General features: G+C 44.7%; 1 protein-coding gene and 1 non-coding gene across 3 annotated transcripts; one reads left to right on the forward strand and one right to left on the reverse strand.

Annotated features, from left to right (window-relative positions):
• The first annotated feature begins 7370 nt into the window (after positions 1 to 7370).
• Positions 7371 to 112862, forward strand: LOC145358767 (uncharacterized). Of its 2 annotated transcripts, none has more exons than XM_080213035.1 (4): positions 7371 to 7571; positions 85256 to 86181; positions 105553 to 105766; positions 109454 to 112862. In XM_080213035.1, exons 2-4 carry the CDS (start codon positions 85272 to 85274, stop codon positions 109659 to 109661), a joined length of 1332 nt encoding a protein of 443 aa, XP_080069161.1. In that variant the 5' UTR covers positions 7371 to 7571; positions 85256 to 85271; the 3' UTR covers positions 109662 to 112862. The 2 variants fall into 2 exon arrangements, with proteins under 2 accessions (XP_080069161.1, XP_080069162.1); XM_080213036.1 differs by lacking the exon at positions 7371 to 7571 and adding an exon at positions 63125 to 63205.
• Positions 81263 to 81455, reverse strand: LOC145358946 (U2 spliceosomal RNA). Its single transcript, XR_013889536.1, has one exon. It is a non-coding gene; the product is annotated as a U2 spliceosomal RNA (small nuclear RNA).
• Positions 112863 to 113908: the final 1046 nt, after the last annotated feature.

Here is a 113908-nt window from a genome sequence, read left to right on the forward strand (position 1 = left end):
AAGGCAGCATGGACAAATTGGGACAAAGGGCCTGTTTCCATGCTGTAAATGTCTATGACTCTATGACCTCTATGACTCTATCTGCTGAACATTTGTAGAATGCCTACAGTGCTGAAGGAGACCATTTGGCCCATCAAGGCTGCACTGACCAAAATCCCACCCAAGGCCCTAACCCCATAGCCCCACGTATTTAGAGGCTGTAAGAAAGTATAGTAAGATGGAAAGCAAAGATTAACACTGATTTAAAGAAACATAAAATGCTGGAGAAACTCAGCTGCTCTGGCAATATCTGTGGAGAGAGAAACAGAGTTAGCATTTCGCATCCAATATGACTCTTCCTCCAAACTTGACATTGGTTGTTCGGTGATACAGAGAAAACGTAATCAGATAAAACATGGAAAATCTAGAAACCAGGTGATCACTGCCAGATAAACTGGGAAGTATGATTCAAAGAAGACCAGGGTAGAAGGATTATAGGGGCACTCTTCGATTTGGTCGTAATTAATGCAAAGGTAGTACAACTAAAGGGAGGTCTCTTTGCATATTCCAGCCAGAGCTGGTTGCCATTATTAAAGAGCTTACCTAAATGTATTCCCAACCACCTACAAACTGAGGAGGAAGCTTCCCTTTGGTGGTGAACTGGGAAGGTGCATTTATAATTGTACCACAACCAACAAACCAAGGAATTCTGCTGGCTGAGCTGATTTCCCAGGTTAAGCACTGTACACTAACAGAATCAGTCCATAATTCCTTCAGGAGAAACATGAAGGAAGAAATAAGCGTTGCCTTTATATAAACAAGAGCTGAATGCTGTACGTGAATAATTGCATATAATCAATGCAAGCAAACATTGTGTAGGGAAAGATAGACATTGCATTTATTTATAAATCCTGATCTCAATACATCCCAAAGCACTTTGTAGCCAATGAAATACTTGTGAAGTGAAGTTACTGTTATAATGTAAGTGTAAGCCAAATATGCTGTGCTGTCAGAGGGATAGTATAGTCAATGTGTACTGACTACATGAATTTGGAAAAGAACCAAAACAAGTCAAAAAAAACCTTGTTCACAAGCAAGGATTTCACATGATTGTCAACGAGTTCCTCTAGTTGCTACACATGCAACCTCCAGGGTAAATGCATGTTAAGGACCAAATCAGAAACACCAAGGTACATTATGGAGCTAGCCTAGACCCTAACGTTTACATTTGATTTTGGTGTTTCACTCATGGTGTGGTTCAAGTAAACCACTAGGAAGCTTTTATCGAAACAACCTTTACTTAAGAACACAGTTAGAATATAATAAAAGGAATTGGTATAATTTTTACAAATTAAAATGATTACACATGACAAAGTATAATTCTTAACAGCTAGCTATCTCTATTGTTCCAACTTAGCAGCATGCCCACAGAGACATGAATCTTCTTTAGAACGCATTAGCTCAGAAACCAAAGATGCTTACACAGGTATTAAATTTCTGGCCTTTGACACCTCTGCAGAGTGATCCACACGGACACTTTCCTAATTCTCATGCAGTAACTTCTAGAGAAAGCTCCAAACAACTAGAATCTCAGAGAAAGAGGTTTATTTTCTGGCAGATTCCAGCCTCCAGTCCAAACAGAGCAAGAGATGCAGAGAGACCAAACTCCACCTAAAGGTCCCAAGAGGCTAGTGGGCCCAGGACTGAATATTCCAGGCCTGCTAGCCTCTCCCACCCCACCAGAGTATTTCGCTCTAGCGGGGATTACACTAGCTATTCACTGTGCCATCGTGTCACAGGGCAGCATGGTGGCACAGTGTTTGGCACTACTGCCTCACAGTGCCAGGGACCGAGGTTTAAATCCCAGCTTGGATCACTGTCTGTATGGAATTTGCACGTTCTCCCCATGTCTGCATGGGTTTCCTCTGGGTTCTCTGGTTTCCTCCCACAGACTGAAAGGCGTGCTGGTTAGGTTCATTGACCTGAACAGGCACCAGAATGTGGCGATAGGGGAATTTCACAGTAACTTCATTGCTATGTTAATGTAAGCCTTACCTGCGACTAATAAGTAAATTTTAAACTTTCGGAGAGCTATTGGCCTGAGTCCACTGGAGTGAAGGGGGAACAATTGGGCCACCCCTCCCCCAGGCATAGGCACCCTGGCTGTGCCAGCCTGTGCCCTCTGGCACTGCACAAGGGGCAAAGTGCCCATGCCCAGGGGGTACCTTGGCACCGTCCATCAGGCATGGGGCAGTGATAGGGGCAGGGCCCATTGAGGTTGGGCTTCGTGGGCAGGATCTGTTGGGGTGATGCCTCAGGGGCAATCGGTGCGGGTGGGGGGGGTCCTGCTGCCAATCTGCCTAGGGATCAATGGGTGCAGGAGGGAAGCCAGCAACCGGTAAGGTCTGGGAGGCGTGGGTCTGTCGGGGTGTGGGGTGGGGGGGAACGTCTGCGCTGCCAGGTGACGGGGACAGGCTGGAGACCAGGGTAGCCCAGGACAGGGCAGCCAGGATTGGTCAGAGGATCAGGCCATGAGGGCTTGGAGGGGGCAGCAATGCGGGGGTCCCAGGCTGACTAGTGATCGAGCTAGTTGGCATACAGGAGGCTGACAGTGCGGGTCCAAAGCGCATGTGCAGAAGGCCATGGTTTCAGCCTCCCGAGTGGGAATAGGCTCTGCTCCCTGAAGTCTAATGATATTCATGTTGGTGGCCTCTGCAGTGCACAGAGTGTGGGAGACTCTAGTATGAGTTCTACTGAAAAAAAACAGCGTGAATTACTCCAGTTCTCTCGCAAATTCAACACTTAGAATTTTTTTGGGAGAATTCTGCCCATACTTTTGTTCAGTATTTCTGGTGGAATTGGAAATGTATTCAGTAAAAAAAGTTGTCAGAAATATTGGCCAGACAAAGTCTTCACACGTTTGAATATAGCCTCAGAGATAAGAACAGTATTGATGCTATTCCTCCAAGGATTTAAAAGAAAATGGCTATTTCCTTGTTCCACACAACAAGGAGGAAATTTCACTCTTTGTCATCATGCACATTTCTTACAAATGTACAATTTTTCCACCAATTCACTTAGTAGAAACTTCCTCCCCCTCCTTATATTCTCCAAAGGTGCACATAGGAAAAGCACGGAATTAATCAGGAATTATCGGCATGGTTTTGTTAAGGGAAAGTTGCGTTATCCCAAACAAACTGAATTTTTGAGGAAGTAACAGGGAGGATCAATGAGGTTCTTGATTCATAAGGGAGTCAGGGGTTACAGGGAAAGGGCAAGAGAATAGGGATAAGAAAAATATCAGCCATGATTGAATGATGGAACAGAGTCAATGGGCCAATTCTGCTCCTATGTCTTATGGTCTTTACGGTCTTAGTGCCGTGGATATGATCTATGTGGATTTTACTAAGGCATTTGACAAGGTCCCACGTGGCAGTTTATTCAGAAAAATAAAAGCCCATGACACAGGTAAATACAAAACATGCAAATTTGGAGCAGGAATAGGCCACTTGGCCCCTCAAACCTGCTGCACAATTCAGTAAGATCAGGGCTGAACGTGGTGTGTTGGATCAAAAATTGACTCTATGGCAGAAAATAAAGGATGGTGAACCTATGGAATTCTCCACTACACAAGGCTGTAGAAGCCAAATCACTGAATATTGTTAAGAAGGAAACAGATTTATAGATACTAAAGGTGACAAGGGATATTGGGAGAGCACTGGAGTGTGGCATTGAGATGGCAGATGGACCATGACCAAGTTGAATGGTGGAGCAGGCTCGATGGGCTGAGTGGCCTACTCCTGCTCCTTTTTTCTATGTTTCTATGTGTCAAAGTGTAATGACTGATGGATGCTTGAGTCATTGGGTGTCCTCATAATGGATCCCTTGTTCCTTTTGGTAAATATTAATGATCTGGACTTAAATTTAAAGTTTATTTATTTATTAGTAACAAGTAGGCTTACATTAACACTACAATGAAGTTACTGTGAATATCCCCTAGTCGTCAAATGCCACCATCTACCTTGGTGGGATTCGAACCCGGGCCCCGGAGGATCACCCTGGGTCTCTGGATTACTAGCCCAGTGACAATAACACTATCAGTAGCATTACACCAACACCTCCCCTAAGAGTATAATAAGAGTATCATAGAATCCCTACAGTGCAGAAGGATACCATTCGGCCCCTTGTCTCTTTTGAGTCTGAATGAGCATCGTCCCAGGCACTATCCCCATAACCACACACATTTACTCCGCTAATCCCCCTAACCTACACATCTTTGGACACTAAGGGGCAATTTAGCATGACCAATCCCAGTTAACTTACACATCTTTGGACTGTGGAAGGAAACTGGAGCACCCGGAAAAAACCCATGCAGACACAGGGAGAATGTGCAAACTCCACACAGACAGTCACTCAAGGCTGGAATTGAACCTGGATCCCTGGCACTGTGAGACAACAATGCTAACCACTGTGCCACCGTGCCACCCACGTACACAGGGAAGACTTGTCTCCCTTAACAGAGAGGTCAGTTACTTGGAGACACAAATTTAGGATGATTGGTAGAGGAATAAGAGAAGATATTAGGAAATAATCTTTCTCTCAGAAGATGATAGGTGGCTGGAATTCATTGCCTAGATTGGTGGTTGAGACAGAAATCTTCATCTCATTTAAAAGGTTCCTGGATCTGCACCAGAAGTGCTGTAACCTGCAAGGCTGCAGATACAGGGGCTAGTTTTTTCAGCTGGCATAGACACAGTGGGCTGGATGGCTTCTCCCTGTGCTGTAAACTATGGTTACAAAATCGCAGGAAATCTTTATAAGTTAAACCTGTTCCAAAGGAACCTTCTCCATGTCCAAGGAACCTGAATATAAAGATAGTGGGTCAAATAACTGAAGTCAAACCAAGTTTTGTAGCCAGATAATTAAGAAAAGGATGTTGAACTTGGATTTCCAAGTATCTGTGTTCCTTTGACTTTAATTATTATGGATCGTTTAGGTAACGCTACCAAAAAATCATTTTTATTTGTTTTTGTAAGTATAAAAAAAGGGGGAATTTTCCTCTACTGAGTGTAGTTCAAATCATTTTATTAAGATGATTTTCTAATGCAATGAAAGATTTGTAGTCAGTTTGAGGATTGTGATCTCCTCAGATTGATCACGAAATATTCTCAGACATTTTGTGCCTCTGCCCAGTTTTTTAAAGGGATTTGTCATACCTGGTTGGAAATAGTCTGAAGTGGCCCAAACTCCAGTAACAGGCACCGTAATGTCAGCAAATGTTCCTTTGAACACTCTTTTTAGCAATCACAGAATTATTGCTTGTGGACTTCCGCAGGGGAGCCCGTTGTTTAAAGGTACCTGCATCTGATCGAGGGACAAGGCATCAGGAAGAGGATTAGGGCCTGCCGCCTTTGCTGCAGCCCACCCATCCCCTGCAGCCCCCATGATGATGCCCACACCACCACACCCTCCCCCCGACCCCCATCGCCATCTCACTCACTGCACCAGGGTCCATTCTCGATTTTGGGCCTCGGGTGGGTTTAGTGCCAGCAACTGACAACTGCTTCCCAAAAGGCGTCGCCAAGCAACGAAGAGCTGCCACCCTCTGCCCAGCGGCAGCTGATCCCCAACGGGTGTGACTTCCACCTCATGCCTGATCCTGGAGTGGGCGCACATCTGCCCCGTTTTGTGCCCGATTGGCACTTAATTCAGCACGCTGTCCCGAAAAGAGACAAAGTGGAACAAGACCCCCCCATCGCTTCCATCAAATACCAGCCTGAAAGTGTCAGCCATGGCTCAGTTGGTGGCACACTTACCACTTTGCTGTTGGTCTGGAGCTACATGTAGGCTAGGCAAGGACAGCAGATTTGCTTCCCTGAAGGCTTTTACAGCAATTCTTACAGCTTCAAGGTCACCGAGACTCACATTTTATTCCAGGTTTATTAATTAATTGGATTGAACTCTGCCAGTTGTTGTGGTGGGATTCAAATTCATATCTTATAGAAGTGTATAAGATCACGAGAGGCATGGATAGGGTGAATGCACTCAGCCATTTTCCCAGGGTTGGGGAATTGGGAACTAGAGAGAATAGGTTTGAGTTAAGAAAGGAAAGAATTAATGGGAACCTGAGGAGCAAGTTTTTTACCCAGAGGGCGGTACATATGTGGAATGAGCTGCCAGAGGAAGTGGTTGAGGCAGGGAGATTGATAACATTTAGAAGGTATTTGGACAGATACAAGGATGGGAACGGTTTAGAGCAAAGGCAGGCGAGTAGGGTCAGCTTAGATGGGCATTCTGGTCGGCATGGACCAAAGAGCCTGTCTCCGTGCCGTCAATTCCGTCAACTTCGAGGGATTCATCCGGACCTCTGGATTACTGGTCCACTGAACATTTCCACTGTACTACCATCACCCTTGTGTGTAAGAATCCCAACAGTACAGAAGAAGGCCATTCGGTCCATCGTGTCTGTACTGACCATAATCCCACCCAGGCCCTATTCCTGTAACCCCACACATTTATCCTGCTAATCCCCCTGACACTAGAGTCAATTTAGCACGACCAATCAACCTAACCCGCACATCTTTGGACTGTGGGAGGAAACCGGAGCACCCGGAGGAAACCCACGGGAAGAATGTGCAAACTCCACATAGACAGTGAACCAAGGCTGGAATTGAACCTGGGTCCCTGGCACTGAGAGGCAGCAGCGCTAACCACTGTGCCATTTCTCCATCTCCTTAAGTAGTCTAATAAATTCATTCCTGTTGCTATGACTTCTATTTATTTTACGATTTAGCTCACCATGCAGATTTAATAATACATTTCAGTTCAGGCATGACTCGACCCTTTAATATACTGGAAAGCAACTCTTTATTCATTGCGGTGCTGTACTCAATTTCCAGCCTACTTTCTAACATTTAATACTGACAGTGCATTGAAAATGTGTCTAGAAAAAGAACAAATCAATGCTAGCATTTTTGAAAGCTTCATGTTACCCCGAGCACTCAAAAGGTTAACGCCGTCTTATACATATTCAAATTAGCCTCATTGTGTTTCCTAGCAATTCCATGGAGATATGCAAATGAAATACCGATTTATGCATCAACATTAGCAATCTTACTCCCAAGTTATGGTGTTACTGAAGCTTGAGTTAGCAGATCATTTGCAAAATTGGGTGAAGCAAAGCAAGATGAAATGTCCAAACTTCAGAAGGACAAGAAGTGGACCGATAATCCTCAATGGCCATTGCGGTGGAGATTACTAATTTTCTGCTGCCTTGCCTGGGAGTAAAGCCCAGTTTAGCAAAATGTAATCACTGCCAATTATTAATTAAGAGTTAACTAAAAAAAACAGAGCATTTTTCTCAAAACAAAGCAAAAAGAATTGAACTGCCTCTCTGTTATTTCCTCGCATTTCGGTCTTCAGCCCCAGCACTAGGCAGGACATCTTGACAATTAATGGCATTGCCTTCAGGACACTATTTTTAGGTGCACCAGTGTAAGTGTGCCAGGTGTATCTACCTGCAGAGGAGAGATGTCAGGAGTCTGAGCAGAAAACGGAGGAAAAAACACCAAACGTTAAAGAAAAAGAAGCAGGTAAGTTTTTACTGCTTTGATTTTTTTTTAGAAAATAATTCTTTTACATACGTTTAATAACTATTTGTCACAGGGTGACTGTAAGGCATAGATAGTTGATTAATAAACTATCCTTGCAGTTCTAATGGTGACCTCAAAGCAACTGAATGCAGTTTTCTTTCTCCCTCTCGTCATCTGACTGTGAAAGGTATTTTTTTGTTGAGTGTTTCAGAAGCTTAATGCTATGTAGAACAAGGACACAAATATGTAGAATGATGAAGTGAGTTCAACATACCATCAAATCAAACATCTTCAATCTAGATGTGATTGTTCTTCAGTGACGCCGTCTCTGTGCTTTTCAAAGACTACTGATTACAAGTTGTTGCAGATTTAGCAATCAGATCACTAGACTGATCTAAATATAATCTCCATAAATCTCGCTGTATCCCAGATCTGTATCGAATCCTGAAGAGCTCATTCGTTCATGTTTTTTTGATTCAATTATCTCCTGAAATCTCCAAGATAAGTTAACATAAGCCCCGGTCAGGGATCTGTATGAGGGCAGCACAGTGGTTATCACTGCTGCCTCACAGCGTCAGGGACCTGGGTTTAATTCCAGCCTCAGGTGAACGTCTGTGTGGAGTTTGCATGTTCTCCCCGTGTGTGCGTGGGTTTCCTCCTGGTGCTCCAGTTTCCTTCCACAGTCTAATGATGTGCGGGTTAGGTTGATTGGCCATGCTAAATTGCCCCTTAATATCAGGAGGATTATAGAATCATAGAATCTTACAATGCAGAAAAAGGCCATTTGGCCCATTGAGTCTGCACCGACTACAGTCCCATCCAGGTCCTATCCCCACAACCCCATGCATTTACCCCTGACACTAAGGAGCAATTTAGCATGGCCTATCCACCTCACCTGTAAATCTTTAGACTTTGGATTAGAAGGGTAAATACTTGGGTTGCAGGGATAGGGCCTGGGTGTTGTTGGTTCAGCTGATGGGCTGAATGGCCTCTTTCAGCACTGTAAGGATTCTAAGATTCTATGACTCAAGATCACACTGTGCAACATTTGAATCTAAGGAGATGTTTCAATAAGGAAGCTCTTTAAGACAATGGTATGGAGTTCTGGTGTTGTAGTATTACGGAGAAAACGGATGTGGATTTGTACCACGAATTTGCATGCACAGCGTGTACTACTTCAATCTTCGTTACTTGGGTGGTGACCTGGCAGAGTTGAACATTCACCTGTTGCAGAACCCACGTGGATTTCAGTTCCATTAATTTCTCTTTTTGCCAGAGTGCATTAGCTGAATGGATAACTAATTGTGTTTCCACTAGCCCTGTGAGAGTTCAGACCATTCTACAGCTATTTCCAGTGGTAAGGTGTTTAGACAGAGTGGATATGCTCCTTGCGTGAGGAATCCATAACCAAGGAGCAGAGATTGAGGGGAAGAGGTAGGAGATACAGAAGGGATTTGAGGGGATCTTCTTTCACCCAGAGAGTTTTGCGGATCTGGAACTCACTGCCTGAGAGGGTGGCAAAGGCAGAAACCCTCATTAAACCTAAAAAAAATACTTGAATACATTCTTAAAGTACACAACGTACGAGGCTACGGGACCAGGAACCAGAAAGTGGTCAGTGTGAACACAGTGGGCCGAATGGCCACCTTCAATGCTGCATATGCCCCATTTGCAATTCTTTGAATAATGAAGGGTGGCACGGTGGCACAGTGGTTAGCACCGCTGCCTCACAGCGCCAGGGGCCTGGGTTCAATTCCCGGCTTGGGTCATTGTCTGTGTGAAGCCTGCATGTTCTCCCCATGTCTGTGTGGGTTTTCCTCCCAGAGTCCAATGATGTGCCGGTTAGGTGGATTGGCCTTGGTAAATTGCCCCCTGTGTCAATGGGGACTAACTAGGATAAATGCATGGGGTTATGGGGTTAGGGCCTGAGTGGGATTGTGGTCTGTGCAGACTCGATGGGCCAAATGGCCTCCTTTTGCACTGCAGGATTATTTGAAAATACAGGCCAGAATTTTCTGGCCATTCTGGAAGATTCTATGATTCTATGAAACTTGAGAAACTGTGGCCCGAATCTTATTACCGTTCACGCCAGCAGGATTTTCCCATCCCGCTGCACTGAACACAGATTTGACTGGCTGCAGCAGCAGTGGGGTGCGAACGGCAGGTAAGATCACGCCCTGTGGACAGACTTTTCCATGCAATCCGCTGCGTGTTTCACAGTGACAGACAAGGCTGCTATTGGCCGGTGGCGGGCCCTTCTGGTTCTGCCGTTGTCAATGGGGATTCCCGCTGAATGCATCCCTCACCACAGGGAAACCCGTGGACCAGATTGGCTGGAAAATTCCGGCCTGTATTTTTGTGTAGGTGAAGGACTTGCCCATATAACCAAATTAAACTGCGTGTAAGGGCAGCACAGTGGTTAGTGCTGCTGCCTCATAGCGCCAGGGACCTGGGTTCAATTCCTGACCTGGGTCACTGTGTGCACATTCTCCCCATGTCTGTGTGGGTTTCTTTTAGGTGCTCCAGTTTCCTCCAAAGACATGTGGGTTAGGTGGATTGGCCATGCTAAATTGCTAGGATAAATGCATGCAATTGTGGGGATAGAGCTTGGGTGGGATTGTGGTCATGTGCACTCAATGGGCCAAATGGCCTCCATCTGGACTGTAGGGTTTCTATGACTCTATGATACTAGGAGAGTTGACACAATGCAATAGTATTCTCATTCTATTGTAACCTACTTGTTAAATCACTCATGCACGAGGAGCCGTGAGATATCATTGTAACGTTGATCTATGAACTCAAAAAGCCCCAAGAGGTTAAAAGAACAGTATAGCATATCGAGTGGTACACTTGTGTTTTTGAACTATGTACGTTCACACTTGCTGGAGGTGTATTCTGCAATTAATTAAGCCAAATTTTAGACAAATCAAGGGCAAGTGACCACTAAACTCTGAAAGAAATAGTCCAGACTTTTTAAAAGTGGAATGTAGGCCCTATCCTTCCTCAGAGGTATGCACTTGAGGCAAACGAAAGTGGCAGCAGCTAAACTGTGTGAGATCCGTATGGGCCAGAATCTGGGACACTGAGATGGTTCCGTGCATCTGTCACTGTCGCCCAATATAAAAAAGAGGTCAATATTTTAATGCTAGTGCTTTTGGTGTCACCAACCAGATTCACTCCCTGGGCTGCAAGAACTGTAACGATTTGAATAATTTTGGGTTTGGGGCACTCTGATTTTATCTGGCAGCTGCCAGCGCAGTTCACAGCAGGATCAGGATTGGAGTTTGGCAACAGTGGGTCTTTGACAAGTTAAGAAATATCGTTCGCATGGCTGACGTTTCTTGGGTGTAGAAAGGGCGCAACACAGAAGAATTGAGCGTGCGTTCATTCCATTTTTCGGGTGTGGCAAATGGGCACCTAAAACAACTCAGAAGAAAAACTGTAAAGAGGGAGAAATAAGAACACTGCTCCAAACTGCCCATGTATTTTTTTTAATTCTTTCATGGGAAGCTGGCATCGGTGGCAGGATCTGTATTTATTACCCATCCCTAATTGCTCTTGAAGGGGGCATTTTTAGAGTCATCCTGGATCACATGTACTCCACGTGGCATGGTGGTTAGCATTGCTGCCTCACAGTGCCAGGGGACTGGGTTGGATTCCCGGCTTGGATCACAGTCTGTGTGGAGTTTGCACATTCTCCCTGTGTCTGTGTGGGTTTCCTACCACAGTCCAAAAGACACGCTGGTTAGGTGCATTGGCAATGCTAAATTCTCCCTCAATGTACCCAAAGAGGCACCAGAGTGTGATGACTGGGCGAATTTCACAGTAACTTCATTGCAATGTTAATGTAAACCTTACTTGTGACTAATAAATAAACTTTAAAAAACTTTATGCAGGCCTGATTAGTTAACAACAGTAGATTTCCTCCCCTAAAAGGAACCAGATGGGCCTTTACAATGATTTACAATGGTTATCAGTAAGCTTTTAATTTCAGATTTTTATTCAATTCAAGTTTCACCAATGGGTCCCCAGAGCATTACCCCTGGAATATTAGTTTAGAGACAATATCACTACACCACAGCCTTTCCGAGTATCTTAGAGAGAAAGGCTGTGGTGCAGTGGTACGCCAGTCCTCAGCTTTGACAAAGGGTTATCTGATTCAAAATGTCAGTACTTTTCTCTCCTTACAGATGCTGCCAGACCTGCTGAGATTTTCCAGCATTTTCTCTTTACCTCAGGTATACCATGAAATGGAACACCAGTAAAAACAGGGAAATAAGAATACTGGTTGGAACTGTTCTTTTCCTGTTGGGAAGCACTTGCCCCCTCGCAAATACTGAGAGACCAAATCCCGTGCCAAAATGGCCGGATCTCAGCAGAGTGAGCGCCGGGCTGGTCCCACTCCAGTCAGTCGTGATCCTAAAGATCCTAAATCTTTGCCGAGGACTTTTTATTCCCTCAGGAAGCCTCTGATGAACATTGATTGCATCCTGTAAGGTGCTCTTGAGCAGTTTCTCTGCACAGATGTTCAACTCGCTAGCTATAATTCCCAGGTTGATTGCTCATTGCATTTTTAAACACTGGATAATATTTGCTGTCCTCCAGCCAATAGCCATTGCTGTTTATTTTCATGTTATCCCATCTGGTCTATCAATCTTTAGATTCATTCCCTCAGCTTTTGCATAAAATGTATGTTTGTCTCACCCCTGGAAAGGTTACGGATTTGTGAGTTAAGTCTGGAACTTGTTGTGAGGAACCCATTGAACGACAACCACGTTGTAATCTATTGTATTTTTACCCATTTCATCAGAAGATCAGAAATAGAAGCAGACAAAGGCCATTCAGCCCCTGCAGCCTCCTCCAACATCCAATAAGATCATGGCTGATCTGAGTTAGGATCAGAGAATCACTGCAGTGCAGAAGGAGGCCATTCAGCCCATCGAGTCTGCACCAACCACAATCCCACCCAGGCCCTATTCCTGCAGCCTCATATCATTACCCTGCTAATCCCTTTACATTCAGGAGCAATTTGGCATAGCCAATCAATCTAACCCTCACATCTTTGGGCTGTGGGAGGAAACCGGAGCACCCAGAGGAAACCCACACAGACACAGGGAGAATGTGCAAACTCCACACCAACAATGACCCAAGGCCAGAATTGAACCCAGATCCCTGGTGCTGTGAGGCAGCAGTGCCATCCGCTGTTCCACTGTGGGGGATCAATTCCAACTAGGGGCTTAATTCTACTTTCCGATCTGCATGCCTTTTCCAGGTTAGGTTAGGTGGATTGGCCCTGCTAAATCATTCCTTCTTGTCTGAAGATGTGTAGATTCGGGGGGATCAGTAGGGTAAATACATAGGGTTACGGGAAAGGGCCTGAGTGGATACTCTGTCAGAAAGTTGATGCAGACTCGATGGGCCAAATGGCCTCCTTCTGTACTCTGGAGATTCTATTACCCTTGACTCCCATGTCAATGAAAAATCTGGGTAACTCAAGAGGATTTCTCATTGTTCATAGCTTCCCCACAGCAGAAAGGAAGGGGGGAGGCTAGAAAATCCTCCCCAAGGCCAATTGTAGCAACAGCTTTCGAACAGATAAGACACATCGGGACTGTGGAATTGGGGGTGAATCAAGAACACACGTTCCTCCACACCCTCCAGAATTATTCTGGAAAAACTCATAAAACCTGCCTTGTGCAAATTTCTCCTTTCCTTCTCTATGTACGGTATGCTTTGTACAGCACGCAAGAAACAATGCTTTTCACTGTATACCAATACATGTGAGAATAATAAATCAAATCAGATCAAATCAAAAATTGCCAATTGGCCTTATAATTCTGGAAAATGCGACTGTCCATATTTCTCTCCAACTGGTATTGGGTGTTTTGCAAGAAATGTAGGACCCCGATTGCCCACTGCCCAGTGGGCATTCAGCACCAGTTCATTTCCAATTGTCACACACCATCCTGACTACAGGTCATTGTCATTTCTTCATTGTTGCTGGGCCAAAACCTGGAACTCCCCTATCTATTAGCCAGTACCTTCACCACATGAACTGTAGTGGTTCAAGAGGGTGACGCACCACCACTTCTCAACAGAACTTTGGTTTGGGCAACAATTTGCTAGCAATGTCTACACTCTGCCAGCACTCACTGAGTGATGTTTGCTCATGAAACTCTCTCCTTGGCAATCCCTCAAACAAGGTGAACATTTTCCACAGTGTACATCCCATGACAAGAACATGCATGCGGAATATTTTAGCATATCTATATTTACATCTATTTATGTAGGTGGATACACACATGGACTGGAATTCCTCAACTCCACCCACAACTGGAATTCCCCATTCCTGTCGCAATGAATGGAGTTTTGGCTCAGTGTCAATTTCTCTGTTCTTCCTGGCAGGGGGAAATGAGACGAACAAGATCACAGAACCCCAGCCGTGGTTACTTTCAGTTTCTCTCCCCGTCCCTGGGTTACTCCAACTGAGGAACCATGATCTGTGGGATATGATTTACTGCCTGTATGTGGGAGCTGGCTGCTAACACAAAGATAGTGAGCACTTGACGAAAGTCAGGCCAGCTCACAAACAGGGCACAAATTACATTGTCTGTCTTTTCACCTAATAACTCACAGGAGCGATATATGCAACAGGAAACCACATCACATATTCTTATCTCTAATCATATTACTAGTGGAAGTTGGAAACGGGAAGTTCCTATGAGTTGCTGAAGAAGAAAGCAGAAGACCACAAGACGTGAATGAATGAACGAGAGAGCCAGTCCTTTAGCAGGTCATTACTACATGGGGTCTTATCCTTTGAGATGTAAAAGTAAACACCTACGGGAGATGATATTGCCTGATAAAAAGGCAGAAATTTTCCAACCCTTCCCACCGGTAGGATCCTCCAGCCAATGGTAATCCCTTGTGGCACAACCCCTGATGGTGGAGAGCGTAGGGCAAGCAAAATCTGTGACATCAGCAGGACCAGAAGATGCTGCCATCAGCCAATGACGGGCCTCCTCTGCCTTCCGAGTATACGCCGTGGAGGGTGGGGGAGAGCTGGAAAATCCCATCCACAGAGTTTATATGAATATAACGTCTTTCACATCCTCAGGACATTCCAAAGAGCCTCACAGCCAAAGGATGATATTTTTAGTTAGTAACTTCTATATCATAGAATCATAAAGGTTGACAGCATGGAACAGGCCATTTGGCCCAACTTGTCCATGCTGCCCAGTTTTTACCACTGAACTAGTCCCAATTGCCAGCATTTGGCCCATGTCCCTCTATACCCATCTTACCCAAGTAACTGTCTAAATACTTCTTAAAAGGTAAAATTGGACCCACCTGTAGTATTACCCCTGACAGTTTGTTCCAGACACTTACCACTCTCTGAGTGAAGAAATTGCCCCTCTGGACTCTCTGATGAGAGGGCTTCTCCCCTGTCACCTTCAACCTATGCCCCCTAGTTTTAGACTCCCCTACCTTTGGGAAAAGATGTTGTGGGCATAATCTCAGCTAATTTATGCATAGTAAGATTCCACAAATGACAAGTGACCAATGGAATGCATCTGTTCTATCTTGAGGTTGGTTGAGGAGTCAATGGTGCTCTGTACACTGTTTGCTGTCATTGACTGGCATGGGATTCCTGTTTACATCCACCTGAACAAGCAGCTGGGACCTCAGTTTAACCTTTTATCCAAAAGACAGAGGGTGGAATTTTCCTGTCCTGCCCACTATGTGAATTGTAGCAAGCAGGACAGGATTTTCCAGTCTTGGGGCAAGAGCGGACGGAAAGTCCCACACTTGACCTCAGAGAGTGCAGCATTCCCTCAGACCTAGACCAATGCTGCCTCACAGCGCCAGGGACCCAAGTTCAATTCTGGCTTTGGATCACTCGCTGTGTGGAGATTGCATATTCTCCCTGTATCTGCATGGGTTTCCTCCGGATGCTCCAGTTTCCTTCTATAGTCCGAAAGATGTGCTGGTTAGGTTGATTGGCCGTGTTAAACTGATCTTGTTGACAGGGGATTAGCAGGGTAAATTTGTGGAGTTACTGGAATAGGACCTGGGTGGGATTGTGGTTGGTGCAGACTCAATGGGTCAAATGGTCTCCTTCTGCATTGCAGGGATTTTATGATTCTATGCGCTGAAATCCCAGCCCTGGAAGTGGGATTTGAATCCAAAGCAGAAAAAGCATGACTGATGAGGAAATTGGCATCATATTATTAAATTTCCTTAAGTTTTAGCCTGAATGTTGAAACTTTGCTATGAAACCTCAGAGCACTTTAATTTAACAAAACAAATGTTTAAGAACAGTGAACTTATCTTGTTACCCTTCTGAAGTCAGGTTGGTTGAGTAATGGTTATAAATTGTGCGTGAAGTTGTTCATTAAGAAACTATTCATCACTGACAAGAGCAAAGATTGTCACTTAAGGGTTGTAACTTGACAAGTCTGGTAAGAACTTGCAATTCAATATGTTGCAGAATTGGCGGCAACATGACTAATAATCTGAGTGTCTGCTTTTTTAGGTTAGTCTTCAGCAGCTACCTTCCAGAATGAGGATTTTATGCATTCAGTAAAGACAAATCTGTTGGATTTACTAGGGGTAAGAAGCCCTGGAACCCTAGTTTTTAACTGACTGCGCCATGCCTCCCACACCCGATGTACTGTTGGATCAGTGCTGGTGCAGCTTAGTATGCTAAAAAAAACTTCCATTTATTGTGCACATTTCATAGTTACAGATTTCCCCAAAGCATTTTACAGCCAATTAAGTACGTTTGAAGTGTGGCCATTATTGTAGAAAATGGGTATGCCCACCTAGAAATACAGGGCGCAAGTGATAGTGGACAGATAAACTGTTATTGTGGCGTTGATAAATATTAGCCATGACACCAGGGATAACTGGATAAAAGCAAATTACTGTGGATGCTGGAATCTGAAACCAAAAGAGACAATGCTGGAAAATCTCAGCAAGTCTGTCAGCATCTGTAAGGAGAGAAAAGAGCTGACATTTCGAGTCCAGGTGACGGTTATTTCAGTTATACAATAATTACTAGCTTTCAATCCCCTAGGAAAGTCATCAAAATTTATATGGTGTATAACTTTAAGGATTAGAAATTACGTACCTCTGTAATCTTAAATATTCAAATGCCATCAGGACTCGAAACGTCAGCTCTTTTCTCTCCTTACAGATGTTGCCAGGCCTGCTGAGATTTTCTCTTTTGTTCTCAGGGATAACCTCCCCCATGTTCTTCTTTATGAATAGCATTGGATTGCCAACCCCGCGGTTAAATTTGTTCCTGGAGATTTGATCACATGACTTGGTTCCATGCTCCAGCCATTAGTCAGCCAACACACAGCTTTCCTACACCAACCGGAAAGCAAAAAGGCTCAGGGCGGGATTTTATGACCTCACGCGTCCCAAAACCGTAAAATCCTGCCCGAGGTCAACAGACTTTTCCATGATCCACTCCTCACCCACGACGGTTGCCATGTCGGACAGGCCAGTAAAATTCCGATTGGATGATAGTTTGACTGTCAACCAAACAACCTTTCTTCCCATTTTCACATCTGGCAAAGAATGTGAAAATGACATTTCTAATGTCCTGATGATATTTTGTCAGGGTTGCGCTCTGCAATGTCCCGATGATTGATTTTCAATTCTTGGAAGCTCAAGGCCAATCCTGGAGAGTTGATGACCCTAAAATAATGCCATGGGATCATAGATACATCCTGAGAGAGCAGGCGGAACCTTATTTTGTTGTAATAAGCCTTCAAGGGATTGCAGTGGGAAGACAGTGTGTCAGGCATTCTAGTTTTCATTTCACTTTTGCCTTCAAGTTTATCGGTCCCTGTTTGCTCTGCACAAAGGCAAAAGTGAAACTGAAACTGGATTACATGACACACTTCCTTCTAGTGATGTCATGCTGTTTTCCCTTAAAGGCACATTACAACAGATTTGGCATCTCATCTAAAGGATGGCACTCCACCAGCGCAGCACTATACAAAAAATTAACACGTTCATGTTGAATTCTTTTATTGTTCAAAACAAGTGACACCTGTGTTATTCAGCTCTTTCATGACCTTTGTTACTTCTCGGTTGGGGAGGCAATGGCCGATTGGTATTAATCACTGGACAATTAATCCAGAAACTCAGCTAATGTCCCGGAGGGCCGGATTGGAATCCCCTCACGGCAGATGGTGGAATTTGAATTCAATAAAAAATACCTGGAATTAAGAACCTGCTGATGACCGTGAAACCATTGTTGATTGTCGGGAAAACACTATTTGGCTTATGAATGTCCTTTAGGGAAGGAAATTTGCCATCCTTACCTGGTCTGGTTGTTAGCTTTGATGTAACATTGATTCTCGGAGGGGGAACTGAACTCACAACCTTTTGAGCCAGTGAGCCAAGTGATAGAAAGGAATGTTACTGCTCCACGTGCACAAAACGTTCAAGAGATAGTTTGTGCTAGTGCGTGCACTTGCAGTGCAGGAATGAGCCCCTAGCTTACAGGAAGAAGCACAAGCCACAGCTGAATACAGGATTGTGTCCCAGTCAGCCAGTTCTCCCCAGGTCCCAGCTCCCATATAAAAACAGCTGGTTAATCATTTGACTGTTTTCACAATGGGAGAGGGAGCGTGTGCAAGACTTGGGACTTTTCAAAGGAAAAGGCAACATCTGTGAATGTGTGTCTAAACTAATGCACGAGTGTTTCCTTGGAACACAGATCTCTTAAGTCAGACTTCAAATTAATTCCCAAAACACGCCTTGTGTCATTTGTTTCCAAGCGTTATTGACAGACAATGACACTTTCCTGCTCAGATGGCAAGGGTGAAAATTACCCTGAGTGTCACGCCTTCCTTCCTGTATCCTCAGGAGTTGGGAATGATGAATCAGCGCAGTAACCCCTCTTCAATCGCAATCTTTCACATGGGCTTCAAAGCTGTGGAACTCCTCACATCTCCAATCCCCGTGACTCCTACAGGCTTGATTTTAAGAAATCAGTTCCACCTATTGGATTGACCATACATGTATCGGTTGCTCACTCTCACTCGAAAGGCGATTTACTAGGATGCTACCGGGTCTTGATGGTTTGAGTGATAAGGAGAGGCTGGATAGACTGAGACTCTTTTCTCTGGACCATAGGAGACTTAGGGGCAATCTTATAGAGGTCTATAAAATAATGAGGGGCGTAGATCAGCCAGATAGTCACTATCTTTTCCCAAAGGTAGGGGAGTCCAAAACTAGAGGACGTTGGTTTAAGGTGAGAGGGGAGAGATACAAAGGAGTCCAGAGGGGCAATTTTTCACACAGAGGGTGGTGGATATCTGGAATAAGCTGCCAGAGGTAGTAGTAGAAGTGGGTACAATTTTGTCTTTTGAAAAGCATTTAGACAGTTACATGGGTAAGGTGGGTATAGAGGGATATGGGCCAAATGCCAGTAATTGGGATCACCTTGCTGGTTTTAAAAAAAGGGCGGCGTGGGCAAGTTGAGCTGAAGGGCCTGTTTCCCACCCTGACAGCCCCAACCACCCCCAACAACCCTACTCCCATGACAGCCCCGACCCTCTCACCTCCCACTCAGGTGGTCAGCCCCGATCACCTCTTGCAGTTATATAAAGTGCAGAATGACAGCGGGTCCCCACACTCGCACCAATTGCAACCCCCGGTGGGTCCCAGCCCCTCTGGTCATGCTCCCTTGACACAGCCCAATGCCCGATGAGCAGTGGCAAAGTGACCCTTGCGCAATGCTAGGGTGCCAGGTTTGCACTATCAGGCTGGCACTGCCCAGGGGGTACCACCCTTATCCCCGATGTCCCTGGGGTGGGGGGGCTTCAATGCCCTCTCTTCCCTCCAGCGGGGTCGGGCTGCCCATTCCCCGTTGGTGGGGAGCAGGAATAAATCCCGCTGGAGTGAAGTACTCCTGGTGAGAGAAGGAGGTGGAGGGGCTGGGAGTGGGGTTGTTGGGGGGATGGAACTCATGGGCCAAGAGACTTTAGTCCCAGGTCCTCTAATCACATGGAAATCGTGATTTCCATTTTGTAATCAGCACTAATTTCTGGGGCGGAGCTGATGACCCTGGAAATCTTCAGCTGGGAGACACTCAAGATGCCCAAGAAACTGCCCCCCGCTGATATCCCCTGACCCGCTGCTTGTGCAGTGCAGAAGGCTGGGAGTATCAGCCCCACAATCTGTAGAATCATTACAGTGCAGAAGGAGAGTCCACACCAACTCTCCGACAAAGCCATCCCATCCAGACCCAAGCTCTGCCCAATCCCTGTAACTTCACACATTTACCCCACATATCCCCCCTAGCCTACACACATCCTTGGACACTAAGAGGCAATTTTGCACGGCTAATTCACACCCAACCTGCACACCTTTGGAGTGTGGGAGGAAACCGGAGCACCCGGAGGAAACCCATGCAGATACGGGAAGAATGTGCAAACGTCACACGGACAGTCACCTGAGGCCAGGATCGAACCCGGGTCCCTGGCAGCGATGGCAGAAAGCTGGTCCGAACGCAACACATTAAGAGATGTTATATCACTCCACTTTCCTACTTTGTGAAAATTAACATTGGCAGCAAGTCACACACAAACGATCTAGTGCAATTCACCCATGGATATGCATAAAAGCAGGGTCTGCAGATGTTTCATGCGTTCTTGTCAACTACAAAGAACAGATGCTACCCAATGGACTCATTTATTCCAATTTTATTTTAGAGAAAGTGAAATGACCTTATAACCCATCCCCAAAAATTCTCTCACAGAAAACAATGAGAGCACAAGATGCCAGAAATAACATATTGCTGCTCTACATTGTAAGTAGGCTGCAAGCTGCCCAAGGTCCCAAAGCACCAGAAAGCAACGAGTTTCTTTAACAAGGAGAGCAGTGTGTTTTATTTTGTGTTGGAGATATGTGTAGGAAAGATGAATTTCGGGGCTATTATCTGCCAGGCGTAGTAATCGCACAAGGTCGGCCTGGAGTCTCCAGGAACTGAAGATCAATTTCCAGGGCATTGCTGTGTGCAACCTTGGAGGAAAATCATCAAGGGGGCATTAAAATGTTAGTTTATCTGTCATTTTCTTCCAATGTTTCTCTTTAGCAGATATAGAGACATTGAAAATGGAGGAAAGGGAGCAAATTGGCCAAGAGTCAACCATTAATTGAGTGATGAGTCTCCTTTGCTTTCTGATTGGTGTAGGAAGGCAGGATATCGCATGAATGGATGTGTTGGCCGACTAACGGCTGGATTGTGGGGAATGTCATGAGGTGAAACCTCAAGGAACACGTCTCATTGCAGTTGACAATCCTAACAATATGGTGGACGCCTTCTCCAATGACAATCACAGGGCCATAACCTGCACATGTTTGTTCTTGATGCTTCCCATTCTTAGGAGCCCATGAAGGAACAGAGAATAAAGCTGGATTGTTGCTAGCATGGGGTTACAGGGATAGGATGGTGGGGTGCGGGGATGGGCTTGGGTAAGATGCTGAGTCAATGGGCTGAATGGCCTCCTTTTGGTAGGGATTCTATGATGAAATGGAATGTGAATTGGAGATACTGACAGTATATTTATAGCTGGATGTGACATTGTAACAGAGTGATTAGCACTGCTACCTCACAGCTCCAGGGACCTGGGTTCAATTACAGCCTTGGGTCACTGTCTGTGCGGAGTTTGCATGTTCTCCCTGTGTCTTTGTGGGTTTCCTCCGTGTGCGCCAGTTTCCCCGCACAGTCCAAAGACGTGCAGGTTAGGTAAATCGGCCATGGTAAATTGCCCCTTAGTGTCACAGACTGAGGGTAAATATGTGGAATTAAGAGGATAGGACCTGAGTGGGATTGCTGTAGGCTCGAAGGGCTGAATGGTCTCCTTTTGCACTGTAGAAATTCTATGATTCTACGATCTTAAGTTCAGACTCTGCCACATGTAGGGCAGGTGGTGGTTGGAAAGTCCAGTAGCTGCATTAATCATAGAAAAAAAATCATAGAACCCTACAGTGCAGAAACAGGCCCTTCGGCCCATCGAGTCTGCACCTACCACAATCCCACCCAGGCCCTGTCCTATATCCCTATACACTTACCCGCTAATCCCTCTAACCTACATATCCCAGGACACTAAGGGGCAACTTTAGCATGGCCAATCAACCTAACCCACATCTCCGTTGTGGGGAGACATGTGTGCTCTTACCCAAGCCTTGGCTTCACCTCTTCGTTTTTGAATGAAATCTCTTGTTTTCTCAGTACTTTCCCGAATGAATCATTTTGTGGTTGGTCAAAAGCCAGAAAGCATCTTGCACAACTGAGTTCTGAGGACAACAGCCCACAGTCAACAGTGGGGTGACTTGTACCCCGCAATTCTCATAAACACATCTGTGCTTGCACAGAAGAAGTCAATTAAGAGGGTCATGCACAAAATCTTCTGTTTAATCAGGGACCACCTTTCAGTTCCAAGAACGCTGTGACGTGGGATGAATTCTCCTTTAAAAGACACAGATTAATCTGTCGAATGTGGAAATGATCGTCTGCAAGGGGTGTGGGAAGGACAAGGAAATGGAGGCAAGACCTTGGCAACCATGATGGAAACTGTTGTCATGATCCCTCTGACCGCTGCTCTTTTGCCATTATTTGATCAGTGCAGGATCAAATGTTCCCATTTCCTGTCCTGTGACTCCATCAACAAAACTCTGTCAGAGATGCTGCGCTACATATCCCACCACGACTGGAGGAGATGACCTCTCTGGAAATCAGCAGTGGGTTTTCTACCATTAACATATTCTAGCTTTAGAGCAAATTTAACTCCTTGTGTAGACTGAACATTGGAAATGAAACCGCTTTCCAAATATCACTCTAAAGATAAAATCCCCACAAGTGCAAAAAGACCATTCGACCTGCACTGACACCCAGGCCCTATCCCCGTAACCCCACACATTTACCCTGTTAGTCTCCCTAACACTAAGGGACAATTTAGCATGGCCAATCAACCTAACCAGCACATCTTGGGAGGAAACTGGAGCACCCGGAGGAAACCCACGCAGACATGGGGAGAATGTGCAAACACCACACGGACAGTGACCCAAGCTGGGAATCAAACCCCCGGGTCCCTGGAGCTGTGAGGGAGCAGTGCTAACCACTGTGCCACAGTGCCGCCAGTCCCACACACCCAAGACCGGAAATTTCCGCCCAGGTTCAACAGACTTTTAAATCGTTCATCAAATGGTCCTTCCCACCCTTGACGATTCCCGTGCTGAGCAGAACCAGAAAATTTGTCCCATATTCTATAAAACCATAATACTTAATACTCCAAAATCTCATTTCTGCTCACCCAACTCAATGTGAAATGTGGGGCATTGCTGTGTTATAGTTGCCAATTTTCCACATCAGACACGAGTTACAGGCAGCCCAAAGTAACTCACTGCGAGGGGCTTGGAGATCTTTCGAGATTGTAATAAGAAGCGACATAATCCTGAAGAAACTTTCTGAAGGCCGGTCTTGAGAGCGATGGTTTAAAGTTTATTTAAAGTTTATTTATTCATTAGTGTCACAAGTAGGCTTACATTAACACTGCAATGAAGTTACTGTGAAAATCCCCTAGTCTCCAAACTCCGGTGCCTGTTCGGGTACACTGAGGGAGAATTTAGCACGGACAATGCACCTTAGCCAGCACGTCTTTTTGGACTGTGGGAGGAAACCCGAGCACCCTGGGAAAACCCATACAGGCACGGAGAGAATGTGCAAACTCCACACAGGCAGTGACCCGACCCGGGATTCATACCCAGGTCCCTGGTGCTGTGAGGCTGCAGTGCCAACCACTGTGCCATTGTGCCACGCACCACCAGCAACTCACCACCACCTTCTCAAGAGCAGCTAGGGATGGGCAATAAATGCTGGCCAGCCAGCGATGCCCATGTCCCACAAATGAATTTTTAAAAATCCGGGTCATTTTAAGCCTAAAGCACAGATGAAGGGATTTCTATAGAGGTTTGGATTTGCACAAATGACTCTGGTTGCTATGGCGATATTGTGAATGGTTTCATGAAGCATTCCTCAGGTTTGTATTTCTAACAAAATCATAAGTAAATCAGAATCAAAAGGCTAATGGAATCTTGGCCTTTATCACCGGAGGCTAGACTGCAAAATGGAGGCTATCACTGGTCAGTTGTAGCAAGGTTTCGTTAGGCCCCCATTTAGGGTACAGATGTGGGCATCGCACCTCAGGAAAAGCTTTGGAGGGGTTACAGTGTAAGACTAGCTGAATGAAACTCATTAAAATCAGGAGAGGGGGGAACACAGAAACTTGGCATGTATTCTTCTGAGTATCAATGATTGAGAGGGAAGCTAATCAAGGCATTCAAAATCTTAAAAGGATTCGACAGTGAAATTATTTCTCTGCTGAGACAATCAAATCAAATGAGTCAAGGTTTTACCATTAAAGCTCAAGCATGAAGGAGAGAAATCAGGAAGGACTTTTTTTCCCCACAAAGGGAATCCGGAATTCTCTCCCTCAAGCGATGTGGATGCTGAAACAATCGGAGCTGACAAGATCAAAATGGTTAGAGTTTTTGTTAGGTAAGAGATATAGAGCGAGGTGGATCAGTGTGGTGGGGTATAGAATGGCCATAGTCTTGTTGAATGGCAGTGCAGGTTCTGAATGGGTTATTGCTATTCCTAGTTCCGATTAACAGTTTGGTAGGAATATCAATGTTGAGAATCATTATGGGAACACTTGGGTGACACGGTAGCACAGTGGTTAGCACTGCTGATTCACAGCTCCAGGGACTTGGGTTTGATTCCTGGATCGGGTCACTGTCTGTGTGGAGTTTGCACATTCTCCTCATGTCTGCGTGGGTTTCCTCTGGGTGCTCCAGTTTCCTCCCACAGTCCAAAGATGTGCGGGTCAGGTTGATTGGGCATGCTAAATTGCCCCTTAGTGTTGTGAGATGCATAGGTTAGAGAGATTACCGGGTAAATATGTAGAGATATGGGGTAGGGTCTGGGTGGAATTGTGGTCGGTGCAAACTTGATGGGCCGATTGGCCTCTTTCTGCACTGTAGGGTTTTTATGATTCTATGAATATTGTGATGTAGCAATTGAAGGAATTCTCCATCCATTGGTAGATCACAACTAAGGTCACTCTGCATCTGGAACACACTGTGCATGGACCTGCCTCATGCAAGGAGTGGGAAGTGTTTCATTTGCTAGGAAGGACCATTCTCACTTTGAGGAGTTCACTAAGAAAAATATTAAAGGATCATTGTTGATTGTTGGAAAAATCCATCTGGTTCACTCACGCCCTTTAAGGAAGGAAATCTGCCTTCCTTACCCAGTCTGGCCTACATGTGACTCCAGAACCACTTCAATGTGGTTGGCACTTAACTGCTCTCAGGCAACTAGGGATGGGCACTAAATGCTGGCCAGCCAGCGACACCCATAATCCACAAATGAATAAAAAAAATCAACACTGCTGGAAATGATTCAAAAATCTCACCTTTCTAAGTCACCTTTTACGTATCTGAATAAATGAATTATATGCCAGAAGGTAAGGAAAAAAAGAAAGAACTTGCATTCATATAGCACTTTTCATTATATCATGACTTCCCATAGTACATTAACAGACAATTAATTGCTTCTTGAAGTCATTATTGATATCAATGCTATTGGAATTCACTACCACAGAAAGTGGTTAAGGCTAAAATATTGTGTAAGTTCAAGAAGAAATTAGCTCTTGAGGTTATAGGGAACAGGGGATAGGGGGGAAGGCAGGATCAGGCTATTGAATTCAATGGTCAGCCATGATCAGAATGAATGGCCAACTCCTATTGTTCTATGAAGCAGCTAATTTTCACATAACAAGATCCCACAACGTGAAATGAGGTAAATGACCAAAATGTAACCTTGCTGATGATGGGTGAGGGGCTGCCTTCGAACGGGCAGAGGGGGCCTCAGGTTTACGTATCTTCCAAAGGACTGACAGATCTTTCCAACTCAGTGCTGCCAGCCAGACATCAAACTTACTGTCAGATAAACTTACTGTCACTCCTAATAAGCTATTCGTTTTCAGTGTGCAGAGTATGTCAGCAGTCTTACCTGACAAGAGCTTTCGCCTTTGAGTTCCACGGTTATGATCACCATCAGCAAGGCACACTCCTACAAAACCTCCCTCCTTCAGTTCCCCAGTGTCCTGATAGTGTAACCTCACCACACTGCAGCCGTATTTGACTCCCCAAAGCCTATCCACTATCTACAAGACACAAGTCAGGAGTGTGATGGAATATACCTCACTCGCCTGGATGGGTGCAGCTCCAACAACACTCAAGAAGCTTGACACCATCCAGGACAAAGTAACCCACTTCATTGGCCCCACATCCATAAACATCCACTCCCTCCAGCACCGACGCTCAGTATTAGCAATGTGTACTATCTACAAGATGCACTGCAGCAACTCACCAAAGATCCTATGACAGCACTTTCCAAGCCCACAATCACTTCCATCTAGAAGTGCAACAGCAGCAGATACAGGGGAACATCATCACCTGCAAGTTCCCCTCCAAGCCACTCACCATCCTGACTTGGAAATATATTGTCGTTCTTTCGTAGTCGCTGGGTCAAAATCCTGGAATTTCCTCCCTGACAGCATTGTGGGTCAACCCACAGCACGTGGACTGCAGCAATTCAAGAAGGCAGTTTACCACCACCTTCTCAAGGGGAAAGAGGGATGGGCAATAAATGCTGGCCAGCCCACGACACCCATGTCCTACAATTACATTTTGTTTAATTGTTGCTGTGACAAGTTTGCATTGTAGGAGATGTACAGCAAATACAGCCTGTTATTAGAACTAAGCTAATAAACCCTTGAATTGATTTATTGTAAAAAGTCTGACAACACCAGGTTTAAGTCCAACCGATTTATTAATATAAATGATGATATAAAACATAATGATTAATAAATCAGTTGGACTTAAACCTGGTGTTGTCAGACTTTTTATTGTGTTTACCCCAGTCCAACACCGGCACAGCCACATCTTGATTTATTGTCACGTGTATTGGGATGCAGTGAAAAATATTGTTTCTTGCGGGCTATATACACAAAACATACTGTTCATAGAGTACATAGGGGAGAAAGAAAGGACAGGGTGAACATAAGAACATAAGAAATAGGAGCAGGAGTAGGCCATCTAGCCCCTCGAGCCTGCCCCGCCATTCAATAAGATCATGGCTGATCTGTCGTGTCTCAGTTCCACATTCCCGCCCTCTCCCCATAACCCTTAATCTCCTCACTTATCAAAAACCCATCAACCCGCGTCTTAAAAATATTTAGCGAGGCAGCCTCCACCACTTCAACGGGCAGAGAATTCCAGAGATTCACCACCCTTTGAGTGAAGACGTTCCTCCTCAACTCCGTTCTAAACCGCCCCCCCTTTATCTTGAGGCTGTGCCCCCTAGTCCTACTGTCCTTTCTGAGCGGGAAGAGTCTCTCCACCTCTATCCTATCCATCCCATTCATCATCTTATACGTCTCAATGAGATCTCCCCTCATTCTTCAAAACTCTAACGAGTACAAGCCCAGTTTATTCAGCCTCTCCTCATAGCTCAACCCCCTCAACTCCGGTATCAGCCTAGTGAACCTCCTCTGCACTCCCTCCAAGGCCAAAATATCCTTGCGTAAGTACCAAAACTGCACACAGTACTCCAGCTGCGGCCTCACCAATGCCCTATACAGCCGCAGCAAGACCTCCCTACTTTTATATTCAATCCCCCTCGCTATGAAGGCCAGCATCCCATTCGCCTTCCTGACCACCTGCTGCACCTGCAGGCTGGGATTTTGCGACTCATGCACAAGGACCCCGAGGTCCCTCTGCACCGTCGCCTGCTGCAGTTTTTCAGAGAAAGATCAGCTTGATGTATGATAGGGCTATTCAAAAGTCTGGTGGCAACAGGGAAGAAGCTGTTCGTAATCGGTGGGATGTGTTTTTTTCCCGACAGAAGAAGATGGAAGAGAGAATGTCAGGAGTGCGTGGGGTCCTTGACTATGCTGGCTGCTTTCCTGAGGGAAGTGTAGATGGAGTATACTGTGGTACACAGCATTGTGGTGCCTGATCCAATCTGGACAATCACATCAATGAATTTCCATTTGCTCACTCACTTTTTGTAAATAAAGGGCTTTTATTTTGTCAGGAGGATGCTGTCTGTTTAAAAGGCTGAGACCATTCAGTTTCCAAAGGGTTAAACAAAACCAAGCCCCCGTGTGTTCAGGCTCATACTGGCTGTCGACTTGGCAGTTTACTCCACAAAGACAGGGCTGGCGCCTACCAGAGTGGGCATTCTGAAAGGAGATACACAAAATTTGATGCCGGAATGTGAGGCATTGCTCAGGTTAACTCGGAAAGGACAAAGAACAATGGGAAAATTATGAATGGGGAAGTGTTGTGAAAACAAATCACAGTTTATCTTTGGGACGATGTCTTGGGATTCGCATCTCACTGAATGGTGATGCTTTCCAAAGAAATGCCAGCAGTCAGAGGAAGTTACGACAATGAGCGAACAGCAACTGACTCAAATTGAGAAAGATAGAGGTGATGCTTTGATCGAAAGGAAGGAGGCTGATTGATTTCCGGATGTCAGCGTGCTCAGTTCTCAAACATTGACTGCTGGCTATTTTTTTTTTAATTACTGTCATTCTGGACTCTTATTTCACTGGCCTTATTTCCACCTGTCCTCTGACATGGTTTCCCCAAAGGAATTCTGCAGTTAACTCACCCCTTGACTCAAATCTTATCCGTTTACAGGAAGGTGACAGGTAATACTCTCCACTTACCTGGATGAGTGTGGCTCTAACAACACTCAAGAAACTTGACACCATCCAAGACAAAGCAGCCCCTTTGATTGGCACCCCATCCACCACACCAGACACTTATTCCCTCCCCCACTGATGAACGGTGGGAACCGTGTGAACCATCTACAAGATGCACTGCAGCAATTCACCATGGCTCCTTTCCAAACACATGACCTCTACCATCTAGAAGGACAAGGGCAGGAGAACATCACCACCTGGAAGATCCCGTCCAAGCCACTCACCAGCCTAACTTGGAAATATATCGCTGTCCCTTCACTGTCACTGGGTCCAGATCCTCAAACTCCTTTTCGAATGGTACTATAGGTATATCCACATTAAGAAGTCTCGCAACACCAGGTTAAAGACCAACAGGTTTACTTGGTAGCAAAAGCCATTAGCTTTCAGGGTGCTGCCCCTTCATCAGATGAGCGGTGTACCCATATCACAGCAACTGCAGCAGTTCATGAAGGTAACTCACCACCAACTTCTCAGAGGCAATTAAGGGACTGGCAATAAATGCTGGTCTAGCAGCAATGCCCAATGTGAAAAAGTATATATTTTTATAATCTGACCATTCAACTTGTGGGAATCATTGCAGCTGAGGCATTGATCTTTGGAAAGAAAGCATCATAGTCAAACCTTGCCCTTTCCTCAAGATGTATAAATCACAGAGTGATTTAGCACAGAAGATTCAGTTCATACTGTTTGTGTCATCTCTTTAAAGGAGATAGCCAACTAGTTCCACTCTCCGACTCATCCCCCCATAGCCCTGCATTTTCTTTCTCTCTATGTAGTTATCCAATTCCCTTTTGAAAGATACTATTGACTCTGCTTCCAGATCAGAACAAACCATTGTGTAAAAAAATCTCATCTCACCTCTGGCTCTTCTGCTAGTTAACTGAAGTTTGTGGCCTCTGGTTACTGACTGATGACATTGTTAAGAGTTTCTTCTTCTTAACTCTACCACTTCTTTTCACTAAAAAGCTGCCATCTAAATGCAAATCTTTTCTGAATATTCTCTGACTATCCAATTCTACTGATACAACAGGCCTTTGGTAGTACAGAACGTGAGTGTTCCTGAAAAAGAGACACACTGTCAAAGCTTTTCATGTTGCAATCATCAGGATCGGTGCAAGAATATCAAATTTCAAAGAGAGCAACAATTTGTACTGCTGATCGATTGCCAAGCCAATTCTGACTGGTTGAGGTGCTACCATGGAAAATGAAACAGAATAGGAAACAATTGGCCTTCAACTTTTGTTTAATTCAAAAAAGACGCAATGCCTGAACATATTCCTTTTGCTTACAGAAGACAGGTCCTGGCATGTGAATACAAGTAGCAAGAGTGAATGAGCTACATTGTGAGCCTAACTGATAAGTTTAAAGTGGTTGTGTTAGCGTAATTCTTAGCATAATCAGGATTGCTCGGGGTCCTGGCAATTGCACAATCACAAAGCTAAACATTGCGTTCTGAGCTTTGCAAGCATGAGCTGATTGAGTGCAACATTTTATATAATAATTCCAGACAAACCTATTGAATAAGCTATTGCTCATTTGTTGACAACATTCCAGGATGGTTCTCCTGAAGAGGGTGTTTTCGTTATTTCCAGACCATCAGTGAAACATCCATTATACCATTGCAGTGGTATATCCAAAATACATCCACCTTATACTTTAAATTCCAACTCCCACCCAACCTCAGAATTGGATCGGATCTGAATCAAATCAGAGCAAGATAGATTCTTGATTAACAAGGGGGTAAAAAATTATCAGGGTTAGGCAGAAATGTGGGTTTGAGGTCACAGTCAGTTCAGCCTTATTGAATGGTGGAGCAGGCTTAAGTCACAATGGCCAACTCCAGCCCCTAATTCGTATGTTTAGACTCACAAGAAAGACTTAAGGACCAGAATTTTCCTGTCCTGCCCGCCACAGGAATCGTTGTAGGCGAGGGGCGAACCATACAAAGGCCTGTTGTCCTTGGGCAAGTATTTCTGGTTTTGGGGTGCGCGGTTGGAAAACCCCTTTAAGATTTCTTTAACTGGCTGCTAAAGTTTAGACGTTCAGAACCAGCAGAGTGCATCTTGTTCCCAGTCCCTGGGACAGTACAATGGCACAGTGGTGAGCACTGCTGCCTCACAGCGCCAGGGATCTGGGTTCGATTCCCAGCTTGAGCCACTGTCTGTGCGGAGACTGCACGTTCTCTCCGTGTCTGCGTGGGTTTCCTCCCACAGTCTGGAAGATGTGCTGTTTGGGTGCACTGGTTGTGCTAAATTCTCCCTCAGTGTACCCGAACAGGTGCCGGAGTGTGGCGACTAGGGGATTTTCACCGTAACTTCACTGCAGTGTTAATGGAAGCCTACTTCTGACACCTATAGATAGGATATAGTGCTAAATGCTAGGTGACTGTCTTTGGTCTGTTAGAGAGCAGAGACAGCAACAGATTAATCTGGGGAAAGAGTCTGTTTTGCACGAAAAAAACCTGAATATCAAATAGAGATCAAAGCTTTCGCTTAAATCTGCATGCGGTGACTTTGAAAGACATTTGAAAGATCACATGACACTAATGATTTTTACAGGATCTCCCTTCAGGCAGTTTTTATGGGCAGCTCAGTGTTAACACTGCGCTCCTGTCACAATGAGGTGAAAGCTTTGGTTCCAAGTCAGAGTCGCTATTTCTCACTCGGAAGTATGTTCCCAATGGTGGGGGGGGAGTCCAGAACTCAGGGTCATATTTGAGGAAAAGGGATAAACCTTTTAAAACTGAGCTGAGGAGAAATTTCTTCACCCAGAGGGTGGTGAACGTGTGGAATTCACTACCACAGAAAGTAGTTGAGGCCAAAACATTGTGTGATTTCAAGAAGAAATTAGATGTAGCTCTTGGATCTAAAGAGATCAAGGGATCCGGGGGGAAGGGGGATCAGCCATGATCAAAGTGAATGGCGGAGCTGGATTGAGGAGCCGAATGGCCTACTCCCACCTCTCTTATCTATGTTTCAGTGTTTCGGTGAAAGTTTAGGGCATTATTCTTAAGTATATACAAGAGCCAGTTTCCCTCTGTGTGGGAGCGGGGAGGAAAAGGGAGTTTGTGTCCGTGTTCTTGGGGTTTCATGAACAAACCTAAGTTAAGGAAAGCCTGACTCTGGAGTCATCCCTTTCTCAGTTATAGCCAGCAGTATCATACAGACTCCAAACATTAACTCAGGGCAGAGTTTACTGGCCATGCTCGCTCCAAACCCGGAAAATCCCATCCAAGGTCAACAGATCTTTGCTTAGTCCTGTCCCGCCCACTACGATTCCCATGGCGGGCACAGTGGGAAAATTCCACCCTCTATTTCTCTCTCCACAGATGCTGGGATACTTTTCCAGCGTTTGCTGTTTTTATAATATTCACTGCCTTATTTGTGGTGCCAGGGTGTTTTGACTTACTGCCACAGTATTTATATGACTAGCCCAGTTCAGTTTCTGGTCAATGGTTATCCCCTGGACATTGACAGCGATGGACTCAGTGACTGTAATGCCATTAAATGTCAAAGCGCAATGGTTAAATTCTCTCCTATTGGAGATGGTCGTTGCTTGGCATCTGTGTGGCACAAATATTTCTTGCCACTTTCCAGCCCAAGCCTAGATAATGTCTGCATCTTGCTGCATTTGGACATGGACTGCTTTTGTATCAGAGGAGTGGTGAATGGTGTGTGTTGGGTGTTGGTTTTAATTCTATTGGATGACAGTTTTGCATGTGTTCCTTGTTGGCCTTATGCGTATCGGGTGATGGTTCTGATGGTGTTGGATGCTGTGCACAGTGGCACAGCGGTTAGCACTGCTGTCTCACAGTGCGAGGGACCCGGGTTCAATTCCAGCCTTGGGTGACTGTCTCCCTGTGTTTGCATGTGTTTCCTCCATGTGCTCTGGTTTCCTCCCACAGTCTGAAAGACATGCTAGTTTGGTGCAATTGGCCATATTGAATTCTCCCTCAGTGTAGCAGAACAGGCACTAGAGTGTGGCGACCAGGGGATTTTCACAGTGACTTCATTGCAGTGTTAATGTAAGCCTACTTGTGATACTAATAAATAAACTTTAATTGATCTCAACCCAATTAAGTGATTGGAGAATTAAGACAGTCTAAAAGGGTTAAATGACAAAGGTGGGTTACATAAACTAGGACCAGAGAATTCTGCTGGCATAAAATTCCAGCCGTTAAGGGGTGGCCTAATTGATTTGGTTAAGAGGTTGGGAAGATGGTGAGAAACTATTTTCTCTGGCGGAAAGAGGGTCCAGAACGTTTTTATAAAAATCACTTCCAGGATGTGGGCATCTTGGCTAGACCAGTGTTTATTCTCTGATCCTTAATTGCCCTTGAGAAGGTGGTGCTGGGTTTTGACCCAGTGAGGAACAGCTGATCTATTTCCAAGTTAGGATGATAAGAGATTAGAGGCATAATCTTAAAATCAGATCTGAGTTACTCAGGGGTAATGTCAGAAAGGAAACTCTCTCTCCATTGAGGTGAGATGATTTGAAAACTAGTGGTGCTAACTGAGGGTAAGTATTGGCCAGGACAGAGGGGAGAACTCCACTCCCCTTCTTCAAAATGGAATCATAGAATCCCTACAGTGCAGAAGGAGGCCATTTGGCCCATTGAGTCTACACTGACTCTCACCCAGGCCCTATGCCCATATTAACCCCGCTAATCCTCCTGACCTACACATCTTGTGACACTATGGAGCAAATTTACCATGGCCTATCCACCTAACTTCCTCTTCTTTGGACTGTGGATGGAGACAAGAGCACTCAGAGGAAACCCACGCAGACACGGTGAGAATGTGCAAACTCCACACAGACAGTCACCCAAGGCTGGAATTGATTTGATTTGGTTTATTATTGTCACATGTATTAACATACCTTGAAAAGTATTGTTTCTTGTGCGCTATACAGACAAAACATACCGTTCATAGAGAAGAAGAGAGTGGAGAATATAGTATTATAGTCATAGCTAGGGTGTTGAGAAAGAACAATTTAATGTGAGGTAGGTCCATTCAAAAGTCTGTAAGAGATTGAATTAAAGCATTGTTAGAGAGTTTAAAGGAATAAAGTTACATAGAACGAGAGCAGAAGATGGAATTCGAAGGTATGCTGGGCACAACTTGCAAGATGTCACTTCACTCCAGCGCCACCTTGGACCAAAAAAAATTGAATCCGAGTCCTTGGTGCCGTGAGGAAACAGTGCTAACCACTGTGCCACCCAGTGCCCGCCCAGTGTGCTAGGGGATGATTTATGTGTACCTGGGAGGGTGGCAAAGGCTTCAGTTTAAAATCTCAACCGAAATACAACACCTACACGGTGCAGCACTCCCTCCGTGTACTGCACAGACAGCCTAAATGATGGCTCAGGTTTCTGGAGAGTGAGTTGAACTCCCCACACATTCTGTCTCAGGCAAGTGAGGCTATCGTCTGAGCGATCACCAGGGAAGAGAATTTTGACGTGAAATATTTATGTTTAGCGAGGAAATGAAACCAAATTATGTTATTAGCCCAGACAAATCAGTTGCAGTGCGTAGTGTCACAACCAACATCCAGGTGTTGTTCTATAAACATCTGGCTGGCAAATGTTTCAGAGTGTAAGAGAAATGCCACGTGAAATTCTTCAGTGGGGTGTTGACGAGGAGATTCAGATGTCAGGACATCACTGGGGGACAATCGTTATTTTGGCCTTTATGCATGTGTCACACCCACTTCCGAAACAGTTTCTCGCTCTGTGGCGAAGAATGGAGCAAAAACAGGAAAAGAATGTTCCAGGTGAAAGGTAGCCTCAGCTCACAGACTGAATAATCGTTCTAAAATCACTGAATCTTACAGCACAGGCTGAGGCCATTCATCCCATCATTCTATGCCAGCTCCCTGAACGAGCATCGATTAGTCATTGAATCATAGAATCCTACAGTGCAGAAGGAGGCCATTCAGCCCATCGAGTCTGCACCGACCACAATCCCACCCAGGCCCCATTCATGTAACACCACATATTTAACCTGCTGACCACCACCCCCACTGCGGGATTTTCCTGCCATGCTCGCCTCAATTCCAGAAAATTCTGCCTGAGGTCAATGAACCTTTGCACAGTCCGTGTCCCACCCACTACAATCCCCCTGGCAGGTGGGAAGGGAAAATTCCGCCCTAAGGGTCAACTTAGCATGGCCAATCCACCTAACCTGTACAACTTTGGACTGTGGGAGGAAACTGGAACACCCAGGGGAAACCTATGCAGACATGGGGAGAACGTACAAACTCCACACGGTCACCCAAGGCTGGAACCGAACCCAGGTCCCTGGCGCTGTGAGGAAGCAGTGCCAACCACTGTGCCATTGTGCTGCCCATTTCCCCCAGTCCTATTCCCCCATCGCATGGCTGTTGTGAAATCTGGAGTATTGCGCGCAGTTTTGGTCCCCCTATCTAAGAAAGGATATATTTACCAATGAGGGAGTACAGCGAAGATTCACCAAACTGATTTCTGGGATGGCAGGATCATCATATGAGGAAGGTTTGGGTCAACTGTTCCTGCATTCACTGGCATTTAGAAGAATGAGAGGGGATCTATTTAAATAATGGACTGAATGCAGGAATGTTGTTTCCTCTGGCTGACAGGTCTGGAACAAGGGGTCACAATGTCAGGATACAGGGAAGGCCATTTAGGACTGAGATGAGGAGAAGTTTCTTCACTCAGATGATGGTGAAACTGTGGGATTCTCTACCACACGAGGCTGTGGAAGACAAGTCACTGAATATATTTAAGAAGGAAACCAATAGATTTCCAGATTCTAAAGGTGTCAATAGGGATGGGGTTAGAGTGGGAGCATGGCGTTGAGATAGAGGATCAGCCATGATCATGTTGAATAACGAACAGACCCGATGGGCTGAATGGCCTACTCCTGCTCTTATTTTCTATGTTTCTATGAAGTCTCATACACAAAATTGTTCCCGTATTTCAAGCTAGGTTCAATTCCTGGATTGGGTCATTGTTTGTATAGAGTTTGCACGTTCTCCCCATGTCTGCACGGGTTTCCTCCGGGTGCTCCGGTTTCATCCCACAGTCTGAAAGATTTGCTGGTTAGGTGCATTGACCCGAACAGACGCCGGAGGGTGGAATTTCACAGTAACTTCATTGCAGTGTTAATTCATTGTGACACTAATGAATAAACTTCCAACTTTAATCTGTAAAAATGCCAATTAATTGGCAGAGACAAAATGGACAGAAATGCAAATCTTTCTTATTTTGCAGTAAGTACTCTGTGTGACTCTGAGGCAAGGTGAAAACGTAACCTTGTGTGAAAAATGCCTGTCTCTATGTGCTGGGGAATTGACCTGTTCAAATCATGGTCTCAAGATGCTTAAAATTTATAAATATTTCAGCTAGTGTTGCCCACTCTGGCTGGGCACACTTCTGGAGGTTTCACCATATGACCTCCGCCCAGTAATGGCCTCGATCCCATGCTGCCATTGTTGGCTGATGCCAGCTCCCTGAAAGAGCGTCGATTCATCATAGAATCACAGAATCCTTACAGTGCAGAAAGAGGCCATTCAGCCCATCGAGTCTGCACCAACAACAATCTCACCCAGGCCCCATTCCCGTAACCCCGTGTATTTAAATCGCTAACCCCCTCCCCACCCCACCCTCAACACGAAGGGTGGGATTTTTCAGCCACGCCCGCCCCAAGACTGGAAAGTCCTGCCTGAGGTCACTGAACCTTTGCACGGTCTGTAATCCCACCCCTTACGATTCCCGTGGCAGGCAGAATGCACTCTTTCCATTTCATTGGATAATCTCTGATTGTCAAACCGCCTTGTCAAATATTTTCACAACAAAAATCAAAATGAAAACACCTAAAAACTCTTTATTAAAATGCCCAAATAATTTATTTCCTGGTTTTAGTCAGAGTAGTGTCCCTCAGCTCTGTGTGTGTGTGTGTGTGTGTGTGTGCGTGTGTGTAAGCTAGGCCAGCATTTATTGCCCCTCCCGAGATGCCCTTGAGAATGAGGTGGTGAGCTGCCTTCTTGAACTGCTGCTGTCCATGTGGTGTAGTTGCACCCACAGTGTTGTCAAGAAGGGAGTTCCGGAATGTTGCCCCAGTGACAGTGAAGGAACAGCAATACATTTTCCGGTCAGGATGCTGAGTAACTTGGAGGCGAACCTCCAGGTGGCGGTGTTTCGATGTGTCTGCTGCCCTTGTCCTTCTAGATGGCAGTAGCTGTGTGTTTGGAAGATGCTGTATAAGGAGCCTTGATGAGTTGCTGCAGTGCTTCTCGTAGACAGTACACACTGCAACAACAGTGCGTTGATGGTGAAGAGAGTGAAAGTTTTGGAAGGGGTGCCAATCAAGCAGGCTGCTTTGCCTTGGATTCCTGAGTGTTTTTGGAGCTGCACCCATCCAGTCAAGTGGAGAATATTCCATCACGCTCCTGACTTGTGCCTTGTGGATGGTGGACAGGCTTTGGGGAGCCATGAGGATGCCACAGAATTCCTAGACCTGTTCTTGTAACCAAATTATTTATATGGCTAGCCCAGTTCAGTTTCTGGTCAGTGGTAATCCCCTGGAATCCCTGGTGGACTCAGTGATTGTAATGCCATTAAATGTCAAAGAGCAATGTTTAAATTCTCTCTTATTAGGGATGGTCATTGCTTGACATCTGTGTGACACAGATATTTCTTGCCATTTTCCAGCCCAAGCCTGGATATTGTCCGTGTCTTGCTGCATTTGGACATGGACTGTTTTTATACCTGAGGAGTGGTAGATGGTGTGTGTTGGTTTTAATTACACTAGGTGACAGTTCTGTGTGTATTTATTGCTGGCATTGTGTGTATCAGGTGATGGTTTTGATGGTATTGCATGCTGTGCATGGTGGCACAGTGATTAGCGCTGCTGCCTCACAGCACCAGGGACCCAGGTTCAATTCCTGGCTTGGGTGACGGTGTGGAGCTTGCATATTCTCCCCGTGTCTGCGTGGGTTTCCTCCGGGCGCTCCGGTTTTCTCCCACAGTCCAAAAGACGTGCTGGTTGGGTGCATTGGCCATGCTAAATTCTCCCTCAGTGTACCCGAACAGGCGATGGAGTGTGGTGACTCGGGGATTTTCACGATAACTTTCTTTCAGCGTTAATGTAAGCCGACTTGTGACACTAATAAACAAACTTTAAATAAACTTTTCTTGGAATGTTTGGTGGTGATTTTGAGGGTGTTGGTTAACCGAATATTGTTTTATGAAGCTAACACTTTGTATAACAACAGGAATCACATCCATTACACCTTGAAGGTGCCTCTATGGAATTTGAAAAGGAGAAGATGTGGACAGCTTGGGGCAAGGGGAGTTTGTACGGGGAACTGCAGCCTGATTCACAGCAAGTCAATTTTCATCCATTTATCCTCATGGTCAGAAAGATCTGACTCCAACCACACCCAGGCAGATCCTCGCCCCAGACCCACAGATGAACTTGTAGCCAGTGAGTTGCTGAGGCTGATCTACGGGAAGGTCAGTGGGAACACACCAACATGTATTTTAAATTCATGGTGCTGACTGGGGGACAGACTTGCAGAGGAAAGTGAGTGACCCCTAAAAGAGAATTACATAAAAATGACAGCACAGCAACACACTCTGCCCATCTTTCTGCTCCTCCGCCTTTCCTCATCACACACGACCATCCATTCCTTCCTCCGTCATGTCTAACCGTGCAGCCAGCAAGGTGGTACTGCTGCCTCTCAGCGCCGGGTTCGATTCCCGGGTTCACTGCTGCCTCTCAGCGCCGGGTTCGATTCCCGGGTTCACTGCTGCCTCTCAGCGCCGGGTTCGATTCCCAGCTTGGGTCACTTCTTGGGTTCTCGGGTTCAATTCTCGGAACACTGTCTGTGTGGAGTGTGCACGTTCTCCCTGTATCTGTGTGGGTTTCCTCCGGGTGCACCAGTTTCCTCCCACAGTACAAAGATGTGCTGGTTAGGTGGATTGGCCCATGCTAAATTGCTCCTTAGTGTCCCAAGACATGTAGTTTAGGGGGAATAGTGGGGTAAATATACAGGGACTGTATATTTACTGTGTACAGGGACTGGGATACAGTGAAAAGTGTTGTTTCTTGCGCACTGTATGGACAAGACATACTGTTCATAGAGAAGGAAAGGAGAGAGTGCAGAATATAGTGTTACTGTCACAGCAAGGGTGTAGAGAAAGATCAACTTAATAAAAGCTAGGTCCATTCAAAAGTCTGATGGCAGCAGGGAAGAAGCTGTTCTTGAGTCAGTTGGTAGGTTCTCCCCTTTGAAACGTGAAAGGTTAGCTTTATTCTCTCTCCACAGACGCTGTCGGACCTGCTGAGATTTTGGGGCGTTTCCTGTTTTTGTGTTGAAGCAGTGACATTTTCTCTACGTCCACCCTTTTAAGCCCTTTCCTAATCCCAAACACCCGTCAGTTCAGCCGTCACCCTCTCTTTTTCTGGAGGAGAGAGTGTTTGACTTGCAGAGCAGACGAACCGTGTGACAGACCTGCCAAAGTCACTGACATTTCCCTTTGCGAGCCCTACTCATTTGTGTAAAAAGTATCCGCTCCAACTTTAATGCAATTAAGCCAGGAGTAGTAACCACATCTGGGCTTAACTCAAGCAGAAACAGTGTGTACAGAGGCTGAAACAAGGGCCTCCAGCTTTTCCATGCTGCATAAAGATGTTTGTTCGTCACTCCTGCCAACTGCTGGAAGCATAGAACGTCCCGAGTTTCAATAGTAATAAACATAAACACACATGAAAGGTAACAATTCACAGCATTAACCCTTTGTGAAGCTTTTCAACCGCACTCTGTGAATCATCAGAATGACTTTTTAAACGATATCACTATAAAATATCAGAGCACAGTAACCAGCTCAGGGTGAAATCTCAGTGTCACTCAGCTGTCTTTTGATCTTCAGGGAATGCATCTTTGGATTTAAGCCAGTGGGCTCCTTAAATTGGGTAAAAGATGTCCTTTGTTTGTTGGTAACTCAAGCCTGTATACACACACACACGCACACTCACATACACACACATACACACACACTCACACACATAAAACACACACACACACACACACTCACACACACACTCACATACACACACACACGCTCACACACGTATGTGCACACACACAAAACATGTGCACACACACACACGTGCACACACACACGCAACTGCACACATGCACACATACACACACACACACTAGCTGGGGTAAATGCATGGGATTATAAGGCCTGTGTGGGATTGTGGTCAGTGAGGACTCAATGGGCCAATTAGCCTCCTTCTGCACTGTGGGATTCTATGATTCTCAAGCTGCTAAAGTGCTATTTTTATGATGGTTTTTTTCTCCTTCTCATTACCGCCCCACTTCTACCCCGGTTTCTGTGATTTGTTGTGGAATCTGTGGCCAGAATTTTACCCTCCCCTGGCCGGTGTGTTTTGGGGGGAGCAGGAGGGAGGGGCGGGGGAATGAGGGTGGATGGATTGTAGCCTAACACGGAAGGGACAGGATTCCCTCTGCGCTCTTGCCTGTTCCCACCACACAGTGACTTTATTCTGGGGCAGACAAGGCCTCCAACATGAAGATCACCCTTAACCCCGTGGAATTCATTACCACAGGAAGTAGCTGATGCCAAAACATTGAATGTATTCAAGAGGCAGCTGCGTGTCGCACATGGGGTGAATGGGATCAAAGATTACAGGAAGAACGCAGGATTAGGCTATTGAGTTGGACAATCAGCCATGATCCTAATAGTGGAACAGGCTCGAAGGGCCAAATGGCCTCCTTCTGTTCCTATCGTCTATGTTTCTATGTAACCCCAACTGAGGTCCTTAAGTGGCCACTCCATGTTCATTTTCGTCCCAGCCTCAATTTTTCGGCTGGCAGGAGAATTCAATTTGCATGGCAGAAGGCTAAAACTCAGCAGCTGGATGCCTGGTGGACGAGGCAGGGCGTGGCACCTCCATCAGACGCCCCTTTCTGAAGTCATGCCCACCACTCCCTCCTCCACCCGTTAAGGTCTGGTGGCCTCTGGACCTCCGTCCCGAGTGTTCTTCCTTGAGAGCTGAATCACCCACTTTGCATTGCCCCCCGCATTAACCCTCCTATTCCAGGCCCTCTGTATCCTCCCTGCCCAGGGACCCCTTGGACTTACCAGAACCCCCTGTGCCCAGGTTTCGGGGGGGGGGAGCAGAATTTTCCACTCCCATTTTGACAGGATGGGTGGCAGGAGCACGGAATCCTGCGGGGGTCCCAAAATCCAACTTATGTCAGCGGGATTTCCCATTCCCTGGGCTGCTTTCTCCATTTCCTGCGGTCCGGGAGCGATCTGACACAGATGCATTTTTTCAAACTTTTTTCTAACCGCACACGCGCAGTTCAGAGCTCCGATTGTTTCGGCCGCACTAAGCCCCGCTCACAGCGCGAATGGGACTGGAGATGGCTGAGAGTGTATGCGGACACCTGAAAGCAGATTCCCAATTCGGATCTGCATTACTCCCAGATTCAGCACTTAGAATGAAAATGGTAAAATTGAGCCCTCAGTTTCACTTTGCTCTGTGAGCAGAACACAGCATGCACAGCTCTGCTGCTGATGTCTTCACGTTTTCAATCCATTTACATCTGTTCTTGTGTGCCCACTCTAAATAAACGAACACAGAACATTTTTACCGAATCCCTTCCGAGTGACTGGTGCTGTTGTACCATTACAAAAACACAATAAATACTGTGGAATTCTATATTTTGAATAAAAGCAAGGGTCTTTCCTTCCATACACCACCCCCTTGGGTGTCCTAATTGGTAGCACAGTGGTCAGCACTGAGGCCTCACAATGCCAAGGACCCGAGTTTGATTCCCAGCTTGGGTTACTCTCTTGTGTAGTGTCTGCATGTTCTCCCCGTGTCTGTGTGGGTTTCCTCCCACACTCCAAAAAAAGCGTTGATTAAGTATATTGGCCATGTTAAATTCTCCCTCAGTGTACCTGAACAGGTGCCAGAGTGTGGCGACGAGGGGATTTTCACAGTAACTTCATTGCAGTGTTAATGTAAGCCAACTTGTGACACAAATGAATAAACTTTAAGCTTTTTTAGTCAATGCTTAACCAAAAACTAACATTAAAACAGATTGCCTGCTCGGAAAACTGTTGCTGTTTGTGGGATCGTGCTGTGCCTGAACAGGCTGCGTCTCCTACATTGCAGCAGTGACGGGTCATTCATTGGATGTTAAGCAGTTGGGGACATGGTTGAGTTTGTGAAAGGCGCTACACCAACGCTGAGATTCGTCCCAGTGTTGATTCTCGAGTTGGATGCTTTTAGGTCGAGTCTTTCTTTTGAAGATAACACTTCCCCAGTGAATTCTGTCCCATTTACTGTTAGCTCTTCATCACGGCCTTTCAAGAATTCACATCATCAACCACAGAGATGTCAAAATTAATAGAACCAAAATCATGTTTCTTAAGGCAAGAGCTCCATCTAATTGTAAATTTCAGCATTACAAGAATCATTCTCTCATAAACAGAAAACACTGAAAGATCCTCAGCAAGGCTGACAGCGTCTGTGGAGAGAGAAGCCTTTCAAGCCTGGATGACCCTTTGTCAGAACTGAATCATTCAATATTTGGGGGCAATGAGTCAGGAGAAGATTTCCCTCTTTGCTAAGGTTTGGCAACATGATAAAACAGCCTAACGCAAATGACTGTGTTCTGGCCAAGGTACGCAGCTCTGCAATATTAACTCACACCCTCCTCTCCCTGTGACGCTGCCAAGTTATTCCATCATTTCCTACTTTTATTCAGTGAGGTTAATGATTCTGTAACACCCACTGCCCCAGAGGGAGGGCACCCTCCTGTGTTTGCAATTCTCCCAGGACCTGCCAGACAGAAATGAAACTGTCTTACAATAACTACCTCCTCAAACTGAACTGCCTTCAAAATCAGAGGATGAGAAAGACAGAGGGAGAATGAGCGGAATTAGATGAAGGTGGAACGCTCTGGTACTTGCTTTGGTGCCTAGTGACAATTAATTAGAAATAACAACATTATATTAACCAGCGAGACGTCATCCTTAAGACACTGTGGATAAACAGACTCTTGTTTTTGAAGGCGAGATTGAATAGCTTGTTGGCAATCTCCCTGATTCCAGCCGTATATAACAGCTCTGTTCTGCACTGGTCTTTATAAACTGGCCACCTCCTCACTAATTGATTCTGTGCGATAGACGCATTTCATTATAAACTGCAGGATAAAAAGATTCCGTTGCAATTGTGGAAAATTCTGCTACATTTCACTGATTAGATCTGCAACCTAGTTTGCTAAACACCTGACATCCAAAATAACTACCATGTTAATGTCACTTTAGTACAACTCAGGAACTTGGAGTACTGACGGAACACAAAATGATTGTGGTGGCTTGTCCTGGGATAGGATTCCAATTGATTGACTGCACCTTCTCCAGAGTCACAGCTCCCACAGAGTGACAGCTCCCTCAGAGACAGCTCCCTCAGAGTCACAGCTCCCCCAGAGTCACAGCTCCCCCAGAGTCACAGCTCCCCCAGAGTGACATCTCTCCCAGACAGACACACCCCCAGAGTGACAGCTCCCCCAGAGAGACAGCTCCCCCAAAGTGACAGCTCCCTCAGAGAGACAGCTCCCCCAGAGACAGATCCCCCAGAGAGACAGCTCCCCCAGAGTGACAGCTCCCCCAAAGTGACAGCTCCCCCAAAGTGACAGCTCCCTCAGAGACAGCTCCCTCAGAGTGACAGCTCCCTCAGAGACAGATCCCTCAGAGTGACAGCTCCCTCAGAGACAGATCCCCCAGAGTGACAGCTCCCTCAGAGACAGATCCCCCAGAGTGACAGCTCCCTCAGAGACAGATCCCCCAGAGAGACAGATCCCCCAGAGTGACAGCTCCCTCAGAGTGACAGCTCTCCCAAAGTGACAGCTCCCTCAGAGACAGCTCCCTCAGAGTGACAGCTCCCTCAGAGACAGATCCCCCAGAGTGACAGCTCCCTCAGAGACAGATCCCCCAGAGTGACAGCTCCCTCAGAGACAGATCCCCCAGAGTGACAGCTCCCCCAGAGTGACAGATCCCCCAGAGTGACAGCTCCCCCAGAGTGACAGCTCCCCCAAAGTGACAGCTCCCCCAAAGTGACAGCTCCCTCAGAGTGACAGATCCCCCAGAGTGACAGCTCCCCCAAAGTGACAGCTCTCCCAGAGAGCTTGATTTCTTTAACCCCAGGAGCTATATCTATTTTTTTTTCTTGAAATCACATATTTTGGCCTCAACTACTTTCTTTGGCAGTGAATTCCATACATTCGCCACCCTCTGGGTGAAGAAATTTCTCCTCACCTCAGCTCTAAAAGGTTTACCCCTCATCCTCAAACTATTCTGGACTTCCCCTACCAGTGGGAACATTCTTACTGAATCTACCCTGTTTAACCTGTTAGAATTTTGGAAGTTTCTATGAGATCCCCTCTCACTCTTCTAAACTCCAGTGTATATAATCCTAACTGACTTAGTCTCTCCTCATATAACAGACCTGCCATCCCAGGAATCAGCCTGGTAAACGTTCACTGTGCTCCCTCTTTAGCAAGGATATTCTTCCTCAGATAAGGACACCAAAACTGCGCACAATATTCTAGGTGTGGCCTCACCAACGCCCTGTACATTTGCAGCAAAACATCCCTATTCGTATACTCAAATCCTCTCTCTATGAAGGCCTATATACCATTTACCTTCTTTACTGCCTGCTGTACCTGCACCATTATTTTTAGCAACTGATGCACGAGGACGCCAAGATCTCATTGACTATCCACCTCTCTCAACTTACACCCATTCAAGTAATAATCCGTTTTCCTATTATTGCTACCAAAGTGGATACCTCACATTTATCCACATTATACTGCATCTGCCACGCAGATACCCACACACTCAGCCTGTCCAAATCACACTGAAGCATCTCTGCATCCTCCTCACAGCTCACCCTCCCACCCAACTTTGTATCATCTGCAAATTTGGAGATAATATATTCAGTTCCCTCTTCCAAATCATTAATATACAATGTGAACAGTGGGGTCTGAGCACAGATCCCTGCAGAACCCATCAGTCACTGGCTACCAATCAGAAAAAGACCCATTTATGCCAACTCTTTGCTTCCTATTTGCTAACCAGCAGGGTCTACCATGGGAGGAGGTGGTGGAGTGGGGGGCGAATCATCATTGCTGGTGGGGGAGGAGGCAGCTACAGATTGTGGTGCTCCGGAATGGGAGGTAGGTCAGGACTGTTTCGGGAATGGTTGTGGGGGCTGCTATAAGACTGTGGGGGGGTTGGCAGGGGTGGCACTGCGGGGGCCCCAGGCTGGCTGGTGATCGTGTGCTGGCCAGCAAACCACAGGCTGAAGTTCAGGGCCACTGCGCATGTGCAGAGTTCCAGAACTATCAGATTCCGGCGTGAACAGGCTCCACCTCCCCCCCCCCCTGAACTTTTAATGATATTCACAATTGTGACCTCTGCAGTGCAGGAAATTGGAGTCTGAAATCCCGCTGAAAAAACTATCATGAATTACACCATTTTTCTTGCCAATTCAGCACTTAGAATTTTCTGGGGGGAATCACTCCCATTCTGTCTGAGATAATTGAATTGTGTCTTTTTTTTGCAAGGAACATCACTCGTTCACAAATAGCTACTTCCTAAGCTTGGTCTGTCAAACTATTTGTATTGCCTACGTGAAAGTTAAACCCTCTCTCCTTTGCATAAGATCAAATAGGGTTTCATCGAAGATCGCAGACACCATCCGATCATGAATTAATTCATCCTTGAAGTTGTAATTCTCTATGAGTTTGTACAGGTCATTTATAGATGAGTCCATGGATTCAGCCATCTCCTGCCTTCCCTATTAAATTTCACCCATTCAATGGTCAAACATTTTCAAATGCTCACCCAAGTGTCTGAAGGACTCCCTCGTGTGAACTCAAAGCCACATCGATGTTCTATCTTGCAATAGTATTATCTGCTATGGCCTCTACTGTGTAGAGTGAAATGCTGACCTGATCCTTCTGTTCCTCCTTGTATAAAGCTAGAATTGTTCTGTATTTGGAGAATCTCGCCTTCCAATGGCCCCAGAGGTGAGCCTGGTGTGAGCCTTCAGTACAACATGATTACATATTCATTCATCTCTGAAAATCGCACAGTTACAATTCTCTGTCAATCTGAATAAATGAAATTTATAAATAGATTCATCTGGTTCCTGCCTTTTGTTAGATTTCACCCACTCAATGATCAAATATTTTTAAATGCTGAAGCATGAATGATTCAGGGAGTGACTCTGTGGTCTCCACACTTGCCCAAAGCTCTGAATCTGTTGCTACTTCAATAGTTTGTCTTGTAGATTGGGATCTGTACTCACTGTTGTCTGGGCTCCAGGTCTGTGTGTCTGCTTGCCTCTGCAACACTCACAGTGCTCCTTTCTCAGGTGAGATTTCAACCTTTTCTCATCTTGTCCTTTGTCTGAGGTACAGAAGTTCTCAGGTCAGCAATGTTCTCCTGGAGTTTTTCTGGGTCCTTACACTTTTCCCATTGTCACCATGTCTCATCTTGGATTTGGGATCTAGCCAGGGTTTTTTTAGAGCTTGCCCATTACCCTAACAATGCTGCGTAAGACTGTTATCCACAAAAACCATTCTTGTTGATTCACAGACCTACCTACATCTCAGTGCTGTACACGAGGTTACACTTCTGTATCACACCAGATCTCAGTCTCTTAGCCATGTGACATTGCATCACAGTTACATCACTATCTGGTGCTCCTGATATTAACCCTTTTACTCTACAGTATCAATACGTTCAAAAAATCTAGGAGGTAAGAGAGGTCAGGGAACAGGCAGCAGTTTTCAAGGATAGTGGGATGATTGTGTATTTCTCATGAGGAGTGGGGTGATGACAGGAGGTTTAAAGCAGAGGTGGATACCACCTTAAGAGAGAGAATCATTAACCATCAGATAACACAGGGACCAGGGAGGGAAGTTAGGTGGCTAAAAGTATATTGGGATGGAGTCAAGGGAGCGGGGAGTGGATCTCGCGGACAAGGTGAGCTCGAAGAGGACATGAAGTGAGGTAAGGGAGGAAACAAGAGAAGTACATGAATTCGGGCTAGGGCAGTGAAGAACGCAAGGATGGCACAGTGACACACTGATTTGGGTGGCATGGTGGCACACTAGTTAACACTGCTGCTTCACAGCGCCAGGGACCCAAGTTCCTCCAGGCGCTCCGGTTTCCTCCCATAATCCAAAGATGGACTGGCCAGGCTAAATTGCCCTTAGTGTCACAAGATGTATAGACTAGGGGAGGATTAGCAATGGTAAATGCGCAGGGTTACGGCAATAGAATGAACATAAGAACATAAGAACATAAGAAATAGGAGCAGGAGTAGGCCATCTAGCCCTTCGAGCCTGCCCCGCCATTCAATAAGATCATGGCTGATCTGTTGTGGCTCAGTTCCACTTTCCCGCCCTCTCCCCATAACCCTTAATCCCCTCTCTTATCAAGAACCCATCAACCCGCTTCTTAAAAATATTTAGCGAGGCAGCCTCCACCACTTCAACGGGCAGAGAATTCCAGAGATTCACCACCCTTTGAGTGAAGAAGTTCCTCCTCAACTCCGTTCTAAACCGCCTCCCCTTTATCTTGAGGCTGTGCCCCCTAGTCCTACTGTCTTTTTTGAGCGGGAAGAGTCTCTCCACCTCTATCCTATCCATCCCATTCATCATCTTATACGTCTCAATGAGATCTCCCCTCATTCTTCTAAACTCTAACGAGTACAAGCCTAGTTTATTCAGCCTCTCCTCATAGCTCAATCCCCTCAACTCCGGTATCAGCCTAGTAAACCTCCTCTGCACTCCCTCCAGGGCCAAAATATCCTTGCGCAGGTGCGGCGCCCAAAACTGCACACAGTACTCCAGCTGCGGCCTCACCAATGCCCTATACAGCTGCAGCAAGACCTCCCTACTTTTATATTCAATCCCCCTCGCTATGAAGGCCAGCATCCCATTCGCCTTCCTGACCACCTGCTGCACCTGCAAGCTGGGTTTTTGCGACTCATGCACAAGGACCCCGAGGTCCCTCTGCACCGTCGCCTGCTGCAGTTTTTCGCCACGTAAGTAATAGTCCTTCCTACCATTCTTCCTACCAAAGTGGACCACCTCACACTTGCCAACATTAAATTCCATTTGCCATTTCCTGGCCCATTCGCCCAGCCTATCTAGATCCTTCTGCAGACTCTCCACACCCTCCGCACAATTTGCCTTTCCCCCAATCTTGGTGTCATCAGCAAATTTCGACACCCTGCACTCGGTTCCCTCCTCCAGATCATCTATGTAAATGGTAAATGGGGGTGGGTGTAGCTGGGTAAGATGCTCTTTTGGAGAGTTGATGGACCGAGTGGCCTCCTTTGACACTGTTGGGATTCTATGGCTTAAGGAAGGTTGTCCCAGTGGGCAGGTGGAACTTGGCAGAGGCAGCTGAGTGGATATCCTCCATCTTAATGACAAAGTAATCCACAAACTAGAATTGAGGAAATCTTACCTCAACCTCTGTATAGAAACTGAAGGAAAAAATTCTCCTTTAAATTCCACCAAATACCGGACTGTTCCTGTGACTTTGGAAGCTGTGATTATTTTTTAACATAGTTTTGTTCAGCTGATTTCTGTACAGCAACCAAAATAGATCCGAGAGAAATTAAGCAATCGGTCAAAACAAGGAGATTTTTTGCTGAACTGTTGTCGAATGGGCAGATTGCAGAGGGTTCCAGGAAAGTGGCAGATTTAATTGCAGGTTTAAGGCATGTTCTGCCTGATTTAGTGTTTTCGAAAGGGGAGCAGGGAGTTTTCCCACTGCTAGGACCTCTCTCAAGTAACACCACTAAAATAAGCCAAATTGAACTCCACATTTGTCTTACAGGCATTGAATTAATTGTGCAAACGAGGTTTTCTAACGTGGTGAGTTGCTTTATAAATTAAGAGAATTTGGAGTTTGCACGTTCTCCCCTTGGGATTCCTCTGGGTGCTCCGGTTTCCTCCCACACACCAAAGATTGTACTTTGCTTCAGTCTTCACAAAGGAAGAAAAGAATAAAATACCCAAAGTTTTTTTTAATTCATTCGTGGGACTGGGGCGCTGCTGGCTGGCCAGCATTTATTGTCCATCCCTAGTGCTGGGAGAAACATGTTTTAGTGAGGAGCTGAAGGAAGTCAGTATTAGTAGAGAAATGGTTTTGGGCGAATTGATGGGATTGAAGGTGAACAAATTGATAAATAACCAAGTCCTGATAATCTTCAATCCAGGATACTTAAGGAAATGGCCCTGGAAATAATAGATCCACCTGTGGTTATTTTCCAAAATTCATTGAACTTTGGAATAGTTCCTACAAATTGGAGGATAGCTAATGTAAACCCACTATTCAAAATGGGATGTCGAGAAAAAACAGGGAACTATAGACCAGTGAGCCTAACGTCGGTACAGGGGAAGTTGCAAGAGTAGATTATCAAGGATTTCATAATTCGGTATTAGGAAGGCAGTGGGATAATCAGACAAAGTCAGCATGGATTTACAAAAGGGAAATCGTGCCTGATGAATCAATTGGAATTGTTTGAGGATGTAACAAGTTGACCAAGGAGAACCAGTGGATGTGGTTTATTTACACTTTGGCTTTTGACATGATCTCACATAATAGACTACTATGTAAAGTTAATGCAAACAGGATTGCAGGTAATGTCTTGAGATGGATAGAAAGCTGGTTAGCAGATAGGAAGCAAAGAGTGGGCATAAATGCGTCTTTTTCTGATTGGCAGTCAGTGACTAGTGGGACTCCGCAGAGATCTGTGCTGGGACCCCAACTGTTCACTTTATATATTAATGATTTGGAAGAGGAAACTGAAGGTGTTATCCCCAAATTTGCAGATGATACAAAGTTGGGTGGGAGGGTGAGCTGTGAGGAGGATGCAGAGATGCTTCAGTGTGATTTGGACACGCCCAGTATGTGAGCATCTGATGGCTGATGCAGTATAATGTGGATAAATGTGAGGTTATCCATTTTGGTAGCAGAAATAGGAAGACAGATTATGATTTGAATGAGTGTAAATTGAGGGAGGTGGATACTCAATGCGACCTTGGAATCCTCATGCATCAGTCATTGAAAGTAAGTGCGCAGGCACAGCAAGCAGTAAAGAAGGTAAATGGTATGTTGACCTTCATGGCGAGAGGATTTGAGTAAAGGGACAGGGATGTTGTGCTCCAATTATATAGGGTATTGGTGAGGCCACATCTGGAGTATTATGTGCATATTTTGTTTCCTAATCTGAGGAAGGATATTCTTGCTAGAGCGGGAGTACAGCGAAGGTTTACCAGGCTGATTCCTGGGATGGCAGGTCTGTCAGATGAGGACAGGATTGTATTCACTGGAGTTTTGAAAAATGAGAGGGGATCTCATTGAAACTTAAAAACTCAAACAGGATTAGACAGGGTAGATTCAGAAAGAATGTTCCCAATGGTGAGGGAGTTCAGAACTAGGGGTCATAGTTTGAGGATAAGGGGTAAACTGTTTAGAACTGAGGTGAGGAGAAATTTCTTCATCCAGAGGTTGGTGAATGTGTGGAATTCACTCCCACAGAATGCAGTTGTGGCCAAAACATCTGATTTCAAGAAGAAATCAGGATACCTCTTGGGATTAAATGGATCAAGGGATATGGTGGGGGAAGGGGGATTAGGATATTGAATTTGATGATCAGCCATGATTAAAATGAATGGTGGAGCAGGCTCGAAGGGCTGAATGGCCTACTCCTGCTTCTAGTTTCTATGCTTCTATGTGCAGGTTAAGTGGATTGGCGATGCTAAATTACCTCCTGGTGTCCCAAGATGTGTCGATTAGGTGGATTGGCCACGGTAAATGCACGGGGTAATGGGGATAAGGCAGAGGGGGGGTGGGCCTGCGTAAAGCCCGGGTAAAGCCTGGGTCTACCTGGGTGGCCTCTTTTGGAGAGCTGGCGCAGACTCGATGGGCCGAATAGCTTTGTTCTGCACTGCAGTGATTCTATTCTATAGGAAAGCCAGACAGGTACATGAGGGAGAAGGGAATAGATGGCTACAATGATAGATTTAGATGAGAAAAGATGGGCAGGGGGTTCAAGAGGAGCCCACTGACATGGCCTGTTGGACCGAATGGCCTATTTCTGTGCCGTACGCCCTGTGTAATCCTCAATAGCAGATAAATTACTGTGTAAACACCACTGATCCCCACCAGGTGGCAGCAAAGCAGTAACTTAACCGTATCTATTACTGTTTCACTTCTTAATTTGTTCATAGCAGACATTTTTATTTAATAATCCGGTTATTTTTCTGTAATGATATAAGCACAAAGGCAGTGCAAGTCATGAGGTGCAGCTTCACAGAACGCAATTACTTGCGTTTATGAGTTATTTTTCATGGCCGCAGGATTGCCTCAAGGTAACAGCCAAAGAAATCGCTTTGAAGTTTAGTCATTGCTGTAATAATTGGCACCCAATTTTCACACAGCCAGCCCCCACAAATAGAGAAGTGATAATAATCTGTGTGATGTTGGTGGAGGGACACTTCAGACCAGTGATGCCTTCTTTAAAATTCTCACCTATGATTCTAAGCAGCACGGTGGAACAATGGTTAACATAAAAATCATAGGATCCTGAAAGGTGCAGAAAGAGGCCATTCAGCCCATCACGCCAACCACAACCCTGCCCAGGCCCTATTCCCACAATGCCACATATTTACCCTGCCAATACCCCTGACACTAAGGGTCAGTTTAGCATGGCCAATCAACCTAACCTGCACGTCTTTGGACTGTGGGAGGAAATCAGAGCACCCAGAGGAAACCCACACAGACACAGGGAGAACGTGCAAACTCCACACAGACAGTCACCCGAGGCCAGAATTGAACCTAGCTCCCTGGCACTGTGAAGCGGCAGTGCTAAGCATTATGCCACTGTACCACCTCACAGCACCAGGGGCCTGGGTTCAATTCCTGGCTTTGATCATTGTCTGTGCAGAGTCTGCATGTTCTCCCTGTGTCTGCGTGGGTTTCCTCCGGGTTCTCTGGTTTCCTCCCACAGTCCAAAAGCCATGCTAGCTATGTGCATTGGCCATGCTAAATGCTCCTTCAGTGTACCCAGACAGGTGCTGGAGTATGGCAACTAGGGAATTTTCACAGTAACGTCATTGCAGTGTTAGTGTAAGGCCAACTTGTGACATTAATAAATAAACTTTAAATCCTTCAACGGCAATCTCTCAATAACATCTCCTGACATAAAGCCCTGTTTGATATCTGCCTTCCTCAATTCTGACCTCTTGAACATCCCCGATTTTAATCACTCCACACAAAAAAAAAGAAAATTACTGCAACTGTTGGAATTGGAAACACAAAATGCTGGAAAATCGCAGCAGGTCTGACAGCAACTGTGGGGAGAGAATAGAGCCAGCGTTTTGAGTCTGGATGACCCTTTGGAAGAGTTGGTTCATCTGTCTGACTCTGACTCTCTGACAAAGAGTCATCCAGACTTGGAACGCTGGCTCTATTCTCTCCCCACAGTTGCTGTCAGACCTGCTGAGATTTCCCAATATTTTCTGTCTTTGTTTAATGGCTCCACCATTGCCAAGGCCCCCAAGCTCTGGAATCCCTTCTCCATACCTTCCTATCTCTCATTCCTCTTTTATGACTCTCCTCATCACCCACCTCTTTAAGTAAACCTTTGGGCCTCTGATCTAAAATGTAACTTGGTGTCATGTTCTATTTTAAAATGGTCTTGTGAAGCACCTTGAGGATGTTGTATTATGTGAAAGGCGGTATATAAATGTAAGTTGTTGCTACTGAGGACATCAGGGACTACAGCCGTGTCATGGGTTCTTTCGCACCCACCTGAGGGTGCAGACAGCATCAAGGGCTTAACTAACTTCTCATTCAAAAGACAGCACCACCAACCGTGTAGCACTCCCTTAGTGCAACACTCAGTGCAACACTGAAATATCAGCACAGAGTTTTGTAGTCAAGGTTCTGGGACAGAGAAATATAGAAACTAGAAGCAGGAAGAGGCCATTTGGCCCTTCATGTCTGCCCTGCCATTCATTTTGATCATGGCTGATCATCAAATTCAATATCCTGATCTCACCTTCCCCCCATATCCCTTGATCCCTTTATCACCAAGAGTTATATCTAATTTCTTCTTGAAATCATGCAATGATTTGGTCTCAACTATTTTCTGTGACGGTGAATTCCACCACCGTCTCGGCAAAGAAATTTCTCCTCACCTCATTTCTAAAAGGTTTATCCCTTATCCTCAAACTATAACCCCTAGTTTTGGACTTTCCACTATTGGGAACATTCTATCTGAATCTACCCTGTATAATCTGGTTAAAATGTTATAAGTTTCTTTGAGATCCCCTTTCACTCTTCTAAATTCCAATGAATATAGTATTAACTGACTTTGTCTCTCCTCATTGTGACAGACCTGCCATTCCAGGAACCAGCCTGGTAAACCTTCGCTGCACTCCCTCTGTAGCACATCCTGACTCAGAGGAGGGCTGTCCACCCAGCCGCAGCCTACACTGACAAGTAAGTCTTTGCAATCAATGTCTAGTACCCGATCTGTTCCAGCTCAAGGCCTCTCAACACATGGGTTGCCGTTGACCTTGTTGATGTCATGACATATAGATGCTGTGTGCAAGCAAAATCAAAGTGACATTACTCTGAAAGATGCTCTTAGGATCCTGAAATATTAACAAGTTACAGAGGTGAAGGCTGGTGAGTAAAGTGGAAGAATCCGCACATTTTGCTGTTTTTCTCACGTTGAGAGCTGTCAACTCTCCCACAGGAATATTCATTAACAAGATCAGGAACTACTCGCGTTCAAGTTTCACACCTCACACATTAGAATATCTCGGAGGAATTTACAAGTTGCAATGGGTGATGCTGAGCTCAAGATGAGGGAAGGCAGTGCGAAAGAGGCGCTCGGTGTGGAGAGGCCCTCGAGAGGCTTTGGAAATAAAAAGCAGTGACGTATTTGGAAAGGGACTGAGTGTTTAACAACTGCATGGTGAAGGACATCAGGGACAGAGTGTGCAGACAGATGGGTCATGCTGTCACCCAGAGGGTACAGCGTGAGCTAACACTGCACAAGCAATAGAGACATGTGGACAAAGAATGCAAATGCCTGGTTATGGTAAATGAGCTTTTTGTACTCTCTGTATAAGATTGTGGAACTTCTGTGTTGAAGCCAGGCAAGTAAATTAAAACTAGATATCAAAATCTCATTGAAGCCTTATCTTGGTTCAGCTAATACATTCTTTAGGGGTGTGGGAAAGGGTTTCATCTGCTTTTGATTTTGCTTTGATTTGGTTTATTATTGTCACATGTATTAACATACAGTGAAAAGTATTGTTTCCTGCATGCTATACACACAAAGCATACCATTCATAGAGAAGGAAAGGAGAGTGTACAGCATGTAGTGTTACAGTCATAGCTAGAGTGTAGAGAAAGATCAACTTAATGTGAGGTAGGCCCATTCAAAAGTCTGATGGCAGCAGGGAAGAAGCTGTTCTTGAGTCGGTTGGTACGTGATCTCGGACATTTGTATCTTTTTCCTGACAAAGGAAGGTGGAAGAGTATGTCCTGGGTGCGTGGGGTCCTTGATTATGCTGGCTACTTTACTGAGGCAGCAGCAAGTGTAGGCAGTGTCAATGGATGGGAGGCTGGTTTGAGTGATGGATTGGGCTACATTCACAACCCTTTGTAGTTTTTTGCAGTCTTGGGTACCGCAGGAGTCATACCAAGCTGTGATACAACCAGGAAGAATGCTTTCTATGGTGCATCTGTAGAAGTTGGTGAGAGCTGTAGGGGACATGCCAAATTTCCTTAGTCTCCTGAATTGCCCATCATAGCATTGGCAGAAGTATTACCGAAACCTAGAATAAACAGCATATGAATCAAAAGAATGAACTTGCATCGTACAAATCACCATTCCCAGAACATCGCAAAACACCCAACAAAGTACTTTGGCGTGTGGTAATCACTGTTGTAATATAGGAAGTACAGCAGCCAATTTCTTCACTGCAAGTTCTGAGGAACCTCAAAGTGGTAATGATCAAAATAACTATTTCACTGATGTTGGCTGAGGGATAAATGGAGACTTAAGGTATTGAGTTTAATAAGACCAAAACCAAGGCTTGAACTTGTCACTGAGACTGACACATCCTGAATGAACTGAGGCTGAACTTGTTGGTTAGGGGGTCCAACATAAACAGAAGTCAAGACATTTCAAAATAGCTCAAAATATGCCAGGCCCTTTTGGGAAATATGAAAAGGTTCTGTGTAAATGTGAAACAATAAAAACATCCGCAATTGTTAGAAATTTGAAAGAGAGATGAGAGGCTGGTCTTGTCAACACCCCAAAGATGTGCTACATTGGAGGTAATAAATTGTCCCTAAATTAGTTTCCCTCAATGTGGAATGCCAAAGCATGGATAAGGGTCATGGGTGGAGGGGGGACTGGTAATGTCAAAATGGCGGCGCGGGCTCGTTGGGCCGAAGGGCCTGTTTCCCGGGCTGTTTTTGTTCTTTGTTCTTTGTATCTGGAAAGCAAAAAGCAAGGTTCACATTTCTGGTGGGAAGCCTTCATCAGAGTTACAACATTGACCAGTAATTTTTCTCAGATTACTGACTGACCTATCCTGAACTTTCAGCAGCTCCTAGGAACAGGAAGAGGCCATTCAGCCCCTCAAGCCTGTTCTGCCATTCGTCTGGATCATGACTGACCTCTATCCCAACTCCATTTTTCCCAAATTGCTTCCACATCTGTCCGTATGTTTGTCTGTCAAACAACAATCCATCAATCTCAGTTTTGAGATTATCAATTAACTTACTGGCTCCTTGGGAGTAAGAATTCCCGATTTCCACTACCCCTAGTGTGAAGAAATGATTCCTGTCTTCATCCCTGAACAGTCTAGCTCTAATTTTAAGGCTTTGTTCCTTTTGTTTCAGATTAACCCCCCCCTCCTGCCACTCCCCTGACCCCCAACTCCCAACAACCATCGGTGGAATTAGTTTCCCTCTGTCCATCCTATCAAATCCATTAAACATCAATGCTGATAATGTCATTTTTAAATGCTTTCCATTTAACATTTGTTGCCTGCCTCTTCTTTGAGAAGGCGATTGTGAGCCACATTCTTGAACCGCTGCAGTTCATGTGGTGTAGGTGCACCCACAGTGCTGTTGGGGATGGAATTCCAGGATTTTGACCCAGCGACAGAGAAGGAATGGCGATACATTTCCAAGTTAGGATAGTGAGTGGCTTGGAGGGGAACTCAAAGGTGTTCCTTGCTGGCCTTGTCCTCCTAGGTGGTAGAGGTCATGGGTTTGGAAGGCACAAAACTGAAATATAACATGAATGGATTCACATAATTTTAATGTCCATCAAGAGAAGCAGTGAAACAGTTCCCATTTCATGTGACAAGCACTTCTAGGTGATGTACACTAACTGGCAGAATTAATTTCCTTTCACTTCACATCAGTAACTTGCTTCAGACTCCACCATAGAGAAACATTCCCAAACTAGACCAGTGTGACATTTCCCCCTCACCATCCTGTAACCATCCTCTGAGAGGGGATCTCAGAGAGACATATAAAATTCTTAACGGGGTTAGACAGGATAAATTCAGAAAGGAAAAAGAAAAATGCTGGAAAATCTCAGCAGCTCTGACAGTATCTGGGGAGAGAATAGAGCTCATGTTTCGAGTCTAGATGACCCTTTGTCAGATTTAGAAAGAATGTTCCCGATGGTGGGGGAGTCCACAATTAAGGGTCATAACCAAAAGAGAAAATGCCGGAAAATCTCAGCAGGTCTGGCAGGAGAGAAAAGAGCTGATGTTTCAAGTTCAGTTGACCCTTTGTCAAAGCTTTTCTCTCCTTACAGATGCTGCCGGACCTACTGAGATTTTCCAGCATTTTCTCTTTTAGTTTCAGATTCCAGCATCCACAGTAATTTGCTTTTATCCAGTTTTTTTTCCCAGGGGTCATAGTTTGAGGATAAGGGGTAAACCTTTCAGGGCTGAGGTGAGGAGAAATTTCTTCACCCAGAGAGTGGTGAATGTGTGGAATTCACTCCCACGGAATGTCGTTGAGGCCAAGAAGAAATTAGATATAGTTCTTGGTGCTAAGGGATCAAGGGATACGGGGGCGGGGGGAAGGGAGACCAGGATATTGAATTTGATGATCAGCCATGATCAAAATGAATGCTGGAGCAGATTGGAAGGGCCAAATGGCCTACTCCTGCTTCTACTTTCTATGTTTCTATTAACCTCAATGATTGAGTCACCAGCGTTGGGCTGTGCCTGTCTGCAACTAAGTTGTGGAATTGGCCAAACACATTTCATTTCCTGCAGGAGGCTTAGTGAATTTATCCCATCCATCTGGGTCAGATTTGAACCTCTCCTCGGAGGCAAAGGTTAATGTCTAGCCCACTTTTGGTCACAATTAGTATGAAGGTTTGTGCCAATACTATTGAACGGGAGCTGAATTATGCGCTAACCTGACCCCTGCTTGCCCGTTTGAACTGAGTATTAGTGGAGTCATAGTTGCAAATGCATTAAATCTGAGCGTGTTCTTTTGCATGCAGTTAATTAACTGCTGCATAACTTCATCATCAGTGACAGAGTTTCATGGAGCACTCAGATTTCATAGAATCATAGAATCCCTACAGTGCAGAAGGAGGTCCATCGAGCCTACACCAACAACAATCTCACCCTATCCCCGTAACCCCATGTATTTACCCTCATTAATCCCCCTGACACTAAGGGGCAATTTAGCATAGCCAATCCAACCTCCCACACATCCTTGGATGGTGGGAGCAAGCCAGAGCATCACACAGACACAGGGGAGAATGTGCAACCTCCACACGGCAGTCACCTGAGGTGGAATTGAACCCAGATCCTTGGCACTGTGGGGCAGCGGTGCTAACCACTGAGCCACCAAACCACTCTTTATGCATTCTGTGCCAGAAGGCAGATCCTGGGCTCTTGTCTGCTGATATTTCACACTGAGCCATTTTTCTTGGCCAGCGGTGTTTTGCTGCTGCCTTCCACCCTCAGGGACAAGGCAAGGAGGGAGGTCTACCTCAGCTGGAACCCATGTTGTTAGTGCTAATCCAAACCACATGCTCGCCACTTAGGCAACTGAGCTGTCGCTGCCCCCCACCCTCCAACCCCCACCCCCAGCACAAGCTTTAGACTCCAATAATAAAAATTCAAATAAAGCTAGCATGATTCTGTAGATTCTCAATTGCCTGGTGCTGTTGCGCAATGGATGCAACACGAGGGTCACTGGCACAACTTTAGGCTTACAACCACATACGGACTTCTCATGGATAGAGTGGTGAAGAAGGCATTCAGCATGCTTGGTTTCATTGGTCAGAACATTGAATACAGGAGCTGGGACATCTTGTTGAAGTTGTACGAGACATTAGTAAGGCCACGCTTGGAATACTGTGATACAGTTCTGGTCATTATATATATAGAAAGGATATTTTTAAACTAGAAAGTTTATTTCTATTATAGAAAGGATATTATTAAACTAGAAAGAGCGCAGAAAAGATTTACTAGGATGCTACTGGATCTTGATGGTTTGAGATATAAGGAGAGTCTGGATAGACTGGGACTTCTTTTTCTGAAGCTTAGAAGGCTGAGGGATTACCTTATAGAGGTCTATAAAATAATGACAGGCACAGATCAGCTAGATAGTCAATATCTTTTCCCAAAGGTAGGGGAATCTAAAACTAGAGGGTATAGGTTTAAGGTGAGAGGGGAGAGATACAAAAGGGTCCAGAGGGTCAATTTTTTCACACGGAGGGTGGTGAGTGTCTGGAACAAGCTGCCAGAGGTAGTAGTAGAGGTGGGTACAATTTTGTCTTTTAAAAAGCATTCAGACAGCTACATGGGTAAGATGGGCATAGAGGGAGATGGGCCAAATGCGGGCAATTGGGATTAGTTTAGGGGTTTAAAAAAAAAGGGCGACATGGACAAGTTGGGCTGAAGGGCCTGTTTCCATTCTGTAAACCTCTCTGACTCTATGTGAAATAATTCAAATTCTAATGTTCAGATCTTTATTGCTGTGATTGTACTTCCTCGGGTACAATCAGCTTTCGTCCAAACACACTGACCAGCAGTATATGCAAACAAAATCCCTTCTTATTAATTAATGCTAATTTGTTGGTATAGGTGGTGTTTTGGATTCACAAAATCTCATTGCAAATTCAGAACAGTGAGTTTACTTTAAATTGTGTTTGCTTAAAAGCAACGATCGGACAAAACGGTCATTTTCCTCAATGTTCGTGTAAAGTATGGGATGAATTTTCCCGTTCCGCCTGCCACGGGAATCGGAGCGGGTGAGGGGTGGACCACGGAAAGGTCCGCTGACCTTGGGCAGGGCTTTCCAGTTTCGGGGAGAGTGCAGTTGAAAAATCCCACCCTATAACTACAACAGTACTATTTCAGATACTATTGCCTTCTAAAGCATCCAGTTGTGTGTGATAGCAAGTGGTCCCAGGTGAGGTTAATCACAGTGGGAATCCTCTGCCTAACGTTAAATGATTTTTACAGATTAGATATCTTCTCGTACAACAAGTATCTTTGTTCTTCTTCCTATGATCTTAGGAAAGGGAGCCCATTGAGAACACACACAAATTGTGAAACGCAAATTGTGTTGTCTTTCAGCCGAGCAAGAGAGTGCTGCAGGCATTTAGCCCTAGCCCACTCATTGGATAAGCTCTTCAATGAAATGTAGCCACTTGGGTAAGGATGTTGGAGGGAATTTTTTCATTCATTTGTGGGACATGCGTGTCGCTGGCTGGCTGGCCAGTATTTATTGCCCATTCCTAGTTGCCCTTGAGAAAGTGGTGGTGAGCTGCCAGTCCGTGTGCTGTGGGTTAACACAGAATGCCACAGGGGAGGGAATAGCATATATCGGCGGGGCTGTAAGAAACAAAATCATCATTTGTCTTTTACTGTAACTTTTACTCATCTTCAAATTATTGCCCTTTTCATAGAATCCCTACAGTGCAGAAAGAGGCCATTCGGCCCATTGAGTCTGCACCAACCACATATTTACCCTGCTAATCTCCCCAGACACAACAGTCAATTTAGCATGGCCAAGCAACCTAACCTACGCATCTTTGGACTGTGGGAGGAAACTGGAGCACCCGAGGGAAATCGACACAGACACGGGGAGAATGCGCAAACTCCACACAGGCAGTGACCTGAGGCCGGAATTGAACCTGGATCCCTGATGTTGTGAGGCATCAACGCTAAGCACTGTGCCACCATGCAGACAATTCAATTCCCATCATTTACCAGCTGTGATGGAGTTGCTAATGTCGGATTTCTGAGTTTGTTAAGCTAGGAATAAAAGCATGCACTGGAGGATTTGATTTGGTATTACTATACTCCAATCTTTCAATGCTTTTTCAAACACTTTGAATTATTTTTTAACATTTATATGTGCATTGTTTTCCAAAGCCATGAACCCAAATGTGTTATGTGTTTCTGGTGGTATATAATTGTAAAGAAGGGTCCTACGTTGGGTTGCCACTGCAGCATTTACAATAAACTGCTGATATTGTGTTGTGAGGAAGATACTTCAGTGTGACCTGGACAGACTGAGTGAAGGTGTAGTATAATGTGGATAAATGTGAGGTTATCCACTTCAGGAGCAATAATAGGAAAACGGATTATTACTTGAATGGGTGTAAATTGAGAGAGGTGGATACTCAATGAGACCTTGGTGTCCTCGTGCATCAACCACTGACAGTAAGTTACAGAGTAAAAAGTCTGACAACACCAGGTTTTAGTCCAACCTATTTATTTGATAATATACTCACAAGCTTTCGGGGTTAGCCCCTTCGTCAGGTGAATGGAGAGTTCTGGCCTCAGACAGAGCATATAAAGCACAGACAGTTTAGAGATTACTGATTAGAATGCGAATCCTTACACCTAACCTGCTGTTCAAGACCTGAAGTGGCTGATAATGTGAGTGGAAGGAGCACTGATCACAGGTTAAAGAGATGTGTATTGTCTCCAGACAGTACAGTAAGTGAGGTTTTGCAAACCTCACTTGCCTGGGTTTGCAAAACCTCACTTACTGTACTGTCTGGAGACAATACACATCTCTTTAACCTGTGATCAGTGCTCCTTCCACTCACATTATCAGCCACTTCAGGTCTTGAACAGCAGGTTAGGTGTAAGGGTTCGCATTCTAATCAGTAATCTCTAAACTGTCTGTGCTTTATATGCTCTGTCTGAGGCCAGAACTCTCCATTCACCTGACGAAGGGGCTAACCCCGAAAGCTTGTGAGTATATTATCAAATAAATAGGTTGGACTAAAACCTGGTGTTGTCAGACTTTTTACTGTGTTTACGCCAGTCCAACGCCGGCATACCCACATCATGAGTAAGTTACAGATACAGCAGGCAGTAAGGAAGGCAAATGGTATGTTGACCTTCAGAGCGAGAGGATTTGAGTATACAGACAGGGATGTTTCACTGCAATTGTATAGGGCTTTGGTGAGGCCACACCTGGAATATTGTGTACAGTTTTGGCGTCCTTATCTAAGGAAGAATGTCCTTGCTGTTGAGAGAGTGAAGATTTAGCTGATTCCTGCGATGGCAGGTCTGTCATAAGAGGAGAGACCAAGTCGGTTAGGATTATATTCATTGGAGTTGAGAAGTGTGAGAGGGGATCTCTTAGAAACTTATAAAATTGTAACAGGGTTAGACAGGGTAGATTCAGAAAGAATGTTCCCAATGGTGAGGGAGTCCTGAACAAGGAGTCATAGTTTGAGGATAAGGGGTAAATCTTTTAGAACTGAGGTGAGAAGGAATTTCTTCACCCAGAAAGTGGTGATTGTGTGGAATTCACTAGCACAGAATATAGATGAGGGTAAAACATTGTGTGATTTCAAGAAAAAGTCAGATAAAGCTCTTGGAGCTAAAAGGATTGTAGGATATGGGGGAAGGGGGAATCAGAAATTGATTTTGATGATCAGTCATGATCAAATTGAATGGTGGAGCAGGTTTGAAGGGCCAAATGGCCGACTTCTGCTTCTATTTTTTATATGTTTCTATGATTCTCAGGCACTGAGGAACTCCAGCAACATGGCTGATCTGATTGTCCTCCAAATAACACAACCTTTATGTTTGCTATGACCCCAGACAGTGGAGAACTTCCCCCCACTCCCCCTACTCCACCCCCTCCCCCCCCACTCTCCCCACTCCAATCCCCAATGATTTTTGTTTTACTCGTACCCCTGCATGCCACATTCGGTCCAAGACAGCAACTATCACTTCTCCTGAACATTTCCTTCCAAAACTAAATGGCATCTCTAACATTCCAGCAATCCCTCAGTGCTGCTGTAGAAAATCAGACTGTATTACTTGCTCTAAATCTCTCTGAGCTCTGACCAAAGGTTATCCAAACTCGAAGCATTGGCTCCATTCTCTCTTCATAGATGCTGTCAGACCTGTTGAGATTTTCCAACACTTTCTGTTTTTGTCTCAGGTTCCAGCATCCGCAGTATTTTGCTTTTTTTTGGTCTATGTCCCTGCAATTGGACTACATGGAATGGCATGGTGGCAGAGTGGTTAACATTGCTGTCTCACAATGCCAGGGACTCAGGTTCAATTCCAACCTCGGGTCAGTGTCTGTGTGGAGTTCGCACGTTCTCCCCGTGTATGCATGGGTTTCCTCCGGGTGCTCGGTTTCCTCCTACAGTCCAAAGATGTGCAGGTTAAGTTAATTCACCATGCTAATCAGGGGAATTAGCAGGGTAAATACGAGGGGCTACGGGAATAGGCCATGGGTGGGATTATGGGTGGGACAGACTCCATGAGCCAAATGGCCTCCTTCTGCACTGTAGGGATTCTATAATTTCATAGAAGAATCTTTGGATTGTGGGAGGAAACCGGGGCACCAGGAGGAAACTCACACAGACACAGGGAAAATGTGCAAATTCCACACAGTGACCCAAGCTGGGAATCGAACCCAGATCTCTGGAGCTGTGAGGCAGCAGTGCTAACCACTGTGCCATCGTGCCACCATAGACTTCTGATCCGAAGTAAAAATGTGCCATGGCTAACACATCTGTGTATAAATTACACTAACGAGCCTTACAAGATATTTTATATTGATGATTTGTGACTATTTATTTTGCCATATCACCTAAATGAGAATAAAGCAAACCACAAACTGGTTCAAATATTTCTACACTTGGATCAATCCTCCAAAGGGTTAAGTGCTTCTTTCTGATATGTGCGGAGTGTGGAAGCGCAGGGGTAGAGTTAAACCCACCACAGCCTGCCTGTGCATCCTCTGAAATTTGCAATCCGGGTGAACAATCATGTACTGTCTTCACTTTGAGCTTTCCAAAAGAGCTTGAGGTCGGTGCAAAGGGATTGGTTCCTGTCAATTGACTGCTTAATGTCTTTGTGAGAAAGAAAATGCGAAAGAGAAAGCCCCCATACTGCTGCTGATTGGTGAGCTTTTTCTCAATGCGATTGGAGCTAAGCCTGTGAGGGGGTTGGGTTGTAACGGTAGACTCCGTCATGCCTGAGACTCTAATCACATTTTCTTGCTGCCAGCAAGTACTGAGTGTTACTGTTAACCTGGAGAAGCCGATAGAGTCCTACTGACGGCTTGTGGCAGGCGCTTCCCAGCCAGTAAGTAGGTCTCAATTCTCACCATATTAGTTATTTAACAGAGTTATTCAATCCACTTGTTAAACAGACCGATGTACTTTTTCAGAGCTGAGCACAAAGTGATAGCTTCGCTGTAAAATGCAAAGCAATTCAACACATCTTTCAGCAATATTAAACTTCAACGCGCAAAGAAAACTGTGCAGAATGATGTAATTTGTAATAAGGGTGTTAACGTTTGTTCACATAACACTTTGCGTGAGTGCGTGATGGATATTTTGCAGCGTTTTATGGTGAGGACTTGTGCTGATCTCCTGAAGTGTGTCTGCTTGGCTCATCTGTTAGCACTCTGTCCCTGAGTCAGAAGGCTTTCAGTCCCACTCCAATGTCCTAGGCGAGTATTCTCGTGTGGTGCTGGGGGAGTGCTACATTATTGGAGGCACCGTCCTCCAGGTGAGACATTTGGACTGAGTCTCTTTCTGTCTGTGCTTTGGGGGATCTTAGATTGGGGCAGGGGCTTTCTCTGGGTGTCCTTAGACTACATCTCCTCCCATTAGCCATCACAAGCGAAACAGACTAACTGCTTGTTTAGCTGAATACTATTAGTGGGATGTTGCTGGAGTTTAATTTACCTGCTATATAATAACAGTAAGAAGTCTCACAACACCAGGTTAAAGCCCAACAGGTTTATTTGGAATCATGAGCTTTTGGAGCACTGCCCCTTCATCGCTCACCTGATGAAGGAGCAACACTCTGAAAGCTTGTGATTGTAAATAAACCTGTTGGACTTCAACCTGGTGTTGTGAGACTTCTTATTGTGCCTACCCCAGTCCAATGCTGGCATCTCCACATCATATACAATAACAATGACTGCACTAACAAACAATTCAGTGTGGAGAACTGTAAAGGGACAGAGTTTTGTCAGTGCAGATATGATCATTAGGAACAAGGCATTGAGATGAAAAATTCCATTTAATCAGAACCAAAGTTAAAATCAAGAGAAAACAGGAAGTTTGCATTTATCCAGCACCTTCCATGACCACTGGACATCCCAAAACTCTTCACAGTCAGTGAAGTACTTCTGAAGTGTTGTTGTAATGTAGGAAAACCAGCAGCCAATTTGTGCACAGCAAGCTCCCGCAAACAGCAGCAGGAAAATGACCAGATAGTCTGTTTCTTTTGATGTTGATTGAGGAATGAATATTCACAGAATCATACAATCCCAACAGTGCTGAAGGAGGCCATTTGGCCCATCAAACCTACGCCAACAATCCAGGCCCTATCCCTGTAACCCTACTTATTTACCTGCTAATCTCCCTGGCACCTAAAGAGCTTAGCCAATCAACCAAACCTGCACATCTTTGGAGGAAACCCAGAGGAAACCCACGCAGTCACTGGGAGGACATGCAAACTCCACATAGACAGTCACCCAAGGCCAGAATTGGGCCCAGGTCCCTGGCGCTGTGAGGCAGCAGTGCTAACCACAGTGCTACTGTGTGCCCAAATTAATAGAACACCGAGTGTACCCTTCTTCAAAATTGTGCCAAGGATTATTTCACATCCACTGAAGAGAGCAAGGCCATGGCTTAACATCACAGAAGGACCGCACCTCTGTCAGCCCTGTAACTCCGTCAGTACCACACTAAAAATATCAGCCATGATTTTTGTGCTTAAATCTCAAGAGTGGGACACTCCAAGGCAAGCATGGCATCCACTGAGCACATTCAAAATTGTTGCTAATTTGTTACAGACTGATAGAAATTAGCCGTGAGTTTTGTTTTCAGTTGTGTTTTTATGGTTAAGACAATAAGAATCCTTGGCAACAAGACAAAACAACAAAAGTACAAAATTAACAAGGTTAGAGATGAGAAAGTATTTTCTCCCCATGAGATATTTGTGACCTGGAATAGTTTGATTTGGTTCATTTATTGTCACATGTATTGATATATACAGTGAAAAGTATTGTTTCTTGCGCGCTATACAGACAAAACATACCATTTATAGAGAAGGAAAGGAGAGAGTGCAGAATATAAGTGTTACAATCACAGCTAGGGTGTAGAGAAATATCAACTTAATATATGGTAGGTCCATTCAAAAGTTTGATGGCAGCAGGGAAGAAGTTGTTCTTGAGTCAGTTGGTACGTGTCCTCAGATCTTTGATCTTTTTCCTGACAGAAGAAGGTGGAAGAATAAATCCTAGAGAAGAAAATTGATTTGTGTTCAACTGGCACCTTCAAAAAGCATCTGGATCAACAGCTGTGGAGCAGAGGGATGTAGAAATATTAAAGCACAGTTTGATTTAATTTGTCAAAGGAAGTACGATGATATCACAAGTTTAATCTTGGCTTAAAGACTAACTTGCATCACAGTGGCAGGGACCCCGATTCAATTCCAGCCTTGGGTCACTGTCTGTCTGGAGTTTGCACATTCTCCCCATGTCTGCACGGGTTTCCTCTGGGTGCTCCGGTTTCCTCGTACAATCTGGAAGACGTGCTGATTAGGTGCATTTGCCATGCTAAATTTTCCCTCAGTGTACCCGAGCAGGTGCCGGAGTTTGGCGACTAGGGGATTTTCATAGTAACTTCACTGCAGTGTTAATGTAAGCATTGGTGCTTAAAGTAGGTATAGCTTCTTATCAAAACTCAAGCTGTTTTGTGTCAATTAGACGTTTAGGGCTCACCCTCGGCAGTGAGGTGAGATTCCGACCTCCAGAGCAGATCCAACCCCAGATTCACTGGCACGATCTTCTGAGCCTTGTCAATACCACATGGACCAAGAAATCAGGGGCACACAGGCTGGCGATTCACCAATCTGTGCCGCTAGTGGGTGAGGTGCCACCCTCCACTTACAAAATTAGCCCTTACAAATATGCAGATGGCAAAAAGTGAAACTATTGCAGTGTTGCAGCAACAATCCTTAAAACAGGAGCTCAACAAGTAGCATTGGAATGTACAGGGAAACTTCAGAATAGAACAATCAGATATAATCACAAGGTAGTGCAGGCATAATGGGCTGAATGGCCTCCTTTCACTTTCTAATATAACTTGCATTTATATAGCACCTTTGTGGTAAAGTTAAAGTTTATTTATTAGTGTCACAAGTAGGCTTACATTAACACTGCAATGAAGTTACTATGAAAATCCCCTAGTCGTCACACTCTGGTGCCTGTTCGGGTACACTGAGGGACAATTCAGCATGACAAAATGCATAGTCTTTCGGACTGTGGGAGGAAACTCCACAGATATGGGGAGAACATGCAGACTCCACAGAGACAGTGACCCAAGCTGGGAATTGAATCCGGGCCCTTGGTGCTGTGAGACAGCAGTGCTAATCGCTGTGCCTCCCATAAAACACAACACACAGAAGAGTCAAATACAAAATGACATTGACACAAAGGAAATGGGTATTAGGACAGGTGCCTAAAAGCTTTGTCAAAGAGTTAAGGAGGGAGCAGTACTGGAGAGGCAGAATGGTGGAGGGAGGGTACTCTAGACATTAGGATCCAGGGTCTGAAGGCACAATGAGTGGTGGGGTAAAGAAAGGTCTGAGGCACAAGACGTCAAAATTGTTGCAGAGTGCAGAAATCTTGGGAGGCTTGGAGGCGGTTAGAGATCAAGGGGGCTGAGGCCATGGAGGGACCTGAACATGAACCTGCACATTTTAAAATCGAGCAATTCGGGGATCAGGAGGCAGCGCGGATTCAGGGATCAGGAGGCAGTGCGGATTCGGGGATCAAGAGGCAGTGTGGATTGGGGGATCAAGAGGCAGTGTGGATTGGGGGATCAGGAGGCAGTGTGGATTGGGGGATCAGGAGGCAGTGCGGATTCGGGGATCAGGAGGCAGTGCGGATTCGGGGATCAGGAGGCAGTGCGGATTGGGGGATCAGGAGGCAGTGCGGATTGGGGGATCAGGAGGCAGTGCGGATTCGGGGATCAGGAGGCAATGCGGATTGGGGGATCAGGAGGCAGTGCGGATTGGGGGATCAGGAGGCAGTGCGGATTCGGGGATCAGGAGGCAGTGCGGATTGGGGGATCAGGAGGCAGTGCGGATTCGGGGATCAGGAGGCAGTGAGGATTCGGGGATCAGGAGGCAGTGCGGATTCGGGGATCAGGAGGCAGTGCGGATTGGGGGATCAGGAGGCAATGCGGATTCAGGGATCAGGAGGCAGTGCGGATTCGGGGATCAGGAGGCAGTGCGGATTCGGGGATCAGGAGGCAGTGCGGATTGGGGGATCAGGAGGCAGTGCGGATTGGGGGATCAGGAGGCAGTGCGGATTCGGGGATCAGGAGGCAGTGCGGATTGGGGGATCAGGAGGCAGTGCGGATTGGGGGATCAGGAGGCAGTGCGGATTCGGGGATCAGGAGGCAGTGCGGATTCGGGGATCAGGAGGCAGTGCGCGTCTGTGAGACTTTGGCCGGGATGTGAAAGACAAGATGGAAAAACTTGGCGTACAGCGATGGCTGCCCAGCAAATCCCACATTTGGTGCAGGTTAGGATGTGAACAGCTGGGATCTGGATGAGTTCAAGTTCATGAAAAGACAGTCTGAGGGTATCCATTCCATTCTCTTGAACGATGTTGAGTGTGTTGGGCTCTGGGTGATCTAAATTCCTTTCAGTTTGTGACAGATTTCGATGAGAATTAATGAGTTCATTTCAAACCAAGGGATGACTCCCAGTGATGCTTACATTCCTTTATAGAACAAGCCGAGAAAACGCTAAACAATAAACCTATCCTCCCACCCACCCCCACATCTCACCCTCAAGATCCATTCAGGAAACAGATTCTGCGTTACAAAAAAAAAATTAAAACAGACGTGTGACAGTTCCCTGAAAGCCATGTACATTATGTGGAATAGGGGAGGAGAGACAGATGGGCTTTGAGGTAACAGAACATCACATCCCTAACCTTGGATGCTCCAGGAATGACAAGATCCAAAACAGGAGGTCAGCCAGAATGGAATCACTTGTTGTTTCTTTTTAAAAAAGGCTTAATTTCTTTAATTTGGGAACTGCAATGGCCACCAGAATTAGGAATCGCGACTGACGCAGAATTCATTTCAAAAGCAGTTGCTTAATGGCAGGTCACCGGATCCCAGGGAGGTAAAAGGCTGATGGGTCAATGGATCCATAGGCCTCACAGATACTCAGTGATAAACTGATTCATACAATCCCAGATATCAACACCACCCACTCCCCTTAGGCAAGCACAAGGAATTACAAACCGCGATTACTGTGGTATTTATCCCTCTCCATCTCCCCTTGTATTACAGACAGCAGTTAGATCCGCTCAAATTATTTCCAATTTTTTTTTCCGCTGTTCCGGCCACTTTGCCACTTCAGCTCACGGAGTCTCCCTTGCGTCTGGGGTCTCCCTCCCACCCGAGTGCATCAGCCGTCCTGTTTCTGGTAACCTGACATTGGAGCGGATGTTCAGTACTTTTACACCACAGCGTCGCCCTGTGCCGCAGTCTGAATAGCACTTTGGAAACTTGGAAGTAATTTTGAGAAAAACAAGCGTTCTTTTATTTCACACCCACCAGTGTGGGATCCTTAAAGAATTCTTTTAAAACCGCATTTTCCTTCAGCCTTTTTCGGTCCCTCAGCTCAAGGTGATGACTCTGTCTGCAGTCCGATCCCACTTTCGTAGCATCCCTACAGTGCAGAAGGAGGCCATCCGGCCCATCAGCGATCACAATCCCACCCAGGCCCTATTCCTGTAACCCCACATATGCACCCTGCTAATCCCCCTGACACTAGGGACAATTTAGCATGGCCAATCCACCTAACCCAGACATCTTTGGATTGTGGGAAGAAACAGGAGCACCCTGGGGGAAACCCACGCAGACACGGGGAGAATGTGCAAACTCCACACACATAATGACCCAAGGCCGGAATCGAACTGGGTCTCTGGTGCTGTGAGGCAGCAGTGTTAACCGCTGTGCCACCTCCGGGGTTTGTACTCTGTACCAGCTACCTCATTCATTGGGCCATTCTCCTGGTTGGATTGTCCAGGGTTTTTATCTTTGAAACAGAGGGGGTGGCGTTGTATAACTTTATTAGATGCCTGGTTAGAGTGGATAAGGAAGGACCCATTTCCCTCAACTGGGAGCTATGGATTAAGAGCTGGAATGTGGGATTAGGCTGGAAAGCTCTCTCTCATCTAGTACAAACGCAACCAGTCTGAACAGTTTCCTGCTGTTCCATAGATCTTCAATGGGTTTCTTGACAGCGGGAGGTGGTGTACTGTTTGCTGGTGGTGGGATTCTCTGGTTCCACCACTGCCAATGGGATTTGCCATTGAGGTCACCCCACACAACCACAAAACCTGTGGGAGGTGCACTGCCAACAGGTCCACAGAATCCCGCCAGCATGAATGGCCAGAGAATCCACCTCCTTGGTTTTTTTTCCCCCTTGTTTGAGATTATTCATCACCAGGTCTGACCCTCAATCCTGACCCAACAATCACAGCAGTAATCACTAGACACTAACCAGAAACTGCAAATCCTCTCTAAAAGTTATAACGCCTTCTCAGCTAATTTGGAGAGTAATTGGAGTTGGATCTGGGCCTAGCCTGCTCCCAAATGTGTCAGCACCACACTGCAACCATGTACATATAACTGGGAAACACTTCTCAAATTACTTTGATAAGGACTGTTAGTTTCAGAAGGTATACTGTTGTAGTGAGGTAAATTGCCCCTTAGTGTCAGGGGGATTAGCAGGGTAAATACGTGGGGTTACAGTGATAGGGTGGGATTATTGTCGGTGCAGACTCGATGGGCCGAATAGTCTCCTTCAGCACTGTAGGGATTCTATGATTAAGTTAATTGATCTTGGTTTTCAGCAGGGAGCCTTCAGCTAAAGAAAGTACAGATGAGAGAAGGGGTCCTTTGTTGCTGTGTTACTTTTGTCTACTCATGTTACCTTTGAACAAGGTTGCCTGCTAGGGCTGTAAGGTTGGTGAATTGGTCAACTTTGTACCAGGTATATACTTTACATAGTTTCTGATTCTGACAAAGGTGTTTTATCAGCTACTGTTACTCTTGGCTCATAACCCCTCTTGACCACAAGAGGCCTAATTTGCCACTCCTGGCAAGTTGTCACCGCTGGTCGAAAAATGCGACCTATTCTCACTAGAAGAAAATATGCACAATCCCGTCTTTTTCAGTGGGACACTAAGGGGCAATTTACCTCACCACAACAGTACATTTTCTGAAACTAACAGTACTTATCAAAGTAATTTGAGAAGTGTTTCCACAGTTATATGTACATGTTTGCAGTGTGGTGCTGACACATTTGGGAGCAGGTTAGGCCCAGATCCAACTCCAATTACTCTCCAATTTAGCTGAGAAGATGTTATAATTCTCTCCAATAATTAATCTCAAACCTAACATTTCCCCAACTTTGGTAGCCCCCCTGACTTGGAAATGTTTGTACGGCAATCTGTTTCGTTTTTCTATAAACCATACACAGGTTGAATGTCCTTTTATCCGTAAATCTGAAAACCAAACACATCCAAAAACCATATTATTTCTTGAACATCAGCAGCTTTTAGAGCAAGAAGACCAGTTGTTTGTTTGTAATATGATGTCAGCTTTAGTGGTTTATAGATGAGGAGATTGAGATTTGTTTCAATAAATGTAAACCGTTTATTGTTTGGATTTAACCATTTACAGATCCCAGGTTACTGGCATGCGTGGTGCTGCTTCCATGCAAGTAGGCTACTTCCAGAGAGTTATCTCTGAATCTATTACCATGTGATTCTATACATCATACCGTGGACGTCGCTATTCTCTAGTCCTATGTTAAGTCTTACTCTGCCAAACACCTTTACATTACAGTGGCATACAGGCACATAACACAACGTTCCCCTTTCTTCCCTGAAGAAAATTTTACCCCGTTCCATCAGAGTATTACAATACAATTTTTACTTGCTATTCCTTCTCATTACCTCAAGTCTGTTACTTTATGAGTTTGTTAACAACTCATGAGCTTTTCTCAGACACTGTGGTGTCAGCCTGTTTATGCCTAAGGGAATGTGCGCTCAGATTATTCCAGACTGGACTCAATTTTTGCATCCGTGATATCCACCATGTTCTCCATTTCCACTTGTTTCACAGTTGAAACCAAACATTTGTTGCTGTTTTATTTACAAACTGTTTGGCAAGCTTATGAATCTTTTCAGCTCAGCTCAGCTTTTCCTCCTTCTGGTGCCTTACATTTCAATGTCAGATTAACATTTTCCAATCTTATTGTTGTCTTTTCTTTCGCCGTCTGAAGCAGAGCTTTGTCCTTCTCCTTTGCTTTGGTTTTCACTGTTGGCCAGGTCTGCCCCTGGCGAAGTTTTAACTTGTTTCAGTTCTGTAATTGTGTAAATCTTGGCTTCATTATCTGCTTGCAGAATGGAAAGTTCTACACTTTGCCTCTCAATGCCTCTTCATTTTCATACCACTGCTCCTTCAGCTCTTTAGTCTTTCTTTTGTAGCTTTTGCTTTTATCCTGGAATATTAGATATAAAATCTCTACAGTGCAGAAGGAGGCCATTCGGCCCATCGAGTCTGTGTCAATCACAATCCCATCCAGGCCCTAGCCCTCTAATACTGCTTATTTACCCTACTAACTCCTGACACTGATGGGGCAATTTTAGTGTGACCAATCCATCTAACCTGTACATCTTTGGACTGTGGGAGGAAACCCACACAGAGAGAACATGCAAATTCCACACAGATAGTGATCCAAGCCAGGAATCGAACCCGGGTCCCTGGCACTATGAGGCAGCAACGCTAACCACTGTGCCACCATGCCGCCCAAACATTGAACATTGCTGGGTCTTCTCTATCAGCTGGTTCTTCAGTTTGTGCAGAATGAATTAAGTTCATGTTGCTTCGCTGCATCATATTCCAGTGGAATGAACTGTGATCTGAAGGATTCTTAAAGTCTACCAACAGATTTTCCATTCCTACGCGAAGCTCGCCTGTTTTGTTTTGCGTTTTCCTATAATTCAGCAAAGTCTCCAAGTTCCTTCTGCTATGCTTCCATTCTATTGTTAAGACAGTCATCATGTCTTCACAGAAAGAAGTCTCACAACACCAGGTTAAAGTCCAACAGGTTTACTTGGAATCACGAGCTTTCAGAACACTGCTCCTGCCTCAGGTGAGTCACCTGACAAAGGAGCAGTGGTCCTAAAGCTTGTGATTCCAAATAAACCTGCTGGACTTTAAGCTGGTGTTGTGAGACTTCTTACTGTGCCCACCCTGGTCCAGCGCCAACATTGTCACCTCATCATGTCTTCATGTAGCTAAATGGTCATACGTTATATTGAATGTTTAATCGTGAAGGAGAACTAACTGTTCTTTTAAACATCAATGATCTTGTTGACCTCTTGCTAACTCACTCTAGGCTTCAGTGCATGATCCCAATGATTCAACTCGGATATTATGCTTCTCTAATGTGGACATTTGTCTTTAGAACAACTTTGTGCACTTCAGGCACATTTTGCTTCTTTTGAGTTGCCTCAGATAGTTTTCCTTCATTCACAACCATCACAGCACTCTGCACTGCCATCTGTTGCTACAGTTTGGGTACTGGATCAGTATCATGGGTTGTGCTATTCTCCCGTTCATATTAACCTTGCTTTGCTGACCACCTTTACATGACAATGTCAAGCAGACACATAACACAAAGTGTTTACCTTGCGATTTTTGTCGTGAACATGTCAAAAAGAAATTTATCACAGGTATCCTGCATTTATTATTTGGTGATACATCCTTTTCAATCGTTTTATTTACTTTAGACTATAGCTAGCGTAGGCAGATGCTAACACAATGTAAAGTTTACATGTGGTATTAGAAAATTACAAGTAGTTCCCCTCGGATTTGCAACACAATTGTTTCCTGAAAACCACATCGCAAGTCAAAACGTCGTAAGTTGGAACCAATTTTTCCATAGAACCAATGTTACAAATAGAGGATTGGTTCCTGACCCTTATTTTCACTGATAAATAATATTCCCTTTCCATTAATTTGTGGCTATGGCACCATGAACAAAAAACAAAGAAAAGTACAGCATAAGAACAGGCCCTTCGGCCCTCTAAGCCTGCGCTGACCATGATGCCTGTCTAAACTAAAACTGGATGCACTTACGGAGCCCGTATCCCTCTATTCCTCTCCTATTCATGTATTCATCTAGTTGCACCTTAAATACGGCTATTGTATCTGCTCCCCAGGCAGCCCGTTCCAGACATTCACTCCCTCTGTTTAAAAAAAACTAGTCTGGCACAACTCCTCTAAACTTTTCCCCATGCTCCTTAAACAGAGATATTGGATCACCCCTCATTTGATGTTTTGTCATTTGGAGGATTAAATCTATTCACAATGAGCGTTAAGTAAACTCAAACTTTTTGTTGACCAGACATCCGACTCATCCACCTCTGCTGAGTCAGTCAGTTTTAAACTGGGGTGTTTGTCACATTCAAGTTTGTGGGTTCTTCTATATCTGAGAAAGCACAGTAAGTAGTCTCACAACACCAGGTTCAAGTCCAACAGGTTTATTTGATAGCACAAGCTTCTGGAAGGATGCTCTTTCATCGGGCATTCACCTGAGGAAGGAGCAGCGCTCCAAAAGCTCATGCTGCCAAATAAACCCATTAGATTTTAACTTGGTGTTGTGAGACTACTTATTGTGCCTACCCCAGTCCAATGCCAGCAACTCCACATCATACCTGAGATTTTGCCCTTCCTGTGGTTGTGAATGTAAAGGAACATAATAATTGGCAAAGGTTAACTATTCATTGGCGTGGCATCATAAAGTCAAAGCTGGCGTTGTAAAGCCAACGCAGAGTGTAAGTTTATAAATGTCTTAAGTTTCATTCCTCATAACTCAAATGTTGTAAAAGTCGAGGACGGCCTATATCTGAAACCCAAAATGAAATCAACCCCAAGAGTTTTGGATAATGGATACTCAACCTGTATTATAAACAGTTAGCAACCCGTTGGCATAGAACTAACTTTGAAACCTGCTACTAGTTCCCTCTTTGTGAAATTTGGCTAAGATGCGACAGTCACGTATTTAACTTGTTGAGTCATCTCAGTGGAATAATTGGGCAGCATGTCAATTCTGTGTTAGACATAGTGATTCAATATTATATTTGGCTGGATATTACTGCACAGTGCGAGTGAATGGGAAGTGGTGTGGTGGCTGGAAGTCTCTGTGTGGTTGTGGAAGATGCTTCAATCAGGCCATGCGTTGATGTGGAGCTGACAGTATGTTTGTAAGTTATTGTCGACCTGACTGCAGCGCTGACCATGAACCAGCTCATATATCACAGGAAATATCCCTGCACAAGAAGCATGTGTTGTAACTAACCTTTGTAAGCGTAGTGTGAATCCCAGAATAGATTCATTTAATTGCTGATGCGTCACGAGTTTCTCACATACTGTCTTGCCAACTTCTGTCTAAGCAGCTTGAACCTCCAATGGAGCATCCCCCCCACTCTCCTTTGCTGCACCTTCTGCAGTCAAACCAAACAGAATTCTATGGAATACTCCCAGGAACCATGTGCATAAAAGGTTGCCATTCCCTGATTGCACAGCCCTTCTCTCCTGTGGTGAGGCTGTGTATGCTGACAGTATTAACGATAAACGTTTCTGATCTTCATCAATAGGCTGACGCCTGCTTGTCTCTATGTGGGTACATTCCCTGTGCATCAGTCAGATTGCACATTCTCCGCGTGTCTGCAGGTGTTTCCCCCGGGTGTCCCAGTTTCCTCCCGCACACCAAAGATGTGCAGGTTAGGTGGATTGGCCATGCTAAGTTGCCCCTTGGTGTCCAGGAGATGTAGGTTAGGGGGATTAGCCTTGATAAATTGTCCCTTAGTGTTCCAGGATGTGTAGGATGGTGGGGTTGCAAAGATAGGTCAGGGGATAGGCCAGATCTGGTCCTCTGTCAGAGAGTCATTGCAGAACATTGACACAGTGATTAGCGTTGTTGCCTCACAGCACAAGGGAATGGGGTTTAATTCCCGGCTTGGGTCACTGTTTGTGTGGAGTCGGCAAGTTCTCTCCGTGTCTGCATGGCTTTCCTCCGGGTGCTCTGGTTTCTTTCCACAGTTGGAAAGATGTGCTGGTTAGATGCATTGGCCGCGCTAAATTCTGCCTCAGCGTACCCGAACAGGCGGTGGAGTGTGGCAACTAGGGGATTTTCTCAGTAACTTCATTGCAGTTATGGCCCATTGCAGCCTATTTGTGACACTAATAAATAAACAGACTCAATGGGCTGAATGAACATCTTCTGAACTGTAGGGATTCTATGATTCATTCAAACTCCTAGCAATAGACACAGGATGTCAATGCTGACAGTCACCTCCTGGACCTGGCCTTTAATGCAATTGCATTTGTCCATCTCTCCCTTGCACACACCTGTCTGTAACTTTGATTAGGAGATGACAATTCACCTTCTGGGTTCAAGTCCCAGTCTGGGAAATCAAGCCTGACATTCCAGTGCAGTCCTGAGAGAGTGCTACACTGTTGGAGGTGCCGTCTTTCAAGTGACACTTTAAACCTAAGTTGGGTCAAAGGTCAGTGAGGAAATTCAGGTGGAGTGTACCATGGATGGCTGAAACTATGAGACTCAGCTGACACCATTACCTGGCGCACACTGTGAAACTGGCCCATTTGTACCAGGAAGCTTGGGGATTTGCAATATCAGCCGTGTGAGAAGCAGCAAATGTAGAAGAGTAGAATACACTGGCACCATACAACTGTATTGGCATAAGGCCAGCCTCCACAGATCAGACCTATAATATTTGAACAAATATGCTTTCATGCCTCAAAAGCTATCTACCAAATGGCTGAGTCCAGCCTGTACCACATGTGTGGGTGGCGAGGTGTTGGTAAATTTCCATCGGTTCTTTACACTTTCGTGTCAATGTTAGTTTTGAATCTTAATCACTGCCGCACTGTGGTGAATAAACAACTAATGATGATTAGATTTAATGAAGAAAGGAACAATTAAAGATCATTACGCAGAAAAAATTAATTTTCTTCCAGCCTCCTCCGGTTTGTTGTCCGCAGACAGTGCGCATTGTTTCTTTTCCAGACTACCAGACTGCGAGATTTTCAATTCCTTTTTGGGTCTCCACAGTATAAATGGGGAACTTTTACAAGGGCCACTTTTACCTTTGGGCTCAAGTGTTCAACACAGACTCAGGAAGATTATTATATAAATTCTAGATATAGTTTTCAGATTTTCACTGACTTAAAGTCATTCTGTGTATCATAGCAACATAGGAATTAGGAGAAGAAATAGGCAAATGTAGCCCTTCGAGCCTGTTCTGCCATTCACTCAGATCATGGCTTCCTCCTTGTTTGTCTTTTCAACATCCTCTCTCACCTCCCCGATGGCCATCGTTTACCTTGTGCAAAATTAGGAAATTCAAACTGGTTTAGTTTTTCTCAAACCTCATTGCGTCCTCCACCAATGTTTCTCGTTATAATCCAATCGCGAAAGTTGGCAAACACTAGTAGGTGTTGACGCGTTCCCTCAAAGTGTTGTGGGATTCTTTGAGGCACGCTAGGGAAATCTCTCAATCTTTAACTAATTATGCTCCTGCAAAGTACCCTGGGATATATTACAGTACTTTAGCAATGCAACTGATCAACTCTGCTCACAAGCCTGCATTAATACAGCTGTCAGAAACTCCTGGCTGTACAGTGGGTTTGCACATTGCTCTTTGACTTCTGAGAGTTGGAATTGAAGCCAGCCCATTTGTTAAAAACCTCTCTCTGCCGACACAGTGACACAGTGGTTAGCACTGCTGCTTCACAGCATCAGGGACCTAGAGTCAATTCCCGGCTTGGGTCACTGTCTGTGCGGAGTCTGCACGTTCTCCCCGTGTCTGCATGGGTTTCCTTCGGGTGCTCTGGTTTCCTCCCACAGGCCAAAGACAGGTTGGATAGATGCATTGGCCATGCTAAAGTCTCCTTCATTGTATCCGAAAGAGTGTGGCAACTAGGGCATTTTCACAGTAACTTCATTGCAGTGTTACTGCGAGCCTACTTGTGACACTAATATATAAACTTTAAACTATAAGTTATTTTATGTGCCATGAATTGGAACAACCTTCACCCTGTTCCAAGTAGATGTGAGACCCTGGCACAAAACCAGAACATTGGGTGTTGAAGTAGAAGTTGATTGATATGATTACCATGAACCAGAAGCCCTGATAGAATATTGTATGGTGCATGGAGTACTATCACTTGCACTATACTGATTGTAGCCTCTGGTCTAAAACAAACAACACACGGGACAGCGGCTAGTGGCAAAGTCTCCAGCCAAATACGTAGTGAAAATGAACACTTTCGTAGCTGCATTCCCTCTGAAGGATAATGTTGTCTGACAACAAGTTATGACTTCACAGGTTACCCATGTGTGTGAGCACAGTGTGTTGTATATACTGGCAAACCCTTTCACTTGTCCCAGCTTTGTGCCAGCAGTAACAGTAAAGGTGCGATATAAATGCAAGTTGTTGATGTTGGCATGATAATATTGCACAGTGTATGTTCCAGGCTCTGGAATCTGTTACTTAAATAGTCACAGCTGCTCCTGGCTCTCACAAAACCATACTTTTCACACAGAAGGAACCACTTGGTTCATTTTGGTCTGTCATGTACCTCTGTTCTAGATCCATCTTGACCGCCAGCCTCATCCCATAGCCCTGCCCACAATTTCAAACTCATCCCATAGCCCTGTACCTGCCCACTTTTTTCCCTTAGGAAATGTAATAGTCTCCACCTCAACAACTCCCTGTTGCAAAGCATCTCATCTCCAAGCAAGAAATTTCTCCTACCTCCCGTCTCACTCAACACCAATTTGAAATGAATGACCTCTCTCTTATTTCCCAAGTGTAAACTCTTCCATTATATTTCCATTTAGTCTCCTCTGATTCAGTGCAAATATTCCCAATCTCCCACTTTTCCTCAAAATTCTACTTTTTCATTCCTATATAATCCTGCGGCACCTGTTCTGTACAGCGCATATGCCTTGAGCGTCTGAAATATAATCAACATAATCGGTAGTTTTCTGTTGAACAGCACTGCAGGAGGTTGGCAGTGACTCTGACAGGAGGTTAATCTACTGAAACAATTGTAAATCGTAGAAAAAGGAAAAAAAGTTTGAGTTATGGGGAGGAATAGAAACTAGAAGCAGGAGCCCATTCAGCCCTTCGAGCCTGTTCCGCCACTCATTTTAGTCATGCTAATCATCAGATCCAATATCCTGATTTCCCCCCACCTCTCCTCAACTTTCCCATATCCCTTGGTCCCTTTAGCCTCCAGAGCTATATGTAATTTTTCCGTGAAATTAGACGACGTTTTGACCTCAACTGCATTCTGTGATAATGAATTCCACACATTCACCACCCTCTGGGTGAAGAAATTTCTCCTCACCTCGTTTCTAAAAGATTTACGCCTTATCCTCAAACTATGAGCCCTAGTTCTGGACTCCCTCACCATTGAGAATGTTCTGAATCTATCCTGTCTAAGCCTGTTAGAACTTTATAAGTTTCTATGAGATCCCTTCTCATTTCTAGGGTCCTACAGAATCATAGAACCCTACCGTGCAGAAGGGGGCCATTCGTCCCATCAAGTCTACATCAACCACAATCCCACCCAGGCCCTTTTCCCCATAACTTCATGCATTTACTCTAGCTAGTCCCTCTGACACTAAGGGGCAATTTAGCATGACCAAGCCTCCTGACCTGCACATCTTTGGGCTGTGGGAGGAAACCGGAGCATCCGGAGGAAACCCACGCAGATATAGGAAGAACATGCAGACTCCACACAGACAGTGACCCGCGGCCGGAATTGAACCCAGGTCCCTGGCATTATGAGGCAGCAATGCTCACCACTCTGCTACTTCTAAACATGGAGGTCAGTAGGACTAATTGGATAGTTCTTTCAAAGATCCATCACAGTGATCAACTAGCCCCCTTTGGCCCTGTAAGTATCTCTAATTTTTGGAAGCCAACTTTAAAGTAGAGATATTTGTGGTTGTAAATTAGTAAAACATTTATTAATGCCAAGCTGGTGGCATTGTAGTGTTTTAGCAAAAAGTTCAGTTCACAGGAGGGGGGTAAATAATTAGCTACAATTGCAACATTATGAAGTGAGTTCCTAGGGTTTGACACTGAGATTCTAATAATGGTGTGTCTTTGCTATAACATCCGTTCTTCAATAAAGGTCATTTGGATTAACTCCACTCCCTGATAAAAGGTGATGCTTTGTGAAAGAAAAGGGCTCCAAGTCTGTTAGAGCTTTCTGTAGTCCTTTGGGGTGGGGGATGGGGGCACTCTATGATTGACAAAGGGCAGGCCAAAAGAGAGAACCACCCCCACTTCCTACCCTATGAAAAATATTTTCTTTTAAATTGGGCTGCCTGATCCTGCCCAGCTACCCACACCAAATGATTCATGGCATGGGCATCACAATACTCTTAATGTTAATTGGCTTGATAACCAATTAGGCCAATTGGTTATTGGCTAATTGACCCTTGATTACTTTGCATATGGTGAACTGGACTGCCAATTTTGGCACCCTTCGTATTTATGGGTAAAATCAGGGGTCAGGAGGAAGGTAGTGGACTGGGTACCTGCCCTATTTTATGTGTCTCTCCACCGCTATCCAAAACACCCAAAAGATGCGCACAAAGTACATCCCTACATCTCATCTGCTAAGTTTTTGCCCGTTTACTTAATCTAGCGATGGCCCTTTGCAGATCCCTTGTATCTTCTTCACAACTCGACCTGGTTATCTATCTTTGTGTCCTCAGCAAATTTAGCAACCAAACATTTCATCATCATAGAATGAGAAGGAGGCCCTTTGGCCCATTGAGCCTGCACCGACCACAATGCCACCCAGGCCCACAATACCACCCAGGACCGGTAACCCATAACCCCACATATTAACCCTGCTAACACTCCTGACACTAGGAGCAATTTGGCATGGCTAATCCAACTGACCTGCACCCCGCCTTTATCCCAGTCATTGATAGAAATTGTAAATAGTTGAGGCCTCAGCGCTGATCCCTGTGGCACTCCACTCGTTACATCCTGCCAACCCAAAAAAAGACCTATTTACGCCTACTCATGTTCCCTGTCAGCTGGCCAATCCTCTATCCATGCTAATACGTTACCCCGTACATTATTGACTTATTCGGGCTGGAGCAGCGGTTGTTTCATGGTTGACTGGCGAAGCAATGGTGCAGGAGAACTGCCTTATCTGTCTGGGAAGCTCACAGACGTTTCTTTCTTTGGTTGACACCCAGCAGTACGATTGTGTCACAACCTCTCAAAATCTGACTCGGGGAAACCAAACGCCCATTACAGAATTGCAAACATCTTGACCTCGGCTCTTTTGGGGTCACAACTTCCTACACAGACTGACCTTTCACTCCCCTCCAAAAAAAATAAGATTTAATCAGCAGGAATTTTTTTTATAAATGTGCAATGACAAATGAGTCAGCAATGAATAGAAAGACAGTTTCACTGAGTTTTGCCACATAGTCCCATTGATCCTGACAGACCCAATGGGAATCACCGCTTGATGTTAACTTAGTTTATTCAACTCAGGATAGCTGTCGAGATTATCTCAAACAAAAGGGAAGAAAATGAGAGAGGGAGAGAGCCTAATAGAGTCCTAATTGTAACTGCTATTGGACACTGTGTAAAGGCGCACATGCAAACTTTTAAGTGTGCTCCCTGCCACGTAAAATTGTGTCACCCAAATAATTGGAAAGGGTGAGACATAGACTGGCACAGTGGTTAGCACTGCTGCCTCACGGTGCCAGGTACCTGAGTTTGATTCCTGGCATGAGTCATTGCCTATGCAGAATCTGCACATTCTCCCCATATCTGCATGGGTTTCCTCCAGGTGCTCTGGTTGCCTCCCACAATCTGAAAGATTTTTTTTTTAAACTTTATTCCAATCCAATCAAGTCAAATTAAACCCAATTCAGAGTCCCAACAAGTTGGGACATTCCCGATCCAAGCTGACAAGACAGGGCTCTCACCTCCTGTCTTGGGCTTGATCTACATGATCCAAGCTGACTGGAGTAGGTGTAGCTCCTCCTCCAGGGCTTGATCTTATTTGCATCTTAGCCAAATGGCCGAGATGCCGCTTTAAAAAATTGCTTCAAATGAAGCTGAAATGTAACCCAATGACTTCAACCAAGTGCAGCATGTCGATACTACACTTGATCTTAGCCAAAAGGCCGAGATTGCTTACTGGCCACCTGAGACTCCAGCAATTAAACTGAAAGATGTGCTGCTTAGGTGCATTGGCTATGCTAAATTCTCCCTCAGTGTACCCGAACAGATGCTGGAGTGTAGGGGAGTCATTGCAGTGTTAACGTAAGCCTACCTGTGACACTAATAAATAAACTTTAATACAGTAGTCACCACCATGCCAAAAAAAAATTAGATTGCTCTCTGAAAGTGTCGGCTCAGGCTCAATAGATCAAATGGCCTTCTCCTGCACTGTGTGATTATGGCAGTCTGATTCCAACGTGGAATCAAGTTGCGTTTAATGGCACTCAATCTTATGAACAATTAACAAACTCAGTAGAACTGTTTTCATGGTGGCACAATGATTTGGGTCACTGTGTGGAGTCTGCACATTCTCCCTGTGTCTGCGTGGGGTTCCTTCCAGAGTCCAAAAGACATGCTGGTTATGTGCATTGGCCATGCTAAATTCTCCTTCAGTGTCCCCGAACAGGCACCAGAGTGTGGCCACTGCGGGATAGTCACAGTAACTTCATTGCAGTGTTAATGTAAGCCTACTTGTGACACTAATAAATTTGAAATTTTTAAAAAATCAGACATTCAGACCCACAATCTGCTAGCAATAAATTTACAGTTGTCAGGCAGAGGGATTTTGAGTATCTGCACTATTTTCTTTCCTGGTGAATATGAGTAACAATCTGCAGAATAATACAGGCTTTGCTGACTGCGTTTAACACTATGGGAAGCTCAGACCGGCAGTGCAATTTGACAACAGCCAGAGCATTGTAAAATATCAAAGGTCTCTTCTGATTCCAAGAGTTACAGGGCCTTCGCGTAAAGAAACTGCACACAAGAGAAACACGTCGCTTTAGCAATTCTTCTCGAGCAGCAATCGTACTCCTGACATTTGCCTGAAGTTGACATTTTTATTGCAAGTCTTTTAAGAAGTATGTTTCTTCTGTCCGTGGTACAAGAATACAGAGAGGGATAGTGTCAGAAATCCACACCTGGAAGCAGTAGCTAAGTTCTTTATTGCTGCTCCCAGCTGCGTGCTAGAATGTAAGCGATATTTCCGATGGAAGTAGAATATTTTAAAGTCGTTAACATGTAGAAGTTGGAACAGGGGAAAGACTCGGATTTCAGGGAATGTCTCCAAGGATTGCTCGCCCTGAATTCTTTTTAGGGTTTCTGTGTAAAAGCAAGGAGGATGTTGCCATTTCTTTCCCAAAAGCACTCTTAATGCAATGGCCTAGCCGTATTATCGCTAGACTATTCATGCAGAAACTCAGCTAATGTTCTGGGACCTGGGTTCAAATCCGCCACGTCAGATGGTGGAATTTGAATTCAATAAAAAAAATCTGGAATTAAGATGACCATGAAACCATTGTCAATTGTCGGGAAAAACCCTTCTGGTTCACAAATGTCCTTTAGGGAAGGAAATCTGCCGTCCTTACCTGATGTGGCTTATACGTGACTCCAGAGCCACAGCAATGTGGTCGACTCTCAACTGCCCTCTGAAATGGCCGAGCCAAGGGCAATTAGGGACAGGAAATAAATGCTGGCCAGCCAGGGATGCCCATGTCCCATGGATGAATTAAAAAGACACTGCTTCCAAAAGGCAACAGCTTGGTACATCACGACTGGTATATGTCTCAGTGGCAACATTTTTTATATGTATTCTGAAAATTAAATTCTTCATCAAGTTTATGAACACCAGAAATATTTTATTTTCTAGCCATCTCTCCATGAGCAGGGGTGTTTTAATTATAGTCTGTGGCCTGTTACCCCCATACCCTTGATTTTTGGGGTCAATTTTTAAAGTGACTCACTGCAAACTCTCTTTAGGGTTAAATTGGAAGTATTGTTTATTCATACATTCAAACGCAAGGGGATGATAATAACAGCATACGTACGTAGCAGCACCCAATAAGAAGACAGGAAAGAGGTTTTTTTTTACATATATGAATAACTGAAAAGAGAAAGGACCACAGATATTGGTATCAGTCTACGTGATTGTCAGAGTCCAGTGAGGGTCCCTTCACAGAGGAGTAATAATTTAGGTGGGTTCAGGTAACCGGAGATGCAGAAGTCCTTTTGCAGTGAGATGCAGTGAGATGCAGTTGGCATCCAGAGGCTTGCTGTGCTTAGCAGGAGAAACAGGCTACAAGGGGATTTTGACTTGATGCAGGCTGTTGGTCATTCAACCTGGAGACATGGTTTATTGTTGCTTGCTGGAGATTAAACAGCGGACTGAGTTGCAAGTCTGGAAGTGTAATGTAGGCAATCCTCAGGCTTTCAACACAATTAGTTCCTGAAAATTGTCTCTGTAGTTGGAACATTGTAAGCCAAAACCAATTTTCCCATCAGAACAATGTTATACACCAGGGATTGCTTCTTCGACCAAGGGCTGATATCCTATATTCACCAAAATAACTCAAAATTGAGTACTCGATCAATGGAAAAGGAACAATATAGCAATAAACTAACATTATAAAATATAAGTTTTCAGAAAAGGTTTGGAAACACGAAGATTCACCAAGTGAAAATTTACCAAAACAACTGAGCGCCTTGAGTCAGGGGGCTGGGTGGTGCAGAATGTCATTACTCATGAATGAATGGGTGGCACCAGGGAGCCCGGTTTGATTCCCAGCTCGGGTCGCTGTCTGTGCAGAATCTGCAAATTCTCCCTGTGTCTGCATGGGTTTCCTCCGGGTGCTCCGGTTTCCTCACACAGTTCTGGTTAAGTGCATTGGCCATGCTAAAAATTCCCCTCAGTGTTCCCCAACAGGCGCCGGAGTGTGACAACTAGGGGATTTTCACAGTAACTTCATTGCAGTGTTAATGTAAACCTACTTGTGACACTAATAAATAAACTTTAAACACATTTTCACTGTCGTGGCATTGTAATGTCAAAAACCAACATTGTAAATTCGAAAGAGGATGTCAATTTATGAGCATTGGTTCATAATGACTTGTATGTCATAAAGTCAAGAACTGCCTCTATTAAAACTTTCTGAAGGCCAGAAGCTTAGGTCATGTGATGTTGCATATTAATAAGTCAGTTCCAGGCTAACATGTGGTTTCTGTGCCTTTAGTCAAAATTCACAGCTCACGTGAGGAGATCAATTTTTCCCCTCTATAGGTGTGACAAGTTTTGAAGGCTGTCCTTTTGTTCTAGGTGTAGAGATGCCAGCGTTGGACTGGGATAAACACAGTAAGAAGCCTCACAACACTAGGTTAAAGTCCAACAGTTTTATTTGCTACCAAATAAACCTGTTAGACTTTAACCTGGTGTTGTAAGATTTCTCACTTTTGTTCTGGGAGCAGGTTGGAGAGATGGATTGTCTGCTGGTTCCTGGTTTTGTTGATTGTAATGGATCCTCACAATAAGAGGTGTGTGATTCCATAAGGATGAGGATTAAGCTTTTATCCTGTAACTGCTGTTGCAAATTTCCAGAAATTGGAGCTAACCTGTGAACCCAGAGCAGCCATACTTTGGTTCAGTCAAGTCCATTTTTAGAATAAGCTCTATGTAACTATGTCAATAATTCTCATTTCCTTTGAACGTAAGGTTTGCGCAAATTCTTTTGACACTTCAGATGATCAGTTGATTTTACCTTGGGTCTAAAAAACGGGTAGTTTTTCTAAGCAGGCATTGTGAGATGATGGTTTGCACCAGAGTGGTCTATTCTGTATTAAATAAACTGTGTAACGTGGCCAAATTCTTGTTAACTATCAAATAGAAAATTATTTGGCCTCCTTTTCTGTGATGTTGTCATTCAAAAGTGTTTGTACCTTTTCAGGGGTGAGCTCCCAACAATGACTACACAGAGACAACCAGCAAATAGTCATGAACTGAAGGAGTTTGACAGTGTGAAGGAATCAATTACTGACATCATTAACCAGCTACAGGATATTGATCCCAGCCGATTATCCTTCTCTCCGTTCTTAGACCTGGACACTCAGATTACCTTGGCACCCATCTCAGACAGCCCAGAGTCATCAGTGGAAGAACTTCACTCTCTGTCTGACGAAAATCTTGGGCACTTGACTGAACCCCTTCCAAAAGCCAAAAAGTTGCCCTGCAGCGAATCCCAACAGAAACTCATGAAACATCAGAGTACACAGGATGATGAGAGTTTGATTATGATGAATGCAGAGCCAGTAAAAAATCACAAACGTCCTTGCACAGAAACCCAGAGCAAGCCACTAGACAACGTGTCTCTTGTCATCACCAGAGAAACCTCTTTCCTGACCGATGAGAAAGTAGCTTTCTCAGAGCCCTCATCACCCAGTGAAGCCAGAATCTTTCCTACCCAGAATTTCGTTGCCAAGGCGGCTGAGGAGAAGTTGGGAGCCCTGGAGAAGGCGCACAAATTCACCAGCCAAGTTTCGGAGGTGCAGCCGCTCCTGGACACATCGCCTGACACCGAGACCATTGAACTGATCTCCAGTGACTCTGAGCGCAACGCGGCGGCTCAATCCTCAGACAAGGAGGTGACCACAGGGACGATGGGGAACAACAAGTGCTCTCCTTGCTGTCAGTGCTGCACTGCTTCCCATCTTAAAGCAATATCATCCGTCTTTGTTGCTCTGATTTTTATACCTTGGATCCTCTACGGTCTCTATTTGTTTGTGCCTTTTGACCCACCACCCTGTCCAGATCTAACTAGTCGAATGACATTTACACTGCGCTGCAACATAATCGCAATTATACCAATTTTATTTGGTAAGAGTTTTTTTTATATATATAGTTTGTGTTTGAGAAGCAATTGCCGATTTCTCCCCACTGTTCTCAAGTTCTCTCCTGAAGGCACTAAGATATTGGAATACAGTTCACTAACTTCTGGTATCTCACCCATGGCCATTTCATAACATAGATTCCATAGAACCCTACAGTGCAGATGAAGGCCATTGTGCCCATCGAGCCTGCACAGACCATAGTCCCACCTGTCTCCATAACCCCATGTATTTATCCTGCTGATTCCCCCTGACACTAAGGGTTAATTTAACATGGCCAATGCACCCAACCAACAAGTCTTTGGGTCTGTGGGAGGAAACCCACAAAGACACGGCGGGTTGGGGGTGGGTGGGGGGGGTAGAGAACCTGTAAACTCTGCATAGACCGTGATCCAAGCTGGGAACTGAACTCGGGTCACTGGCGCTGTGAGGCTGTAGTGCTAACCATTGTGTCACAGATGGGGATGGAGAAATTCTACCCAAAACTGGCAACATGTTCATTGTTAATAGTGAACAACACAATTTTAATTTCACAGTTGTACAGAGGGAGCATTTATTTCAGTGGTGTATTAATGATGGAATTACAATGGCCCCTAGTCTGAGTCCGTGCAGACAGGACTGGCTTGATACAAAGGAATATCGCATCCATATCCATCTTTATAAACACATTGGTTTCAAAAATGGTTCTTCAGGTTGCAATTCTTTTTGCAAACTGTAACTCCTGGGTTGTAACAGCAATTTGCATTTAGCCTGGGAAGGCTGTGGCGTGGTGATATTGTCACTGGACTCGTAATCCAGGGACCCAGAGTAACACTCTGGGAACCAGGGTTTGAAACTCAACGTGGTAGTTGGTGAAACTTGAATTCAATTAAAATCTGGAATTTAAAAAGTCTAATGATGACTGTGAAACCATTATCGATTATCATAAAGATCCATCTGCTTCACCAGTGCCCCTTAGGGAAGGAAATCTCTGTTGTCCATGCCTGCTGTGGCCTACAAAAATCAGAAAATCCCTACAGTGTAGAAGGAGGCCATTCAGCCCATCGAGACTGCACTGAATCACTCACACAGTATCTTACCCAGGTCCCTCTCCTTTGTCCTATCCCCGTAACCCCACACATTTCCCATGGCTAATCCGTCTAACCCAGGGCAGTACGGATTAGCACTGTTTCGTCGCAGCACCGGGGACCTGGGTTCAATTCCGATCTTGGGTGACTGTCTGTGAGGAGTCTGCACATTCTTCCTGTGTCTGCATAGCTTTCCTCCAGATGCTTTAGTCCAAAGATGTGCTGGTTAGGTTGATTGGCCATTCTAAATTGTCCTATAGTGTCCAAGGATGTGTTGGTTGGGTGGATAGGTAGGGTGGGTGTGTGAAGTTACGGGAATAGGGCAAGGGGTGGGTGGGACTGGGTGGGATACTCTGTCAGGGGTCGGTGTGGACTCGATGGGCTGAGTAGCCTTCTTCTGCCCTATAGGGATTCTGTGATTCCATGATTACCATTAAAGGAGATGGAGCCAGCCAGATATTATATTCTCTCAAGTAACTCCAGGTCTACAGCAATGCTGGTCCTAGCAATGGCATCCCATGAATGAATAAACTAGAGCTGGGGTGGCACAGTGTTTAGCACTGCAGCCTCACAGCACCAGGGAACTGGATTCAATTCCGGCCTCGGGTCACTGACTGTATGGAGTTTGCACATTCTCCCTATGTCTGCATGGGTTTCCTCCAGTGCTCTGGTTTCCTCCCACAGTCCAGAGATGTGCGAGTTAGGTTAATTGGCCATGCTAAATTGCCCCTTAGTGTCAGGGTAAATACGTGAGGTTATGGGAATAGGGCCTGGGAGGGATTGTTGTTGGTGCAGATGCAATGGGCTGAATGACCCCTTTCCGCACTGTTGGGATTCTACGATTCTATGGGATGAGGTGGACATTGGTCCAGTAAGGCTGATAGATATGAATGCTCATGCAGGACAAACTTGAAAAGAAAAAAATCTTTGGAAGAAGTTTTCCCATTCTCTAATTTGCTCCCATTCTCAGCCTGTCCCAGAAGCACTCAGGGAATTGTTACATCTTCTGGTATCTCGCCAAGTTGACCATATGTGAACACTGAGAGGCGGGGACGTTACCCATTGCCCCACAAGAAGTCCACTCTTCCACTCCTGCTGCGACTGAATGTAGAACTCAGCTCCAGAAAAGTCACAATCAGTTTACATGTCATTAATAGCCCTGTTTCATAGCAACTCCCTGAAAAACACTCCTTTTTTTTAATAACACAATTAACGCCGTAATGTCTGTTTATCCACAGTTCTCCACATGCTTCAGTACCCAAACTAATTTGAAACTTGGCCCAGCTGTTCAGGCTCCAAACTGTAAACTCTGTGGCTCCTCACATTGTTCAGCTTGTGCAACAACATCCTCCTTGATGTCAAAATAATCTGGATATTTCACCTTTCCTCCCATATTCTTTGATTCCTTTAGCCCCTACACTTCTCATCTTTTCTATATCTTTCCTGCTAGCTCATCCTTTTACACCAGGATCAGTATCCCCATTCCTTCCCCCCTCCATATCCTTTGATTCCTTTTGTCCCAAGAGCTATATCTAACTCCTTCAAGAAAACATACTATGTTTTGCCCTCAACTACTTTGTGGTAGAGAATTCCACAGGCTCACCATTCCCTGGGTGAAGACATTTCTCCTCATCTGTCCTATGTGGCCTACCCCATATCCTCAGAGTGTGACCCCTGATTCTGGATTCCCTGCACCATTGGGACCACCCTTCCTGCAGCTACCCCATCTAGTCCTGATAGAATTTTATAAGTTTCTGAGATCCACCTCATTCTTCCAAACTCCAGCAAATATAATCGTAACCAACCCAATTTCTCATCACACATCAGTCCTGCCATCCCAGTAATCAGTCTTGTAAACCTTTGCTCACTCCCTCTGTAGCAAGAACGTCCTTCCTCACACACAGAGACCAAACTTCACACACTATTCCTGGTGTGATCTCACCAACGTACTGTATAACTGCAGCAAGACATCCCTGCTCCTGTGCTCGAATCCTCTCACTATGACGGCCAAGATACCATCTGTCTTCTCCACTGTCTGCTACATCTACATGTTTACTTTCAATGATCGGTGTACAATTACACCCAGGTCTCATTGCACATTCTCTTCTCCCAGTCGATAGCCATTCACATAATAATCCGCTTTCCTGTTTTGCCGCATCACATTTATCCAGTGTATCTGCCCACACATTCATTAACCCACTCACTCAGCTTGTCTCAGTCACACAGAAGTATCTCTGCACCTAACAGCTTACCCTCCCACCCACCCAGAAGGAAAAGAAAACAGTAAAACAAGGAAATAAGAATACTGGTCCAAACTGCTTTTGTTCCTTCTGGACAGCTTTTATCATCTGCAAATTGTGTCATCTGAAAATGTACCCGTCTCAATCCAGGTAAAGTTATGGAAGTCCATACACAATAGGGTGACACAGTGCCACAGTGGATAGCACTGCTGCTTCACAGCACCGCAGACCCAGGTTTGATTCCTGGCTTGGGTCACTATCTGTGTGGAGTCTGCACGTTCTCTCTGTGTCTGCGTGGGTTTCCTCCGGGTGCTCCGGTTTCCTTCCACCGTCTGAAAAATGTGCTGGTTAGGTGCATTGTCCATGCTAAATGCTCCCTCGGTGAACCCAAACAAGCGCCAGAGTGTGGCGACTAGCAGATTTTCACAGGAACTTCATTGCATTGTTAAAGAAAGCCTACTTGTGACAATAATAAGTAAACTTACTTAAGTCAAATGGGGTGCATGTCAATTTTAATTTTTCTTGCTTGATGCATGCACGAAATGAATCAACGTAGGGTGGAGTTTTACTGTTTCACCCACCATGGGAAATGTAGCGGGCGGGGCACAGACCATGCAAAGGTCCGTTGATCCCAGGCAGGATTTTCCAGATTTGGGGTGGACGCAGCTGGAAAACCCTACCCATAATCATTGATTACAAAAACAGAAAATGCTGGAAAACCTCAGCAGATCTGACAGCATTGGCAGAGACAAATTAGAACTAACATTTCGAGTCTGGGTCAGAGCTGATGTAATTAAAGATTACATCTGTTGCTTTTATTTTAAGAAAGTCTTAACAATTCTTATTTGGCTTAGTTCCGCGTATTCTCTTGAGGACATCTCACCAGAAAGGATCTTTATAGTTTTTTGTTCATTTGTGGAATGTGAACATCGCCATCAAGATCAACACTCTAAATTGTCCTGAACTGAGTGGTTTGCTAGGCTATTTCAGAGGGCAGTTAAAAGTCAATGGCATTACTTTTATTCTGGGCTCACATTTCGGTCAGACCCGCTAAGACAGTAAATTTATTTCCTGGAAGAAATTAGTCCTTTTACAGCAACCTGGTAGTTTAACGATGATCATGAATGAGACCAGCAGATTTATTTTCACTGACTGAATTTAAATGCTGCCATGATGGGATTTTAACTCGTATCCCCAAAGCACTAGTCCAAGGCTCAGGATTACTAACATAGTAATTATGACCATCCCACAAATATTGTCAGACGGCTGTGGTATCCTCCTGGTTGTCAGTTCACTCAATTGGCTTGAGTGTGAGGCAGAATGATGCCAACTGCATGGGTTCAAACACTGCACCAGCTTAAACAGTTCATGGAAACCTGAATCCATGACTTGCCTGATGAGGTGTGGTGCCTATCTAGTTATAAACCACCTGTCTCTCTTTCTTACAGTGGACATTGGCTAATTATCTAGTATCATAAAATCCTACAGTGTAGAGAGAGACCATTTGGCCTATCGAGTCTGCACTGACCACAATCCCATCCAGATCCTATCCCCATAACCCCATATATTTATCCTAGCTAGTCCCCCTGACACTAAGAGGCAATTTAGCATGGCCAATCCACCCGACCCACACATCTTTAGACTGTGGGAGGAAACCAGAGCACCTAGAGGAAATCCACGCAGACACAGGGAGACCATACAAACTCCACACAGGCAGCTGTCCATGTGGAATTGCTGTGAGGCAGCAGTGCTAACCTCTGTGTCACCACGCTGCCCATCGTCCTCCAATTGTGTGGCTATATTTCCCCTCGTTCTTACCATCTTCCTCCCAAAACAATCTCAGTTCCTGGTGAGCGTTTATCTTTTTTCAGCTCTAATGAAGGGTCATTCTGACTCGAAACGTTGGCTCTATTCTCTCTGCACAAATGCTGTCAGACCTGCTGAGATTTTCCAGCATTTTCTGTTTTTGTTTCAGATTCCAGCATCTGCAGTATATTGCCACTAACTTTTGTCCCTGTCTGTTCACTGAAAGTGCCTCTGCCATTTTCCCGGGATTTCTGCAGATCTTCCATGTATGTTACAATCAGGAGAATCCTATCGGAAATTCAGTCCCATTGCTTTCACTTGAAAGTAAGTCATTTCCACAACTTTCACATGGAAGCAAAAATTGATTGCAAATCCTGAAATTTGAGGCAGCACAGTGGATAGCACTGCTGCCTCCCAGCGCCAGAGACCCGGGTTCAATCCCTGACTTTGGTAACTCTGTGCGGAGTTTAGCACATTCTCCCTGTGTCTGTGTGGGTTTCCTCCAGGTGCTCTGGTTTCCTCCACAGTCCAAAAATGTGCTGATTAGATTGCTTGGACATGCTAAGTTGCTCCACAGCGTCAGGGGGATTAGTAGGGTGAATATGAGGGGTTACTGGGATAGGGCCTGGGTGGGATTGTTGTTGGTGCAGGTTCAATGGGCCGAATGGCCTCCTTCTGCAATGTAGGGATTTTAGGATGTCAAATGCCAATGCTTTTATCTATATTACCTTAAATACAAGTCTGCTGTCCACTTCCATAAACGATCCTGACGTTCATGACCGTACCCATAAAGCCCAACATCAAACTGAAGTTTGCAAGCTTGAAGCAGAAACATTCAGTATCTAATTAGATATTAAAATGGAACCATTAATGTGCTAAAAGAATGAATTCCAATGAGTCAAATGCCCTTTCTTCATCCTTGATCTCTTTATATGATGATATTTTGTTTATCGCCTGAGCCTGGTGATAATTCCTCTGTCTTTGTCCCTGTAACAGCCATTATTGCTTTAAGCAAATGTAAATCCCACTGATTTATTTTGCAGTGACTGCATGGGCTACGTCTTGTGAAATGGAAGGGAAAATCACTTTAAAAATCCATCAAAACAATCAATATTTCACACTTTAGCAAGCTTGCTGTGACTGCCAATGCTTATAGCGATTGGTCTGATTCATTTTATTTTACCTTTTTTTATTTGTCTTGTCGCTTTGGCTAATGGCTGCAAAAGCTTGTGTTGACACTTCATCAATCACATTTCATTGGAGACGTTTAGCACCAAGCTCAGTGATCTACTGGCTCTGTGTCCATTTCTTGCTCTGTTTTGCTGCCTTCAATATACAATCCAATCCCTGCGGTATAGAAAGAGGCCATTTGGCCCATCGAGTCAGCACCGATCGCAATCCCACCCAGGCCCTATCCCCGTAACCCCATTATTGACCCTGCTGATCCTTGACACTGAGGGGCAATTTAACACAGCCAATCAACCTAACCCACACATCTTTGTGGTGTGGGAAGAAACCAGAGCACCTGGAAGAAACCCACACAGGCACGGGGAGACTGTGCAAACTCCACACAGACAGCAGATGGTGACCCAAGCCGGGAATCGAACCCAGGCCGCTGGCACAGTGAGGCAGTAGCGCTAACCACTGTGCCGCCATGCTGCTCCTGATGAGATATGGTGAGGGGATTGAGCAATCCCCATTTCACTCTATTTTCTTAGGTGCCAGCTGTGGCCAAGTTGGTAACAATCTGGCCTCCAAGTTTAAATCCCACTCCAAAACTTGGTCACACAAAATCAAGGCCAGGATTCCCTGACCTGAGCAATAAGCCTTAGTTTCCTCCCTACTCCTAACTTCTGCTGTACTTTAAGTCACCGTTCTTCGTGAGCAGTGCCTGGCCTGTACTCAAAAGCAGGTCTTAGGGAGAATTCAGGTTACAGAAAGGTCCCCAAGTTTTCAGAGGCCAGTTTGGAACTCCCTGTCCAGGAGACCAGCAGGATAGTGACAGGGTTGTACGGGGACAGCAGACAAGCCACCTCGCATAAGTGGGTCAAGAAGGTCGATGTGAGGGCCATTGATTTAGGGACCCGACTGCAATGAAGGAAGAAATTTAACAATCTGACCAGGGCTTAGGAGGTAAAACTCATCTCTGTTACTCTCTGAGTCACCTATAGCCCTAAAATTCACAAGGCTTCCTCAACCCAGCCCCTTATTTTGAGACTCTGCCCCCGTGCTTCAGATTCCCTGACCAGCAGAAAAAGTCAATCCCATCAAGTCCCCTCGCAATCTTAAAAATGTGACCAATTTAAATTTAATAGCTACGTATGTTGTGAAGCTATTTTATTCAGTTATTCTATTCAATGTTGCACGTTCCATACCCCATTCCTGATGTAGGCAAGTATTAAATCTAACAAAGATACTCTGTAGCCTTTCATACTCCTGTGATCATTTCTGCTCGATCACATTTTTTCTTTATTTTAAGAAGAAACTTGAGATGGCAGCCACTTATTTACAGCTTTGATTGTATTCTCAGGGGACAGGTAGCAGTCAAAGTTATCCGTTCTATTCCTAACTCTCCTGGTCCAATTGAAGAGAGGTTTGAAGTGTGAGGAATAACAGAATCGTTTCACAGCTGGATAAATCGCTTCCTCCTCAACTCGCAGGCAAGCTGCTCCTGACAATGTGCTCTTTGTGCTTCAGGCTTTACCAATAATTCAGACATGACTTGCCCTGCAGAAAAGCAGCAGTATATTTTCACTAGTCCAAAGATTGCAGACAGATGGGCAGCTGGCTAGTTGTTTTCTCTCCCATGTCACGAGGTCACCCGGGTGAGATACCCACATAAAAGAAGAAAATACAAAGGTACAATTGACTGCATCAAATGGTCAGAGGAACAGGGGGAGACCATGGAATCATACAGTGCAGAAAAGACCCTTTGGCCCATCCAGTCTGCACCTTCCACCTAATCCCATCTGCCAGGACTTGGCCCATTGCCCTGAACATGCCAAGAGTTCATCTAGATCATTTTTAAAGGCTGCGAGACATCCCACCTCCACCATCCTCCCAGGCAGTGTATTCTAGACCATCACCATTCTCTGGGTAAAAACACTTTTCCTCATATCCTCCTAGGCTTCCTGCCCCTCACCTTGAACCAACATCTCTTTATGACTGATCTTCAACTAAGGGAAACAGCTGCTCCTTATCCACTCTGTCCATGTCTCTCATAATCTTGTACAGTTCGATCAGGTCGCTCCTCAGCCTTCTCCGCTCCAACAAAAATAATCCAAGCTTTCTAACCTCTCTTCATAACTTAAATTCTCCATTCCAGGCAGCATTCTGGTGAATCTCCTCTGCACCCTCTTCACATCCTTCCGATAATGTGGCAACCAGCACTGCACACAGTGGTCCAGCTGTGCCCTCACCAAAGTTGTATCCAACTCCAGCATGACTTCCCTGCTTTTATAATCTATGCCTTGATTCATCAAGTCCCACGTGGCTTTTTCACCACCCTAATAACATGCCTTCCTCCTTCAGAGATCTGTAGACAAACACTCCAAGGTCCCTTTGTTCCACAGAACTTCCGAGTGTTCTACCACTCATTGAATACTTTCTTGTCAAATTATTCCTTCCAAATTGTATCACCGCACACTTTTTCAGAGTTAAATTCCATCTGCCACATTTCTATCCATTTGACCACTCCATCAACATTATCTCCCTGTAGCCCAAGACACCCTGCCTCACTGTTAACCACCCATCCAATCTTTATGTCATCCACAAACTTTCTAATCCCCACGTAGTCATCAATGTCATTTATATAAATGACGAATAATAGCAACCCAGTCAGTGGTCAGTTAGCTCAGATGATTAGAGCGTGATGTTGATAAGGTCATGGGTTCACTCCCTGTACCTGCCAAGTTCAATTGCCTATCCCTGGCTGATGTAGTTTTGGGGCGGAACAGTGGTTAACACTGCTGCCTGACAGTGCCAGGGACCTAGGTTCGATTCCCAGCTTGGGTCACTGTTTGCAGAGTTTGCACATTCTCTCTATGTCTGCATGCATTTCCTCTGGGTGTGCTCCAGTTTCCTCCCACAGTCTGAAAGACGTGCTGACTATGTGTATTGGCCATGCTAAAATTCTACCTCAATGTACCTGTACAGGTGCTAGAGTGTGGCAACTAAGGGATTTTCACAAATAACTTCATTGCAGTGTTAATGTAAGCCTACCTGTGACACTAATAAGTGAAACTTAAAAAAAAAATTGAATACCAAAAGAATTCCAGCAGAGAACTTGTTCCTTTAATGCCTGACTCAAGAAACTCTTGTGCTGACAGGTCTCGATGGTTTGAATTATAAGGAGAGGCTGGATAGACTGGGACTTCTTTCCCTGTAGTGTAGGAGGCCTATGGGTGATCTTATAGAGGTCTGTAAAATAATGAGGGGCATAGATAGGTAGATAATCAACATCTTTTCCCAAAGGAAGGGGAGTCTAAAACTAGAGAACATAGGTTTAAGGTGAGAGGAGAGAGATACAAAGGGGTCCAGAGGGGCAATTTTTTCCCACAGAGGGTGGTGAGCGTCTGGAACAAGCTGCCAGAGGTAGTAGTAGAGGTGGGTGTAATTTTGTTGTTTATAAAGCATTTAGACAGTTACGTGGGTGAGATTGGTAGACGGATAGGGGCCAAACGTGGACAACTGGGACTAACTTAGTGCTAAAAACTGGGCGGCGTGGACAAGTTGAATCGAAAGGCCTGTTTCCAAAATGAAACCTCTATGACTCATTGGCCTAAAGTCAACAGAGTGGTCCATCAACTTTTCCGTCCTGCCTGTGGCAAGATGGGAAAATCCCAACCTTTATCCCCGTAGTTCCCTTTCTGTGCAAATGCTGCTTGACCTGCTGGCTGTTTCTATTTCACATTTCAAGGCATCGGCAGTTTTAAAAAGAGAATTTGGGGAGTGAACGGAATGCGTGACGTTCATGAGGGTTAATGAGCACCAAGTGGGCTGAGGAGTATACTGACCTTTACTTTGTACTTTAATTAGGTTAGTATTTGAGCTGATGAACGAGTTAAGGGGAAGCTATTGTCCTAATCAGTGAGATGGGCTGCACGACTCACTGATTGAAACCAAAGTAAACACCCACCTAACAGGCGACAGCCGGGACCATTCAGCAATATTAAACCAACAGACCTGTCTGTTCAGCAGTAGTAGAAATCTCCTGACCTATCAGAATCTGAATATAAAAGGGAAAATCATAGAATCCTTACAATGGAGAAGGAGGCTATTCGACTCATCAAGTCTGCACTGACCACAATCCCACCCAGGCCCCATTCCAGAAACCCCACATCTTTACCCTGCTGATTCCCCCTGACAGTAGGGTCAATTCAGCATGGCCAATCAACTTAACCCACATATCTTTGGATTGTGGGAGGAAACCCACGCAGACACGGGGAGAATGTGCAGTCTCCACACAGACAGTAACTCGAGGCTGGAATTGAACCCGGGTCCCTTGTGTTGTGAGGCCCCAATGCTAACCACTGTGCCACCCAGCTGAAAAAGAGTAAGATTAATGTCTTAGGATCTAATAAAACATCTCGTACAAAGACCTGATGTTGAGTAAAATAGAGATTCTCTGTTGATGTAAGTTTTAAATTTTTAAGTTTATTTATTAGCTTCACAAATAGCCTGCCATTAACACTGCAATGAAGTTACAGTGAAAATCCCCTAGTTACCACACTCTGGCGCCTGTTCGGGTACACTGAGGGAGAATTTAGCATGGCCAATGCACCCTAACCAGCACGTCTTTGGACTGTGGGAGGAAACCGGAGCACTCAGAGGAAACCCACGCAAACACAGGACAATGTGCAGACTCCGCACAGACAATGATCCAAGCTGGGAGTCTAACTTGGGTCCCTGGCACTGTGCGACAGCAGTGCTAACCACTGTGCTACCAAACTGCCGAGGGGGCTCTGAACACTCTGTTGTTGAGTATAATCAAGACTGAAACTGATAGACTTTTGGACAGTACAGAAATCGTGGGATATGGGGATAAAGCAGAGTTGGGGAAGAGAAGAGAAGTCATGATTTTATTAAATGTCAGAATAACCTCAAAGGGCTGTTTGCCCTCAACCTGTTTCTATTTCGTAAGTTCTTATTAATCTGGTTTTCCTTTTTAGACGCTGAATGACCTTCACTGGTATTCAGTTTTCATTTTGACATTGCATCTAAATTGAGAAAAAAATAGTAGACAGAATATTGGCAAGACAGCTGTGATTTAACCAATTGGTGGGCTTCCCCTCCCTTCCCCTCCCTTCCCCTTGTTCCCACCTGAGCAGAATCCAGGCTATTTCTCACAGGGCCACTAACCTGCCTCTTCACAGATAACTATGAGGCAGTGGCACAGTGGTATTGTCGTTGGACTAGTAATCCAGAGACCCAGGCTAATGGTCTGGGGACCCAGGTTCGAATCCCACAACAACAGATGATGAATTTTGAATTCAGTAGAAATCTGGAATTAAAAGCCTAGTGATGACCATGACACGATTGTTGGGAAAACCCATCTGGTAGACAAGGGAAATCTGCCGTCCTTATGCGGTCTGACCTACATGTGACTCCAGACCCACAGTAATATGATCGATTCTCAAATGCCCACTGAGATGGAGGGCAATAAATGCTGACCCAGCCAGTGATGCCCACATTCTGTAAAAATGATTAAAACAAATAAATATTGATATAGAATTTGGGACAGATCATGGAAACAAGTGAATAAAAGGTGGAACAGAACATTGCAGAGGTTCTAGGGTAGTGGTGGGCAACCTGTGGCCCAGCAGGGTTCTGAGTGCAGCCCATCAGACATTTTGTTGACCGTTGTCTGTGCACAGGGTTGCCATATTTCACCAATTTCCATCCGTTAAGTTTTTTTTCCTACTGGTACGACCAAAGGGATTTACACATAAAACAAAGGGCAAGTGAAGTGAGGTGCCCTTTAAATATTTACTTTGTTTTTACTATGTGAAGTTGATAGTTCGATTAATATATGACTGCTTCAGCCTGTTCTATAATAACTCATTATGAAATATTCAATATACAAAAATGTGTTAAATGCAATTCTTATTCATGGGGTCATGCTTAAAGTTTATTTATTATTCGTCACAAGTAAGGCTTACACTAACACTGCAATGAAGTTACTGTGAAATTCCTTTAGTCGCCACACTCTGGTGCCTGTTCGGACACACTGAAGAGAGAATTTAGCCTGGTCAATGCATCTAACCAGTGCATCTTTCAGACTGTGGGAGGAAACCAGAGCACTCGGAGGAAACCCATGCAGACACGGGAAGGACGTGCAACCTCTGCACAGGCAGTGATCCAAGCCGGGAATCGAACCTGGGTCCCTGGCGCTGGGAGGCAGCAGTGCTAACCACTGTGCCGCCCCAGTGAAAGTTAGTGAACAAGCCCAATTTCAATCTTGCAGCCCACTGAGATTCACTAACCTAAGTTCTAGAGATTTATGCTAGGAGAACGTATATTTTTAAATAGTGTCAGGGGTACACTTTGACAGGAAGAATTACACTTTTAAGCTGGTCCATTTAAACAGTGGATGAAAGAGCTCTGAAAAAGGTGCTTGGGGCTACACTTTTAACAGGGGATGGGATTGCTCATTTAAAAGGGTGTGCAGAGTACATCTTAATAAGAACCTGCTGTTTGTTCTGCGAGTAAACAGAAAGACCAGAAAACATCAGGAAAGCAAAGTTGGTTAAACTTCACAATGAGCTTCCGGGTCTTCTAATCATAAGTATTACCTTGCACTTGCATAACTGCTGCAGTTGGTTGCTCCATCCCCATGGGCGACGTGCTCTGCCACATTCAGTTAATTGTCTGGAGATTTCTAGGCCGGGGTCAAAGCCATTATGATGGTTGCATGGCAACTGCATTGCTACACGTACCACAGGCCACCCCCCCCCCCTCCCCCCCCCCCCCCCCCCCCCCCCCCAAGCAGCACGCAAAGTTTTTCACTGGGGAAAAGCCCCTTAAGCTTTTTGCTTCGTTCTTGAAGGATGCTTGTCTTCTAATGCAAATAATTCAACCCAATCCTTAATAGAAACAATCTTCAAGAGCTTTACGCTTGTGGTGATCTCAACGGTTGTTGTTTGGGGCCAGCAGCTACTTAGATTGTAAGACACCAAAAGACTTGAGTGGCTGTGTTTTAGTTTGGATTTGGAAAGTCAGTATTTAACCTATTGAGTCTAGTTCCCTTACCCTTACAGCAAATCCATAGACCCATAAAAAATCTAGGTGCTCGAGTCCACTATTGAGCTGAAGGAGACATAGTTAAGAGTTCTCTGCTTGGCTAAGTGAAAGCAAAGCGATGTACATGTATGTACATGTACACAACATGGTGGCACAGTGGTTAGCGCTCTGCCTCACAGCGCCAGAGACATGGGTTTAATTCCAACCTCAGGTCTGTGTAGAGTTTGCACATTCTCCCCGTGTCTGTGTGGGCTTCCTCCTATACTCCAAAGATGTGCAGGTTAGGTGGATTGGCCATGTTGAATTGCCCCTTAGTGTCCCAAGATGTATAGGTTAGGGGGATTAACAGGGTAAATATGTGGGGGTTACAGGGATAGGGCCTGAATAAGATACTCCGTTGGAGAGTCAGTGCAGACTTGATGGGCCAAATGGCCTCCTTCTGAACTGTAGTGATTCTTTGATTCTCCATAGCCACAACAATAACTCACCCTTATGCAGAACCTTTAATATAGTAAGAAATCCTGAGGTACTTCACAGATATGTTATCAGACACAATTTTTTCTGATATTAGGACAGATGGCCAAACACTTGGTCACAGAGATAGGCCTTAAAGTGAGCGGCGGAGATTTTTGGAAAGGAAATTCCAGAGGCTTGGGTTCATGCAGCTAAAGGAACAACTTCCACAGGTGGGGCAACAGGAAGGAACTGTGACCAATATTAGCCAGACTCCTTTTAAGCAATAAGTAATAGTGCAGTGACATTTCCAGTAACTGCTACTGGAAGATTGATACAGAAATTACATTGTGTTGTTCAGTAAAGACTATGGCTGGAATGTTACCACCATGAGGATTTTTCGATTCCACTGTAGTGAGCAGAGATTTGACTGGGCACCAAATTCTCTGACCACGCTGCAGTAGGAGCATGGCATGGACACCTATAAGTTTGTGCCCTATGTTTCAGCACACAGTCACGTGAATCATTATCCCTTCAAGACTCAAGATCAGACAACATTAAATATGCCATTTCTATTATGAAGTTTTTCTGGCACACTGGTTAGAGCTGCTGCCTCACAGTGCCAGGGTCCCAGGTTCAATTCCCAGCTTGGGTCACTGTCTGCTGGGAGTCTGCAGGTTCACCCCATGTCTGCGTGGGTTTCCTCCGGGTGCTCCGATTTCCTCCCACAATCCTAAACACATGCTGGTTAGGGCGCTAATTCTCGCTCAGTGTACCCGAACTGGTGCCGGAGCGTGGCAACTAGGGGATTTTCACAGTAACTTCATTGCAGTGTTAATGTAAGCCTACTTGTGACACTAATAAATAAACTTAAAACAAATAATAACAATTCATATAAAGCATGGCAGTTTATAAAAATGTCCGGTTTTCAGACAATATGTGAGACACTACCTGTATTGAAATGGGGACATTACAGCTGGGGCCATCACTAGCTCAGGTACCATACTGCCATACAACATCACAGGGCCACCAGGGAGAGGCAATACATCAGATCACCCATGATCCAAGAGACAGGCCTCCCAATTTGCTAAGAGCAGTTCTGGTTAAGCTCTGGCTAAGGCCAATTTTGTTGCACTTTCTGTTGCCTATTTGGCTGTGACTAACACAAAATATAAAAGTCAGGCTTTCCTCAGCTGACGTTGACCACACCAGATAGCATGTTTATCCATTGGGATATCTTGGATGCAATGCAATTTACTTCCTTAACCCAGGGTTTACCTAAATGGTTAGGCTGATGGGTTCACATGAAGAGTGCTTTCAGAAGGGGTTGAAGCAACAATACAATCGTTACAGCAACAAATGCATCAGCTCAGGATGTTATTCCAGTTACCCGAGTAACCAGTAGAAAGGCAAAGAGAAGTCACACCAGCTTGATGCGGGAATTCATTTCTTGAACATAAAAATACAATTTTACAAGAAAGTAAGTAGATCATTAATAGATACAGCAGTGCACAGAAATGATAATTCAATTCTTTTTCGTTAACAGACAGTTTAAATAAAGTGACTTAGAAATTCATTCTTCCCATAAAGAATTCCACATTTAACAATATTGTGTGGAATTATACAGAATAAACAGAAACCCGACTGTGGCGACTAGGGATTTTCACAGTAACTTCGTTACAGTTTTGATATAAGCTGACTTGTGACAATAAGAAATAAATTTAAACTTAAAACACGTGGTGTAGTCCATTCAGGAGTTTATGCAAATCTTTTCTAATCCTTTTGTCATCTAATTCTGTCAGTATAACTCCCTACTCTTTCTCCCCACCTCACCCATTTACCTCGCCACCTATTAAATACATCGATACTATTCACTGAGTTATGCATTCTCACCGCTCTGTGGATATAGAGCCATTTAATTTCCCATTTAAGACATATTTGGGTGGGAACTGTAGTTGGCAATGGTAATTTTTTTAACACATACATTTAACATAACTAACGTACAGCTGCAGCACCTCAACTTGAGTACCTTTGGGACTGAGGCCATGCCAGATTTCGGATATTGCCAGAATTCGGCTTGGGTAGTTTGGATTGTGGACAGTTCGTGTCAAGTCAGGTCAGGTGGGATCAAGGGTCATGGTACGCATAACAACTAATCAGGAGTTACACTGCACCAATGCAGCACTCATTTAAGTTTATTTATTAGTCACAAGTGAGGCTTACGTTATCGTTGCAATGAAGTTACTGTGAAATTCCCCTAGTCGCCACACTCCGGTGCCTGTTTGGGTCAATGCACCCTAACCAGCACGTCTTTCAGACTGTGAGAGGAAACCGGAGCACCCGGAGGAAACCCACGCAGACATGGGGAGAACATGCAAATTCCATACAGACAGTGATCCAAGCCGGGAATCAAACCCAGGTCCCTGGCGCTGTGAGGCAGCAGTGCTAACCACTGTGCCACCATGCCATCTAGCTGAATTCCCAAGTAAGTGAATAGAGTAAAATTTTTAAAAGATTAGAATTAATGCATAGAACCACCGGTTGCTGGGTAGCCACATTAGAGGTACTCTAAATGTATAATATAACTTTTTCTTCAAGACACTCCTTAAAACCTATCTCTGATCAAGTCTTTGGTCATGTGATCAAAATATCTCCTTAAGTAGTTCAGTGTCATACTTTGTTTACGTAAGAACATAAGAACTAGGAGCAGGAGTAGGCCATCTGGCACTTCGAGCCTGCTCCACCGTTCAGTAAGATCATAGCTGATCTTTTTGTGGACTCAGCTCCCCTTACCCCTTGTTCTTTATCATTTAAGAAAAACTTGGACAGATACATGGATGAGAGGGGGGTGGAGGGATAAGGTCCAGGTGCAGGTCAGTGGAACTAGGCAGAAAAATGGTTCACCACAGCCAGGAAAGGCCATAAGGCCTGTTTCTGTGCTGTAATGTTCTATGGTTCTACCCATCCGCTGACCATAACCCTTAATTCCTTTACTGTTCAAAAATTTATCTATCCTTGCTTTAAAACCATTCAATGATTGGCCTCAACTGCTTCACTGGGCAGGAAATTCCATAGATTCACAACCCTTTGTGTGAAGAAGTTCCTCCTCAGCTCAGTCTTAAATCTGCTTCCCCTTATTTTGAGGCTATGCCCCCTAGTTGTAGTTTCACCTGCCAGTACAAACAACTTTCCTGCTCCTATCTTATCTATCCACTTCATAATCTTATATGTTTCTATAAGGACTGCCCTCATTCTTCTGAGTTCCAATGAGTACAGCCCCATCTACTCATTCTCTCCTTATAAGCCAACCCTCTCAACTCCGGAATCAACCTAGTAAATCTCCTCTGCACCCCGTCCAGTGCCAGTATATTCTTTCTCAAGTAAGGAGACCAAAACTGTACACAGTGCTCCAGGTGTGGCCTCATCAGCACCTTATACAGCTGCAACATAATCTCGCTGTTTTTAAACTCCATCTCTCTCACAATGAAGGACAAAATTCCATTTGCCTTCTTAATTACCTGCTGCACCTGCAAACCAACTCCTTGAGATTCCTGCACAAGGACACCCAGGTCCCTCTGCACAGCAGCATGCTGCAATTTTTTACCATTTAATTTTGCTCCTGTCAAGCATCCTGGGATGTTTCATCATATTTAGCCAATTGGAGTCTTTTGAAGGATTCACATGTGTTGTGGATGAAGGGGAAGTGCTAGATGTACTGTACTTAGAATTCCAGAAGGCTTTTGATAAGGTGCCACATTATAGGTTATTGTGGAAAATAAAAGCTCAGTGTAGGGGGTAACATCTTAAGGAGATGCCGGTGTTGGATTGGGGTGGCCACAGTAAGACGTCCCACAACACCAGGTTTAAGTCCAACAGCTTTATTTGGAATCACAAGCTTTCGGAGTGCTACTCCTTCCTCAGGTTAGCGGAGAGGTGGGTTCACAAACACAACATATATAGGCAGAGACACAATTGCAAAATATTGGAAGGAATGCGAGTCTTTACATGTAATCAAGTCTTTAAAGGTACAGACAGTGCAAGTGGAGAGAGGGATAATCACAGGTTAAAGAGGTGTGAATTGTCTCAAGCCAGGACAGGGTAACAGATGGCATGCATTGAAGATGGGCTAGCTCCCAGGAAGCAAAGTTGGCACATGCTTTGTTTCTAAGCGGCAGGATGTGATGATGAGTGTTGCACCACAGGGATCAGTGCTGGGGTTGTAACATTTTACAGTTTATATGAATGACTTGGGCAGCATGATGGTACAGCGGTTAACACTGCTGCCTCTTAGCTCCAGGGACCAGGGTTCAATTTCAGAATTGGGTGACTGTCCATTTGTGGAGTTTTGCACATTTGCCCCATGTCTGTGGGGGTTTTCTCCGGGTGCTCCAATTTCCTCCCACAGTCCAAAGACATACAGGTTAGGTGGTCTGGCCATGCTAAATTGGCCCTTAGTGTTCCAAGATGTATAGGTTAGGGGGATTCGCAGGGTAAATTCAAGGGGCTTTGGGGATAGAGTGGGGGATGGACCTGGACATGATGCTCTGTCAGAGAGTCAGTGAAAACTCAATGGACCGAATGGCCTCTGCACTATAGGGATTCTATGATACTATCAATTGGATGAAGGAACTGAAGTGTGGTTACTAAATTTGCTGATCACATGAAGATAAATAAGAAAGTAAATTATGAAGTGGATGTAAGGAGGATACAAAGGGACATAGGTTAAGTGAGTGGGCAAAGATCTGATAAATTCAGTACAATGTGAGCAAATGTGAAGTTGTCCATTTTGGCAGAGAGAACAATAAAGGTGTGGGTTTTCTAAATGGTGAGAGATTGCAGAGCTCTGAAGTGCAGAAGGATCTGGGTGTTCTAGCACATGGATCACTAAAGTATAGTCTATCGATACAACAAATATTTAGGAATGTTAATCGAATGTTATCATAAGTGGGGGGGTTATACTTTAGTTGTACAGGACATTGGTGAGATCTCATCAAGAATAACTTGCAATTAGGGCTCTGATTTGTACTCTCGCGTTGACAAACCATATAGAAGGATCAGTGTATTGCTACATTTGAGTAATTCACAAATGGATGGCACGATGGCACAGTAGATAGCTCTGCTGCCTCACAATGCCAGGGACCTGGGTTCAATTCCCAGCTTGGGTCACTGTCTGTGTGGAGTCCGTGCAGAGTCTGCACATTCTCCCCGTGTCTGCACATTCTCCCTGTGTCTGTATGGGTTTCCTCTGGGTGTTCCGGTTTCCTCCCACAGTCTGAAAGATGTGCTGGTTAGATGCATTGGCCATGATAAATTTTCCCTCGGTGTACCTGAACCAGAGTGTGACAACTAGGGGATTTTCACTAACCTCATTGCAGTGTTAATGTAAACCTACTTGTGACACTAAGTTTAAAAAAATCTTCAGCCAGAAACCACATTTAATGGTTCCTAATGTTTAATATCACATGTTAGAAATGTATATGGAATTCCTCATCAAACACCTTTTACTGTTCCTACTTTGATCCACACTTAAAGACATGTCTTGATCTTTTCCAGGTGTTGTAATGGGCTCCCTATCCCGGCTTTGTTCTACAGCGATTGATCCCTTGGACACTAATGTTCGGGCAGTTCTTATCCATCAGAGATACGTTGGCAACTCCATTGAACAGTTTACCATCTACTTTATCAACATTGTTGTAATGGCAACCTACCTTCACCAGGAGCACCTGAAGATCATCCCCATATTAGCGGGACTCTTTGCAGTAGCAAGGTGAAAAACAATGTGCAGTAGGCACTGCTGGAATTAATAATGATTCTTCAGAGGTAGAGACTACAGAGTTCTCCCAATGCTTTGCCCAGTGTGGTACTGTTAGCTCAGTTGGCCGGATGGCTGTTTGTAATGTGAAGCCAACAGCTCAGGTTCAATTCCCGTACCAACTGAAATGATTCAAGAATCATAGAATCCCTACTGTGCAGTAGAAGGCCATTTGGCCCATCAAGTCTGCACTGACTCTCTGGCAGAGTGTCTTACCCTCTCCCCCACCATAACCCCACACATTTCTCACAGCTAATTTATCTAACCAGCACATATTGGGACACTAAGGGGCGATTTAGCATGGCCAATCCACCTAACCTGTACATCTTTGGACTGTGGGCTAAAACTGAAGCACCCAGAAGAAAACCATGCAGACACCGGAGAATGTCTATACGGAGTTCGTACAGTCAATCAAGGCCAAAATTGAACCCAGGTCCTTGAAGCTGTGAGACAACAGCGTTAACCACTGTGCTACCGTGCCGCTTTCTCAACCTCACCCCTCGTCTGAGGTGTGGAGACCCTCAGGTTAAAGCACACCCAGTCAGCTCCCTCACAAAGGGGAGAGCAGCCCATGGTCCTTTGCGACTATGATGACTTTTACTGAGCATGTAGTCCCAAAGTTTACCGTTAGTTTGTGTTGAATTAGTTCATTGCAGGTGGGCCAGAGATTGAACCTCCAGTAGTCCTGGGAATTAGATCTGCCATTATTCCACTCCTGATCACATCACAAATGGAAGGTCTGTGGGTGAAGGTGGGCTCCATTCTGATCCCTTCTACAGTCAAATAATATGACAAACCTCACCCATGTCCAATACATGAAAAATTCCCACTTCCCAATTGTTTTTGTAACGGCGAATGCATTTGTACTGTGGACTAGATGGTCTGTTTGGAACTGAAATACTAGGTCCAGATACATAGATTGTTCAAATGCCATAAACAGAGAAAATCATAAAAAAGAGTGGTGCTGATCTTTATAAAGAGAATCAGAATACAGGGAATAGGAGTTATCCTTCAGCTAAACTACTAATGTCCTTTAGGGAAGGAAATAGAATCTTACAGCGCAAAAGGAGGCCTTTCAGCTCATCAAGGTTCACCGACCACATTCCCACCCAGGCTCCATCCCCACCACCTCATGCATTTACCCTAGCTAGTCCCCCTGATACTAAGGGGCAATTTAGCATGGCCAATCCACCTAACCCACACATCTTTGGACTGTGGGAGGAAATCTGCCTCCTTACCTGGTCTGACCTATATGTGGCTCCAGAGACACAGCAATGTGGTTGATTCTCAGCTGTCCTTGGGCAAGTAGGGTTGGGCAACCAATGCTGGCCAGCCAGCGACATCCATGTCCCACAGGTGAACAAAAAATAAACAAAGCCCCAGTTATACCACTCCCTGGGGTATTGTGTGGGATACCAGGTACCTCATCATAAAGCACAATGCAGCATAGGTTTACTGGACTCCAAGGGTTAAATTTCACAGACAGATTGCACAAACTCCTCTGGAATTTAGAAGATCAAGGGTGATCTGATTGAGATTCTAAGCGGAACAACTCGGGTAGACGGAGACAAATTATTTCTACGGGTCTTGGAAACTTGGATTGAGGGAGTAGTTCAAAAGTTGGAGCCAGACCTTTCAGGAGTAAAAATGCTTCTCATCAAAGGGTGGTAGAAGTTTGGAATTCTCTTCTGCAAACAGCAACTAATACTAGATCACTTGTTAATTTTAATCCAGAGATTGATAGCTTTCTGTTCACCAAAGTTATTAACAGCAGTGAGTTTAAGTGGGTTTATAGGGTTAGGGTTTTGATTTGATTTGATTTATTATTGTCACATATTAACATGCAGTGAAAAGTATTGTTTATTGCGTGCTATGCAGCCAAAGCATACCATTCATACATATATTTACCCCACTAATCCCCCTGACACTAAGAGGCAATTTAGCATAGCCAGTCCACCTAATCTGCACATCTTTGGAGTGTGGGAGAAATCTGAGGCCCCTGGAGGAAACCCATGAAGATGTGGGGAGAACGTGCAAACTCCACACAAGGCCAGAATCGATCCCGGGTCCCTGGAACTGTGAGGCAGCCACTGTGCCACCTTGCTGCCCTAATTCCTATAACTACACCAGGACTTTAGAAATCTTTCATTCTATGACTACTTTGACCGTGTAATGTAATTTTTCATTCTGTGACTATCTTGACCATGTAAAGCCAAGATGTACACGATATGCTGTTTAATAAGAACCTGGAATGCACCAGGACACGTGTGCTGCTACTCCAATCTTCAGGACCCATGTGTCACCAGTTACTGGAGATCCTGGGACATAGCAGTATAGTGGGATCCTGAAGCACACCAGGACAAATACACAACACGTTACTAATCCACTTAAACTCACAAAGAAGCAAATGAGGAAACATGAAGGAATTATTTATAACAGCTCATTCTCACTTAAATAATCACAGAAATCCCAACACACAAGGATATCAGTCAGCCACATTGGAGAGATTTACTCCAATTTCAGCTTTCCCTGTAGCTTTCAATATTTTTCTTCAAGTGTTGATTTGATTTTCTCTGTTGCCAAATGATAGGGATTTAATAAGCATGTGGTAATGCATTTTATATTCTAATCACCCTTTGCACAAAAAGATCTTCAAAAACTCCCATTTATGCTTCTAGTTTATTCTTAATTCTAGACCTCATTATTACAATCTTACACAGCAATGGAAAAAATTCCCCATTAAACCCTCAATTTTTAAGTCTTCCATTTAGTTCTTCTGTTTAACCATCTGTGTTTTTGTGGTTTTATTCAAACCTTGCTGAGTAATTTTAAAGAGAACAGATTCTATTGCTCTCTATTAAACACTATGGGCGGGATATTATGACCTCGCTCATCCTGAAACCGTAAAATCCCATCCGAGGTCAACTGACCTTTCCATGGCCCGCCCTTCACCAGCTCTGATTCCCGTAGTGGGTGGGCCAATAAAATCCCGGCCATTGGGTGGGATTTTTCTCCGTCTCCGTGGTGTGTTACATAGGAGGTAGGAGCAAATTTGCCCCTTTGAGCCTGTTCCGCCATTCATTATGATCATGGCTGATCATCCAACTCAATAGCCTAATCCTGCTTTTTCCCCGTAACCTTTGATCCCATTTGCCCAAGTGCTGTATCCAGCTGCCTCTAGAATGCATTCTGTTTTACGAGGACAGGCCAGCTGCTCGCTGCCAACAGGATCTTATGATCCCACTGTTGTCAATGGGGTTTCCCATTGAATGCAACCCTTGCCGATGGGGAACTCATGGCAGGGATGCACCGTCAGCGGGACCGCAAGATCCTGCCGTTGTAAAATCATCTGTAGAGAAAGAAACAGAATGAATATTTTGGGTTGGACTCATTTCACTCAGATATACACATGCACATACATATACATCCTAGATCACAGAATGGTCACCACACAAAAGAAGACGATTCCTCCCATCATGTTTGCACCAGCTCTCCAAATGAGCATTAGGATTTATTGCAATATTTCTGTTTTCTCCCCATGACCTTGCATATTGTTTCTATTCAAGTAGTACAAGATCCTGACTGTGACAGGAACCTAACTAGTTATTAACACTTACGTAATGCATTGTGCCTTTCTTGCAGACTGATATATTGGATTACAGCCGGAGTGAACAGTGCCTATCGTGGATTCGGATTCGGCCTGACCTTTTTCCCAACCTTGGCAATGCTTGCCTATAATTTCTACTGCATGTATGAACTAGGACTGGATCACGACTTTGCCCCAGCTGAGAGTGGGGGCCCCACACGGGCTCCTGCCCCAAGACTCAGGTGGTGGGGTCTGAGGGGTTGAACAGCATCGGGGTAGAGAAACTGCACTGCATCACGGAAGATTAGACTGGTGTACTGAGTGTGGGCAGAATACTGGGCAGGGACCACACTCTTAGTTTATTGTGGTTGGTTTATTGCAGCTTAAATTAAAAGCTGCAAATATCAGACAGGATGCAGCCTTGTGACTGTTTTAACAAGAATTCAACTTTTCTGGAGTCGGGACTCTAACTGAAATGAGGAGACGATTATTGTCTGAACAACAGTGCTTGTTTGATGTCATCTAGCCATAACATTATTTCCTTCAAGTTTGTACAACTATCTTTCAAAAACACATCTCAATCCTTAGTATTAAAGCCAATCAAGCCACATTTAAGGACATTTATGACCAGCAAATATGGGCACGATTATATTCAGTCTTATTGCCAAATTGATATGACTTCTCCTGCGCTCCATGGGCAGTTCCCCAAGTCTCACAAAGCTGGCCACACAACTCCCTTTCATCAATCCAGTACCATTACATGGTTCTCTGCACCTCAAAGCTGTGAACTTGTTCTGAAAGGAAGTCTCCACTCTGAATTCCAGATACGATTGAAGAGGGACCCTCAGAAAGACCACTGTAAGATATTGTGCAATTGCCAGTGTTAAACCACAATGACTTAAGTGCTCAAGATCTCCTATAGTTATTGTCAATCCGTCTGCCTGACTGATTCCACCAAGCTTAAAAAGTGTCTGGTGTAAGGACTTTGCAATAATAAAAATTAAAGTACTTAGCCATATGAGTGAACACAGGAGGGAGGAGGAAATTTCCACTATTTAGTTGCAAATCAATGGGTGAAAAACACACGATTATACTCAGGAAGCCCTTTGTTATTTAACTGGATTATGAGATCTCAGGGCTCTGATTACTGTGAAATCCAGTATATCAGATACCAGCGTAAAGGTTCCGTTAGCAATGTTACCCCTGGCTGGTGGAAACACAGTGGTGTAAGTCACCACAGGACATTCATGTTGTAAAATCCTATATCGCCTACAACCCATGAAGATTTTATGATAACAAGAACACTTCTACTATGGACAAGACGACCCCACATTAACGCTTCCCGGTTGCAATAAAGAATGTACATAGCACTTAGATTACAAATGGCAGTCTTTTAATTCTGACTAATAATGAAGCCTTTCATATAAAATAACACTAAAGATTTTCTCTGTCACATTCCCATTAAACTGATGGTGTCAGAGGTTAATTAAAAACCACGTTACTTGCAGGGTTACTTTGTGCGAGAACCATTTCCCTTCAGTGACATTCTGACATATATTTGCAGGTCCATCAATTCTGAATTTCCAACATTACAATTTAACAAGGGGCCCATTAACCATGAATACTTTAAATGTCTGCTATTACTGGGTTCATTTGAGGTCTCTATGCTGATGAATGCAGAATCATAATATCAAACAAGATACATAGCACACCAGAACACTATCAAGCGCTCTAACTGATTTCGGTGAAGGACATTTTTCACCAAGAAAGCCAACAAACTCACCATCCATGCCTGTGGTGCATGACTGGACTTTTTCCAGAATTCTAGTGGCCTGTAATGGCACAGTGGTTAGCACTGCTGCCTCATAGCACCAGGGACCCAGGTTCAATTCTGGCCTTGGGTAACTGTGGAGTTTGCACATTCTCCCTGTGTCTGCATGGGTTTCCTCCGGATGCTCTGGTTTCCTCCCACACTCCAAAGATGTGCAGGCTAGGTGGATTGGCTGGGCTAAATTGACCCTTGGTGTCAGGGGGATTAGCAGAGTAAATTACAGGAATAGGGTTTGGGTGGGATTGTTGATCAGTGCAAACTCAATGGGCCAAATGGTCTCCTTCAGCACTGTAAGGATTTAATGATTCTGTGTAACGTATACAAAGTAGCATTTACACTGAGGGCACAGATAACTTGAGACAAACAGATCCAGTCCGCTCAGGATTTAACCGTCACTTCCCATTCAACCCCAATCTGATATCTTTCTTTATCTTAAAAAATAGGGTGTAGGACTAACAAATGTAGCATAGGGAGATGTCAAATCTGTAAAAAGAAGTGAAAGAACACCAAGAAGTAGTGATTTATGTGATTCCAAAGCTGTGTTTATAAATGTTAACATTGGGGAAGAATAAACAGAGGAGACCTAAGGAGATGCCAGTGTTGAGGTCTTGGGAAACAAAGGGTTAGAGTAGGTACGTGTGCAATGAATCTGTCTCAATCTGCACATTCAAGAGGAAGGATATTTGTTAAAATCATTGATCTTTCATGAACATTGTGAATAATTTCACTTGAAGACAGTAGCATAGTATATGCTGATCACCCTTTTCTCTTAAATGTGTACAATAGTGAATCATTTGTGTCTTATTTTATTATTGATCTAGTTGTAATTTAAGAGAGGTACATTTAAGGATTGAGTATTAGTCATTTTTATATGAAGTGTTTAGATATGTTTATCTGCATAGGACTTTGATCCCATAAAATTTGTTGGTGAACTAGTTATGTATTTTATCTAATACATTTTAAGACTAAGTATGTAATAAAGTTATCACAATTGTGAAAATGCTTTGCAAAGAAGTTTCTGTACTTAAGTCTTATAAGAAGGTGATATCATGCATTTTGTATCCCAGAATGAGTGATTATATAATATAATAAAGAATAGAGGTGTTGGAAATTTGGCCAAATGACCTTGCACCACCATTCAGTATAACTGGGATCTTCTGCCGCAAATTAATCTTCCTGCTCGTTAATTTCCTTAATTGTCCAAAAACTATTAATGTCTGGACCAGATTCGGTCTCCCTGTTGTGAACAGAGATTTAGCTGAGCGCCAGATTCTCTGTTCTCGCTGGCAGTGGCGATGGCAATGATGGCTGGACAATTCCAGCTCCCATCTTGATTTTGTACAGTGCAATGATTTCTTAAAGGGAGCTGGGGCAGCACAGTAGCTGGCACTGCTGCTTCACAGCGCCAGGGACGCAGGTTCGATTCCCTGCCTTGGCTCATGGCCTGTGTGGAGTCTGCGTGTTCTCTCCGTGTCTGCATGGGTTTCTTCCAGGTGCTCCAGATTTCTCCCACAGTCCAAAAGATGTGCTGGTTAGGTGCATTGGTCATGCTAAATTCTTTCTCAGTGTATCCAAACAGGCGCTGGAGTGTAGCAACAAGGAGATTTTTGCAGTAACTTCATTGCAGTGTTAATGTACTCATGACTAATAAATAAACTTTACTTTAAATCAGCATGCTTATTCTAGAACTTAGACATGGTGGCCTTCCATGGATCTGTTGTTCCATTTATCCTTGGAATGAGTCTGGAGCCTGAATTTTGGTTGGGGCCATGCAAGAAAGCGAGAACTTGCAGCTTTTTGTATTCGGAATGGTTAATGCAACGGGTCTGGGCTCTCTTTTCACATCTGGTGCTTGGTTCAAACCCAGTCCTGACAGATGAATGGAAGTTTGATTTCACTACCATTTGAACTGCTTCTAGGTGGGATAAGGTCTGTTGTGTGGTTACGGTATGTGTGTGTAAACCCACAGCAACCAAAGAAACTGATGACTCGTTAAGGGACCTTGGCAAACAATCAGTAAAACATAATGGAAATATGTTTCATTGCTGGAATGAAGTGCTCTTTTGGGGCTGAGGCATAATATTTAGGAAAAATAAAACTTGCAAAAATTGCGGCTCAATTGGCAATGCTCCTGCGTCTGAATCAAAAGGTTATGAGTTCAAGTTCCATTCTAGAGATTTGAGCAAAAAATTCTAGGTTGACACGTGAGTGCGATGGTGGGAAAAGTGCAGCCCTTCAAGGCTCTGAATGTGGTCGTGAGACACTCTGTTCACCATCGTCCACACACGGGATGGACAGATTCCGCTGCTTTCCATCCATGTATTTTTTCCAACCAGAATTACTAAAACAAGTGCAAGTGAAGTGAGGGTGTGCAAAATGCACACAATGACTATGAGAGCCATGAACTCCCTCTGTATCCAATGCAGTTCAGTCAACACAGCCTGCAAATCCTAGATACACAAGCACAGTTAGCAGAATTACCCGCTCCCTGGAGACCGCTTTGGTTATGACATCGTTAGACATGGGAGGTTGCCTTTTTAATGTTACTATTGTAAGGCAAGTGCTAATATTTCCTTTTGTTTTTAATCATTTGGAGTTAATATTTCTATTAATATCTGAATATTTTAGCATTTTCTATGGCTCATTATGAAATATTCAGCATGTATCAGAGTGAAGCCAC

This window comes from Carcharhinus amblyrhynchos, chromosome 26 (genome assembly GCF_965287045.1).
Source record: "Carcharhinus amblyrhynchos chromosome 26, sCarAmb.v2.hapA, whole genome shotgun sequence".
In the NCBI taxonomy this organism is placed as follows: Eukaryota; Metazoa; Chordata; class Chondrichthyes; order Carcharhiniformes; family Carcharhinidae; genus Carcharhinus; species Carcharhinus amblyrhynchos.

What these genes read in the sequence shown, in the direction of transcription:
- LOC145358767 (XM_080213035.1), top strand. Translation starts at nt 85,272, where the DNA reads ATGACTACACAGAGACAACCAGCAAATAGTCATGAACTGAAGGAGTTT. An exon ending in AATTATACCAATTTTATTTG is followed by an intron (nt 86,182 to 105,552) that starts GTAAGAGTTTTT and finishes GATCTTTTCCAG; the next exon opens with GTGTTGTAATGGGCTCCCTA. An exon ending in GGACTCTTTGCAGTAGCAAG is followed by an intron (nt 105,767 to 109,453) that starts GTGAAAAACAAT and finishes CCTTTCTTGCAG; the next exon opens with ACTGATATATTGGATTACAG.